The sequence below is a fragment of the Anser anser genome, assembly GCF_964211835.1.
Source record: "Anser anser genome assembly, chromosome: 3".
Taxonomy (NCBI): Eukaryota; Metazoa; Chordata; class Aves; order Anseriformes; family Anatidae; genus Anser; species Anser anser.
Window position 1 is genome coordinate 91,288,339 of NC_139722.1, and position 144,179 is coordinate 91,432,517.

General features: G+C 39.5%; 4 long non-coding RNA genes across 9 annotated transcripts in view; 3 read left to right on the forward strand and 1 right to left on the reverse strand.

The window, feature by feature from the left end:
• Positions 1-2,866: 2,866 nt before the first annotated feature.
• On the forward strand, positions 2,867-120,735 carry LOC310897745. 4 transcript variants are annotated; one of them, XR_014582525.1, is made up of 3 exons: positions 2,867-3,731; positions 118,033-118,101; positions 118,746-120,735. It is a non-coding gene; the product is annotated as an uncharacterized lncRNA (long non-coding RNA). The 4 variants fall into 4 exon arrangements; XR_014582526.1 differs by lacking the exon at positions 2,867-3,731 and adding an exon at positions 109,953-110,786; XR_014582527.1 differs by lacking the exon at positions 2,867-3,731 and adding an exon at positions 109,953-110,255.
• Positions 29,973-50,345, forward strand: LOC310897744. The gene is made up of 4 exons (XR_014582524.1): positions 29,973-31,533; positions 39,343-39,604; positions 44,938-45,077; positions 48,496-50,345. It is a non-coding gene; the product is annotated as an uncharacterized lncRNA (long non-coding RNA).
• Positions 62,992-87,619, forward strand: LOC310897747. Its single transcript, XR_014582530.1, has 4 exons — positions 62,992-63,733; positions 86,765-86,891; positions 86,984-87,050; positions 87,192-87,619. It is a non-coding gene; the product is annotated as an uncharacterized lncRNA (long non-coding RNA).
• Positions 120,736-138,716: 17,981 nt separating the features above from the next.
• The window catches only part of LOC310897175, a 5,477-nt gene continuing 14 nt past the window's right edge, over positions 138,717-144,179 (reverse strand). The window contains exons 1-4 of one of the 3 annotated variants that reach the window (XR_014582115.1): positions 143,837-144,179; positions 142,779-142,929; positions 142,208-142,300; positions 138,717-139,563 (exon numbers count right to left, since the gene is read on the reverse strand). The exon at positions 143,837-144,179 is cut by the window's right edge and continues 14 nt beyond it. This is a non-coding gene — a long non-coding RNA (uncharacterized lncRNA). The other 2 variants (XR_014582116.1, XR_014582117.1) reach the window with 2 other exon arrangements.

Here is a 144,179-nt window from a genome sequence, read left to right on the forward strand (position 1 = left end):
ATTTCTTCTTGAGTTTGAACAACCTAAAAAGCTCTGCATCATGCAGAACTTAGAAATAAAAGAGGAGTAGTTCACCTGTGTATAGCTTACAGCCAGTAGTTTTACTGACTATATATACTAATTTTATAATGCTCACCACAGCAGTAGACATTCCTATAATAGTATTTTTTTTAAACTGTCCACAACTGGCAGAGTATTAAAAAAAAAAACAACTTCCTCATATTAGAAGAAGAAAGAGGTTTGGGGAAGTTATGTTCCTAACTGAACCAAGTACTAAAATCTAACCATTTCTGGCAGTTACTTGTGACCTAGCCTTGAAATCTCCAGATGTCTACATTTCTGTTATTTTCATTGTGCATACTTGTATACTTATGGTTATGATTTCAATAAGTGCTTAGGTATCCATTTGCCTGTCTTAGCTTCTGGGACTGACCTTGTGTATGTGATTTGAGCATGCTGAAGGAACAATCAACAGGAAAAAAAGCCTTCCTGCCTCTTACAGCTTGTGGGTAAATGGGATAAATATATTATGGGTAAATGGGATAAATATATTATGGGTAAATATACCTCTTCAGCCTATTTCACAACAGACATGTTAATTCAGGACCCTCCAGAGGGGTCCAGAGCCTGTTGTATAGGATACTCTGAGCCTTGGTGCTCCTAATCTCTCTTCCTTGCAGTTCCTCTTCTTCCTGCAAAGCAGAGTTTGATTTGGGGAATTTTGCCTGAGAGAAGACTCCAGAAGTCATTAAAATCCCAAATGTTCCCTGCTAGTGACACTAGCTCAGGGTTCCTGCCCAGTAGATTGAATGGATGAGGCTGTAGGATTTTTTTTTTTCCTGTAGAGATGACCTACATCAGTTCTGAAGTTAGGAAATACTTGGAAGTTAGCTGTTCTCCCTAACAGTAGCTCAATAACCTTCTGTAATCAGCAAGGAGAATGGGAGAGGATGGAGACACTGCTTCTTTGCAGGAGCCTAGAGACAGAACAAACCAAAGAAGTCATGCTTATAACAAAATTTGCTCACACTGGATTTTAGGAGGGTATTTAATATGTAGATAATCCCTAGTCTGTATTTGAAAAGTTATGTGCTGCTGTTTGTTTAATAACTTTTGCCTATGGCTTTAGAGTCTTTAGGTAAAAAATAGCTTTGTTTTTCAAAGATTTTGAAAGATAGTGGCAGGCTGCCTCAGGTGAGAATTAACCCACACAATACTCGCTTACCAAGGGTACTGCAAAATCAAAGGAACATGAGATACAGACTCTTTCACTTCATTTATAGAGTACCATCATAGGATCATCTGTAGTGAGAAGAAATATAACGGTTCTCTGGGGGCAATAAAAAGCTTCAGGGTGAAACCTTTATAGAGACCTTGCAGGATACACTTTTTTCTATATATTTATACAGTATACTATACCAAACAACCATGTTCCTGTTTTGAAATCTCTCCTTCTTTGCTCTCTGTCTTATCCCCTGTTTCTGCCCAGACCAGTAGCTACAGCAAAGGGCAGGGAATGAGAACTTGTTGCTATTCCTTGTAAGAAGCTAATAAAAACATCACCAAAACCTTGATGCTCTGCAGTTTTGTGGCATGGAATATACAGTTCTCTGTTGATTCCATAGAAATGCAGGACTGATTTTAATTTCTACAAAACTTTGTTAGCTTCATCCTCGGTCGATCTTGGAGAGTTTTTCAATACTAAGAACAATGTTATGATAAGCTTATAAAACAATTGCATCAGAAGGGGCAAATTCAGCCAGCTTTAGATTTTGCTCTCAGCTGTTGTCTTGGTGGAGAACTAAAAAGGAGACATTCTGGGTTTTTACCAGGGCTGAAATATAGCATTACAGACTGAGGAACAGAAAATTATATCATCTTTCAGAGAAGATGCATTAGCATTAATTCCTTACCACTATGGATGTAAATATCCCAAATTTGTCACAGCATACACATTATACCAACATATTTTTTTTCCCAGCAGTTTCATTTATGAAGTTCTTTTTCATATTTACCCGAGATGGACATGTAGTATTGCTTTGCATCATCCCAGAGCTGACTGCATTTTTGTGGTGAAATCCACGGTGTTTCACACACAGCTGGATTCTCCCTTAGGTACCTCGGATGCAGTAGGAGAAGTATGAAAGCACCAGACAGAAACTGGCATCTTTCTGCTAATGAAAATCAGAAGTGCTGCTAGGCTTTCCTTTTATAACACTTGATGGCTTTCAGGGCTTGGTGTAAGGTGTGCGTCTGTGATAGAAGGCAGGGGACCCCTGTGAGCAAAATAAACTGCCTCATCCACTGCCTCATCCTTCTTCTCTAGTGTAGCAGTTATGTGGGTGAGGAAAGTCAAGTGTTTGGGATTCTGCTCTTTCTCAAAACAGAAAGCACCTCCTGACTTTTCCACTTTGTACCTGGAACCGAGTCCTTCCCTGCTAGGTCAGAATCCAGTCCCTACTTGGTAAATCTGTTTGAGCATGCAAAAATCTGTAAAGCTAGCAAACAAACAAACAAATAAAAAACAACTCCAAGCTAAAAATAAAATAAATAATAGCAATAATAAAAAAGAAACAGCTGATATTTGTACATCTTATTTACTACTATTTAGTAGTAAGGGGAAAAAGCATGAGCCACACAGCTCTGCTTTTCTGCTTGTTAATTTTTCCACTGCCACTTTGTGTCAAGGATCTCAAAGGGCTGAACCTTTCAGCAGAGAGCTTTGGTTTGCGTTCCCCACTGACTGCTGATCTAATTGCCTCCCAGCCCTGGCCACAGGAGAAGCAGTTTAGCATGAGGACCCAAGGGCTTAAAAAGCCACAGATAATGATGACAGTCACATCGGTGCTGAAAACAGGAACTCCCATATGTCGTTAAGAGCACTGGAGTTCAGTTCTACTCTGCTTCCCAGATACAGCCTGCCTCAGAGACGATGCAGTTGTCTTTATCTGGACAAAGAATCTTTTCCTCTTATGACAAAAGTGACATCCACATCGACATATCTTATTAAGGACACGGCTTCCAGTCTAAGAAGACATGCCTTTGTGAAGAGAGGTTGTCATGGTGCTGTATGCACTGCCTGGAAATCAGGTTTGCTGAGGATTTATTGTAGCTGAAACAGACAAGAACTCACATGGTCCCTCATTACTTCTTGTCAGCAAGTCAGCCTGGGGTTGCAGATTGAAGGAGGAGAAGCTTCAGACTTAGAAACCTAGAGCTGCTAATGATAAATTGCAATCTGCCATGTGCTTCTTGTACAAGACAAACACTTGTGGCATCAAAAAGCAGAGAAAAGCTAGAAAAACTGCAGCAGATGTTTGTGCTTTGCGCTGGTGTGGACATGGAAAGAGCCATGACAACACTCTGCTGGTACCGAGGCACATCACAACAGTGTCTTCTACAGCACTGGGATTTGTTGAGGCAGGTACCAGCACTGGCAGCAAGAAGAGCTGTCAGCATTTCTTCTCTCTTTCTCTCCAGCTGGCTGGAGCTAGTGGCTGTGAAAAGTATCAGCCTCCCTTAGGGGAGGCACACACTTGCAGATGTTCAGCTGGGCTCCAGGATTATCTGCTGCCGTGGGATCTCTGTGTGCTCTACCAAATGATAAAGCAAAGGTGCCACATGAGAGCCTGCTCTAGTGCTGCTACCAGAAGCAGCCAGGGCATGCAGCAGGATCCCTCTAACCTGAAACAGAAGCAGGAGTGACAAAATATCTCCAGAGGATGCAAAATGTAGGTCTTGCTCCAAATTTTTTTTAAAACTGGGCATCAGAACTTGTGGGATCAGTCTCAAAACGACAATATTTTATTATAATAGAGCAATTTGGTTACTTCTACTCATCATCTATATTCTTAATCTTGCAGTTTGTGTTTTCAGGATTGGGGGTGGGGGCAGTGTTTGTCAGCGGTGAGGGCTAAATGTCGTATTTTCCACACTCTTAAATGCCCTGGAAAATTTCGGATGCTGGTCCATGAGGCTTTAATCAAAGTACTATTTTTTATTGTTTTAACAAAAGTGATGATTTTCACAAAAAATATAGTGACTTTTAGATCTGAAAAAACCTTACTGTGGAAGAAGACAAAGGTATTGGGTGGGTATTGAATATATGTGTGAGATCTGAAGAACATGAAGTTGGTCTGTGAACAGCTGAAAAAAACACAGTGTCAGAAAACAGAGATGTAGTCCTACAGATGTCAGAGCTTCAGGAAGAAATGCTTAGGCCGAAGAGGAACTCTCCAGAAAAGGAGAAAAATTACTTTAACAGAAACAGGAAGATAGGGAAGAATTGCCATCTTGGTAAAAATCAAGTTTTCAAGTAGTCTGTGATGGTCATTTTACGGTAAAGATAAAAGCAGCTGAACATGGGGCATTGGGAATCTTCCCAATTTGCTGGCACAAATCTTGTATGAGAATTCTTCAAAATGCAGTTCAAAATTTCTTGTGAGAACTTCACTTTTGTCACAATACTTTTCTTTCTTAGTAAGGTAAGCAAGGAGACAGCTCCCTGCCTGCTTGCCTGCAACATGTGAAGTTTCTTGGCCCACATTTTTTTTGGACCCCAGGTGGATCCATCTCCCTTTCCTACAAGTGGGTGATGAGGGGTGTACAGAGACTGGCAAAGAATCAGACAGTGGAGGAAATGGAAAATTTAGGCACTGGAATGGAAGCCTGAGAAGTTCCTTCTACATTGTTCAGAAAAAAAAAAAGAAAGAAAATCAATTTCTTCTGTCTTATTTTGTGAAATCCCAGCCTGTGAAAACTGTGTACTTGTTTGCTTTCCGTTTTAATTCATGTGGCTTCCCACCCTCCCAAAGGCATTCTCTGAATCTATTCAGCTTTAATTATAGATTGCCTTGGTCAAGTGATTGATAATGACAGGATGTGAGAAGTGGATGCTGTTGCTTTGGCTGCCTTTCATTTAAGAAGTCTAATGCCATTAAGTGTCTAAATAAGTACAAGCAGTCTTCAAAACTTTCTTTAGGTGCTCTTTTTGTATCCGTTTCGTATCAGACTGGAATCTGACAAAGCAGGAATAAGAACAGGAGAAATCATAATTGATAGGGCAGCCTAAATAAAAGTTTTTTAATTTGTTTCTATCGTGGAAATTTTAAAACCTGAGTAAAATGTAGACCCATTTTCCACTCCATTAACCAGAAGAGAGATAAATGTGAGAGCTGAAGCTGGGAGCTCTAAGAAAATGTGCAAAACTTGAATTCTTGCTCCTTAAATATCACATAGCTGTAACTGCTTTAAGTCTTGTGGATGTGTTATTTATCTCAGTCATCCTTAGGATTCATTCAGCTGGTAGTTTGCAGTATGCCAGCATTCTATAGGCTAAGCTGATTAGAAAATGTGATTGTATTTTCCCTTCTTGTCAAATTTACTGAGGATAAATAGTTCTCCTCTTTAAGGAGAGAACCAAAATTTGTGATGATCCACTGGGAAAAGACTTCAAAATGCTGTGATCCTCTAAGGGCTAGATAGCTTTTGTTGTTATAATAATAACTGTGACTCCTCTGTCTAACAGTTCTCAAACCCGGATATGGGCAAACCATCAAGGTCAGAGTCTTGGCTGTACATTCAGTTTAAGATTGATAATAATTTAATACTTATAATAATTTCTAATGCCTTCTCAATGGTGACTTTTCTCTACAGGGAAAATTCTTTAAAAAATATTGTATTGGCTTTATGTAAAGTAATTAATAAATACTGATGATATGGGTGTGAAATACTTGGCCAGGATAAGAGGAGAATAGCTGTGAAGTTACAAAGGTAAGAGGGACATCTTAGTCCAGACTTGATGCTGTGGGTCTCTGTGATCGTTCCAATGCACATTCAAAATTTGCACTGGTGGTGGACTCTGAATATTAAAAAAAAAAAAAAGAGAGAAACGAGAGAAGAAGAAATTAAAATTAAAAGAATAACCTGTGATTATATCAGAGGATTGATATTCAGGAGATCTGTCTTCTCTTTCTGGGTTGGCCATGAATGTGCAATTTAAATATAAGCAAATAATTTCCCCCAGTACTAATATCAAGAACAACATTTTAGACAGTTGTTATGAGTCTTAAGAAATTGCTTTTTATAAAGAATATCAGTGCCATGAATGGGCATCTCTCTTTATATCACAAAGATACAATAACTGGTATTAAAGTAGAGAACTAGAACCGTAATTTTTGTTCACTGATAATCAGATATGTTGTACAGATAGAACCAATATTAAGCATTAAGGAAAAGAAGTGCTGAGCATTAGTCACAGCACATTTTTCTGAATTTTCCCCAGATTCTAGCATTGAAAGTAACAATGAAGAAAATGGCAAAAGAAAACAGCCAGCTAAACTTCACCCTTAGATATGGGGAGCAGATTTCAGGCTGCTCAGGGAACAAGTTAGTAAGGTACCCTGCGAATCTGCTTTTGAAGGCATTGAGGTCCATCAGTGTTGATCACTTTTTAAGAACCATCTCTTAAGAGCACAGGAGCAGGTGATTCCAAAGTGTTGGAAGTCAAGCAGGTGGGGCAGAAGGCTGGCTTGGCTGAGCAGGGATCTTCTCAGGGTTTGGAACGGGTTGCCTTCTTCACCTCTGTATTCAACACTAATGATGTTGGAGGATTGTGACTGTGGGAACTATAAACTCCCAGCTGCTTCTGAACTTGTGCAGGATTTGCTTCTCCAGGTGGATGCATATAAGTCTATGGGGCCTGATGGGATTCATTCCAGGGTACTGAAAAACCTGGCTGATGTTATCGTGAGAACTCTCAGTCATTTTCCAACAGTCTTGGGAATCTGGAGAGGTCCCAGTTGACTGTAAGCTGGCAAATGTTGTTCACAATGGTTACAACACCAAGCCTGATGGAGTTTAAGAAGCATTTGGACTCAGACATAGGGTTTGATTTTGGGGTGGTCCTGTGTCATGCCAGGAGTTGGATTCAGTGATCCTTGTCGGTCCCTTCCAACTCAGGATATTCTGTGATTCTAGAATTGTTGAGAAGGAATTTAATGCCTTAGTATATAATTATTTATTAGTTTATTGGCAACAGACCAACTTATCCAAGGTTCTTGTGCTTTTTATACCTACCCCTAAGGGCCTTAGGGATCCTGCCAACACAAGAGATCTAAATTCCCCTCAGTGCAGTGAAATCAGCAATGAAGCAATGTGAGAGTTAGCATTGCCTCTGTTCCTAATGCAGAAGACAACCAGTCATGTACATTTCTTCCCAGATAGATTATCCATCCTAATTAAACATTTCCTCTCCTGGGCCCTTGATCTTTCTAGTAGCTGCGAAGGGTAATTAATCTTGTAGGTACTATTGTTGAAACCCAAGACAAGTTTATTATGTCCCCTGAATTTCAAACTTATCATGCAACTAGGATTTGTCTATCTAAAATCCCAAATGTCTTTGAAGCTTAAACAGTCAACACATTTTTCTGAGTGCTGTTCTGCTTTTGTGCCTTACCAAGGACTGGCAATCGTGAGTTAAAACGATGTCTTTTATTCTGCGTGTTCTATCTTTTGAATTTAGGCTTGTGATTTTATTTAGGCTTCTGGAGGTGTCTTAAGCAAGTTTTATAACACCTCTTTGCTTTAATTTGTTGTCTGAGAGTGAGGCTGATCAAATGTTTTCTTGTGTGGTTGTTTTTTTACTTTTTCCTTAGAGGAAAAAGACAATAAGCGTGGGAGGAAGAAAAGTTACATTAAATATGTTTCTGTAGAAAGTCTTGACCCTTTGGTATATAATCAGAAATACATATTTCAGGAAATGCCCAAAAGAATTTCCCCCAAAATCTGCAATTTTAACCCATAAACTGAGGTTAAAATTGACAGATTGTTTATATCCTTAATATTTATCAAGAGTTGTAGATTTTAAATTATTTTTTGGAAGTAATCCACTGTCTGAACTGCATATTGTGTCACAATCTTGTTTCTTAATAAGATAGGTATCTTTGGATGTAGAATTCCTTAAACATGTTGTAGGGGTGGGGAGTCTGACTCATAAAAGAGTATTGAACCCCAAAAAAAAAAAAAAAAAAAGTCTTGTTTCCATTTTCAGCTCTAATTTTCCTGACTTTTGAGTGCTTTGGGATTTTGGAGTTTAAATAAATAAATAAATAAATGTTGCTTTCATCATCTCTTACCCGGAACTGAATGAAGACATTTTCTGTCTTACACCTGTTGTATGGCTTATCTATTCAGATTGCAGAGTGTACCAAGCTCTTGATCTCTACCTTCTGTCTCTGGCTGCCAGGTAAAGAAGAACTACAAGCACACAATAACTGATTTCTAGAAAGGGACATCAATAATGATGTATTTCACTGGGAAGCCCAGACAACAGTGGAGAATAGGTGCTTTGACTTCGTGCAATTGGTTTGTGTTGTGGTTCATCCTAAGGTCATGCTCTCCCAGCCATCTGTATTTCATTCATGTTAATTTGTGCCTGGGAAATCAATCTGAGCCTGAGATGAGGGACAGATGTTTACCCTGGTATTTTCCATTTCTGCCGACTGTCTCTATTGGGAGGCTAGCTGGAGCATGATAAAGTTCTTTTTCGGTCTAAACATCTGCGTTTTTATTAGGGCAGATTTGTACCCTGGTCTTGTTCTGACCTGAAGGTAGGACACAGTCAAAACAGGTACACAGCAATGTTACCTGATTATGCTTTTACAACATATATGTGATATAATTCATTATTCTTCTTTAGTCTCAGACCTATAGAGAGATTACATAAACTGTCCTTAATTAAAACAGAAATGAATTCTCCTCATCAGGCGTAATGGTTTCTTGGGAAGACAAACACCATTACTCCAGATGTCTCCCTCTTATACTTCTTTCCCCCAGGTTTTATCGCTGAGCACAACTCCATGTGGTGTGGGACATCCCTTTGGTCGGTCAGGGCCAGCTGTCCTGGCTGTGTCCCCCCCAGCTCTGGGCGCACCCCAAGCCTGCCGACTGGCAGGGCAGCACAAGAAGCAGAGACATCCTTGTCTCTGTGCAGGTACTGCTCTGCAACAGCTAAAACATCGGTGTGGTGTCACAACTGTTCTCATCAAAAATCCAAAACACAGTATCACATGAGCCTCTGTGAAGAAGCTTAACTCCATCCCAGCCAAAACCATGACAATCTATCAGATTTCTTTGCCATTCATTTAAGACAGGAGATTAGAACTGTAAATCTTCACAAATTGGCTTTACACCTTATCTATTTTAAGTGGTTAAAAGTGTTAATTTCTTCCTGTATACCAATGCAGTGGAGAGGGATATATTTTTCTGTATACATGTGCATGTGTACTTAAAATAACCAGAAATTGAAAGGCAAAATATATTGTTCAATGAATATTACACAGCATGCTTTCTATTCCTAAGCCAGCTGTGATCTTGCTGCTTCTCCTTGTACTCTTCCAGTTTCTTTCTCTGAATGCATGGCATGACCATGCTAAGTAAACTCTTTTTTAATTCCAAACCTTCTCACAGGGGAGGCTGTAGACCCAGGGGACTCACTCCTGTGCTTGTTATTTATCTATCTTCATGTTAATAACATGTGTTTACAACACACTATAAAGGGAGTGAATGTGTATTGCATCTCTCAGTGTCCTACTCAGTATGTTATGTCTGTTTTTTTTTTTTTTTTTAACCTCTTTCCTAAAATCATTTCTGTGTAAAGGAAATCTAACTTTATACTGAAATTCATTCTTATTCTGTTTGTCCTCAGAAAACAGCCATTTTAACAACCTCTAGTGGGACTGAAGATTTTGAAACTCTAAAAAATATGCTTCTGATAAATTTTGACATTTTGTCACAAGCTGGAGTCATTCAGAGTATCTAAGGATGGTAAACTAATTATCTCTTGCCCTTCTCTTGCTAACATAAAAAGATTAAATTAATCACATTCTGTTATAGCTGGCTTTAAGCGTACAAACATGTACCCTTTTAAGGAGAGAGACAGAAATCGGTTGCTTTTATTAAATGTTTTTCTCTGTGTGTCAAAATTTTCTTTAGAAAACTGGAAGTGATAAAATAGCAATTTTGCCTATCTTCTATTCATTTTATTATTTCTGTATTCTTTGTCTCAAGATTTTCTTATCTTACAGCCTATTTTTTATAAACCACTCTTACATGAGTTTTATTTGTTTTGTTTTGTTTTGTTTTATTTATTTATTTTATTTTATTTTATTTTATTTTATTTTATTTTATTTTATTATTTTATTTTTACATTTTTGTCTTTGTTCTGTGCAATGAAAGGACTTCTAGATGGCAGCAGACCTATCTGGAAAAGTAAAAACAAATCAAAGATATCTATGATAGTGCAAGGGGCTGCAATCACAATGCAATCTCTCTGGAGACCTTCGAGCTAGCTAACCCTAACTCAGAGGAAGTTGTGCCAGACCATTACATGGTCACAAATGTGAGACCTAAGACTCAGAAGAAACTGGGAAAAATTTCTCCCAGAAAACAAACCAGATTCCTGGAACTGTTGGAGGAGTTTTTGTTTGTTTGTTTGTTTGTTTGTTTGCACTGACTTTAGACAGAATTATAGTATGTGGTCCCATGGATGCCAATGAATGTACATCACTTTGTCCATAGAATTTGTTTCTTAAGACCTGATCTGCACTCATAAACTTATTTGTGTTTACTTCTGTTGAGAAGCTTTGTTGTCTAGAAAACTCTTCCATATACTGAATTTTGATAGGGGTTAGAAAACATCATCTCTACTTGTTTGGGGTATGTGTAGTCTACTTTCACTAAACATCTGGGGCTGAACAGGGTTTACCAAGAAAAAATTACATAGGACCGATCAAGAAACACCAGCTCTTCCATCTGGATCCATATGTTGCAATGTCCAACAACACACTCAGATAAAGACCTTGACCTTCAACTTCTGATAAAAATCAAGCCAGGATCCTTTTTAGAGACCAGCTATGGCTGAATTTCTGTAGCAGCATTTAATTATAAGTCTCGTACAAGCATGTCACACAAACTGCTCTTTGTTATTCTGCAGTTTTAGTTTAGTACCAGATCCCATGGAAGATTGCCACTCACCAATTCAAATCACTCCTCCCCACTTCTTACAGCACCTTTTCTTCTTTCAGAGGTCTTGCAAACCTCCAAAATGAGATCTGAAGAGACCACAGCTGGGAGTCAGGCTCCAGTGTGATGGTGAATAAAACTATCTTGCACCTCATACTGAATGCAAATCGTCAAGTTCTCGATATCCGTCCAGGAAACCTTTCCCACAGTATTTATATCTGGGAAGCTTTTAGACATTTGCTGCCATTGACATGCTGTGTGTACACTGCAACAAATTACATTTGACTTAGAAACAGCTTGAGTGGGAGGCCAGGAGATACATTCAGGGACAAGGGAACGCTTTTGTGTAATGGAGCCAGTGTGGGATGGCAGCAGAGAAGAGCTACCTACATTCCAGAGCCCCCGGTGCCCCCTGACAGCGTGAGTGATGCTGCCATCCTTTGCATCCATCTCCAGCCATCCTTTCTGACTCAAAAACAGAAAAGCTGGCTGAGGTATAGCTAAGCCATCCATCACAGTTCCAGAAGCATTGCCTTGGTTTCAAAGTGAAAGATATGCTTTGATACAGAGTTCGCAACCACTGATAAACTAATGCTACATTGGAGACTGCTGATTGTAGCTCTGTAATGGAGTCATTTGTGATATAAATGCTTATTAGCTATTTAACACTACAGTGTTCCAATTCCTGACATTTTATGATGGTTCTTTTGATATTAAAGTCCACCTTAAAGCTAAAAACGTATATGATTGGAGGAAAATTTCAGTGAAAATGGAAGTTGAGGGGCTGGGAGAAGTCCCAGTTGTCATGGAAATTGAAAATATCCCAAGATTGTCAGGAGGGTTTAGAATTTCGAAGCAAACAAACTGTTGTTTGTAAGCCATTCTCACAACTGATTTTTCTATGAGGATTGGTAAATGTTAAATAGATTGTCTTTGGTTGAGTGCTCAGTGCTATGGAAAACAGAGAAAGTAGGAGAGTCCAGCTCCAAAGGTTTTGCAGTCTGAAGGCTGAGCTCAGAAAGTCTTAACTAAAATAGAAAGATAGGAATTAAATTCCTTCTGATTGTCTCTGTGGCAAGGCATGTTCTTGTTCTGATTAACCTTTATTCTGTGAGAAGGAAAAAAAATGCTTAAGGGTTTTTTGAGTGACAGTGTGAGTTATAGTGACTATCTTTGGAAGATTGTCTCAGTTGACACACAAAATGGCAACTCCCGTCCAATTAAGAGGTAGATTTTGCTCCCTGTTTAAAGACACTGCAAAGATAATAGAAAAACAGTTTCAATTCCACAGCTATATCTTGGAAAAGACCAAGGATATGATGTGATAAGCAAAGAAAGTTCAGAATTCTCTTTAATTCCTTTGATGTGGATATTCAACTGCAGGTATCTCCTGAGATATCTTCTTCTTCCAACTGTTGGCGCAGCTGGAAATGCTCTAAGACCAGTTTTCTTTGTAGCAGTTTTACAGCTAGAGCCACAGAATTTAGAAACAAAAAGAAAATTAAAGGAAAAGGCTTCAGGAACACAATCAAAGGTTCACTCCACAAACTTTGACAGGTACTTACTTTGTTGGCACTGTCTCATGTATTTGCACACTCTCTTTTTAATCCTACCAGTAATAACCCTGAATTTATTCTTGCCAACTTCAAACATATTCTTAATGTATGCAGTACTATATCAGCACCTTCCAGTAATGCAGTAGTTGGGTTGGCACTATGTAATTATTGTTTTTGTCCCCCTATCTGCCCCCCCAAAAGGAAACTGACCAAAATATTGAATTCTTCATTCCAAAGTTCTAAGGACCAGAACACTTTCTCCTACTATACAATGTGAAATGTCCAAACTTTTTTGGAAATGCCTCTTGATGTTCCCATGCAGAATCATGACTACATATAAAACATGCTGAAAACAATTTCAGGTAATACTTCACAGGCTTTTTAGCTTAAGACGGATAGTCTGAGTTTCTGGGTTAGGGGACAGGACAGGTAACATTATTAAAAAGGATGGATGCTTTTGCCAAGCAAAGGAGAATGAACTACAATGGTCTTCCAGGACAGGGAGGCAGCTGAAACGTACAGCACTGATTACAGCAGCAATGCATACTTCGGTTCATATTACATCTATATGAATAAAATTGAGGAATCAAATTAGTGATTATTTCTAAACATTTTGGCCAAGTTATAAGTTAATTTCACCATGAAAAAGCGGATTAAAAATACTCTGTCAGGGTAGTCATCCAACAAATTTTACACCTGATCTTGCCTGTAGAATGAACAATATGCTGGACTGATATTGGAGTAATGCCTTACTGGGAAGTTTATTTATTTATTTATTTATTTATTTTTCTTTCCATTTAGTATGAACTATGAAAGAGATTACGTTCAGTTTTGTTTATGGTAGATTTTCCTTCCTGATAAATTCTCTAAATGTAATAATGTTATTTTCTATGGAAGAAAAATATTACTCTTTAAAAAGTAAATGGCTCCTCCAGAAATTTTGCAACACATTTCATCATAGCATTTCCACTGATGTTAGATATTGCAATAGCTCTTTCAGCTTTTAGAAACTTGGCATCATTGCATTAAAGTAACTTGATTTTATTGCCAAATCAGAAAGGGAGCACAGGATTATACATTCATGAATTTGTGATGCCTATATCTGTGAAACTGTAAAGGCTGTTTTTTTTTTTCTCTTTCTTTTTTCTCATCCTGTCCTTTTGTGTTATGGAGCCTCTTAGGAAGTTCTTCCTTGTTTTTTCTTACTGTAGCTGTTTTTGTGTGTGTGTGTTTTCCTTTTTAACTGATTACCTAGACTAAAAGTCCCTTCAAATTTTTTGTAATCTATATCTGTACTCTTACCTATAGTTATATACCTACATCAGGTAAATTTATTTAAATTACTTCATAAGTTTGGCAATATCATTGAAAAACTTTGAGTTGTGAAAGCTGTGAATGATTAACTTTTTTTGTTGTTGTTGTTTTCTTTTTATGGAGATGAATGCATTACAAATGAATAGTACATAATAGTTCAGAATGAGGACATAAACAGCTGCATTGTTCTATGGTCCACTTGTCCCTTGGCTCTGGCAGACTTTTGGGAACCAGCTGTGATCTCTTTCCTTTCTATGGTTTTCTGAGATAGTTTCTGATGAAGATTCTCAGGTAATTTCTGCATCAGCAAGAGCCATCTAATGTCGCAGACCTTATGACCTTGTGTCATATTACTTTCCAGCCATGTGGCATAGATCGTCTTTTCCTCTACTATGCTTTTACTGGGAGAATTATCAGACAGGATTTCTGATTACAAAGACATAAGGTCAACAAGTCAACTCGTGTTATTTCATATGTATGCTCTCCATACTCCAGTTTGCCACTGGGGAACATGAGATTTATTGGAATAGCAGTGAAGTTTTGTTAAGTTAAGCTGCTTTTTGATGTTGGTGAAAGAAATAAGACTTTTTAGCAAGGTAAAATGCTATTCTGAAAACTATTTTCATACACTCAAATAATTCTGTTCTCTGTCGTTGACCCATTTGTTGCCAGAGAGAAGCTCAAAAGGCTTAGCTCCAAAGACCCCTGCAGAAATCCCATACAGTTAAAATTCTTTTAGTTTTCAATAGTTTTCTGACAATAGTTTTCTGAGATGAAATATAATCATGCCAAGGGACTAGAATTTGCCCAGCAAAAAAGATGCAAAACATTTTGATTTTCAAAATAGTGTTTAACTACATTTTTAGTAAAGTTAATGATACCTTTTTCAATCTGATGCACAAAATTCTCATGTCTTTTTCATCAGAATGGGATTTTCCTGGACTTAAGATCTTATACTGGTCTTTCCTACAAAGAAAAATACTGTAAGTGATACTTTCTATAGTAGAGAACTAGTTACTCTGTTAGTATAGTCTACAAATACATACATTTCCTTCTGATTTTTATAGCACAGGAGGATATAACATCATTGCTAACATGGGCAACCAAGAAATCAAGTACTGGAAAGGAGAGGAGATTTCTGGAGACAGGAAAAGCTCTGATCGTGCAGCTACAAGAATGATAGATTAGCCATGACTTCCATTGAAAGTCAGCAAGCACAACTAAAACAAAGAATTGATCAAAGAGCACTACTCTTCAACAATTAAAACAATTAGGAGACATTTCTTCTCAGAAAGAGTGGTCAGGCATTGGAACCGGTTGCCCAGGGAAGCAGTCAAGTCACCATCCCTGGAGGTGTTCAAGGAAATCATAGAATCATAGAATATCCCGAGTTGGAAGGGACCCATAAGGATCATCGAGTCCAACTCCTGGCACCACACAGGTCTACCCCAAAATTCAGACCATATGATTAAGCGGACAGTCCAAACGCTTCTTGAATTCTGACAGTCTTGGTGCCGTGACTACGTCCCTGGGGGGGCCTGTTCTGGTGCGCGGCGGCCCTCTCCATGAGGAACCTCTTCCTGGTGTCTGGCCTAAACCTCCCCTGTCGTGGCTTGACACCATTACCTCAGGTCCTATCGCCGGTCACTGAAGAGAATAGGTCGGCACCTGCCCCTCCACTTCCCCTTGTAAGGAAGCTGTAGACCGCCATGAGGTCTCCCCTCAGCCTCCTCTTTTCCAGGCTGAACAGGCCAAGTGACCTCAGCCACTCCTCATAAGCCTTCCCCTCTAGGTCCTTCACCAGCTTAGTAGCCAAGGAAAGGTTGGACCTGGTGCACAGGGATGTGGTTTAGTGGGTGACATTGGTAGTAGGGTGATGGTTGGACCAGATGATCTTGAAGGTCTTTTCCAACCTTAATGTTTCTATGATTCTGTGATTCTATATACCAAAGTGCTGCGGTGATGATCAGGACTTTTCGCTTGCTGTGACTGATTGTGCTTCAGTCACAGAACCTTAGTGCTTGACCACTCCATAACTTAGTAATCATGTATTCACATTCCTCAAATATATTTAAGGTGCTTTAGCAGATATCACATTTGCTGTAACAAGCAACCAAACACATTAATATATCCTTAAGAAGCAATAGCCTTTTGATATTTTATCCCCTTCTCCTTCACTACCTGGGGAAAATGGAAGAAACAATGGATGAAATAAAGAATATTAGGAAGGAAGAATGATGCGGAATCTCAACTTGACTCCATCTTCTCTATTGGGCAATGTTAACAAGTGTTAAAGATGTTGCAGGTGCATTTCCACCTACCATTTATATTCGATTGTATGAGTTTGTAGGTGGATGAGATGTGCTATTGCCCATTCAATCCATTAATTATTTAAATAAATCTTTTGAAATGACAATTTCTATTTCTATTGCTAGTTTGAGAAATCCTGACATGCTGGTATTCACACCCTGTTTCTGCAAGTGATAAGAGGAGGTCAGGTAGGGATGATGAGTGGTTTGAAAACTTGCAGAAAGACATGATGTCTTGCTGTGTTTGGAAAGTATTGATTGAAATAAATCTGAATATAGAAGGGAAGATTTATTTTGTTTGTTTATTTATTTATTTATTTATTCTGCAGTTGGTGTGCAGATTTCCAATGCTTGCAAATGTAAGAAACAGTGCTCTTCCTTTTGACTCAGCTGTGAGGATAGACTCCAGAGAGATAGAAGTGGACAGACACTAAAACTTGAAGGATTATTTTTTTACATATATACATGACTTAGTATAAAATCCAGCTTATATCTAGTAATTAAAATGTCTTTGAGATTTTCTTTCATGACCTTTAGTTGTAGTCATCTTCTGAATACACTCAACATATTCTGTAACTATATTCCCTATTCTACATTTGTCCATATAAATTAGAAAGAATTCAACACCACTGCATTGTCTCTTCAATTTTCCCCTGAATTTTCAATTTGTCAAATTATATTTGGATTCCTGATCTACTTTATTTTAAACAATTGTTCTGTTATTATTCATGCCAAAAATATTGTTTTCAGCAACATGGATTATGATTCCTGCTAGTGGGATCCTTTGTGATCCTTTGGAGATGCTTTGGAATTGTAATAAGAAAAAAAAAGTTATGTGAATGTAAATTCTAAGTTACTTTCTCAAGAATTCATGTAATTTGTGTTGTTCGTGTTCATGTAATCTTTTAGATTGTCTACCAGTAATGTAGTATTATATCACTTCTGGGTGTCGGGTGGCTAGGGTTTGGAGGATCACCAGCAATCATGGGAAAACAGCTCTGTATCACATAGAATGTGTCTAACACATTGAAATGCATTGGATTCACTGCACAATTCATTAATCTGTCAGTATTCAGTGAAGCCAATTCATTCTGGAAGCACTAATTCACTATAGATCTACAGCTAAACTGAGGGAATACAGGCTGTGAGGTGCCTTTGGTCACCCTCTTTTGATTTTTCCCAGCGCTGACAGAGTTGTAGAAACCTTGCTCAGAGGAATAAATGTCTGCAGAGCCCACTGAAGTTCCTCACAGGTTGGTGTGTAGTAGCAATTAGATTACTAAATTTAGTCACTTGTATATGTAGCTATCACACTTTCTAAGGTGTGGAGCTGGATAGCAGGGTATGCTCACAGGAAACAAGAGTAAAGGTTCAGGGTTCAGCATTTTCAAAAATCACACTACTCCAATATTTCAACAATATTTCAATATTCAATCAGAGGATTAAAGCTTGAGTGTGACACTTATAAATCACCTCTGTTTATAGGAGATATATTGTGAGGCTGCTGAGGATGAGGTGGGATCTCATGTTGAAGCACTGCTTAGTTAGGGCCAACTGGGTATTAGGTGAGGATGCACAGCATGCACAGGATGACTTTTGTTCATAAAAAAACAGATCCAATACAGAGTTTAGTCACAGATGACTGTAAAAAAAGCTGTTGGGTATCATCTCTGCAGGCAGTGAATGGAGTGAAATTGCCAGGCTCCAGGGCACTGCCTGCCTGGGCCCAGGAGCCATCAGCCTCCGTCTAGTGAGGCCACAACAGGGCCTGGCTCCAGCTCCCCACAGCCCTGCCCAGCCATGGGCCCTGCCAAGCTGGGCCCAAGCTGGACCCATGTCCCAGCCTGGCCTTGGCCTGCCCCCAGTCCCATGGAGGTGCCTGGAGCTGGAGCTGGGGCTGTCTTGGTGCCCCCCACCTTCCTGGGCACCCCCAGGCCTTGGGAGCTGCCGGTCTGCACAGCACGATGACAAACCTAAAGCAAACATACTGATCAGGATTACAAGGGGTTCAGGGGTTGCAGAAAATAAAGAGTGGTGAAGGGTAAGAAAACCCCATAGAAATGCACTGCTCTATAAACAGAGTGTTTGAAAAACAAAATGGTTTTTAAAATGCTTTTTATGTCTGACTCTCTAAGGAAATTCACCTTGGGCTTGCTGTCATTTTGAAATCTGCTGTAGTCTGTCTATAACATTGTCTTGCTTTCAAAATGTCCAACCATTTAACAAGTACTACTAACTCTTAACGCTGAATTAGTATAGAAACTCATTCACAGACAATTAATTGGGTTACCAACTAGATATTTGCTTACAAAGACACAAGGGAATAGTCTGCAAAGCTCTGTTTGTAATGTAGAAATATCAGAGGACAATGAATTTTGTTCTTTGTGAAGGCACAGTAATCATGCTGAGAAAAGGTGATTTTAAAAAAAATTCATTTTTTGGCCAATAGTTTTTGGGGAAAACAAAACAAAACAAAAAGTATCATTGTAGTTGTAGATTAGAAAAGCTTCAAAAAGTGATCAGAAAGGTAGATCTGGGATATAGTCACAAAATCTGTTTTCAGCCTATCTTCAAAAAGTGATCAGAAAGGTAGATCTGGGATATAGTCACAAAATCTGTTTTCAGCCTATCTTACAGTGTCTGGTTTTGCATGTTGGCTAGGTGCTTCTTCTGTCCAGGTGGCAGATAATGCCCAAGAGCAATCCCAGGTCTGCAGTAAGCAGCTGTCTGGACAGGAAATACATGCCTGATATGTACTCCGACTGCAGTCTCCTACATCTCCATGGCACACAATGCTGCTTGGGCTGTCCAGCCAGGGAGAAGAAAGAACATGCTTCTTGGTCAGCTGCAAACCCTATCAGCTAATATCAGACAAACCACTGAATGTTTTCAGTGGATGAAATTCCTTCTTCTGTAATGAGTCAATGTGAAGTCTGTATGGCAGTTGAGATCCGCCTACATAAAATTATTTATATAAATACTGGCTAGCACAAAGATAGGGCCCAGATGACACGATAGTAAAGTTCAATACATATATAATCCCCTAAAACTGTAATAAACATGTCTATAAAATTGTTTGTCCACTGGCTTCAGGCTGCTAAATCAATAAGACAGCAGGAAAAAGGGTTCAATTAATCAATCTGATAAATAGCTTGGAAAGCTCTATTTCTAATGACCACTCCTGATTTAATACATTGTAATCACAGAAAGACAGTGTGATAAGATAAGCATGAAAGACAAACATTGTATATCCACTTATCTGGCAATTTTAACCAACGTGAAAACCTGCCAGTAAGGCAAACTACAGTGTTTCAGTCTGAATGTCAGGGATTATTATTCTAAAGCATAAGTATAGGCACTGTTACTGACACTTAGGAGGAGAAACAAAGATATCTGAAAGCTTCCTAGTCTGAAGTGTTTGTGTGTTATATATGGCACACCTATAGGATTAGACAGCTTCACCTTGCCTGTCTCTATAAAGTAAAGCTGTGTATCCGTAATCAATTAATGTACAGTTTTGAATACTTCCCTAAGAAAAATGTGTTTGGAGATTTTTCTTGATATGACATGGGCAATATGAACAATCTTCTATTCAAATTACAAGAGTAGATTTGAAGATTCTCACAGATTAATTAAAAGTTGTATCCTTTCTGTGTGACATGTTTAATGTAAGGGACACAGGAATGCTTTCTTGCTCAAATGTCAAAGTATTGGTCCTAGCAGCACCTCGCTCCATACCAAGTTGATCCCTGGGTCTCATCAGCTGTTCCTGTGTGCTGTTTTCCACATCACATAAAGGAAATTAATGAGAAGTGTTTCTGGAGTTGCATTGGGCTCAACTAGATCACTGTTGTGCCGGCGTCCTGATACAGTACACACCAGCAGATGAATTTAAAAGTAACCACAGGTAACCTCAGAGATCTTCCTTTCCAATGAATCTGTCTAGTCTAGACCCAAACTCCATCACTCTGAGCATGAAGTACGACCAAAGTGACAGCCCTAGAAAAGTTCCATTTTTTTGTGTCTTCTTCAGTAGAAACACTTTACGGTGAAGAACTGCTATATCAGTGCCAGAATAAGACATCTGGAAACTAGCTGGTGCTGTAAACAAGTGGTGAAAGTACATGCTGTCACTGAATCAAAATTGATAATAATCTCGTGTCAGGTAATAAGGAAGGAGAGTTCTTGAGGGCGTGAATGGGTCATGCTAAAGCTGAGGAACAAAGTCAAAAAGTACAACTGGACATAAAACTTCAGGAGTAGCAACTGTCAGTCGCTCTAAGAGAGTTTGTCCAAACAGTTCAGCAAAGATTTTCCTTTAAAACTGACTTAATTAATGTACAAAGATTTTGGAAAGAATTTCCCTTTTGAAAAAGCCTTTTGTCCTCTCTATATGACTGAAAAGGCTTGTGAATAGCACTGAGGCTGTGAAATCTCTGGTGCAAATGAAATGGCACACTGTTAAACATGGCTATTAAGCTATTTTCTTGGGAGTTGTTTTTGATTCATGTGGAATAGATTAAAAGTCTGTTTCAAATCCTCCAAGATTTCCCATGGAGTATAATTATACATGAAATAGAATAAGAAATGCAGTCCAACAATTACTTTAATTAGATGGTGGTTACTGAAGCTGTCAGTGTGCCTAGTCCCACAAAGAACTAAGAGGGAAGAGTTAGGTAAAGAACTAAGAGGGAAGAGTTAGGTAATAGAATTGTTGATAAATGTTTGTACTTCAGAGGAATTAATTATCTGTGTAAATAAATAATGGGCTAGAAACTCTGCAGTCAGCTGATGGGGTCTTGCCCTTCATCATCACTGATGATATAATACCTATCTTAAAGACCAATTTGCTTCATTAATAAAGCAGACCTCAAGGGTCAGCCTTGCTCCCTTTGAGCAATACAACCTTCTACAGTTTTCTGGGGTCTGAAATTTGAAGTAATAAAGCTGAGCTCTAGTAGCAATAGAAGATTAACATCAGTAGCACCTGAGATCTCCTTTTCTTCTGCTTTCATTTTGTCAATGAAATTAATGTGAATACTTCTCAATGCAATAGAAGGTGTAAAGATATTAATTTTCCTTGACCGGTCAATGTTAGTTATTCTATAAATGCACTGTGGAGCCTTTGTCTTTACTCTGAAGCATCTGGCACTATCCTCTGCCAGGTGAAGAGGTCACATTGGAGGGTCCAGCATTTGGTTCTGGACTGGTCATTTTTATGTTGCTATATACATGACTACCCCTGTGTTGTTGGAGCGGTACACAGAGAAGTTGGTAAAATATGAGACCTGAGTTTTGTAGCTGTAGGCTTTTACAAACACTGTAGCTCTTTAGAACTGAGTATCTTGAGTGGTTCTTGCCTCCAGATTCTGTTTCAAACCCATTCTAAGTCAAAATGTGTGGAAATTCTTACAGCTGATGATGCAGTTGACCCTGTCCTGGGCATGCGTTCCGTTAGTGCCTTTGCACCACTTTAATGGACAGTCCTGGCTCAGAGGAATGGCCAAAACTTTGCTGAACCATTACATTCTTCCTCATTATTTCTCTTTTCCTCTATATATTGTCCTTCCATCAGCAGGAATTAAGTCCACTGGAGGCAGAGGATGGGAGTAATACTGCTGTATCTGCACCTGTAGATTTGCATAACAATTGCATTGTGGATTCCTTTCTTCCTTGTGGGAGATAAGACATAGCAAGGGGAGGAATGTAAAGTAACTATACTTTTGAAGGTGAGAAGCTATTGATTTTCATCTCTAGGAAAGGTGGATGCAGCTAGCTATATGAATGTGCTCACTTTCTAAGCTGTAAGGTGATATCAGCTTGCCACAATCATAAAAATACCCCAGTGCAACAAAAAGCTTCAGTCTTTCCTGCTGATGATCCATTCTGTTTACGCTACTCTGTTCAGTCAAAGAAGAATAAATAGTGTACAGTAATCTTCAGGAGGGAACTGGGGACACTACTTGTGCTTGATTACACTTCAGTGAGCTTTTAGCAGCAAAATCCAAGCTACTAGTTTTGAGTTTGTACAGAAACGGAGAAAGGAATAGTACAATAAGAGAAAGTTTTGCTTGTAGAATAAATCTGATTCTCAGTTGTAAGCCATTTAGAGAGTTATGTAGTTTGGTGTGTGTTCTTGACACTGACAATAAAGAGGTTCCTACTTCTGTGGACAAATACCCAAGAAAGGGATTCAATTCCATAGATTGCAGAATCTTTCAGTTTGCCTCTCAACTTAACTGATTTAATTCTAGTTCACAGTTTCAGTGAAAGTAAAGAGGATCACTGGAACAAAGTAAAAAAGACTCACCTCTTGCTTAATAGCATATTAAATCTTCATAGACAAGAAAATTTGAACCTCTTTAGGGAAGCTTTAAGACTTGTAAAAGTCTATGGTTAAAAAGAAAGAAATGTGCTGGCCCCTTCAGCAAATGAAGAACAAATGCATATCACTCACAATTTTCTTTTCCACCTATCTTTTCATTCCTCCCATCACATCTTGAGCAGGGACTTGATTTAAGCAATAAACCAATAAACACATGCATATATATATTTTTTTTTTCCAAAGACTTTCAGCTTGCAGCATTAACGGTGTTCTCTTCCTTGGTAACATAATGAGAATTTCAGTAATGGGATTTTAATGGTATTTAGACCCCTGTTTAAGGTTACAGATTTTTAAGGATACTCTGATGCCTAAGTAAAATCAGATGTGATATTAAATCTTTACTGATAGTCCTTCACATCTGGTGGGCACTGAGGATGTATTCTTACAGTCTATTCTCTTGGAAGGCACATGACTGCAAGAAGTCTTGCAGATTTGCGGGGTTGATCTAAAGTCCTGCTCTGAGTTCTGCCAGAATGTTGTCACCTAATGTCTGTTCTTGCTCTTAAACCCCACGTCCACTTCTACATGGCCATTTCTACCTCCCAACTCTCCAGGAGAGTGTCTTTCTCTAAATCTTTCTCCAAATGTCTTCTGCAAAAGACTTGCCAGATTAATATATGAGGTGATTGTCCTCATATTCCAATGTGTTGTCATAGCTGGTCAGTTGAAATCAAGGCATGAAATATAACATCCCATCCCCTACAGCAGCCATTTGAACATTTCTCGCTTCACTGTAATGTCACCAGGTATTCAGCCACCCAAGAAAATATGACTGCAGAATTTGCTGTGAAGCCTTGTATATACCGATTCCCAACACATATACATGGAAGTCAGAATGAGGAAAGAGAAGAGAAAAGAGAAGAGAAGAGAAGAGAAGAGAAGAGAAGAGAAGAGAAGAGAAGAGAAGAGAAGAGAAGAGAAGAGAAGAGAAGAGAAGAGAAGAGAAGAGAAGAGAAGAGAAGAGAAGAGAAGAGAGAAGAGAAGAGAAGAGAAGAGAAGAGAAGAGAAGAGAAGAGAAGAGAAGAGAAGAGAAGAGAAGAGAAGAGAAGAGAAGAGAAGAGAAGAGAAGAGAAGAGAAGAGAAGAGAAGAAAGAGAAGAGAAGAAGGAAGGGTTCAAAAGAACAATGTTCTGTTGGTGACAGTGATGCCAGCATCTCCCATGATGGAGAGATGGGGACAGCAATTTTTTGACCTGGTCACCAAACTTTTACATCTCATGCATCCCATAATAGCGTGGCCAGTACTTTCATATCAAGAAGGAATTTCTGATACCTTGGCATTTTGACAGACAGGCTTTGTAGAAGTAACTGCTGCACTTTCTCAAAGTCTGGATGTACTGGTGTCCTGCTGTGCCACGGGCATGGCTTATGGAAACCGGGATACAATCGGTGTTCAGTCAGTGGAAAGTATGTCCTTCCTAAATATTAGACTAAGCATAGAAGGAAATCTAAAGATCTTGTTTAGTGCAAAGATCTTTTATCATGTATTGTTGAAGTGTTAGAAGACAATCTTGAAAGCGTGTAGTGAGACGGGAGGAATTGATGAATGAATAGGATCAATTGCCCAAATCAGCGATGAATAGACTAGAACAGGCTTCAGTTCCCGTCTGAGTCTTAGTGTCCCAGCAAGTCCTTTACTGACTGTTCACTCCATTTCTCGGTACCAACCCAGGGCTTTATAACGCCATTCCCCTGCTGGAGATTTCCTGCTGTGGGAAGTGAGTCTTGGTGAATGGCAATGAGCCCAGATAATTAAGACATTCCTTCTCTGCAATAAAGGTGGGATTTTTCTTACCATAGGATGGGGTTTGAACAAAGGCAGAGGTCATTCCAATTACTTGGAAGCCATGTGTTTCTTGCAGATATTTTATTTCTTCTGAAGGTCTTTACAGTCTTTACATTTTTAATATATTTTTCCCCACTTGTGTTCCACTGGGCAATATCCAAATAAGCCTTGGTGATTAGCAGAGATGTTCAATCAGACCCAGAACTGGCTTTCATAAATTATTCAACAGATAAGTTCAGCAAGAGTTCTGAATCCTGCCTTTTTCATTTGTAGGTACTGCCTTCGAAAGGTGGGAAGGTGAGGAATGATTCCTTTGTATTATTCAGCCTTTTAAGACACTATTTTCTTCATTATGCAACCTCTTCTTTTTATTTCCACACCTTATATGCCATTTCACAGCCATTAATAGGTGCAATATGCCTTACCTGGCTTCTACAATACAGTCAGCTTCCGTGGCAAGACAATTGGTTGAAGAAAAGAGCAAAAGCATAATACCTGGCGTAGGCAACCAAGGGAAAAGCTGTTTTGCTTGGCACAGTCAGGAAGATCAGAAGGCAAGATGAAGTCTCACCATGAATGAGTTGTGAAATGTGCATGACAGAATCAGAAAGGTCCTCAGCCCACCAGTGCTGAAAGCTGGGTAGGGAGATGAGAGGAAGAGTGAAATTTGGAGGACTGGAAGACTTGGTGTCAAAGGAGTAAGGGGCATAAGCATTGCAAATTTCATGCCTTTGAGAGCTTTATCAGCTGTTGAAGACCTAGAGCAGGGTGTTCCATCTTTGGGGAATTTCATGTCATAAAAGCTGTGTAAGTCATGTGTTCAGAGAGAAGCAGAATAGAACGTGTAATGGATCCCTCTCTGTTTCAATGGTGGAAGGAAACTGCATTGCCGTTTTCTTCTCATCTGAATGGAATACCTAGAGTTATGACCACTTACCAGTGCAATAACCAGAATGATATTCTGGTTTTGAGCATATGAAAGAGATTTTGAAGAGGGCTGTGTGCATTGCTCGGCTACATTGGAAACCATTTCTCAGTGTGTGTGTTTGGGGAGGGGTGGTAAATGTGAATAGTAGTTCTGTTAAGAAACAGCATGTCCAAGAGAGCACTTGAATTATTAGCTTCTATGAGGTCATCTCCATCTTTAGTAAAATGAAGGGGTTTTTTTAGCTTAACAGGTATGCAGCATTATGAGCAACCTTGAAAGCCTCTAATCAGTAGGTTCTCAGGCTGCAGAAATCCTTTAACAGTTCTTTCTACAGTAAAGTGGCCCTTTTATCTCCTTCCTTACAGGCTCTTCACAAAAAGACTTAATAGCAGCATGTATAAACCAAAGTTTTTCAGAGGTGCCTTAATTTAGGCTAAAGTTGTTCCCTCAATAGGACTTCTCAGGATGTAGCATTTTTTGAAAACCAATTTTATATGCTATAGTGAAGGTTTCCATGCCAACATCCTAAATGAGGTGTGCCTATCAATTTCTTCCCAAGAATGGCCAAATAGAAGTGAGGACAAGTGCTGCGCCTGCTGTGCAGCAGCCTCTGATGATGGGCAAAGAGGGGAGATGTTCTACCTTGCTGGGTACATTTGGAAAGTGAGACCTGATATAATATGTAGCTCCTTACCAAAGAGCTGTGGATTCATATGATCCTAAAAATACCTTGATATAAGATTTTAAGCTTTCCTATTCCCTTTATTAGTAATCAGTCAATTCCCATTTGAATTTCACATAATTTCTGATTTGTGAAAATAAGAAAGAAAAGGACCTTACAAAGTCAGTTAATCCTTCCTCTGAGCCCAGAGCTGGCCCAGCTTTGCAGCTGGAGCCCCTCTACCTGCCTGGGCAACGTGGGTCAGTTACATGGCTAACTAGGGCTTCAGAGAGCATCTGGGGAAAGACATTACGTCACCTCCCCATCTGGATGTCCTTAGATGTGTGTTAGCCCTCCTTTTTCTCACTTAGTTGGAAACCAACACCTAGGAGTTAATAGGGTAGTTGTGAAAGCAGAGATGGAGAAGTATAGAAAAAAAAATACATATTGGGATGTGACATTTGTTTCTGTTTTCCTGAAGACTTGGCTGCTAGTGTGAGGGAATAAAGCTGATACGAATGAAATGACCTATTTTTTCTGATTTTTTTTTCCTTTTCACCTCTCCTGACTTGCCTGCAAAGCTCTGCCCATTCTGCAGAGCCCAGTCTGCACGTGTTTCTGAGCAGAAATAAAAGTGAATGAAAGGAAGGCATGACATTATGCACTTACATCATTGTTAAATGCCAGGCAGGCACACAGCAGATCAAGTGCCTTGTAGGCATATGCATTCCCTTAAACTCCATCTTCCTGTCACCACCACTATCAGACCTTTGTGATATGGAAATGTCAGAAAAATAGCGAAAAAAGGATCTGTAAGGGCGCAGTGGCGTGATTTAGATGTTGATGGAGATAGAACTGTTTTTGTGTTTATATGAGGTTCCCAGAGTAAACAGAGATGTGACTCAATTCTACCATCTTCCTCACATGAATAGCATTTGTCTCTTTGTTAATAAGCCTGACATTAAATCATATGTGCTCTCTCTTTCTCTCTTTTGCTTTCTCTCTCTTCCTTGGAATTAATAATACAGCTCTTGGAAGTTCATTAATGCTGGCATGTCTCTTTGCTTCACTTTTGTAATGCATGAGAACACAGGCCTTAAATAAAATCTTTGTGAAGCACTTGCACTTGTCTGAAGATAAAAAACATGTTCCTACATTTGCATTACAAAGAAACCCGTATCAGCATCTTCTTTCTTTGGCACCCTCCTTCCTCTGGGCTTGTATCTGATGGAAAAGGCAATTTCCAGCTAATCATTCTAAAAGCCTGTCATTTGTGTCTGTAATGAGAGGAAAGAGTTTTTGCTGTTGATTTTCAGTGGGCATTAGGCAGTGGGACTTGTGGCAGTCCTATGAGAAAATGCAATACACGGAAGCGCTGCTGGGATCTCTAAATTCTCTCTGCTCTTTGTAAGGATTTATTCTCCACTGGGTGACACTGAACAGCCTGGGATTCCTAGGAGGGGAAAAAATGTTGCAGAATGGGGAGGATTTTACATAACCTCTTCCTAGAGCCAAAACCTGTTTCTGGTCATGTTAGTGTAAATCTGGCATCCTCCTGCTGACAGAACCTGGGATTGCTCAGGGGTAACAGAGAGCAGAACATGCCTGCAACATGCAGGACTTGTGCTGAATGCCCTACCAATGACAGATGTCATTGATCGATGTGGGACTACAGGGCGTTGGTCACCAAAATTTTTTTGAGATCCAAGGTAGACAGATTGACATGCAAAGGGGCAGAAGCCATGTAACCAAACTGTGTACAAATATCTGTATGTGCAGAAATATCCTGTGTAGAAATACTTGAAGGGAGGGTGCAGAGGACGGAGCCAGGCTCTTTTTGGTGGTGTGCAGTGACAAGACAAGAGGCAATGGACACAAACTGAAGCACAGGAGGCTTCACCTGAGTGTCAGAAAATACTTTTTTCACTGTGAGGGTGACCAAGCACTGGCACAGGTGCCCAGAGAGGCTTTGGAAACTCCCTCCTTGGAGATATTAAGACACCTGGACATGGTCCAGGGCAACTTCGTCTTGGTGGCCCTGCTGGAGGATTGGACCAGGGGACCTCCAGAGGTCCTTGCCATCCTCAGCCATTCTGTGGAACCTGTCAGTGTTCTCTGGAGCAATTCAAGTGCCCCCCACCCTCCCTCACCCCTGCAAAGTTAATACTGGGTTATTTTGGCACCAAACCTCTGAGAACAGCCTCTCTAATGGGACAGGGTTCAAGGCAGACAAAGTAGCTTCACTCCTTCAGAAAAGAACTGTTATGGTGAAGAGGGTGGCAGCCTTCACAAAGGGATTGATGAGAAAGACTGTGTGTGTTTGGGTGGGAGAAGTGAGAAGAGCACGCTGCAGCTGACACTGTTGCTTTTCTCTCTAGTACAGCATAACATACATCTGGCATGTCCTAAGTCTGATGTACCCCTCACAACTCTGAAGCTGCACTCAGGTGCATACACCTTTAAAGAGCCTGCTAAAAGGAACAACTGTACTTGGAGATATGTGATCTTCAGGGTTAGGAGAGATTGTGGTCTCCAAAGAGCAAGGAACAGAGTTTAGCTGGGAGTAGGGCTGTCAAGGTCATAGCATTTTCCAGAATGGCAGCACAACCTGTCTGTGTTTGTTTTAGATCATTCAATATACCAAAACAGCAGTCCATTATTTTAGCCCTCCTGGCTGCAAAATCCCTGCAGTGCCCAGAGGCTGCAGCCAGCAGTAATAAAACTCCCTGACTGCACCTTTCAAGGTGTGCTTGACACAAGAGCAGCTAGTCCTCGCAAGGTGCCCATGCACAGAGATTCATGGCATTGTTCACGCTCTTCATATTTAATCATTTCATTACTAATTAATATGGTCATTACCACAGTGCGAATGGAAAAGATGATTATTAAAGGTTAAAGTCATTGCTGCTCGTACCATGCCTTGAATTGTTACATTTTTTTCCTAGGTATTTAATTAAACCGATAAGTAACAATGCAATTACATTTAATAATGTATGTGCAATCATATTTATTTGTCCCTCTGTGAGGCCAGTGACTGCCTACAACAATGAGAGAGAAATAAAGTCCATAGTGTTTTGTTTTCATTTTGCATGTCTATCTGCTTTCTGCTTCTCTCGTGCTGAGTCCGGCTAGAGGTGAAGCTCCAAAGAGCTCCACCTGATGAAAAGCCTGTGTTATATTTATGGGTCAAAAATATTGCTTATGTGTAGTGGCAGCCTACCTTAGGGACTGGGAATGTTCTTTTCATAGTTTTTCCTCCCAACTGTATCAACTATCAACTGAATTTCAGCTAAGATTTCAAAACTCTTTGAACTTATGAAAACTTACTGAATCAATGGCAAACGAAGGGGCTGCTGTATGTATCCTGCTTTGACAAGATTAACCATTGCAGAACTGACACCAAGTGACAATATGACAAATAAATTCACTCTTTTTCTCTCTGGTTGCAGACAGCGCTCCAGGCCTGGTAATGCCTGCACCAAAGCTTGCCTTAGACCAAACCCAGTGGATTGGCTGCTAGCCCACTTCTAGCCATAGCTGAGGTCTAGATGGGCGACTCTATTTGTGCTACTCATTAGCCCAGATTCAAGTGCTTCTACTAGTAATGCAGCTAGGGTGCAGATGGGTAAACATGAAAAGCTAGCATTCATCACCATCTCACTCCCAAGGCTTTAAAGAAATGTCATGTGATAGCTGCTGGAAGCACAAACTAGTCCCCGTCTCCTTTCTAGAAGGGAGAGATACTGTGTATAACTCCTATACCTGAGCTGGAGATGTTTTGAGAACTCTGCAGACAAACAATAATGAAAGAAAAATGTCACAGAAGAACAAAGTGCACACACAGAGAACAAGTCTTGAGCCTATCCTAGAGCCACTATTCCACATAGAGACACAGGTCTCCTCTCTACAGTGCAAACACATTAAAAGCACAGTAAAGACGGAGCTAGGCAAAATAAAAAGGCCATGCTGATATGCGGGTGCATATTCAGTATGTACATTTTTGAGTATGGAATCAGAACTACATGGGGATGTGTCATAGATCTTGTACTGCTACCCCTAACAACGGTGCTTGGAGTTAAATGACTGGAAATAATCTTTTTTTTTTGTACACATAATGGCAAACATCACATCAGAGTTGGCCACAGAACAGTTAACAAGATTTTGATTGAATATTTATGCTACTAATTTGTACCTAGAGGAAATGTATTTGTAATTCATCTGAGTTAACACCGCAGTAGAGATCACAGATTGCAAATTTCTTTGCTTTTGTGCATTGAAGTGTTGAGATTCACAGCTATAATTACTATCATTTTCAAATTCTCTACAGTGTATGATGTAAGGAATTAAGGTATATAGGAGACCTGATCAGAATTCATAGGAGCTGATGGAAAGACTGTAACAATTTCCCCAGAGGCGTGGATCAAACACATCTTCTATTGCATGAGGACATTCTCCATGTAGAAAGCTCCATTTCTCCAGACACTTCGGTACTGGAAGAAACTTTGGAGGGCAAGGGCTGTGTCACTACAGCACTCTCTAAGCAAACACTTTTGAATTTTTTTGGAGTGACTTGAGTTCCAGAAGATTGGAAATGGGCAAAGATAAACCCTACTTTATAAAGGTAAAACTAGTGAGATGCAAATTTTAACGCCCAGAGAAATGTTGGCACATCAATCTGTTGGCAAATATTTAAGGGATGACAAATAATCAGCAAGTCTTGATCATGAACAAGTGATATTAAACTACATCCTGTGACAGATAACAAGCATTTTAGATAGAAAAGAAGTAGATTCTGTATATCTTCACATCATGTTCGTTGCCTTCAACAACACGCACATAAACAGAAACATCATCCTTTGATGGCTGTTATCACTGGATTATGATGTGCTTCCTGCTAACTACAACAGGGGTCTGAGAACAGAAATCATGTTTTGCTCCCTGAGACCCTAAGCAATTGTAACTTTTGACTATGTTATGCCTCAGTTCCTCCTCACCCCTATATTAAAATGAATTAAAGGGGATCCAGAGGCAGAAAACAACTAAAGTAAAAAGCCTGACTGCTTTGTCCTACATCAAAAAAAAAAACAAAACAAAACAAAAAAAAACACCTGTTTCTCATCTCCCCTTGCAAAGCCTGCTGCAGGCAATGCAGCACAGGTTGGTTTTAATTGTTCTTGCTGTCTGCCCTAAGACACGTGATGCCATTTTTCCAGCTGGAAGCAGAAGAATGATTGATAAAGAGATAAGCCAGGTTAATTGGTTTTATTTCAACAAACATCAATTAATTAAATTAAACACCAGAGGGAGGGCATCTGCTCACTGTAGTTCAGTCTGGAGTTCCTATTTTCTTCTCTCTGCTGATCATGAAAAGCCACAGGGCTCCTTGGAATATCTCCAGGAGTGGCAACCTAATAACAAAATTAGTCCCCATTTTGGAGTTGTCACATGGCCTGCATTATTAACCTTTTTGCAACTCAGCCAGCTAAAAGAGGCATTCAACATGGTTAGTCCTTCATGATTCTTCAGCTTGCTCAGCAGGAATCTAAAAATTAAAATCTCCTGGCAAGGAAACTGTGAGTAATCTTTCTCCTGCAGTTTGGCTTGCAGGGTTTTCGTTAATCTTCTTTTTAATTATGGACTACAGTCACAGAAGACATTTATTGTTAGCTTTGTTCCTTCCTCTACCTGCCAATACAAAACAAAGTTTGTAATTTTCTATGAAACATTATTTGTCATCACAACATGCCAGTTTGTCAAAACTGAAACTTACTTATATATTTTTTTTACATAAGCTTACTGATGGAACGCTTTCTCAAAGCAGAAAGGAAGTGATATCTTTCCTTCCTTCTCATATTACTCTGCTTTTTCTAAAGGTCTGGGTTTTGCCCTGATACAGTCAAGATAGGTAAGTGAAAGACAAAAATGAATAGCGCTGTCATAGCTGATTTTTTGTAACAGTATGGAGACTCATCCTGTTCACAAAAGACTCAGATATGTATGACAGGATTTATCTAACTCTGTAAATACAATATACCATACGATCTATCATAAATTTAAAATCATAGAAAATGCAGAAGATGCTCAAGAAATCATGTACTTGAAACAAATCCTCAAATTATCAAAGTACAAGCACCATCCCAGACAGACACTGACCTACTGTCTTCCTAATCCAGTTCTTACAGCCTTTTCTCCAAGATCGTGACTCTCAGATCACTCTTACTGCTTTCTAGTTTTCCTCTAGTCAGTACACAGCTCTCCTAAAGCGTTACGCCAACAGCGTTAAAAGCCAACACACTGTGGTCCAGCCTAGAACTGTGCACACTGGGAGGATTACTTTGAACCTTTTGTGACATTCATGATTATGTATCTCTGTATTGAATTTGCTGTTTTCACCTCATTGAGTTGTGCTAGATTACTTTCAGGTTGCCATTCCCTTTACACCAGCCAAGTACCAGTTATTCACCAGTTCATTTTTGAGTCACTAGCAGTTCTTACTGAAGCACATTAATTCATTCTCATCCTTATTAGGTTGTAAATTTATTTCAGCTATTTAATCTGATTTTTTTTTTTTAATCTTAAACCTGTCTTTCACTGTACTTCCACTATGTCTCTTCTCTAGACTGGAATTAAATATATGTGAAGTGGTGGGATTGTATTTCACATTGTTCAGTTCATTCGTGCTAGATAATCCAGACATAAGAAAACCAAAGTGGGTCCCACCTGATGTATCTTTTCCATTTTCTTGTGACCCACCGGTTATTACTCCCACCTGTTCAACAAATTTGCAGTTATTTTCTGTAGCCATGATTCTGTGTCTTTGGTTATATGACTTGTTTATGACTGCAGAATAAATACTGGGATGACCACCAACTTCTGCTAAAAGCATTTCCATCTGTTCACAACCCATCACCAAACCATTCCGTTCATGTGGTGAATGGTGCAGAGGTGTCTAAGCCTCTCCAGAATGTTCTTTTCAGCAGAACTTGAGGTTCTTTGCAACAGGAAATGGGTGATGCTTATTTATTTATTTTTACTTACAGATAATCCAACCCTCTCATTTTAGTTCATTAGGATAGTTCTGGATTAGTCACACATTTTGCATGATACTGTTTTTGAGTTCTGACTGGACAGTTTAAACTTTTTGAGAAAGAGAATGCTAAACAAACAAGAAAAAATAAAGTGAGCAAATAACTTCTGTCTGCTACTGCAATTTTAGATGATTTAAGATTGCTTTTCATCACATCACCAGCATTCAGCGTATTCATTCTTATGCTAATTTTCATATGAAATGATGAAACAGAAGCTGGTTGGTTTTTTTGTGTGTGATTTTTTTAAAAAAGAATTTACCATTACTAGGGATGTGTTTAGGAGTAGCCAACAACGTCTACTATTTCCATAAAACACTCATTGTATATAGATTAAAAACATAAATCAATTACTACTTTTTGCAAGAATTCACTGCTAGTATACAAAATACATCAGTGAAATTAAAGCTGATCTTCTAGGTTTCCCGTGAAAAATTGTTGAGGGCTTTAAAATATTGCTATGATTTTCTGCAATTTCTCATATTATGGAAGCTTTGTGTTGAAATGGCTATTTTGAAAGTTTTTTAATTATTATTATTTTTTGTTAAAAGAAGAATTTATAAGGCCAAAAATTATATACCTGAATAGCACAAGTTCTGTGGAGGAGTAATATTCTGTTACTTAGAGTGCAAATTAAATATACTGACCTCTTCCCAAAGGGCTAATTTCACTTTATATTTCCTGCTTCCTTTGGGAGGAACTGCAAATGAAAAATCAAGAGCAAATTCCATTGGAGAAACGTGTCATGCGCATCTTTTTACTTTTTTATTTTCTGCTATCTGAGCAAAACCCAGGAAGGTGTGCGAGTTTTATCAGCATCTTCTGCAGACCTTGAGACAGAGTATTGGTAGATAACGACTGAACTCGGTTGCTGTAGGAAACTCCCATTCAGTTCTCAGGGAGATGTAAGAGAACCTGTTAGGAAAAAAACTGTTGATCTGAGACTGCTATTCCATGTGCAGAGCTGTTGAGACTCAGCCCACGAATGCAGGACAAAGGAAGGTATCTCTGCATCGTGGCCTCCACTCATAAACCCCAGGCTGTGGAGCCAAACTCCATGTAGGAGGGTGTCGCTTGTTGTCAGCGGACCATAAGTGTTCACCTGGGCTCTTGTGGTAGGCTTTTCCACAGCTGCCAGGGCAATATTTGGCCATTACTGTTTTGTGATTTTGTTCCCACGTGGTTTTCCTCTTGGTCTTGCACCCTAAAGCCCAGATACTGATCTTTTGGTGGATTCTCATGGGGTGCAATTACCACCAGCACAGGGAATCACCACTCCTACCCTGATCCTACACACCTTGTCCTATGGCTTTTAGTCTGTGTTAGGGAAACCCAAAACTTAGCAGATAGTGGTCACCTAGATACTCGGTCAGGATTACCCAATGAAATACATGCACAAAGGTTAATCAGTGTGCTGTTATGCTCCAGTCAGCATGAAGAAAATCAGTAATCAAAATAGCCCAGTAGGGTAGGAGCAAGCCATGATGGAAAGCACAAAGTGCTATGGGACAGGGATGGCGATAGATTGTCGCTTACCCTGCTTGTACTGGATGCTGGAAAGACTGCCTACAGGGAGACTGTCACCTGGGGCTCCAACAACTGGTTTTCTCAGCAGTCGGAAGGAAAATTCCAGTTTCAGTTGGAAGAAAAGAATGAGGAAAGGTGGCTTGTCGGTCTTCATTTTTTTTCCCCTGTTCCTCTCCCTCTTTCCCTCACTATCAGCTGCTAAAAACAAAGCTTTGTACATTTAAGCATGTCTCTACCCTCATTAACAAAAGCTGTTAAGAGGATATGGTCCAGTATCAGGAATGTTTAAGGACAAAAAACTGATTTTTGTCTTCTCTGTCAAGGAAGAACCAGTAGAAATAAACCATTCACAAATGGTGGTCACTGGTATGTCATGCTAGTTAGTTTGTACTGTGTGAAAGGGATGACAGGCTCAGAATTGCCTTCCTGGTGGGTGATTTAAATAAATGCACTTTCCACTGGGAGGAAACAGTCAGGACTGGTAAAGCTTAAAGGTAGGTTGCTACAGACAAATCAAAATAAGAGCTCAGCTCAGAAGTCACTCACTGTATACTCACTCAATCGCAACCACTATGTAAGCATAATGCACGAGGGTTTTTAATCAGCTGAGATCCTGAAATAGAAAAGATAAAAGTGGCTGTTTTTGTTTTACTGATAATTTATTCTCATCATGCTGTAGTCTAAATGGCAATGACAAATTTAAACATGATGTTAAATAATGATTAATATTGGTGGTATTGGTAATGGGCCCATCAGTGGGACAAGCTGCTGGATGAATACTTTAGCTCAAATTGTTGAGATTATTTATTCATGCCCTTCTAATAAGACTTGCTGAGAGTGAGAAACATTGTATTTCCCTTGGTTGTTAAGGCATAGCTGTGTTTCAGCCTACGAGTGTTATCATGGCTTTCATAAAATACACAGAAGCTATTTCAACTATATCACTACAAGTTCCTGTGAGAATGTGATGATATGTTTATACTCAGAAAGATAAAAATCAAACGAACGTGTACAGTCATCCAGTAAAAGGAACATTGCGTGACTGCACCTTGTTTTTTCAAACACTTCATACAGGGAAAGAAAATAATACAGAGCCACGAATCTACCCTGAAGAGATTTGAAATATATACTGCATAAAAAGTGATTTCACAGATTTCAGAAATTGCAGCAAGAGATTAACAGTGCATGGTACAATGAAATGATTATATACCTCATGAAAGAGGGAAGTGAGCACAGTTGATAGACAGAATTGCAAAATGCAGGTACTGAAGTATCAAATAGATTATCTATCCCATCCTCCATCCTGACATGACTGTAAGATTATCCTCTGTGTGGAGGTGTTTTATCTAAACCCCACTTGGTGATGATGGGGTTTCAACATCAACCATTAGTAAATCACTGTATTTTTCCACTGGAAAAACATGGAGATACCCCTCTCATTTCTTTCAATATCACCTTCAGAAATTATTTCTTTTTTCCTATTGGTGGTTATTATCTCTCCCTCTCTTGCACTTTCTCATGCACGCCCTGTTCTCCTTTCTTTAAATCAAGTACTACTTGTTAAAAAGGCTGCTTTGGCAACTTGCTTTTGAATATTGACTTGATGATAGTGGTCCCATTGAAGTCAATGTTAAAGTTCCTGCTGACTTTTAAAGTGGAACTGAACTATATAAACGAGGAATAATCAGATTGATTTATAGGCCAATTTTCAGAAGAGTCCAGGGCCCCTAGCTGAACCATATTTTCATGAAAAGCACAGTGCTGTACTTTTCTGAGTTCTTGGTATAAGTGTTGTATTACTAATGACTGGATCTGGCACATTTTGTAAGATATAGCCATACCTGAAGCACATGAATGGGAGCTGATTTATTCTAAAAGAATGTCTGCAAGTGTTTTATAGGAAAGCCTGGCTGCTGAGCATATAGATATGTAAATTGTGCTGAGACTTGGCCTTGTGTTCTTGGTGAATTGAAAATGTGGCTGAGAAAATTTTTCAGGAAATGTAGCCATTAAAATGTCAACATGTCAGCATGGGGATATTGTCAGAGTGTAAAAAGGCACATGTTTACAGCACTGACAATATATAATATATGATATGGAAAATTACCATACCTTTATACTGATAGCTCAGTTAAGAACTAGGCTGCTTCCTTATTTCTGAATATCTTCCTAACTTGGATTTTCTTGCTTTGTCATGTCTCCATGTTTTCAAGTACAAAGTAAATCAAAATAAAGTGGCCTTCAAAGAACTACCTGTCTTTACGTTCATCATGTCTCTTTAGTTATCATTAAAATAACAGCTCTAATCAAATGAGCAGCTTTTACATTCCTTAATGATCTTGAAGGATCAAGTTTCTGCTAGACACTAGACTATTTCTCACAGAGGTCTCTACAGAAGCAGGTACCTGTCAGGATACCTGTGGATATTCATTCTAAAAGTATCAGATTTGGTACTGACGCAATCAGAGTGCAACAGGACAATGAACGTGCATCAAGAAAGGAAAGAGACTGTCACTGCTCTTGCCTGCACATCATCCTCTCAAACAGAGTTGCTCATGCTGTCTTACTGAACAATTTAGATTTCCATTCCACGTGTGAATAACCTTGGGTGTTATTCTCTGAAGATAAGCCTGTGCAGGCTACTAGCAGAAAGTCTTTAAAATTACAGGCATTCCTGGATCACCGAATCTGGCCTCGAGTTATCACTGATAATTTCATTACCCACCTTATCCATAACACAATTGAGCTCCTTCTTAAAATTATTTCTTACCTTATTATTCCTGTGGAAAAGGTGTTTCAGAACCTCATTGGAAATGTTCTAATTTTGGCATCAGTTTACATCCATTTTTTCCCTTTAATTTAAAATGTTATCTTCTTGTTTTAACAGAAATTGTTTATCTCCTTCCTGAGTATTTACTTCATGCATTTAGATCTTTTCTCACACTGTTGCAGAAAAGAAACCAAGGCTAGAAGAGGCTATGGCAGAGTGTTCAGTTCACCCTCCTGTTTAGTGAGGCTAAATGAGCTAATCTCATCTTATCTTCCATAGTAGCTCTTTTCAGACCTGTCTTTGATTTCAGCTTCCATGAATGTATTTCAAAGACTGCCTCCCATGTCTATACAATGTAACGGTGTCTTGCAGTCCTAAAATGACTAAGTCATCCACTTCTTGGTCTTTCTCTTTTTTTTCCCACCCCCCCCCACACCAGCGTCTTGTTTACAGCAGAAACTCTGTTACTCTGAGGGTGTGGTGTACTGTGTGTGCTTTTTCATCTTCTACCTGAAACACCAGTTAATCACACCTCCTCTGTGATGACAATGCCTTCCAAATATAATGCAGTAAGACTGGATAGACTTAGTGGCTAGTGACAAAGCCTTCCAAGATCTTTGCTTAGATTTACTATTACCTCATTGGATATCTTGAGGCAAACAGGATGTGGCCTATTGTAAATCTCATTAATTTGCAGTTCTTTGTCAAGTGTTTTCAGACAATCTGGCGTGAATCTTGTAAACGTAAAGTGTTATTGAAAGGATATCAGCCAAGATCAGAGAGATTTTAATTTCCTCCTTCTTGAAGGATGAGATTCAAGAAGGTATAACAATAACTGAAACTACAACAATAGTTTTGTCACAGGAGGATGTAGAAGCAGATAGTATCAATGTGTTTGTCCTGGTTTCAGTTAGGATAGAGTTAATTTTCCTCCTAGTAGCTGGTAGGGTGCTATGTTTTGGATTAGGATGAGAAGAGCGCTGATAACATGCTGATGTTTTAATTGTTGCAGAGCAGTGTTTACACCAGGCCAAGGACTTTTCAGCTTCTCACTCTGTCCTGCCAGCGAGCAGGCTGGGGGTGCAGCAGGAGCTGGGAGGGGACAGACCCAGGACAGCTGACCCAAACTTGCCAAAGGGGTATTCCATACCATCTGACGTCATGCTAAACAATACATAGGGGTGGCTAGCTGGGGTGGGGGGCCGGCTGCTCGGGGATAGGCTGGGCATCGGTCAGCGGGTGGTGAGCAATTGCATTGTGCATCACTTGTTTCTTACACATTATTATTAGTAATATTATTATTATTAATAATAATAATTATTATTATTGTTATTATTTTCCTGTCTTAATAAACTGTCTTTATCTCAACTCACAGGCTTCAGTTTCCCATTTCTCTCCCCCATCCCAGAGAGGGAGGGGGGAGGGTGAGTGAACGGCTGTGTGGTGTTTAGCTTCTGATCGGGTTAAACCACAACAGTCCTTAATAAGATTAGACAAATTCATGGACCCCAGATCCATAAACACAAGCTAGAAATATAAATAGAATGGATTGTAGGAATAGCCCAAACTGTTTGCTCTCTCGAAATTTTGAGCAGTATATCTATCATTGTCTCTATATCAGGGTGTGCGTTTGGCTAAATGGACCAGTGGTCTGATTCAGTAGAGCTAGTCTTATGTTCTCAGATTGACTTGCAAAGCTACATGCTGTCAGTTATTCTTAAATTATTGTTAAAACTTGTCTCAGGCATGCCCATTTTTCAGTAAAGAACCGAGACTACAGATATTTTCTGTATTAAAAGGACCTAAAAAAACACACAAAAAATCCCCAGATAATGTGAGATATTGTCTGTGGAATGGTATATGTATAGTTAACATATGGAAAACTATATGTGGAAAGAGAGGTATCCTCCTAGTCACGGTAAGTTGAGCACATTGCTCTGCCTTGCATGATTTTATTTTTTTTCTGATGGTTGATTGGTTGATTACTTGTTCTCCTACAGATTTTTAGCGTGGCGATTTGTCACCATCTCTGCGACCAAGACACAGACTTTTCTGTCTTGAACTGCTGTTTTATCTACAGATTGGAAATCATTTTTTAGGAGCTGCCAAAAACTTGTTGTTTCTGAAGACAGTGAAAAAGTCAGTCATCCTCCTTGGAGGCAATATGTTTATGCAAAACTCTATCAGTGTTTTATTATCCATAAAATTGCCTGGTCCTGCATAATTCAGCAATACTTGACCAAATGACTTCCAGCAGCCAAGGTAGGTCTGATGCACCTGTTCTAACAGTGCTCCATAATATGAATCAAAAGATGCTCTGATCTCATTCACATATTCCTGTTCTATTATTTAATACCAGCTTTCCTTTAGCACCATGAAGTAATTAACCTTTCATCTCCAAAATTTAAGGAGAAGGCTGCTGCTCCCAGCAAAGTGCACAAGCCCACTACGCCCATACATTTTTTAAATCTCATATAGGTATATAAAAATATACTGTGAGTGAAGTCAGGAAAAAATAAGAATTTCACTGAATATGGGAAATGAGATGCTATGACTCAATTAGATCATAGTGGGCATCTGCAGACATTTAGTAATATCAGAAACATCAATTCTAGTACCAAGTGTAAAAGTCATGGGTAATGGGTTTAAGTAAAGGGCTTACAAAGAAACAGTTTAAAATAAGGCAAAACAATTGTGAGTAAATTAAACACTGATCATGAAAAGACACTAATTAAGATGTACTAATGATATAAAACTTAATTGTTGCGCAATTTATGCACAATTACTCCTCAACAAATATTTAATTACATTCCCTTTAATACCTTAAAACAGCCTTTCTTCTCTCTCACACCCTGTGTCTCTTTATTTCTTGTCATTAGGTAGGAATATGTGAGCTGTTAATTGGCATAGAGTAAGAATGACAGGTATTAAGGGAATTCAATGCACTTATATTTTTAGGTTTTGGAAGTTAGAAAGGAAATGCTTTCCACTTGGATGACTTGAGGAGTGTGTAGTGTTTTCATAGACTAATTGTTTTAATTAATTGAGTTAATTAGTAGATATTTTCAAAGAGCTTTGAAGACACAAATTGTAGTGTAAGCACTGTGCTGGTGCTCTTATTTTTAGTGGGTGCTGCAGAAGCTAGGCTGACAAAACCTTCAGCAGAAGGTGTAATGGTTGAAGTGACCTGGACAGAAAATGAATTTTTTTACTTCAAGTCCTGTTAACTAAAATGAATGAAAATTGTTAGGTCTGTGTGTGAAATCCAGGAGCCTTCCAGAGGCAAGGCTGCTGCAGCTCTGTACCCCCCCAGCCAGGAAGGATTGAGGCTGAGCGTGGCTTCCCAGTAGGCACACACACAAACACATGTACACAACACGTATACAGCCAGCTGGACGCGCTTGTCAGCACAGATGGACACAGTGAGCACTTGAAAACATAAACAGCCCCATGGGCTTCATCCTGTTCCCCTCTCTGGCTGGTCAGGAGGAAGGTCCATGTGTGTAAAATATACATCTGTACATTTGTGACCATATGTACAACGTGAATCCCTCCAGCAGCTGGGCTTAGACAGTAGCTGGTCCCTCGATCCCAGTCACCGAAGCTTCTGGCATCTGGACGTAGGAGCTCCTGAGGTCCACAGCCCCACTCCAGCTGTAAAGACCTATTACTCACTGAAAAGCACGTCCCAGACCATGTGCAGCCCAGCTTGAAATTTGCTAGTGCTCACGTGCACACCTGCATTTTCTCCAGTTAACCACAGATGCAAGAGTCTCTGACCCTTGATCCCTTAGAACCACATACACACGTGCATGCAGGACAGGAAAACGGGGAATTTAAGATAGGACAGTCTGCACTAATCAGGTGCGGTGCATAGCCAGAAAAGCATGCTGGCCAGCAACCCATATACAGGCAACCAGCCCTTTTTATTCTTTTTTTCCCTGTTTTCCCATGCTTGATCCCAAATCACCTGGATTCTCCGTTTCCCCCACTTTGGTTCTTCCCCTAAGCATCCTCTACTAAATCTTGTGCCATCCTGAAATGATACTTCCCTAACATCCTCTGTGTCTCGTAACCCTGAGCAGTGACTTCCCCTCTGTCTGAAAGGCTCTGCAGAGAGATGGGAGGGCACCCTTGACTCTTCTTGATGGGTGTCACCCCTAGACCACAAAGTTGAGTTTCTCCTGGGGCAGCCCTGGGAGGGGTCTTCCCCTCCCAGAGAGAGGGGAAGACCCTTCCTCTGAGAGAGTCATTTGGGTTGTCCAACCAAACCCACACAGCACCAAAATTCCTGCAGTATATAAAAAGCAATTTTTATGGAGAATATTGGAGAGAGTCCTAGACCAAGAGGTTCATGAAGTTTTCAGATGAGTCTGAGAACTCTTTGCTGGAAGGAACTTTCTGAAGGGCATCCAAATTATTAACCCATATGCAACGTGTCTGAACTCAGCTGAGCATTTCTCATGCTGCATCCAAGTGATTTTTCTTTCATGTTTTTTTATGCATCATTATTAACGCATAAAGAAGCTAAATGATGCCCTTGGACTAGAAAAGTTTTTCACTTTTAAGGACAGCAGATTGTTCAGGTTGGTCAGAAATATCTACTGCATCTACCACTTACACAGCTCAGCGGTTGAAGTCTGAGATCACTCCTTGCCAAAATCTGCTCTCCTCTGAAAGATTTGTAACCTGCAAGAAATAATATGGAGAATCAGAGGCCAGTTTGTACTTTGGAGTTTGCACTTATTGGTCTCTTAGTTGTCATGCACATTGAAGAATTCAGAGCTAAATTACAGAAACGACCTTCAGGAGAAGACTAAAAAATTAGGCATCATGGTAGAGATACTCACTTTGACCTTTAGGAATGAAAGTATGTATGCACAGCAGGTATTGGGTCCTACTGTACAAAAGTGAATTGCAGTCTTGAAGAACAACAATATTTATATGCTATTTTAATACAGAGAGAATAACAATTTAATATTTTTATTTTAACACAAAAAAAGTTTTTCTTTAGTACTACTGTTAAAAAAGCTTCCCAGATATGCTAAACAATATTTGCTTGCATATATTTTATATATATACATCTATCCATATATAAGTATATATCGATAAAACAGAGAGAGAGTGTATTCTTATTTTTTCCAAGAGCAAGAGAATAAGCTTTTATCTATAACTGCTACTTTAAAATCAAGTAAGAAAGATGAAAAGAAGGAAAAATCTCCTCCTCATGTGGGAGAAAGCATAGTTTACACATAGCAAAGAAAATCAGAAAAGGCAGAAGAAGCAGCAGACTTTGGGAATCTGCTCTTCCAGCAGGGGAATTCAAACAGGTGGTGTATGATCTTGAAAATTAAGATTTTTTTTTTCCCTGCAAGGCAGAGTTTTGCATTGTTAATACATCTATTCCTATGTAGACCCAAGCTTTGCCTATTTACCCCTGGAGCAATAATTACAGAGTATGGTCCTATAATTTTAACATTCCAACTGTCCTGAAGGAGCTTAGTGGAGGCCTTGGAGGGGACTTAATATTATTCAAAAGAATTAATCCAGCAGTGCAGCAAATGCCCTACAGAATGAATTTTTAATGGAATTTTCAAAGGTCTAAGTGTCCTGTAGATAGCTTTGAAAATCTCTATCCTAAGGTCTGTGGTGCTGGGCAGAAAATAGTCCTTGTAATACACGCTTTCCTGGGAGAGCAGGTGGCTTGTACCAGGTGAGAATTAAATTGTGTAATTTTGATATTGCATTAGCTATTTTGCAAAGCAGTTCCATTTGAGAAAGTAAAATATCACACCAAATCACAGTGAAATATTTCATCCATATTTTTGCATCTTAGCTCCTGAATATGATGCATACCAAGAGTGGAAATTGGTAGCTGGTTTATTGTAACTCCAGCTCAGAAGCGTGTTAAGTGGGCAAACCTCTCAGTCATTTTGTACATTAGCAGCCTGTCAGGAGGCTGCGGGGTCTTTTTCTCTGTGAGAAGGTTGCTCATGAAAATGTATCACTGACCTCTGTTCCAGGAGATGCCCAGGCCCTACAGAATATAATGGTTATATATATTTGCACAAGGTATGAGAGTACAGGGCAGATAGCTGGAGAAGACAGCCTCTGTCAATAGCTAGGGGAACTGAAATGGGGTTGGAAATGAAGAAGAACAAGAACAGAATCAAAGGAGGATTTTTAAGTCAGACCCTGGGGATAGGATTACTCTGGACAAATGTAAACGTTAGCAATGTAGACTTCTATAGCTGGACTTCTCATTGTAGTTAATCTCCACTGTCACTTGTGCCCAATGGCTGTCAGGGGAGCAGAGGGTGACCATTTTCAGTGCAGCTGTCTGTCGTGCAGATGTTGAGCATTAAATGAGTTGAATGCTGCTCTACGTGCCTAATTTGAGTCTCTGTAAAACTCAGATGGCTGGTTTTGGGGGAGAGATATGACATGCAGAATTTCAAAATAGCAAAGCACATAAAATAAAGCACACAGGAGGAAGTACAGAACATCTAGAGATGTTCATCATGCCCATCTCTCAGGGCATGAGAGGACCATGGACTGAGACTGATTAAAGATATGCTTTTTCATGAACAGTAAGGCCACTTTTGTTCCACATTTAGCTTCAAGTCTTTGCTGAGGTGCATTCACTTTTGCTTCTCCAGTCTCCCTATATTCAGAGCTTTATTAAACTTCTTTGCAGTGGCAGCCAGGAAACAAACTGACTAAATAGACCCCAGAAGTAATTTCTGTCTAGACTCAGCTAGTTTTGGAAAAAACATGCATCTAGCTCTGCTCACAGTAATGTTTCTCTTCATCTTGAAGGTGACAAAGAGCCAGAAGAAAAAATTATAGGTTTTCTATCAGCTGTTCTAAAAACATTCAATATTGTCAGCAAACTGTGACTTTCCATGTTTTGTTTTGTGTTTATTTTGGAAACAGGAGAAGAGGATGAGGTGGTGGGGCTAGAAAGGCTTGTCTATAAGACAATTTCAGCTGCTGGTTTCGATGGTGCATTTTGAGAAAAGAACATGTTGCAAAGCAAACTTCATCATTTTGTGAAAGAAAATGTTTCTAAGAATGGTGGTTAGGAACAATTATTTTGTTTTTTCCCTATCTTTAAAGTTCACAGAAAGTTGTTCTCTCTCCACACATGGCTCTTTAAAAGCTTTACCTTGTGTGCTTCGAAGCGTACTCTAAATATTTAACCACTAGATTTTGGAAGGAAATGTTTTCTTGGTAGCGAGACATCTGCTTTTCTTCATATTGTAAGTAGATGATGATGAAACATGAGGGGAAGCTTGGTTTTAAAATACACAGAATTGCTGCAGAAGGGCTTACTTGTTCTTGTGAAAATACACCCTTTTTTAAAATTCACTGGCCATTTAGGTTACGTTGTTTTGTGTAGTTATATTAACCTGAAATTGCTTCAGGTTCAGTTCAGTGCTATAAGATTCTGTGTGTAAACTGTAAAACATAAGACTGAAAATTTATTGTTACGCGTAAAGGTAAAACAAGTTACAAAAATGAAAAAGAGAATTCGAAAGGATGCTTATCAGAAGCCAAAGAAAATCACTGAATATTCCCAACATTCTTCACAGACTTCTCCCCATCAGTGCTACAAATCCCAATTATAACTTCCTTCCCGAGCAAGAGCCTGTAACTATGCTGTGTTATACCTTCTACAAGCAAAAAGGAGCTTTAGACAGCATGGAAACCAGTACAGTGTTGGCATATTCAGGTACGTAGTATATCTGAAGCTTAAGTCGTCTGACTATAAGGATTGATGGAATCAGCAAAGTCCTGGATACAAATAAAATAAATTGAAATGAAGAAATTCTTCAGGGGTAGGGATAGGGATGAAATAGAGCCATGAATAAATTTAACTGTAGCAGGGTAAGTCTGATCAGCTATTGAGCCACAAGATACCATTGATATAAGAAATGCATATGGATAGTTAATGTTATATTTATACGAGTTCCTAACTTTCACAGTGAAAGTGCTTTGGAGGAAATTTGCATTAAATAGCATTAAAATGAAGCCAGCTCTGTGTGGAACCCTGCATCGGTGCAGTACAAGTGGTGAGAGGCAATGGCTCAGTGCTGAAGCTGAAGGAATAAGCAGAAAATCACACCGGTTGCTTTTAAAACCTTGACAATAATATTTTTAAAGGTAACATTAACTATTATAGCTCCTTTACAGGAAAAAAAAAAAAAAAAAACTTTATAAGAAGGAGAATTAAACATCAACCTGCTAAAACCCTTTCCTGATTAAGCTCAAAATCAAAGAAGGAAGCCCCTGAATAATAAAGTTGTTAATAATATCCCATACTCTTTAGAATGCAGTATACTCACTGGCATCAGTAAGTTATGCAGGAGGAACTTGGCTCTTCATTGATAATATCCATACAGCCAAGGCAATTGTAGTTAATAATGAGAAATTGCTGGCCCTTTTCCAGTAAAACCCTTAGGGGAGGTGGAGTTCATCTTCTTTATGCATGCAAGAAATGACCTTTCAAATGGAAACTCGTGTGGCGTTTGTTAATTGCTTTTGCACTTGCTCCTAAAAGGAGAGACTAAATAGTTTGCTCATTGCACATTCTGCATATACGATGTCCATCTGCATCTGGTCGTTCGCAGGAGTGATTTCTGGCTGGATTTAAAACCAGAGTGACATTCTTCTTATGGGGGAGACTGATTGCCAAGCCATGGAAAGTTCCTACCTGAATCTGAAAGGGAGGGACGCCATGGCAGATGAAAAGGGTAAAGGTAGAAAGTCAGGCTTCTCTGCTTAAGTCTTCTATTATCCATGGTAAATCAGCATAAGCAACTTAATTGTGAAGTTTTCATTTCTGAAAACAGGATAATAGTACTCTCACATAGAGAAGGTACACTGTGAGGCTCCATCAGTTGTTTATTAAGGGCTTAGTTAGCACTATTTAGAAGGCAGGCTTGAATTCCCGATGGCTGCTAAGTAGTCACATTTTCATTAGACCCCTTGTGGTCTGTTCATGGTAGTCACTTGTTCTCTAACAGTATTTATATGGTGCAGAGGTATAACCCTTCCTTGACTTGTTTTATTCATCTTGTCTCATTTTGGGTGGATTTCTTTTCTATTCACAATTTTTCTTAGCATATCCATGCACTTAATAATTCAGCTTAATAATTTAGCAGAAATATGTCATCATCTCTTACAAATCTTTGGAAAGAAGATGTTACCTTAGTTGGGATTTCATACAATTTTAATTTCAGTCAGTTTTTGGAAGTATTCTGTTGTGCAGAATCCTCCTTTGCACAAGATCAAGCGATAACTGCAATAATGAGGGTAAATACAACAGCATCACCAGTGCTCATTCATATTGACTACTGTTTCTTGTTTGCCATCAGTGCAAATTTTTGCACAGCTAGACACAGTAAAGCTTTAACTGAAACAAGTTCAGCCTGGGGAGCGTCTTAGTGGGCCCCAGTGCATGGCCCTTGGGGGCTCCCTGAGCAGCCTCCTGTGGGTCAGGCAGCTGAGCAGGCAGCTCTGAGCTCTGGATTTCAGGAACTGCAGAGGGAATGACACAGTGTGTGCACAGACACTGGGTAGACCTGCTGATACTCTTCAGTGGGACCAGTGTGGTAGACTGCTTGTTTTTTTTAAATATAGACAAAGTGGGCAATGTGGCAATGGATTATGGGTGTGAAGATTGCCTGGGTTTACAGGATCCCATTGTCCATGCAAGGATGCAGCAGCTACGAAAGGAAAAACACAATCTGGATAATATCAAAGCAGCAACAGTAGCTGCATCAGTCATGTTACCAGCAAAGTATGGGGATAATTGTTCTGATGCATAATTCCTTGGTGGATGGAGATGATCAGGGAAGCTGTCAGAAAACATTTTCTGAAAAAAACAGTGGCTGATTTCCTGGTGGATAAGCAATTGGTTTCAACACAGCTGCAGTGGTCTTATTTTATATCACTCTATCCACTTCATTTGGATCCAGAGGGAAAAGGACTGAGACTGTTGTGTTCAGAAGTAATCACTGCTTTGGAAGGTCAAGCTCACAAACAGCATTTTCAAAAAGAAACTACAAAAGTCCAGGGATGCTCTGTACAATTCCTTGATTTTTTTTTTTTTTAATTCTTAGATAAAAATATTTAGGTAGGATAAACTGAAAACAAATTAGGACGGTGCTAGAAGCATGCCTTACAGCCTAAGTTGCATAAAAGATTTCTGGTATACCAGAGTTGGGCTTAGTTACAAGCAAGAATGGGGTTATCATCTGCAGCAGGGTGCTGAACCTCTTTGGCACAGAGAAGGTGTCAGACTTGTTCTGGAAATTGCCACACGGCTGTGAACTGTCCTCTCCTCCGTGATAAATGCTCTAGCCCTTCTTCCCTTGCAAAATGAGATGTGCATCACTGCTGAGATAATTTATGTCACACACACTTGACGATGGTTTGATCTGGGCCATCTGCCATGTCTCTGTTTCATAGTTGTTATAGTCACTGGTAATGGACTCTTGTCTCCAGATAAGGGTTTTGGAGTTGGAGACACAGTGAGGTCTGATTGTCACCACTGTCAGGCCATATGGTCTGAGCCGATGCCTGAAAGAACTTATGCTTTATAGAAGCTGATGCTCCTGAAGGTGCCATGGCAGTGACAGAGGAGAACAAAATGAGGTGTTCTAAAGCGCCTTCTTTGCTGTGACTACAGTTTTTCTTATATGGTTTCATCCTCCTCTTTATTTGATGATCAGAAATTAATTTCACACTTTAATGCTCACTTAGTTCTGTGCTTAGCATCTCTCTGTATAAGGAAAAAAATAATCAAATAAGAAAAAGGCACTTTTTAACTCCCCCTGAGATGGGCCTACTTGTCACCTCCTCCTACTATGATCTTCAGAGGCAATAAAAATTAACACCAGAGATCAACAGCATGATATGAATGGAAGGCACTGCATATGCACAATGCCTACAAAATAGGACTTTAATTTCAAAATAGGTGTTATCTAAACAATAAGGGAGAATTCACTTAATTTTGGTCTTGTACTGCCCACCATGCCTCTTCCACACTTTTCAGCACAAATTATGGCTTTTCCTTTGCTCTTCAGTGGGCTGGCTAGGGATACTGAAGATTACAGGACCACGTTTGTTTGTTTCTTTTTCTGTAGGACATGGATTCTTTTCAGTGATTTGCATTTGAAATGCCAACGGCCAAAAGATTTCTTATCCTAATCCAATGGAGGAAAAACAACAGAACACAACTGGCAAGTGCTGGGCTTTGGAACAAATGATGAATAATTCCTTTTACTCTTAGGGCTACAAGACCTTAACGCAGCCCAAGATATGGCATCAAACAACACTTAAATTCAGTCCCAAGGATGAATGCAGCAGCTGTCTAACAGCAGAAAGGGAGAACTGAAATATTACATCTGACATTTTCAAAGTTGGTGGAGACAAGGATGTTTAGTACATCCTAGTTTAGGAAATACAACTGTTTTGGGTTAGACCTTTTTATCTTTTGTACATCAGTCATATCTCCAGCAGCTGATGCATGTGAGAAGGGTGTCAGTATGGCTTACCTCTTCCTGGAATAACACCTTCCCAAGTGCCAATAAACTTTAACTTAAGGACTTGCTAAATTAAAGATGGTGTCTAGACCATGATGGTTAATAGTTCCCAAGTGACCTGGTTTGATAAATTTGTCCATTGCTTTTTGAACATTTCTTTATCCTCTATGACATCTTGCAGCAGTATATTCTGCAAGTTTGTTTAGTTTATTTTGAGGTACGTGAAAAGGTCCTTCTTTTGTTTGTATTAATTCTGCTGGTCTGGTATTTTATTGGGTGGACCCTATTTCTTTTGCTACATAAGTTACTGAATAATTATCCTTAATTCATCACTGTCATTATTGTTGCAGACTTACTAGTGAAGACATTTGAAAGATATGTCCATTTGTAGGTCTGAAAGATGACAAAACCAAATTCTGCTCTAAGTGGGTACTGAGCACCTCACTGGGCAGCAGTGGATGTGTGAATTACACAAACACATGGAGACTGGACTCAGGCTTGGAAGCACCTCATGTCAGGCATTTAGAGAATATTATCATGATGACTCATTTCCTCAGGAACAAGCATCATAGCTTTGCTTTTCAATACCGACTCTTTCTGTGTCCCCAAATGTTGCACTGATTTTTGTGGCTTTGCTGAGGCAGTTATTGAAAAACTCTTATAAAAGTGTTGAAAATCTGGTGATACCCAATCATCTCAAGGATAGAATTAGAACTTGGACACAGATGCTGACTAACAATGGAAATCACACAAACAATGGTTTTAAACTTATAAGCTACAGGCAGGTACCTCATTTATTTTCCTTTCACCTTACCATTACAGCCTCAGAGCAGATTTGCTGCCATTTGCCTTGATGCCTGTTTTGAAATCAAAATATGCTCCTCAAGAAAAAATAAAAAATAAAAAAAAAAATCAAAACCTGGAAAGTTACAGGCTCAAAAAGGAAACTGAGTTCTCCATTTTGTGGATACAGATTCCAAACACAGTCAAGATGTTATAGGCCTGGTTTTCTGGCTGACTGCAAACAGGGTGCCAGGTCCCTGTCCTTGCACACTTTCAACTATAGTGTCTTGATTCAGCTTGTTTCTGCTCAATAAGTATTAATAGAAAAAAAAATATGTTACTGCCATACATCCAAAGGAAAAATCACTCATTTCATAGAATCATCTAGGTTGGAAAATACCTTCAAAGTCCAACCATCAACCCAACCTACCTAGTCCCATCACTAAACCATGTCCCTTAGTGCAACATGCACACATCTGTTAAGTACCTTCAGGGATGGGGACTTCACCACTTTCCTAGGCAGCCCATTCCAATGCTTGACTACCCTCTCCATGAAGAAATTCATTCTAATGTCCAATATAAATTTCCCCTGGAGCAACCTGGGACCATTTCCTTGCATTCCGTCACCTGAGAAAAAGAGATCAACACCCACCATGCTGCTACATCCTTTCAGATGGTTGTAGAGAGCAATGAAGTCTCCCCTCAGCCACTTTGATCCAAGTAAAGAGTCAGTGACTCGGAGGAAATTGTAAAAAAAAATGAATATTATTTACTCCCCCTCCTCTGCAGAAAAGATGACCCCAATGAGCCCTGTAGGGCAAATTTTCCAGTAAGTATTCTCTGTGTGTCTTGCCAGTGCCCGCCCTTCTCAATATTGTCTCTGTTACCTGCTAGGCAATAGTTCTTATGGAAGACAAACCCCTTATCCTGCTGACTTCTAAATTCCTCCTTCTACCCATGTGCAAGAACTGGGCTCAAGGCCTCTCTTCTTGCTGACAGCCCGTTCTGTGCCTGGAGGACATAATATCCACTCTGCAGACTGTGTGGAGATACGAAGCTGTAAGGAAGAGTAAGAATAGGCAGGATAAACTCTGCATAGCTTTGCATGCTTAGAGCGAACACCATTGTATGAACAATCATTTCTGCAGCAACAGCAGCACATTTCCTAGGGGAAACCTGCAAGGTTTGAAAGGCTTCCCTCTCATCCTGGTATCGATGCCCTTTTATTGATTCCTTCATCTTTGCCACTGCTCTGAGCTACTTCACATGCAGCACAAAGCCAAATCATTCTCTTCAGCTATATTTCTTGGACAAAGGACCCTGTTTCAGATTGGCTGATTTAGATACTAATGCAAGCTGAAAGAAAGTGGGAAGAAGTTCTGCTTTTTAAAATTTCATTTATTTATTTTAATTTCCATAAGGTAAAACTATCATCCAGAGACTCCCTATACTTAGGGAGATTCCTTATACCTGGTTTAATAATGGCATTATTATGGGCTCACAGCACCCCAGAAATAGAGTAGACCTCTTCCACAAAAGGGATGTGATTGAAAATATCTCTTCAGAAACCATAATGGATAGTAAAGTTTGTAAACATTAGCCTGTAAACGGTGAAAGCAGCTCTTCCCTCTGACTCAGAGAAAGCAAACCAGACATTATCTTGGTCTTTTAAATTACAGTCAATTTTGTGAGCTTATATAATAGCATGAATGAAGGGGACAGAACTGTTTCCCTATATATGAGTTACAGAGGATTTATTCTCCATTAATTTGGCTAACAGTAAACACATACACTGACTTCTGGCAGTTCAAAAACATTAAACTGTTCCTTTTTCAGGCCCCATTGTATTAAAATGGGAAAACCCAGAAAGTGAGCTTGGGTTAGTTTTCAGTAGATCACATGCTGCTTCCTAGCACTGTTTGTTAGCCATACCTAACTGTCCATTTCTGGGTACATTACTTGTCTTCCTGCTTGTGGAGTTTCAAACCCCATTCTCAGTTCATGTACCCTCTGTGTGTCCCTTTGGCTTAGACCTGGCAATTAAGCAGAGCACTGCTTAGGCTGCAGAAACCTGCTAATGTGATCTTCAGCCTTCAGCAGTAATTCCTGGGCCGGGTGAAAGGAGGGCCAGGCAAGCCTCCCATTTGTTGTAATAAACTGTGTGTGAAAGTCCTCCAGAGGAACCAGCGCTGCAAGTGATTCATGGAGCAGCACTAATTGTACTGGCTACTCGCTGATAAGTTGCACTCTTGCTGAGAGATTAGGCCATAAATCACTGTGGGAAGGTCTTTTGTTTGATGTAATCAGGCCTGTCTGTTTTGGCAACATCCCACTACCTTTTATTTTATTCCTTTTTTAATGAATCTCACCAAAGGGAAGAACCACAGTTGCATGTCTTCTCTCATTCCCCCCTCCAACCTATGCTTTGTCTTTAGTCCAGCTCCCAGTTTTTTTCCCTTTCAAGTCCTCTCAAGTGCTAGCTTCCAGTAAGTGGACAGCTGTGCCCTTCAATGACATATATCACCCACGGTCTTCAAAGCCTTTTACAAACATCCAAGAATTAATGTTTTAAACACTTCTGCTTGCCTTATTTTGTGGGTGGAGAAACTAGAATACACATGGCTCAGCAGGCAATACCCACACTCAGGACCCTGCAGCATCTTACACCCCTGTCTGTGATGTGCTGGTAGATTATGCAGATTGGGCTACTGTACAGCTGCCTTGGATGCTGACTATCACAGGGCTATGGCAGAATTAGCCTTGCAGTTATTTACAATTCACCCTGTACTACTTCGTCCACGCATTGCATTTGTTTATGTAGTGCCCAGAGGCTGAAGAGGCAAAGCTGTCTCATAGGTGAGTGCTATGGCTTAAGCTGAGCACCACACAGCTGTTTGCTCACTCCCCCAAGTTTTGTTTTTTTTTTTTGGGGGGGGGTGAGGGGGAATGAGGGATCAGAAAAAGGTAAAACTTGTGGGTTGGGATAAAGACTGTTTAAAAGAACAGAAAAGAAATGGAATAATTATAATAATAATATACAAAACAAGTGATGCGCAATGCAATAACTCACCACCAGCTGACTGATGCCCAGCCAGTCTCCAAGCATCAGCAGCAATCCCCCCACCCAGTTTCATTGCTGAGCATGATGTCACCTGGTATGGGACATCCCTTTGGCCAGTTTGGGTTAGCTGTCCTGGTTCTGTCCCCTCCCAACTCCTTGTGCACCCCCAGCCTCCTCGCAAAGGAGCAGGAGGAGCTGAAAAGTCCTTGACTTGGTGTAAGCACTGCTCAACCACAACTAAATCATTGGTGTGTTATCAACATTATTCTCATCCTAAATCCAAAACACAGCACCATACCAGCTACTAGGAAGAAAATTAACTCTATCCCAGCTGAAGCCAGGGCATTGACGTTTCACAGCAGTACACAAGGGGAAACAAAATGCACCTGATGTAGTCATAGAGCCTCCCCTGAGCAAAACCAGGATGGCACTTTGCCTGGGCTGTTTTAAGAGGCTGGGAGCAGACATGGGATGTACAAACAAGCACTGCAATCTCTTCTCTTACTTTCTGAGTGTCCTGGTTACCTGTGCTTGAGGTCACCATCACCAGCCCTTGCATTGTTCTTCTCCTTTTGGCACTGTGGGATTATGTCCTGGCTAGTGAGGGCACTGCTTTGCTGGCTTTGCTGTTGTCTTCACTGAGCAGCCTGGTCTTGCTGTTTTCTGGCAGATCCTGTTATGAGTCAGTTCCTACTGGTCACTGAATGGATGAAATGGGAGCATCCTCCCTTTGACCACTGAGTACAGAGAAAAAGCAATAGAGTAGAGAATTTCTCTAAAAGGAAAAGCCTGTTGGAGTGGAGACAAGTCATAGATTATGTGGCTTCAGATAAACTATTTTCAGATTGTTTTGTATCTTTCTAGTTGGCAGCTGCATACTTCAAAGAACATCACATAAGCCTTGCAAGACCTCGCCAGACAGCAAGCAAAGGCTCAGGATTCAGTCACAAATCGCTATCACAAGAGCTCACCAGAGATCTGAGGGAGCTGGGGGCCCTAGAGTAGTGGCTGCAGGAATTCATTGAGCCCCTGATAAATGATTTCTCTTGTGTAAAAGCAAGACTGCCCACCTGAAGAGTCCTGTTTTTCTGTACTTTGTGTGGAACTCTTCCAATTGTGCTGTATAACCATGGTGACCTTATTCAAAACTGACAAAACTTGAATAATCATACAGATGCATCTTATATTTACTTTTTCATGACTCTGTTTCAGCTTGAGAAATGAAGAAAACCAGAGAGTCTGATGTGTATAGTTTGCATTATAAGAGGCAAGGGAATATTTTTGTTTTGTTTTGTCAGTTGTTTTTAAATGAGAGCTTTAATTCTGTGAATAATATAGCCCCACCCAAAGTCAACTGCAGTGATATAGCACTAACTTTCTACTAAACCAGCTCCGTGTTTGTCAAGCAGCTCACCTTTACCAAGGAAAATATATAAGCATTACCTTCCAACAGAAATTACATGCATGAGATTTTTGCATATAAAAATTTTGTCTGTGCAGAAAGGGTACTTATAGATGTTGTAATACTTTTGCATATAAAAATGTATTTAGCTAAATGTACACAAAGGCTTTATTTAATTGCCTATTTAGTACTATACCAGTAGTTTCTTACATAGACCCTTTATATTATTTTAGGTATTACGCATGAGGACACCATACGTATCAGTTTGTCTGTTTCTACACAAATCTGTACCTATATACTAATAAATTATGAAAAGAATTTCAATTCTGTTAAAAATATACCAAAGAAATTAAGGCTATTAATTCCATTAATTAAAGCTAATAATTTGTTCATTAGACAGCATGGCAGAGCCAGAGTATGACTTAGTATGAGATAACAACTCACAGAACTTATTACAAATAAGAGATGTTTACTTCTAAAGGAACCATTAACACTTAATAACACAATAAACAGCAAGAGACCAAAGTGAAGGTCTAAATATAGACTGAAGATGGCTAGAAGGCACATGAAGAGAAAACACTTGGAATGTCATCAGATTTGTATCCTCATTCCTGAAGCCCTCTCATTCCACCTTCCCTGCAGTGCTATGGGGTTGAAGTGAGCTGAGGTTAGAAACAGCTACAATGAGAATGAGCTTTGTTCTGTTGCCTGGCTGCTGTCAATGGGTTTCTGCACATCCTTGTGGTGGTTTTACTCGGGTGGGCGGCTGAGTTCCAGCACAACCGCTCTCTCACTCCCCCTCCTCAAAGAGGAATGGGGAGAAAATAGGATGAAAAGGGCTCAAGGGTTGAGATAAGGACGAGGAGATTGCACAGTAATTATCATGACGGGCAAAACAGACTCAGTGTAGGGAGATAGTAAGATTTATTATCTATTACTAACAAGCTAGAGAAGTGAGAAACAAAGGAAAGAAACCAAAAGCACCTTCCCCGCCATCCACCCTCTTCCACCTCCTCCCCCCGAGCAGCACAGGGGAACGGGGGAATGGGGTTTATGGTCAGTCTATAGCACTTCTCGGTCACTCTCGTCCCCTGTGCTGTGGGGTCCCTCCCACAGGATGCAGTCCTTGCTGAACTGATCCGGCATGGGCTGCCCACAGGCAGCGGCTCTTTGAGAACTGCTCCAGGTATGGGTCCGTACCCTGGGGTCCATCCCTCAAGAGAGAACTGCTCCAACCTGGATCCCCCATGGGTAGCAGCTCCTGCCAGGTCACCTGCTCCTGCGTGGTCTCCTCTCCACGGGCTACAGGTCCGGCCCGGAATCTGCTCTGGCAAGGGTCTTCCACAGGCCGCAGCCTCCGTCGGTGCAGGTCCACCTGCTCCACCGTGGTCTCCTCCACAGGCTGCAGGGTGGAACCCTGCTCCACCATGGTACTCCATGGGCTGCAGGGGGACAACCTGTTTCACCATGGTCCTCACCACAGGCCACAGGGAACTTCTCCTCCAGCTCCTGGAGCACCTCTCCCCCTCCTTCTTCACTGACCTTGGCGCCTGCAAGGCTGTTCCTCACTCCTCTCACTCTCCCAGCTGCTATGTGGTGCAGCATTTTTTTTTTGTTGTTTTTTTGTTTGTTTGTTTGTTTGTTTTTTTCCCTGGCTTAAATATGCTCTCACAGAGGCGCAAAACAACATCACTTATTGGCTCAGCTCTGGTCAGCAGTGGGGCCTTTACCAAACATGGGGCAGCTTCTAGATCCTTCTCACAGAAGCCACCCCTATGGCCCCCTGCTACCAAAACCTTGCCACGTAAACCCACTACAATCATCAATGAAACATTATAAAAGGGAAGATAAGGGAAGAGTCCAACTTCTGAATAGCCTTAATGTAAGGACTTAGTGAAAAGACACTGTAAAATCAGTTTGTCTTGATCACATCAAATCCCACTCCAGATAAATATTGGCTGTATTGTGGGTTAGAGCCTAAATGCCAGGACAGCGTTCCTTTTCCTTAGACTTTTGCCCACCAATTTTGACTGGGGAATCTTGAAACTTCCCCAAGTTGTGGATGTAGTCCTGAAGTTCTCTTGAGCAATGTTTTTTTGAAACTTATTACTCCACTACACTGGCAAAGGGTACTAGTAGGCCTCAATGTGCTGAAAACTTTGGGACCACATCATTAACTTCATTTCTAGAAGAACTTTTAGCTTTGATTTGAAATGATCTATTGCTTCCAATATATCACAGTAATTAAAAGCTACTTCAGCTGAGAGTGTAACGGGTACCGAGAGCAAGCTGCAGAGATTTTTTATTTTTTAAACCACGAATCCTGATGATAAAAGCTCCAGAGAAGACAGGGAATATCACATTGACTGTCTGCTAGTTTGTATGAATGGAGTTCATGGTCTTGGATGTGTGATCTTCTCCTTTCGATAAGAAAATCTGGGAAAGTCATCTAGAGCAGATGGAAAGTAATTCTCAGATCCAGGAACAACCAAATTGAATCCATGGAACTTCCTTTAGGAAACTGTTATGAAAGCTTACATCCCACTGGATGTTTCTAAGATACTATCAGGAGAATTTGACCATAAAATTTCCTTTCCAAAAATCAAGGAAGTCAATGAGAGTTGTACCATACAAATATAGTTCATCTTGTAACATGTTCTTGTAATATATATCCTCTTTTGCAAAAGCATATTGGTTTAGCAAATATGACTATAAATAGAATATCCTGTTCATGATAGCTTTTTGACTTGTAGAAATGCAAGACATCATTCTCTTCCCATACATGCACTAGAAATTCTGGTCACCATTGACACGCCTTTAATAGTTTGCAATGATCAAAACTACCTTGTAAATTGCCTTCCAATCTTATTGAAATAGCCTGATACAAACTGCACCCTAATTGCTAAATTAGGACCGTGTTCTTTGCTGAGCTAATTTCCTTGCTAAATGGGCACGCTGTGTGGCAGTTAAGGACTTTTTATCACGTTATTACAATGAGGGATTATATGGTTTCATTGTAATTGAATTTTAATGAGGACTATTCTTAAGCAAATACACCTCCATAAATGATGCAGCAGTGAGAAGCAGAGGATGACAATTTGGTGGAGCCAGCTGGACCTAGGGGAGTCTTTAAGGCTTTAATTAAAAACAGTGAGGAGTCTTTTTCTTAGCCCTGTCTCCATTCCCAGCCCAGCCATGAAGTCCAAGGGACCTGAAGATTCCTGTTTTCATCTCCAGTTATCTCAGAATCACTGAATGGGATTCTCTGTTCTGAAAGAGCAGCTTGGTTGTCATTCATTCTTAGATGCACTTAGTAATAAATATAAGAATAAAAGCAATTTGCACCCAATAGACATAATGGCCTATAGCTGATAAAGGAAAACATGGAGTATGTTGCTTGAGTTCTTGCCCATGTGTAATGGGAGTTAGATTTCCCCCAGATAGCGCAAGCTGAGTTCTAGTGGTGGATTTCAGGTGTTAAAACTTTTCTGGAGGAGCAGTAAGTGCTATTTTTGTGCATGGTAGTACAAGAGCTCTGACATCCCCCAGAGACACCATTTCTCATTGAAGACTGATGCGGTGGAAATTACTACATCCATAAGGCTATGGAATATACAAAATCTGCTTCAAAGGATGTTCTGATTAAGAGTTAAATAGACCTCTCTCAGCTGTGCTGATTACTGAGGGGGAGGAAAACACATGTGGTGTTACACAACATCTGTGATGAGGTGTCAAAAAAGCAAGCAAATCCCAGGTGCATACCCCTCACTCCCAGCAAATACCAAATAAATACCAAAAGGCTGGATTTACAGGTGCATTACTTAGCCCCTCTTTGCTTGTACAGGAGAGGACTGTTATGGGGCAAATAAGTGGCAGATGCTTATTTCCCCAAGAAGAAATATGTCTGAAATATTATGAAACATAATTTCATAGTGCAAATGAAAAGTTTGGGAAGCTTTAAAAAAATAATATTAATAACCCAAGGTACAAAGTAACTACTGCATTAGGTTAGGTGTCAATGTTTGTCAACAGGGATTGCGGCTATTTCTGCTCATGAATATGGAAATGAACCAAGCAATTCTCTGAAAAGGAAATGCCTTGATAAGCTCTACAGCTATTGTGTTTTAATTGCTGGTAAATGCCACCTCTGATAATGGCATCTGCTGTGTACCTGTACAATCACAGTGCACTGGAATGAGCTAACCACTGCAGAGCAGAAGGCTGGCCTGAAGCCACTGCAGGTGTACACCTTAATGAGGGTCTCGTGAGGGGAGAGGTGCACTGAGCAAAAGACTTCTGAGGCTACTGAAGCTGTTGGAGCAGAGAGGGGATCGGTGTGGGTCCTTCCAACCCAAAGGAAGATACATGCACATTAAGGATGTTTGGTTGGCAACTGCCCGACTCACGTGCACACAAGCATAATACTGGCTGTAATGCCATTCTATGCTCAGATGCAGAAATATGTCTGATAACAGTTACCATAATGAGCATATTAGACACTGCTCATTGCATCTCTAAAAAGTGACCCAGGCCCAGATCTCAGTGAACCACTGTGAATTTATCATCAGAGTGCTGATATGGAAGAAAATGTGCTGATGGCAGCTGCTTTTATCTTGTAATGGAAACTACACAGTTTCCTTTACAAGACTAAATTACTAGATTTATTTCCATTTCTGGATAAAATTCCTTTACTAGAACAAAGGATTACCCCTGCCTTACCCCATTCATAGTGACATGGCTTTGGGGGCTCCTGAAATGATAGCGGTGGAGCACCACAATAAGAGAACTCATGGGCAGGAAATAAGAATATGCTCGGATTTTTTCCAGTGATCTGACTATTTAGACTTCAAACACTAAGACAGATATAAACATTTTAAATACGTGATCACTAAATTAAAATATCCCGAACCAGATTGCAGCACCACTTAGTGTTGAAGACACCAGGAACCTTGGATACTTGCTGTGCTACTGAGAGGTCGTGCACCATAGGGGAAGTCTGTTCACTTCTCAGTCCCTTTTTTCTTCTTACCCTTCTGTTCAGGCACATGTTGAGGTTCAGACTGTCTGCCTGTGCAACCAAGTTGCAAGTGTTCAGGTCTTCCTCAGGTTGAAAGGAATGAGGGTCTTCTGTTCACTTAGCATGCTATTTCATGTGCCACTTGCAATAAAGGAAAAGTATTTCTAGATCTACCTAGAGAACCTGTCATTTCATATTCAGGCAGTAAATCCTTCCTGGGTTCTTAGGAGCTTTCTTAGGTAGCATCTTCACATCTCCTTTTGCTTTTTAGGGCCCTTTTTGGTCTACCACCTTCCTTGGCATGGTGCTTTCATACCAATAGCCAACTAAACTCCACTACACCACTCTCACTCCCCCTCTTCAAAAGAAAAGGGGTGGGATAAAATGAGTTGAGATAAGGATAATTCAATTAAAAAAAAAAAAAAAAAAAAAAAAAGGCCATGTGGAAGCACCAAACATTTTGTTATAGAGTGTTAGGTTTAGTGATGCAGTGGCTGGAGGAGGACACGACAGTGCCTTTTAATCAGATTATCCACCAAGAATTTCATCAGAGAAACCAAAAAATACACATGGAGAGTGAAATAAACTCTTAACCCTCAAAGTGCTCTTTCCAAGAGAAGGAATTAGACATGTAGGTTCAAGGCTCTATGAGAAAAGTTTATACTTCACTTTGTTGGTATATCAAACCAACACTCTACAAATAGAGATGTAATAGTTAATAATAACACTGGAATGTCCTGCAGAGCTATTAAGCCTACAAACTCATTCCCCAGAGCATACATACCTCTCACCTTCTCTCCTGTTCTGTGCAAGTACCGTTGCTTCAAACATGTTGTCTGTATTATGAAGCTGTGGCAATATACTGCCTTCTGTTTTGACAATTTGATTACACACACATTTACTCTTATTTCAGCTTGGTTGCTCTGTTAAACTGTCATGCTGCTGAGAGGGAGTGAGGGGAGAAGCTGAACCCTATAGCTCTGTGCAGTCTTGCTCTTCCCAGGGAATTGAATCTGTGGGGCCCTACTCCATGCTTGTCAGTTGCAAGGAATGGTTATCAATAGCAGCATCTTTGCGGGATGGAAGACCACATATTGCACTTTGACCTTTCCTTGTCAATCTAAATAAGACTAGACATATAGCTAAGAATTTATTTAGTGCCAGTTTTAAACCGCTGTGTCCAGGGACAGATACTTATAAAGTATCTGGAAAAGGATTAAAGGAATAAAGAAGGCAAGAATCTTCATTCACTACTTCAGTCTCCTGTTATGTCTAACCCTACAGTTATTTGACACTTACAGCCTTGCAGCTGACCTAGTTTAGGGTCAATACTATCCATCATTATTTCCTGTCTCTGTGGGCAAGATTCAGTTGAGGGTGTTTTTTTGTTCGTTTGTTTTTGTTTGGTTGGTTGATTTTTGTGTGTATGAGTTTGGTTTTTTTTGTTTGTTTGTTTGTTTTTTCTTGTGCTTATACCTATTAGAAGGTGAACCTAAACATTCAGTGCTGTTTTGCTCTTTTCTTCACTTCAGATTTTCTTTGCCAGATGGCTTGTGAGGTACCTTGTTTTCTGGAAATTCAGGGCCCAGTGTTTGTATGAAAGGCACTTTCAGTCTTTATCCCAACACGATTTCCTTTGAAAACAAGCAGTACTGAAGCAAATGTCACTTTGCTACTTTGGCTTTTTTCTGTTTCCCTTTTAGTATACAAAAGCCCTGGCATGGTTTCAAACTGACTGACAGAAACACTTGTTTCTTCTCGGGAACCCTTTCCCAGTGCTAGACATGTAGAGCTGTGCAGGACCCATGGGCCAGGACTAAGATGAACTTTCTAAGTTTGTTTCATGTTCAGAGTAGTCAAACTTGAGGAAAACAACCACATTGCTGGGGAATGCAATGTACAATACCAGTTATCAGGGTAACTTTTGCAGGCTTGTATGCCCATGGAGAGAGACTTGTGCCTTTGGCTAAAAGGCTGGACTTAGACATGAGTGAACATCAGCAAACACAAAACAGAGCTGTTCACTCTCATGCTGGGAAGCATCACAGATGCAGATCACAAGTTCAGTCTCTTTTATGCACTCAAAATTCATATAGCTCATATCAAGCTTCTTCATCAAACATACTAGTTTATTTGTGGAATGTCATAAAACCAATAAGGAAGTCTGAGTACCTGCTCCTTCTATCCCAGTCCGTAACCCAAGGACTTGAAATGTGAAAAATTGCCTGGAGGAGAAGAAATATTCTTTGATGAAGTTAGAAATGCATGGCATTAATTTCTTCAGGGTATTACTGAAACAAACAAACAAACAAACAAACATATATTTTTAAAAGACACAGGTGAGATTGCAAGTGATGTATGATTTTGCTGTTCATTCCAGGAAATATGAAACTTATTATCATAAGTGAAGCTTGAATTGCAAGTTATCGGTCCCTGGGGTTCATTGTGTAAACAGGTCACTTGCTGTTGAATGAGACACTACGAAATAATTAATTCCTTCTCCAGAGTTGTCTTAATGAGGAAAGCACACACTACAAGATCTTTAAAGTACCCTTTGCACAAGGTTACAGTACTGCTTGTATGAGAAGCACCAATTGCATGTGAAAGACTCTGATTTCAGATTAATTGAAAGAAAAGGAACATAAAAGCCTGAAGCTTGGAACGGAAGGACGTTTGTTTCAAAATTTGCTAAAAGGCTTGGCTTCAGGGAGCTATGAAGGTTCAGCTTAAGGTCAGATCTGAAACTCTTAGGTCAGTTCCAAAAATTTTCTTTATATAACTTCAAACGGGCTCTAGTATGCTTAACACAAATCTGTCTGCATTTTAGCTAGATAGTGAAGTAGTGCTGAAACAAGTGCTGCAGCTGTCTGGGTGTATGGGTATTGGGAGTGTTATCTATGAAGATCAACAGAGAGTGTCTATTTAACTTAAATACTTAAACTTTGGCACACTGATAGCCCATACCTTGCTGAAGTGGGACACTCTTCTAGATGGATGGGTACTCAGGTACCTGGAACGTAGACTGAAATTAGGTTCCTCAGCAAGGTGGCTGGATATGCTTCAAAAGTATTGAAAATTTGACAAACAGTAATAAAGATACTTCAGACAGCCTTTTCAGCTTTCAATAGAGTGCTGGGTGCTGTGTTTTTAAAGACATCTCTTTCCTGGTCAGGCTACAGATCCTACTTTATATCTGTAATATTCATCCGGGAAGATGAAGCACATATGGTTACTGCAGTCAGTGGAGATGAAGTTTCCCTGTTCTTTGCAGTCATTGGAAAGATGGGTGTTGTCATAAGGCAGTTAGACTTACAATGGGGGGATTTTCTCTTGGAGATGGCTCTTTCTGTCCATCAAGAAAGAGGCTTCAAACTATGAGTGTGCTTTTTTTAGTTATGTGAAGTTGGATAGGTGAATACCAGTTTCTGGTATTGAATCATTTGAAGAATTGGTGCTGTATAAATGGCTAAGCCAGGTTCTCAAACCATCAGCCTTAATAATTTGACAGGACAAAGCACAGACCATGCCTTTCTTGAGAGTGTTGCCCATGTAAAAGGCAAAATATGTTAATTTGGGCCAGTCTTAGTTATTCTAAAATGTTAGAAAAGGCTTGTGTACTATTGATGATAGGTAGGAATAATTGTTATTTCAAACAAGATGTAAAAGACCCCTTTAAAAAAAAAATGAAAAAATCGTCCTCTTTCTCTACTCACTGTTTTGACATTTTTCACCTGAATCTTCCAAGTGTGCTTTAACAAGATGGAAAAAGATCTTCCTGAAAAGAGGAAGAAACAGCCTTATGTAGCCCCTGCAGCATGGTGTCTTTCCGATATTTGGTTCAAGCAACATTAGTCACAAGCCATTACAATAGCTGGCTGCAAGTGGTCTGTGGCTGCAGCTAAGCAGGAGCTGGGCACTCAAGGCAGAACCACGCAGTACAAAGCACAGCATTTCTGACAAAAGAAAAATAAATCCCCAAGTCGCCGAGTAAATATTGTTTGCATGTATAGTTCACCATGGCTGGCTACCAGGAGAAATAAAACATGTGGAAGACAGTGCTTTTAGCTAAGGGTACACAGCTTGACTTAGATAATAAAGGGTGATGGTACAGGATCTGGAGCAATAAACACCATATTTTAATGAATAATTTTTTGAAATAACAGAACACAGAGTTATTATAAGGGTTATCTATTTCCATCATCAATCTGTTGTGTTTTTGACAGTAACCTCTGCCTGGATTTGTTTGTATTATCATTATCCTAGGAGCTTTTAGAGAGGTTGCTAATGGCTTGTGATTCAAATGCACCTGGAAAGTGCATGTTTGTTAGCACCTTTGCATCTGAAAGGTGAATAAGGAGTAATCATGAAGTCAGTATATAGGAGGGGAGAGTTAGCTCCCTACTTCCTTTTATCCCTCTGGGAGGGGATAATTAAGAAAAGTGTTAGTTTAGATAAAGATCAAGAATAGGTGGTTTTTTCAGGAACTCTGTTTTCTGCTACTTTATCCCTAGCCTGCAGTTCTCACCTAACTGAGAAAATCAAAAAATGCTCCATAGGAGCTTCTTAGCGTAACACAGTGAGTAGTTCTTGCTTTTTCTAGGGGCCTGTTACACTTTTATTCAATGTTATCTTAGTGGGATTTGTTTGGAGGTTTATGTTTGTTTCTAAAAGGTTTATTGTTCTGTCAAGCTAACATAGTAAGCCTGGTCCCCTTCTTCAGGGGATGTCCCAGTTCTTTGCAGCTAGTTAACTCCCCAGTGTTGCAAAATGGGTCTGTGCTGTCTTTTCTCATCTTATGCCAGAAACTTTTGTTGTTGGGTTAAGAATTAGAAAGCTTAAAATGTAGGAAACCTTCACTGTTATTGATAGCTTCTCTCTCCTTAGTATACAGGTCTGCTTTTCCTTATAAAATCACCAGTTTGGGGAGGGGAAGAAAAGAGGTATTGGTTATAATCTGTGTCTAGACTCAGAATGGACCCTGATATCCTTTCAAGAAGAGTGGCTGATGCCTTTATTAAATAAGGGAGTTGCTTTCCCTGCTCATCAGGTTGAGCTGTTATGTATGGTGTGGAAAGAGAGCAAAGGTGTTTTTTGTCCTAAATCCCTAGTTTGAGGCAAGTAGTTAGAGATAGCATATGAGCTAACCTCTCCTGCACATGCATCCTTGAGTTGAAACAAAATGAGTGTGTGTGATGTAGAAATAGCAGAACACTGAAGAAATAGTATTTTGTTCAGCCCAGCTTGACCAGTGGGCAAAATCCAAAGCTATGAGTACTTGCTGAATGGGAGCTTTGTTATCTTATGCTCTTCTTCTCAATGTTTGTACAAAATGAAAATCCCTGTGAGTGAGCATTGGAGGAAAAAGAAAAGCTTTTCCCCTCTGTACCTTGATACCTGGGAAGAAGGTGTTGTCTCTCCTCTTTTAGGTGAGGAGGAAGAGGACAAGGGAGGGGTGGAATTGTTTTGTTATTGGAGAGAAGTCTATTCTTTTCCTTCTTCCAACCCTGCTAGTTCTTAATCCATCCTGAGCCCGTAGATAATATAAAAACCTTTCACATGCAAATATGTCAATTTATTTCTACAATAGCAAACCAGTGAGGGCTGAAAGGGAAGCCACTGTAATGCTGACAGTTGTATTGTTCTGAAACCATTCTGCTTCTCAAATTCAGGAGCAGTCTAATCAATGGCCATTCAAGGCTTCATCATCCTGATGCTTCTCATCTTTCTCAAATCTTTCTTTGTAGCAAAATTGCTGACATGCTCACCTACTCAGCTCCACCTGACCATATTACATCAATCTGGATGTCAGAGTCGAGGAAGTTTCTCTTCTCCTACGGCATGAGAAATGCCTTTACTTCTCCTCCCCCAATGTCTAGAGCAGCATTGTCTCAGGAGAAAAGAAGAGGAGGGCAGGGCATGCATTTTTCTGCATGGCTTTTTTTCTCTCCCGCCACAGGGAGATGCTGTTTGAGAAGGCAGCCAAGCTTTGTATCACAGGCTTGCCAGAACGGATTGTTCCACATTTATTTTGCAAAGAATGCATCTCAGTTCAACGCTTTTTTCCTACTCATATGTAAATAGAAATGGATGAATGTACTCGAGTGTTCTGCATGGATAAACTATAATAAAATGTTCAGATCCTTTCCTGAAAATAGTGCCTGTGTAGAGGGCTTGCATATGTAAGTTAGGAAACTAAAGGACCTGCTTTATACCACTCAGTTTTGCACCCTCAGCCAAGTTGAGATGATATGATATTTTTTTTGTGCCACCAAGAAAACCCTGCAAGCATCAAGTCTTGCTCCAGTCTGCAAGCAGACTGGTGGCATGTATGGGGCACTGAAGCTAGGTACTCCTGACTGCCAGCGTAGCAGTGTTTCTAGGTCTGAGATGGCTTGAGTCAAGTCCTTGAGGAAGAGTCTGTGCGCAACACTTCTATGTTAGGGGTTTGCAGGGCTGGACCAGGACTCTGTCCCTTCTGCCCTCTCAGGATGGGCTGCTTAGGAAGGGCGATGAATGGGGGAAACAAAGGAGGTTTGGGGGATTGTCTGTTCAGTGCTGCAATACCAGCCCCAAAGCTGCCAGTACTTAATGTTCTCAGAGGGACTTCTATTTGTGTTTCAAGAAGCTTTGCATATATGGGGAAACCTCTTACCGATTGGAAAAATGAGAATTAAGGGAGATGCAAGGAAGGATGCTCTTTTTGTTGCGACTCTGAAGTCAGATAGATGTGTTTAAATCAACTTGGGTGATAATAAGCAGAACATAATGACAACCCTAGTTTCCCAAAATGTAGGTATACTGCTCTGCTGAAGGATTTTACAGCAATATCTGTGAATATTTGTTCTGCCTCTGTCTTGAACGTATCTTTGTGGATGTACCTTGAAGCTGAAGTCAGCAGCTTTCCTCTGGGAGGCTTGGTTAATTACACAACAATTACACAAGAGGACCCATGTGGATTTTAGCTGCGGCCTTTTCTTAATGCATTTTAAAAGCAAATACAAAGCTTACAAAGCCTTGAGTTAAGCCCTCTGAGGCTTTTCTCAACAGCTGCAACAAGTGAGTGTGCAAACCTCTGTCAAAGCGGAGGATCCCTTTGGGTGTGTGCACTGGAGAATTGCAGAAAGGAGGAAAAGCAGCTTTAAGCTACCTTCTCCCTCCTCCCAGGCATTCTTTCCAGAGTTCAAGTAGTTATAGAAACTAGGAAGCCATCTGGTTATGTCAGATCTTGGCAAGCAGGAGCATGACTCATGATTTATAAAGAGGCAGCTGGTAAACAAGGATGAATTCTAACAGTGGGCAAAATATCACTTTTATTGATATAACACTATTCTTATTGTTACTGTGTGTCCTATTTCCTCCTACCTGTAGAGGTTTATGTGAGAAAACTATTGAAAAATAAAGTGGCTTAGAAGGTAGCAATTTCCTAGTGGCCAGTCCTAATAGTTTCCAACCATCCATCCGTGAGATTGTGTTAGCATTCCCTGCAAACATTTATGGGCAAGTTTCTTTATAGAAAAAATTTCTGACTTGAACTTTTTTTTATCCAGCACAGTATGTGTTGTACCAGATATTTCCTATATCTGGATAATAAATCATTTGTAACTGCTGCTTATCAAAGTAATTCCTATTTCTGAACAACCTAAATCACAAGTTCCTTCAAATCTGAACTCTGACCATTTCCCACCTCTTGGCCTGGAATCTGCAAAATATCTGTAGTCCCTTTTTAATCTGTAAAGGAAGCAGCAGTTGTCTGCTTATATTACATTCAGACTTACTTGAGACTTTGACAACATCCTGCACTTCTGGAAGACTACTTCTGTTGTAGTTGATGTGGATCGTGGAATTTCTATGAACACCTTTTTTAATTAAAAAATTGGGTTGTTTAAAAAGAAATTGATTCAGTGCCAGTTAATTACTAGAAAATGGAGAAGCATGTGCTTCCTGCCACAATTAATTAGTCCACTGGATGTTTCCTAGCTCACGTATGCCTGTATTCTAATTATGTGGAGACAGTTTCTGCCATGAAGCATTAGCATCCAACCACCAAGGAATATGTACACTTCCACAAGTCTCATCTGCTGGGTCAGCTCTCAGAAAAAAGATGGTGAAGACTTGTTAAATCACGTTGTCCAACCCTCTTAGCTGGCATCATTTTTCTAGCCTTTGAGTTCTTTGTTCTCTACCTAACTGATCAAGGAAGGGAATTTCTCTGAGGGGAGAAATGCATCTGAATTTGTGGGCCATGACCTTGCAGATATGCAATTAAGCCATGCTGAAAACATTGTAATAACCCTAGACCAAAGAAAAAATATCCAGTACAGAGCTTGGGAGTGGCAAAACTTTCCAAGTACATAAGGTAAAATGTGGCAGTAGGTATTTCATTCAGACATTTTGCTGTCGTAGTTGATATGTTTTTATTCTTTTTGAACTAAATACAAGAGACTAGGGGGAGGGAAGGGGAAGGGAGGAGAATGTTTTGGTTTGTACCTGAGAAGGTTGACAAATGCAGCTATGGGGAATATTCAAGAGACTCTGCTAATGACTTTGTTTTTGTTTGGCTTCCTACCATGCAAAGAGATTGGGAGTTGAGGCAGATAAGCTCCCAGACCTTGGTTGGTCAGGTTGGTCAGGTTATGTGTTGCACTGCAAGGATGAATGGCAGCTACAGATTCTTTCAGGTGGGCAGAGCTGTGTGGCTGGAAGACTTGTACTGAGCAGTGCATGAAAAGCCAGGCTGATCGATAGGGGCCCAACTAGTGACTGGAACCAAGCATCTGTCAGACGTGCCCAGAGAGACTGCTGGACAGAGGAGTCTCCTGGAGCTGCATTTGGAGACATAAGGCTCACAGCTTTCAGCCTCACCTCAAAGTAATGTGCATTTCACAGTCCATTTCTCTATTTAACTTCCTTCTTGATCTACGATCAGTTCATACTGATTAACTCTGCAGGTCAATATTTAAAGTACTCAACATCTAGGTAGCCAAGCGCACTCCATTTGTCTATTAAACTTATATACCTCAAAGATCTTAGTTACATGTATTGATGTTTTTTTTTGAGATACAAAATTTGTACCAATGCCTCACTCTATATGGAAAACAGACCCTTCAAGAACTAAACCTGTTTCCTCAAGGAGACTGGAGGCTGCAGAAAGCAGGTCCTAACCCTCTGGGGGAGTGGATACTAGAGATGAGCAAGCAAGTGGTCTGGTGGGACAGGCAGGGAGAATCAGTGATGGCAGCAAGGGTTTGAAACCCAGGAGGTATATGAAGAACTTTGTAATTCTGCTTTTGTGCTGTAGCTTCACCTGGATATTTAGTCTCAGAGGAAGAAGAATGCACAGGTAGGTTTAAACAGGGTATCATTTTGTATTCACTGATTACGTTTCATTCTGCCTCTCTGGCGCAGTGGTAGTAGGTTGCTGTGGAAGATGGCTGTGGGCAAATGTGCTGTGTGACCAGACATGACAGAAGGCTGCAAATAACACATGGTGCTGGTTAACTTCTTGAGGAATCCAGGTCCTGACATCTTGATTCGCAAGGTTCACAAGCAAAGACAGGTGCTTTTCCTGTAAGAGGCAGAGGGGAAACATCAAGGGCTACAGCCCATGGCAGTACTTTTTACTTCCAGAATATTTTAAGCAATGGGTCTGCTGAGCCACAAAAAAATCTTTTAGCTTCTGTTAAAATTATAGCTGTGTAATATACCTGAGACCATAACGAGAAACTTAAGTGTTGATATTCAACATATAACTTCTGTTTGGAAGTAATTAGCAGGCGTAATCTGTGTTTGCTGAAACAGGATACAAAATATGCTGAGACTGTTAATTCTTCCCCATGGAAGTGGCCTGCTCCTGAGAGCAGTCTGTAACTCCAGGTGCCATGTCCTCCCTTGGCATACATCTTGCCAGGACTGTAATTTTAATTCTCTAAGTAGATGTTTTACCAGATCAGTGAACATCTTTGCTCTTGTCAGGGAATCTCAACGTTTGACATGAGATTTTCATTATGTCCAATATCATTCCTAGGAAGGTGCCTAACTGGGAGGTGAAGACTTCTGCCAGAAATGCAGGAAACCAAACTTCTCAAAAGACACATTTTTTCAGTGGTATATCATTTATGGCACTGGTCAGCAAAGCATTTAATCATGTACAGAAATCTCATCCAGTTCAGCAAAGCAATTTTCTGTATGTGGGAGCTCCCCAGCTGTACAATTAGGATAGGAGAACTTTTCTCTCTGCTCTATGAACTTATAGGGTTTATAGATGAACTTATGAGTATATGTCACCAAGATAGGAAGAGTGGTAGTTATTATTCATTAAGCTGCAAAATGGAGGCTGGGGGAAACAGTAAAGGTTGGGCACCGGATGAATACCATGTCCATCACTTTTTATATTATTTCTTATATTTCTTAAAGATCTGACAGCTGGAGGCATGTGATTAAATGTTATTTCCTACATTTCAAAACCAAGTAAATGAAATGCAGTTGCTGTCCTTGGCTATAGGAGAGGAAAATGTGAAGACAGGGCTGGCATGTTGGCTCAAAGAGGAGAAAGCAGAAGCTGAAAGCAAATACATTTTGATTTCTTCTTAAGATCTTGCAGTCTTTAAGTCAGTGTCATGATTTCAAAGGTGGTAAAGGGATGTCCAGAATCTTAAGGAGGTCTGGGGGACGGATAATTAAACAAGATCAAGTGTTAAACACAAAAAGTTAAAGCAAATGGTTTACAAATAGTTTTGCTTCTTGATAGATTGCATTATGCTAGTTTTCAACCCCTCTGGTTTTACCTGATCAATTAATTCTTACTGCTTGGTCGTGAGTGCAGTACTTGGTAACCATCCTCTAAGCTGATATGATTGTGTTAACCAGCTAAACAAGCAATGCAGTGTTTTGGGAGGAAGAGAGGAATTATCCGTGTAACTCTAAGACCCAATGGCTAACCTATTTCTGCCAAAACAAACACATTCTGTCCCACTTGGCAAACTAGAGGGGAGGAAAAAAAAAAGAACGAAAGTGTAGCAAGTTGACTCTTATAGCAGCTGCTCTCTTTGGATCTTCTTTGAATTTGGGCAAAAACCTCTGGGAAGGGCTCTACTGGAGAATGCATGCAGTGCATCACGGCTAAGAAAGCCTGCAGGCAGCTAACCAGCAGAGTCTGTGCTTGATTTGCTTCAAATGTCACCACTCCATAGAGCTACTGGCTGTAAAGTCAGACTGTTCAGTCTATACTTCTGACAGCTGGTAGAGCATTTCAGAAAATGAGGTGGAATAAGGTTAAAGTGTCTTTCATTCTCCTTCATCTAGAATGAATGCTTGTATGTAAGACTACTTTAAAATGGATGTTTGGGAAGATTTCTTGTTGTAGTATTTCTAGTTTTTTTTTACCAGTTCAGAGGGGCCAATGCTGTGGTTTAATGTGTGCCAAGTACTCTTTCTTACTCTGGGCATGGTGATTCCAAAGACAAGTAGAAGTTGGTGCAATAAACAAAAGCATCCCATATTGATCCTCTTAGCCCTTTGCCTGTCACATTTTTTTTCTTTGCCACGTTCACTCTCACTGATATTGTATGTAATCTCTTGAATGTCTGCAGTGAGGACCTACGAGGTGTTTACCTTAAAGTAACCTGCTGCTGTCTTTGTTCCATCTCTTAAGTATCTTTAAGAGATACCTGGACTCGTCTCTACCTTTCTTCATTTCTGGCTATTTCTTTCTGTCCTATCTTCTGAGGCTATGAGTTTTCTTTCATTTACTATACATATTTTTAAGGTATTAAACTCTGATTTTATGCTCTCTTTAACTGTCACCTGCTCCTTCTGTAGTTTGTTGACAACTTAATTTGTCCTTATATCACTTTATGGTTGTCTTTTATGTCTTTCCTGTCCTTGCCTTTTTCTGAAATTTAAAGAGAATATAGAGATCCTCAGTTCTGAAGGCTCTGTGCATTGTGGCTGTGTAGACTGGCATCTTCACCTCCCTGCTTTTCTGGGTGTTCTTCTGTTTTGTGCATCTGAGAATAACCTAGGAGTATACAGCCGTTAGCCCAAATCTACTGTCAGTTGTGTCAGGAAAATGAAGATGAGGAGTGAATGAAAATAAAACTGCTTGAAGCTTCTGGGGCTGCCTTTACTTTTATTCTGAAGATTGTTAAAAGAGAAGAAATAAAGCAGAGAGATCAAGGGTAGATCAGAAAAGCAGTTTTAAATTGGAGAAAATACAGACTCAGAGTGATGTGTTCTGTTCAAGGTCCCAGCACTGGCTGCTGGTTTTCTTGGATAGAGTTGGTTGGATGATGATAGTCAGATTTGACTAAGGTGCTGATAGATTGATCTGTTTTGTTTGTAATATTTCTGAAGTGCTTAAGGGAGTTATATCTTTAGGCCTTCAATGATAATTCAAGTAGAAGCAGAAGCCCTGAAATCAGACAAATCTACTTAATACCACTGAGCTAAAAATCTACTGAACATTTGCCTAGTGGTAGTGTAATACTGCTTGTTTAAACAATGTGACTATTGTTTAAGTTCTGACAGTGGACCTGGGTCAAGTGGGTAGTCAAATGTCTGCATACTAAGGAGGTTGAAATCACAGGTCTCTGACTTCATAGGTCAGTGTGAGTGAGTGAATTTCTGCTCCTAAAGTGTTACACCCATCAGAAGTGACAGAAAAGGTAGCTTGCATAGATCTAGTTAGACAAGAGGAGCAAGGCCAGAACTCATGACTTTGGCGATCACACCAATGGAAAGGAAATGAAGAGGTGCTTTGACATCAGAACAAATCTGGATCATAACATTATTTGGATGTCATAGCAAAACAGCTGGTATACAAGTATGCTGTGGGATCCTAAGCAGAGTACTGGGGCAGGGATGATAGTGGTTTTTGGCATGAGTTGGTCTTCTGGCATTGGAAGAGCAGAGTTCTAAGGTACACTCAACTTCAGTATGCTCACCAATCTAACTTTAAGCAGGCATGTAATCTTGGCAGATCTAACAATTCAAGAGACCATTCTGTCCCAAATCCCCTAGGTTTTCTGTTACTGCTCCCTTAGTTCAGCTAATGGAAGCTCTCCTCAACTTTTCCTGTGCAAGGTCAGCCAGGTTAAGTTACTGATCAGTTGCATCTGGAGCAAACCCATGTGCATTCGGTAGAACTGTCTAGCTGTCTGCACAGTAATAAATTCAGAGTGCCTGGGAATGTTTACAGACAGAAAGTTCAGTGGCAAGGAATGACTTTCACACATGCTGATATGTGTTTTTAAAACCCCATCACAAGGGGGCGCTGTGCAGAGCCTGTGTGTTAGGAGTGATTCCTCAGGTGCTGTACAGGCAGAGCAAAACTTGAATCCCATATGTGAAAGGACTAATTTGCCTGGGCCAGCAACATGTCAGACTGTTTCCTCAAATTACTAATGAATGATAAGAGTGTATTGTCTGGGAAGGTCAGCTGGTTTGTAGATGCACCTGTGCATTATAAACAAAGACATCATTCAGGGAATTATTTCTTCTTAGTATACAATTAAATGACCTCCAGAAATCCCTTCCGATGTCAGGCATTCTGTGATGATTCTGCAACTTAGTACGGATTCACTCTATAAAATATACGCATCACAACAGAAATAATTGGAGCAGGACCTCTTGGCATGGTTGTTTTTCAAGCTCCTAGTCATTTGGAACCATCTTCAAAACTCCTTATTTGTCCCTAATATTTCCTCTTTTCTCACCCCTCCTTTCACATCTTCTAGTTTTCTTTTCGTTTTGTTCAGTGCTTTAGCTTTAGAATAAGCTGCCATAACTAATTAGAAGCACATCAGCAAGTAATTTCTGTGCCATCCGGAGCTCTTTCATGCCCATTTGGAAGAGGCTTACTGGCCAGGAATAGCTAGCTGTTGCTACTGCAAACATGAATCAGATGTTGCTCCATGAAAGGGAAAGCAGTTACGGCTGTAAATAAAACAGCATGAAAGATCAGAAAACTGACCTAACAACTTTAATAATCGGGCAGTTTTTGCACTTTGTTTTGCTGAACTCCTCTTTTTGTAGATTTTTAGAAACAAATTATTTAAGTCACCCAGGCTATCCCTAGGGCCAAATTAAGATGTTCTTCCCTTGTAATATATTTAAATCTTGTCCAGTCTTGTTTGGAGACATTCAAACTCCTGAAGAGAGATGAAGCACAATCATATTTCTCAATAATTAAAGAGTTGCTGTGCATGAAGTTTCATTCACATGTTTATCTCTTCAGATTGTTACTCCCTTTAGATGGGGAAAGTGTTATGACTAAAAATAAAATAAAAATAAAAGCTGCCCTGTTTGTGATACAACTAATCAAGAACAAGATTAGGATCTGCAGCTTCCCTTCTGACAGAGGGAATGCATGAGTCAGCTGATGACCAAATCAGCAGTTTTCTACAGAAAGGTTTGCTGCTGGAAGCTGTCACAATGGTAGTGGGTTCATTTCAGTGAAGCTTCCTGAACAAATGAATGTTTTACTGGAACTGTCACTAAGGAGACATGAAAGATGAAAAATCAAAGAGTAGTAGAGATGGGAGAGCAGGAGAAAAGAAGCAAAACAGCTGAGTGAAAAGCTTGTTTCAAATTCTGAACTTTCTCAAAGATTAAACCTATTTGTGCCTGTAGTATTGATTCTGCCCCCATATTTAAAATTAATTTTGATGCTGTTCTTCAAAGAAATCTGAAGGTCCTAGTCACTAGGAATGACCCCAAAATATTTATACTATGCTTTCAATTATCGCTCCTGTAGTTTTGTGTCCCAGGTATTTTTAGACACAACTGAACACTTGTACATTAGTGACTGGACCAAGGATTTAGACTTCAGCACTTGAGCTATTCAGGGGAAGGTAACTTTCCAAATGCCAGTAGTGGCTTGAATTGTCAGTTTCTTTTCCAACTGATCAATAAAAGCTGCTTTGTAAATACCGTTAATCTCTCATTTATGTGCATTCAAGCTTAGACTGAGGACCAGAGCATGTACTGTTAGGCTGATCAGATAAAATGATTTCCTTAGGATGAAAGATGAAATTAGCTGTATAGCATGCAGTCCTTCAGCGAAAGAATAGCCTGCTGCTTCAAGGCTTCAGCATGGTGTGGTAGAGCTTATGTTTATGTAGCTCTTTTCCTGCTGCATTTTGTATCCCTTAAGTCAGGTACAACTAGAAGCACAACTGTGGCACTTGTTGGTGTCACCACTTTAGCTCTGTAAGGAGAACATCCACTCCACTGCTACTATATGTATAGATATGGTATATAGATGCATGCAACAGGACTAAAATGCAGCTCATGCCATTTGAATTCAACATACTGATATTATTGTTTTTAGTACTGTGCAACTTGTCTTACTATTCAGATTCAGTCTTGATAGCTTAATGATATACCAGCATAGCAGGTTTATGTGCAAGGTCTTGGCAGTGGGGGGCTGCAGGGGTGACTTCTGAGAAGAGTCCAGCAGCTGCCCCATGTTAGATAAAGGCCAGTTTCAGCTGGCTCCAAAAGGACCTGCTGCTGGCCAGAGCCGAGCCAATAAGCGATGTTTGCACCTCTGTGAGAGCATATTTAAGAAAGGGGAAAAAAGACTGTTGCACAACAGCAGCTGGGAGAGCGAGGAGTGAGAACCAGCCCTGCAGACCCCCCAAGGTCAGTGCAGCAGGAGGGCAGGAGGTGCTTTGAGGCACCAGAGCAGCAGTTCCCCCGCGGCCTGTGGAGAGGCCCCTGGTGGAGCAGGCTGTCCCCCTGCAGCCCATGGGTCCCACACGGAGCAGATCTCCACGCTGCAGCCCGTGGAGGAGCCCCCGGTGGAGCAGGTGGATGTGGCCTGGAGGAGGCTGTGGCCCATGGAGAGCCCCCGCAGGAGCAGGCCCCGGGCCGGAGCTGCAGCCCGTGGAGAGGAGGCCACACAGGAGCAGGGGGTCTGGGGAGAACTGCCGCCCGTGGGGGACCCGTGCTGGAGCAGTCTGCTTCTGGGGGATGGACCCTGTAGTATGGAGCTGTGTGGGAGCAATTCTTGAAGGGCTGCTGCCAGTGGGAAGCCTATGCAGGATCAATTTGGGAAGGATGGCATCCTGTGGGAGGGACCCTACTTGGAGCAGGGGCAGAGAGTGACCGTAAAGGGCCAGTGGAGGCAAAGTGTCAGGGACTGACCACAGCCCCCATTCCCCTGTTCCCTGCACCGCTCAGGGGGAGGAGGTGGAACAGGATGGATGGGGGGTAGGTGTTTTTTAGTTTTCCTTTGTTTTTCACTGCTCTAGTTTTTTAGTAAGAAGTAATAAATTACATAAATCTCCCTATGCTGACTCTGTTTTAACTGTGATGGTAATAGCTGAGCAATCTCCCTGTCTTTACCTCAACCCTTGAGCCCTTTTCATCATTTTTTTCCTGTTCCCTCTGAGGATGGGGGAGTGACAGTGGTTATAGTAGAGCTCAGCTGCCCAGCTGGATAAAACCAGCACAGCAAATATGTGGGGGGGGAGGGAACAAGCCCTTGGATGTGTGCTTTCTCTCTGCAAGTGTTGTGATCATTAGTTTTTTTCTCCCTTAAAGAACTGCTATTACTTATATTTAAAAAGAAAAACAAAAGACAACCAACTCCTGTTGCAGTAGTTGTCTCAGGAGGGTGGTAATACTGCATGGTGGTTTATTGCACAGGGTCAACAGTTCAAGTCCACCGCAGCTCATTGTCTCAAGACATTAAAGAAAACGGAGTGCATCCTCTCTGCCAGCTAACTCATAACATATGCATCCAGTTCACCATTGCTGCTAATTGTCTCCCTTAGTTGTCAAGTTCAGTAGAGAGGCCAAAAGGTGAGGGAGACTATGAAAAATGAATTACTCTCTCTTCCTAATAACAATCCCATTAAAGGATGTTAGCAAGGAAGTAGGTGTATGTAGGAAAGTGATAGCACGCATCATCATTGCTTTTACATCAACACCCAATATTGTTTTCCGGAGTTGTCAGGCTAGTTCTCTCCTAGGAGCACTACGTAAAATATTTATTTCTTTTTCTGTTGAAGAGAACTAGTTAATGAGAAGGCCAAAGAGTATGCTGTGAATGGCACAAGTTCTTTTAGTTTATTATTAACTTAAAAAGGGGGAGGAAAAAAGCAGGCATTGGTGCATTTTTCTTGGTGTGTGTATAGTTATATGTATATATACATACCTGTAGTCATACTCTATTTGGCTTGCACATAGGTCTGGATTATCATGTAACTGAAACAACTGTCTGCTTTTTATCTTTTTATATTAGCTTTTTGCATTGGATTTTTTTTTCCATTGGATGAGTTTGCTTTGGGTGGAGGGATGGGGGGGAAAGCCAAGCTGATCAACTTTGCATTGCTGTTTCAGTGAGATGCTAGGAAGCAAACCCATTCAGAGTAGGCAGAGGTGACAACCTGCAATCCTAAGCATAAAAGGATGTTTTCAAGATGTAGTCATGTCTGGTTACAGGGAACTACTGCTGTTTCTATTTTGGGCCTGCTGAGATATGCAGGAGAGAGAGTGATGCTAGTTTCTAGAAGCTAGTTGTATGCACGCAAATGCAAAACGAACCAATTTAAGATCAGAAACGAGCTTTCAAATATGTTTCTTGTAATTGAATTGTTCCAGAGGCCCTTGTGTCATCCTGCATGGCTAATGCCATTTGTATACTTGTTCCTTGGCTGTAGTACTAGGAAGGAAACATAACCAGGTAGTTGTGTTTTCCTAGAGGAGCTTGTCCCAGAAGAGTAATTTTATGATTCAGTCTCATTAAGTGTTCCTGAGATACGAAATGTCTCCAAACATATCCATGAATGTTCTTCAGGTTATATAATTTCTTGCGGAGCTAGAGAAGACTGCAAAACCTGCACAAGAGATCCCCTTTAATGAAAATTCTGGATGTCATCTCCAAGCAATTGAAAGAGAAGAATGTTATGAGGAGTAGTCAGCATGGATTTACCAAGGGGAGGTCGTGCTCGACCAACCTCATTGCCTTCTATGATGACATCACCAGCTAGGTAGATGGGGGCAGATCAGTGGATGTCATCTACCTTGACTTTAGCAAGGCTTTCGATACTGTCTCCCATGACATCCTGATAGCAAAGCTGAGAAAGTGTGGGATAGAGGAGTGGACAGTTAGGTGTGTTGAGAACTGGCTGACTGGCCAAGCTCAGAGGGTGGTGATTGGTGGCGCAGAGTCCGGCTGGAGACCTGTGACTAGCGGCGTTCCCCAGGGGTCGGTGTTGGGGCCGGTCTTGTTCAACATCTTCATCAATGACCTTGATGAGGGAATAGTGTCTGCCCTCAGCAAGTATGCCGATGACACGAAGCTGGGAGGAGTGGCTGATGCGTCAGAAGGTTGTGCCGCCACTCAGCGAGACCTGGACCGGCTGGAGAGATGGACAGGAATAAACCAAATGAGGTTTAATAAGAGCAAGTGTAGAGTCCTGCACCTGGGAAGGAACAACCAGATGTATCAGCACAGGCTGGGGGACAACCTGCTGGAGAGGAGCTCTGAGGAGAAGGACCTGGGGGTCCTGGTGGATGACAGGTTGACCATGAGCCAGCAGTGTGCCCTCGTGGCCAAGAGGTGCAATGGGATCCTGGCGTGCATTAAAAGGAGCATGGCCAGCAGTTCAAGGGAGGTGATCCTCCCCCACTACTCCGCCCTGGTCAGGCCTCACCTGGAGTACTGTGTCCAGTTCTGGGCTCCCCAGTACAAAAAAGACAGGGAACTCCTGGAAAGAGTCCAGTGGAGGGCCACAAAGATGATACGGGGCCTGGCATCTTCCCTATGAGGAAAGGCTGCGAGACCTGGGTCTGTTCAGCCTGGAGAAGAGAAGACTGAGAGGGGATCTTATCAATGTGTATGAATACCTGAGGTGTGGGAGACAGAGGGATTTGGCCAACCTCTTCTCAGTGGTTTGTGGGGATAGGACAAGGGGCAATGGCCACAAGATAGAGCACAGGAAGTTCCGCACCAGCATGCGAAAGAACTTCTTCACGGTGAGGGTGACAGAGCACTGGAACAGGCTGCCTAGGGAGGTTGTGGAGTCTCCCTCTCTGGAGATATTCAAGGCATGTCTGGATGCCTACCTGGGCAGCCTGCTCTAAGGAGCCTGCTTTGGCAGGGGAGGTTGGACCCGATGATCTTTCGAAGTCCCTTCCAACCCCTTCGATTCTGTGATTCTGTGAAAATTGAATGGTGATGTATCATGATCAAACATAGATGGTGCACTTCTGTCCATGTGACTGGGAAGTGGAGCAGATCCTGAAGTCTTATGCCCAGTGTGAGTGATGAGGAGACAGCAGAGACAAATATTCAGGTTGACTGCAAGGTTTTGTCATTTCTGGTCTGCAACTCTTGAAAACAATGCTCTCCTAATCACAGTGATTTCAGACCAGGCCAACAGGATTCATGCTCTTACAGCAAAATTAACTATTTGTGAAGAGTTTGTAGCAAACCTAGACAGGCAAAACAGAATGGTTATATTTGTAAACCAAAGGTTCACCTACTCCAGTGCTCTGCTTTTTTTGTTGTTGTAACTAAGCAGCTGTAGCTGTTTTTAGCTGTAGAAGATGGTTGGAAATGAGCAAGAACAGGATGAACATATTTACCATTTGTTATCCTTGTTATTTTCAAAACCTCTGATTAGTTTTAAACCAGAATCCCTGAGCTAGAGGATTTTTCTGTTTCCTAAACTCTACTGATTTATTTTCTGAATGGATTCAGTCCTCTGCTTGACCAATAAGAGTATAGCATCCTTTTTATCTTCCTTCTTCAAGGAATTCCACAGCTCTGCCACAGCAATGTGAAGACCTGCCTCTTTGTTCTTACTTTGAACCTAGCTCCTTCCTTGCTTGTCTGTTAATTCTTGTGGTGGAATAGTCAGGCCTTAACCTACATTCCTCGCCTTACTTCTGACTATATTATATCCCTTCCAGGCTATTTTTTTAGAGGAGTAGTGATGTGGTTTTGAGCAGACCTCTGATGTCTGTCTTCTCTCTTGTGCACTCTTTGCTGCATCTGTGCTCATCAGCCTCTTTGCAACTGCATCCTGTAAGAACAGGTGAGAAAGTTTGAAGCATGTGCATCAGATATACAACCTTGACTTTTGCACCATCATTGAGGGATAAAGCTGTTGAGCAGTCTTTCACTAAATACATTCCTCCCAGGGTAGACGAGTTATCCCATTAATATGCCAGACAGGGTGGGATTTCTTCCTAATAGGACCTCTGCATGCATTTCCATAATCACACAGATACAGGCACTGGTTTGGAAGGCAGCACCTTCAGATCCTGATGTGGCTGCTAAGCAAAGCTGAAGTGAGCTGACAATGACATTCCTGAGCTTTCAGCCACAAGCAGGCTTGTGCAGCTTGGCACTGGAGCACGCAGTGAGAAGAATGTAAAAGGTTTGGAGACAGCCAAGGCCCCTGCATTGTTCAGTATGAAATTGCCCAGGTGCAGTCATCTGTTTGGCAGGTGCTTTGCTGACGGGAACAGCTTTTCTTTTGAGTGATGAAGAAATGCAGGGGGACAAGAGTTAGTGTTACTAGTTTCATCTGTAATTTTTGCTATTGCTTTAAGTAATTTGTTACAGACAGGACAAAAAGTGATTTTTGCCTTACTTTCTATGTTTTGTTGATGCATATTTATAAGCATTCTACAGAGCTAGTGATGGGCAAGCAGAAAATTGGAGATGCCAGACTGTTAAGCAAACTAAGAAAATTGATTTGGTAGGTGTAGAAAACCTATACATGCTGTATCCTATCCTTGATATTTTGTGGCTGTTACATAAACATTCTTTGCCTTAAATTCAAAAAAAAAAAAAAGTCAGAGACCAGTAAAACTCCTTGCTGTGGCAGGGAAGCATAAGCTGGTGGTTATTCCCTCTTCAGACATCAGGACTTCGGAGTCTAGGGGATGCACCAGATGCAGAGGTACAAGGAAGGTTCAACTCAGCAGAGTGTGTGTCTTTTGACAGTTTGTGTTGCAGGCAGGATTTTACATTTCTTTCATCAAACAACATCATTTATCTGAAACCCATGTCCTTAATAAAGGCTTCAACTATGGCTAATCCATAGAAGATGAGCAGCAGCATCCACCATGTTATAAAAGACAAAACGAGTCATTTTCTGTAGGTGTAATTTAGGTGCTTAAACCCAGAAAATGTTTTTTGGTAATAGATTGCAGAATCATGTGGGTATGTAACTGGGAGGTAGATGCTGAAATGGGGAAGAAAGGTATGGGTTTTATGCAGTCTGCACCCACAACTTCTGCACACCAAATCTGCAGAACCTCCCATTCCCTGGTGTCTATGCATGGTCTAAACTAAGTTTTTGATTTTTCAGGACAATGGCCTATATTACTTTAAATGATTTAAGAAACAAATACGTTTCAATTGTTTGAGAATGCAAAAATCTCTCCTGCTCCAAGCTCATACATGACCCAGTGATTTTCTCCTTTAAAAAAAAAAATGGAGAAGAAAACAGGGAGCTGAGGCCCATCAGAACTATGTTTATCAAAGCAAGAAATGAGTTGCAGTAATCAAGGTCTCCTTATAGAAAAAGCCTGTAATGGTGAAATGGTATTTTGAAGGGTGACTTACTGGATAAAGCTTAAAATGATGTTTTGTGAGACTAGGGATTTGAAAAGTCATCAGGATGGAGGCCAAGCAAGGGACTTTCCCACAGACTGCAGAGAGGTGTTGGGCTTTACAAACAAAGAGCACAGAACCTGGAGTGCAGGCATCAGTGTGTCCCACTCCTGTCCTTCCTCAGTGAAGGAAAGGGGCCTTAATAGATCTATATCCCAGCAGCCTAAAAACATCCTGCCCAGAAACACAGAAATATCTTAGTAGGGGTGTTGTTGGAGTGGTTGTGGGGTGTTGTTGATGTGTGCTTAAAACAAAAAAAAGCCACAAAACCCAAATAATGATTTTAATTCTCTGTAGTTGATCCCAGGGGAAAACTCAGGAGCCACGTATCTTTCTATATTTAAGAGTTGAAGCGAAATAGCCTTTTAATTTAACTATGAAATAGAAAATCTGTGCTTCCTGGAGGGAGAAAGAAGCTCTGGCACTACTGTTTGAATTCATAATTCCTCACCTTATGTTATTTGGTTCTCAGCCATTCATCAGGACCTTCTATTCTACAGTCTGGTGCTGTTCTAGACAGAAAAAGGTGTTTTCCTCCACATACCCTTAAATGTGAATTAAAGAGGAGAACTTAAAAACACTTTGAAAAGCATTAGACTTGGAGAGGCATCTCTGATTCTTGCCAGGCATCATCAGCGAAGTGGGTGGAAATATCTCTTTATGACTTTCGACTCGTGTGGAGGGAAAAAGATGCCTCCCCCTTCCCAAAAAGGTTACTGCTCAAAAGTGAGCAGCACAGCTAGTGAAACTTAATGAGACGGCTGCACTTTCTGCCAGCTGGCAGCAGACCTGGGAGCAGACTTATGCAATTAGTGAAGTTTCTTCTGACTCCTCTCTTCTGCTCTCCCGTACCCAGAACCTGGTGTCTCTGACTCTGTATGTTACTACAGCCACAAAGTCAGCCTGGGATCATCTGCTGGACCAGACAAGCCACAAAGGAGCCCTGGCTTGTTTGCTCCCAGATAAGTGATTTTATCTCATACAAAAGTCAGGGAAAACTTTAACTTTTCCTTCTTTATTGGAAGAAGCAGTGCTTCTTCTGTGTAGTCAAAGGACTGGGCTGGTGTTGAGTCCATTGCTATGACCTCCAACAGAACAGAAGCAAAATCTTTATCTTGTGGCAAGATAAAGTCCAAGTCCTTGTCATGAAAGGCATGGAGCTGTCAGGGAGCTTTAACTGTTATGTGCCTATCTCTAGGTCCACTGTTAAACCTGTTCCACGGTGACATTACTATTTATCACCCTAGGACTGCAGTGTTCTGAGACTGCAATGATACGAAAACACCTAGCCTGCATAATTTGCAGTACTGAATGAATCCCCAGTGTGTTGTCAAGGATTTAGGCCACTTCAGGAAGTAGGTCCTACTTACTGGTGTTACTTCAGGTTATGCCCATTGGGAACTTTTCTGGAGGTTTGGAGGCAAAGTTTGAAGCGAGTAAGATTTGGGTATACTTACTATCTCTACCTTTGCATCTTTGATCGTGTGGGCAGGTGGGCTACCTTGTGCATCTGAAAACTTGTCAACTACATGCTCTGTTTCAGTAACTGAGCTTGTAAATTCTGGGACTCTTCAAACTCTAGAAATTCATTTAGTAGAGAAACTCTATCCCACAGGAATCCGTGCATGGGGTGATAAGCCCGCCTTATTTCCAGGCATGATAACTATGAACTTCAATAGATTAGAAAGTAAAATACCCTGGTGATATTGGTGTGAGTTAGGAAATATGCCTAGAAATTTAGTTTATCCATTTTTTTCTTCATTAGAGCTGAGTTGTTATGCCTTTTTTGATCCCACAGCAGTCATTAGAAGTTTCCTTTACTTGGATTACTAGACTAAATACCTATGTCCTTAGGCAACACTTGTACAAATGACACTAAGTTACCTTGGCTGGAAGGAATTTCTAAGATAGGAAGTAGGGAGAAGACGGTGTAAAAAAGCTTTGAATAATAGCTGAAAGAGGCAGAGATAGTAAAATGAAAGGGCCCTCACGCTTTAATTAAATTTTTGTGGATAAAGGACAGGTTGCCATTTCACAGACAAAAACAAACAAAAAAAAAAAGGAAGGAGCCAGAAAACATTGTCCAAGTGCAGTCCAACAGGGACCTGTTTACTAATTGGAATTATTTGCAGGGAGTTGCTAAATGCTTTGCTGACTCAAAATGGAATAACTGTATTTTAAATTGCCAGGACTTATGAACCTCCCTTGAAAAACTGAATGAGCCATTAAGATGCCTTGCTAAGAAGAGCCTTCCTTGCCCTGAGTCTTTAAATTCACTTTCTGTCCATGTCCAACCCTTTGGCATTATAAGACAAAATAAAACAATGTGGCTGAGAACTATTGTGTTCAAGGCTTCAGATTTTCAAGAGATGCATGATTGTGTATGAGGTATCATCTATGAAGTCCTTGATTCCTTAAAAAGGGGATGATCTGCCCGTGGGCCATATCTTGAATTCAGCTGGCATCCAGACACTTTGGGGTATAAGAGGAACCAGAACTTCCTCAGCCGTAGTTTTATGCAACCATATGTAAAAGCATTTTGTGAACAGATTGTAGCAGGAGGTGGCTGCAGACAAATCAACTGTACTGACTTCTGAAATTTTCTTGTTAAGATTGATCTTGATTTATCCAGAACCAGTTTGGCCACTGGTGGTTTGGGATTTCCTTTGCTTTTGTTTGCTTTTCATTTCCTCTGGGTGTCTTGTGGAATATGGAAAGATTTAGTCTTTTCATATACATTTCAGCTCACTGTAGAGCTGTGTACAGTTATATCTGCATAAAATTTGTCATCATTGTATTAAAATATTGTTCTCTACCAACTACATATGCAGTTCAAGTCCCTCTTTCATAACTTCATAACTTGCACTTTAAGTAACTTCTAGACTGAGCAATGCCTATTAGCTATTGCTACCAAACTGGAAGGAATATATTTGGCTTTGCCTCTCATCTCTTATCAAAGCAGTAGGAATTTAAAGGCCATCCTATTACTGTTTTCAAGGTCCAGTAGACATGTAGCAAGAATAAAGATCATTTTTTTAAAAACAATCTAATTCTCCACCCGATTGCTCTTCGTGCTTGATTTGTGCACACAGCATAATAATGTTATTAAGGGTAATCAGTACTGCCATCGTTACTCAGGCAAAGAGAAGCTACCACAATATTAAACAGCTTTTCACATTTGAGTCATGAAATAATGTAGCTCATAGAGCACCCCTGTGGTGTTAAATACACTGGAGAAAAGCCCAGGCCAAAACTGTCTTAGGGTCTGAAAACACAAACTTTTTAATTATAAAGGATGGTAGGTAGAACACAGACATGAGCAGCAACACCTTCCTGAGAAACCAATGCGTTGTGCTTGGATCTAATTTTCAGATAACTGTTACTGTATGTGCTAGACATATACCCATACAAGTATTGATTGAATATGTAAAAATGATATGAGATAGCAAAGTAAGTCTCTTGGGAACAAAGGACCATATGGGAAATCCAGATGTAATGTCATTCACTTCTCATATGGTACTTCCTATCTGCATTGAGAACAGTAGAATACACCATGGAGACAGTGTAGAAACATAATACATACAGAACAGGTTAAAACTGTCCATTTTTTTCATTTGAAATTTTTAAAACTTTATTTTTGCAAATTACCTTTCCAAAAAAGTATTCTTATTTTTCATTTCAGAAACAAACCAAAAAAATTTCTTCCTCTATAAATTGAGGGACTGAAAATAATAAACTAGATGGAATCAGATTTGCCCCAATAGAGGCTGTTCTGTGTTGTTTAGCTGTATGATACAAGCTGTGGCAGTCCAGTAGGCCGTATGTCTTAGATAATGATGCCCAGCCTTTTTTATTTGCTGTATTATCAAAGCAATAGAGGCTAATGGTGGTGTTCAGGCCTTTTTACTACCAGTGTATGATAATAGAAAAGACATTGGAATTGTTGAATTTTCTTCTAAAATTTAAAGAAAAAAATCACAAAGCTTTGAGGAGTTTCGAATGTATGCAAAATGCAAGAAATTACATATATTGTCAGAGCAGGCTTACTGACTAAGGTAATATAGTCCTCCATTTACTTTAAAGTGTGTTAGGCAGGTAGCCAACAGTCTACTTTCCCCATCATAAGCATCTGCTTTAAGCAAACTTTTGTGATCTTGAGTCTTGCAGTCTTCTCTGACTGTACGGGCTGCCACAGCCAAACTCAGTGATGTGATTTTCCCTTCTTGATGAGATTTTCCATGGCTCTTTGCTTAAGGTACTTCCATTGAAAGTGCTGTTAATAAATGTGGAGATTTCTCCTGTAACCATCTTTTTCATTTGATTTGGTGCTCAGGTTCTTAATAGGATTCATGCTATGCCATACGGTAACAGGGAATCACTACTCTGTATGTCTAATCCCTGGAGTTCACCGAACTCAGCGGGGATATTTCTATTGCCTTCAGTGTGCTTAGGATGAGCACTAGTGACGGCAGAGTTTCTTGAATACATTGTAATGAATCTGAATTCTTGGCGGCCCTGAGAGATAGATATCACTGCCCCAGTTGTGCTGATAAGGAAATAGAAGTCTGGAAAGTTTATGCTTTCCAGAATTGTCTATGATCATAAAACAGCCCTGCAGATATGCTGAGAAGCAAACACTTGTCTCCAGTCCCGCCTTACCTAGAAGGCTACTCTGCCCCTTTGGCACCACACTGGCTACTATCAACTTGCTTTCCAGATCTTCACAGAATGAAATAACAGCCCTGACAGCTGCTCCCTATGTACTCAGCTTTGCAATGATCTTGCCTTGCTCATAGTGTGTGTCCAGCAGATACTAAAGGTCTACCTGAAGCAGCAGCTGTACTGCTGAGTGCCTGGGGATCTTTCATCCCTCCCTGATCTGGCTGTGGTGGGATAGAGGCAGGGCAAGGAGGGTGGCTCACTGAAATGCTGGGTCCAGATGCAGGTCTTTAATCTTCTCCAGCGGTTAACCCTGCTGTAGTTTCTCTGTAGTGTTAGCTCTGCACAGCAGAGGGCATGTGCATTGTTAGTACTATAGAGTTTGTCTGTGGTAACTGAGGTACAAATACAAACCTTAGGACAGCAAATTCATCAACAATGTGGTATTTGGTTAATTGCTCATACATACAGTAATATCTTTTTATTGTAAATTGCATGATCAGGCAAAGCATCCCTCAGGTAGGGGCAGGCAAGCAACTTGGTCTGTGTGAAAGGGTGTTTGATATTAAGATGTATCAGGCTGAAGTAATGTTTATTTACTGCAGATAAACATGGTCAAAATATGCATCTGCTTCCAGAATAATCTAGAAACTCTCTGAAGTGGCAGGACACACCTAACAGGTCACTATGTGGTCAGTGTGTTTTCTGCATGCCAGAAATCCTGCCTGATAAGTTTGGACCATTTTATATGGGCTTTTCATGTAAGCATTCAAGTCAAGCAAAAATCAGTTAATGCACTGGTCCCAGCACCCACAGTGGTAGGATGGATTTAAAAAAAAAAAAATAGGCATGAAGATTAAATGATTTAAAAAGAGTACTCTTCCACTAGAATATTCCTAACAAGATGTGCAGTGTCCTTGCATGAAACAAAAATCAATATGCACATCAGATATGCAAGCTTTATAGTACTGTTAAAAGGGAGAGGGGGGAAAGGTGGAATCCTGAATTTCCTATATTTTGCAATTATTCAATAAGACGCTTCATCAGGGAAGCCATTCTGCATAGTGTCATTTTACAGTCTGTTCCATGCTTGCTGCTCAGCTGTCTGATAACTCAAGGTGCTGAAGTTGAAAAATCTCTGGATCCTGGTTCAGCCACTGTGCCCACTTCTGTTCCACCTCCAAACTCAGGTGGAGCAACTGCCTTTAGGGGTCCAGCCTGAAGGCTTCTGCTGGGCTGCGTCTTTTGGGGTTAGGGGTTGGAGTGTTATAAGCTTGCTGCTCTGAAGGGCTTAATATTTCCTCCTCTTAGGGGAAGAGCTGAAATTTGGCTTCCTTTCCTTTTGGGCTGTTCAGATCAGACATTTCTCTGTAAATTGGATACCTCAGCTGAGAAGGAGATCATCCAGGTGAAGCTCAGATTTCTGGCAAGTCTGCAGGTTTGACTCCCTGTTAAGTGATGCAAGGGGTTTGATTGTTCTGACCTTGTTGTCAGGAAGGATGCGCATTGATTTTTTTTTTTTTGCACAAGCTCTCAGGGGAAACAATTGTGTTTAATGCCTGCCTGCCATCTGGCTCTCCTCTACCTGGGGAACGAGGTGAGTGTACATGTGTACATTTCTAGAAATGGGATTACACTAGCACAGAGTACTAACCAAAACAAGATCTCTGCAGTACTGCATATGCATACTGCATAAAGATAAGAAACACCTGAACATGTTAGAATTAATGTATTTCAGGTAGAAGAGACCTACAAAGATCATCAAGTTCAACTGCCTGACCGCTCCAGGACTAACCAAAAGTTAGACCTTGTTTTTGAGGGCATTGTGCAGATGCTTCTTGAGCACTGACAGGCATGGGGCATCAACCACCTCACTACCAAACCTGTTCTTGTGTTTGACCACCCTCACAGTAAAGAAATGTTTCCTCATATCCTGGCACAGCTTCTTGCTGTTCCTGCATGTCCTACCATTGGTGTGGCCAGGGGGAAGAGACTGGCACCTCCCTGTGTGCTTCCCCTGCTCAGAAGTTGCAGAGAGCAGTGGGATTCTGAGCCTCCTCTTCTCCAGAGTGGACAACCCAACTGCCCTCAGCCTCTCCTCACAGGACATGCCTTCCAGCCCTTCTGCCAGCTTTGTTAGCCCTCCTCTGGATGCTTTCAAGGGTATTAACATCCTTATTTTTTTTTTTTTTTTTTTACATTGTGAAGCCCAGAACTGCACACAATACCTCAAGGTGAGGCCACACCAATGCTAAATATAGGAGGAGAATCACCTCTTTTAACCAGCTGTCTGTGCTGTGTTTGCTGCACCCCAAAATGCAGTTTGCCTTGGCTGCTAAGGCATACTGCTGGTTGATGTTGAGCCTGTTGTCTGACCAGCACCCCAGGCCCCTTTCTGCAGAGAATGATAGGGAAGAGGAGGAACAGACACCAAAAATGAGTGTATTTTGCACAGAAGGTCTGTGGCTGCAAACACTTTCAAAGTCAGAGCCCAGTGGGTTAATTTCAAGAGTATAATTGCTCTCACTGTATGTGTTTGTGTATCCCTCTGAAGTGAGCCAGTGCTCCCTATGGTGTTGGAAGGAAAAAAGTTTCTCCAGAACAGCCTGAACTTAAATCCTGTCTGTGTTTGTGCTGTTGTTTGGGCCCAAGCTTGTCTTTCCTTTTTTTTTTTTCTTCCCTCTCATCAAGCATAATATCATCATCTCTATCTTTTTGTCCCCTTCCTTCCTAAAAACTATAATTAACATCTTAGTCTAACAAAGTGGTAATGCCCAAGGAATTGCTCCTAAGCCATCAGAAGTGGCTTTGGAGCTCTCTGCACCATATTTCTTAGCTTGCTAGAGTTTAGCAACCGGTTGAGTATTTGTGGCTAAAGTAAAGTGGCTGAGGAAGGGTGAAGGTAGGTGGTTGCACTGAAACTCTAAAAGAAAATGCTGAAATAAAGGAAAACGTATTTTTAAAGGAAGTGACAAGATACTTTGCTAGAAGACTGTAAAGTGATGTGCCCAGTGAGAACAATTTGAACTTATTTGTTCAAGTTCAAACCATTCTGTTTGGACATCAGCTGCCTCCTACAGCAACCACGCTGACTGATTATCTGGTGTAAATCTGCATAATTTGTCATACATAATGTAGTTAATTTACTTCAGGCTAAAACTTTCTATCTATTCACATTAACACATTTTACAAAGAACAGGAGAAGGACACTCAAATGACACACGCATCCTTTCCACGGCTCTGGGTTCCTATGCTCCTGGGTAGTTTGGAGCTGAAAGATTATCCTGGGGACATTTAGAAATGTTTAATGTACACAAAAAAGCATCTTCCATCACTTTACGGTTCCTAGGTATAACTGTGCTACAGCATACAATCTTTTAAATTCTGGGCTGTGTGTGAGTGCAGATAGGGATTTACCAAGAAAACTAAGAGGTCTAGGGTACCGCTATAGGGAGGCACACATCTACACACTTTCTAAATACCTCCAGGGATGGCAACTCAACTACTTCCCTGGACAAACTGTTCCAATGCCTCACAGCCCTTTCAGTGAAGAAGTTTTTCCTAATGTCCAACCTAAAAGTCTCCTGGCACAACTTGAGGCCATTCCCTCCTGTCCTAACACCTGTTGCTTGGGAGAGGAGACTAACCCCCACCCCACTACAAACTCCCTTGATGTAGTTGTGGAGTGGTTAAAGGTCTCCCTTGAGCATCCTCTTCTCCAGATTAAACACTACCAGCTCCCTCAGCTGTTCCCCATAGGGCTTGTGTCCCAGGCCCTTCACCAGCTTTGTAGCCCTTCTCTGGACACGTTCCAGGGCCTCGATGTCCTCCTTGTACTGAGGGCCCCAAAATTGAACACAGCACTCGGGGTGCAGCCTCGCCAGAGCTGAATATGGGGGACAATCACTTCATGAGTTATTTTTTGAGTTCAATACTGTACCTGTTGAGGTATATGTATATTTACTTTTTTTTCCTCAAACTTGTACATTTTGAGTAATTACTTCTGAGGAGGGGAAAAAAGTTTCTGGAAAATGTTCAAACCTACTAGAATTTCTCCATTTTTTTCAACTCTTTCAACCAATATGTGGTTGATATTCTACAATATAAACCAATGGGGATTATATTTGAAATATTTCAGATGCATTTTTTTCTGATCCCCTGTGTTTTTGATTGATGACATTAAAACTCAGTACACTTGTAAATTCTGATACAGCTATGGTGCTGCCAATACATAGGGTTTAAGTACAGTAAGGTCTAGTAATACTTTCTTATTAATTAGAATATTTTTATTAATTAGGTATCCATTTAGAGAAAGGATAAACTAATCAAATTATCTGGAGCACTATTTTAAATCCGTCACTGGAGTACTGGGATTAGGACCTGTAATCCACAAATCCATGTTTAATCCACATGACCATATAGGACAGAAGGTTTCAGTGTGAAGGGGATCTGATTAATTATGGTGAAGATATTGACAGCCATAATGAGAGAAGTGAGAAAATGCAACCTAATTTTTCAGGTTCATAAAAATTAATTGTGAAACCAAATTAAACTTGTTTTAGTAACTGGGTAAAGTAGAAAACTGTAGCAAGAAGGAAAGGCTTGAAATGCAGTCTAAAGCATCAAGACCGTTGATTTAACATACCAGACTGGAAATGGGTAAACTGTGCCATCACATACCATTTCAGTCCTATACATACCCCCCACTTGTCTTTTTCATTGCTTTGTGTAGATTTTTGCTCCATCGAGGATGTTTTTTTTTAGGGGTCAGGTTCAAGAGATACTGGTTGCATTCCTGGATTTCTCTGTGTTTTCAGCGTGACCTTTTAGCATGTGATTTAGTGTCTGCTGTTCCTGAATAAAATCAAAATAAAATTTCCCATCAGGATGTTATAAGGATAAAATACATCTGGTAGCTCTGAGATGCTCAAATATTTGCGTGATGTCACACGAGTGGCTATCTGAGAGAAGCAGGCAAATCTCAGCTACCTCTGTTCACCCTTTGTGGAATTCAGTTCAACTGTCAATTCAGCTGCCTGAATCTTGGAGTTTCATTACATAACGATGTAATAAAATAAAAGTGGATCATGTACCCTTTTTTCTTCATGGCTGTCATCTGCCTGATAAATTCACTGCCATTCACAACTGTCTTATCAATCAGTTTCAATAACTGCTACAATAGCCACCTTGTTTAAATCCATGCAAAATTAAACAGACCTCCCCACCCTTTTTACTGTATCTTCTTTGAAGAAGAAGGGAAAATTTGCATTTTAATATCCTTTTCTTTCAACTCTTTGATTTGAGATCAAGATCATTCATTAGATATAACCTGGCTTGTATTGTCAAATATCTCTGGTCTAGGATTCAATCCAACCTTAGTCACATAATAAAGGAGAGAGAGAAAGAAAAAAACTAAATAATTTAAACTCATTATTCTACTAATCCTTCCATTCTCCCAGGCTCCCTGGAGGTGTATTAGGAGGTAATTGAAAACACTTTAATACACTGAAAAGACATTTGAGACTAATGTAGTCAGCTATTGGTAACTCTCTGTACTTCTTTGGCTGTTTAATAATAAGGAAGAAGAGCTCGCTTAAAAAAAAAAAAAGACATTAAAACAAAACCACCTAGAGATAATAATGTGCATTTACTGTAAATAAGTACTAAAAAGATTTCATTGCATTCCTTCTTTTTGTTATAATGAGAATTTACCAAGCATTCAAAAGAGCATATGTAGGGTGGGAGAGGAGGATGTCTGATGCTCGATCCAGGGCACTGGAGGCCCCAGGGATCCAGTCTCCAGCTCTGTTGCCTGCCTTGTGTGGTACCTCAGGGAACCTATGCTGTGGGAATTTACCTCATCTGAAAAATGCTATTGCTGCCTCTCTACCTCACAGACCTTAAATTAATTATTGCTTTTAAAACACTCTGAAGTCCTTGGCTGAAGTTGCTGCAGAAGTTTAAAATATTATTGCTCCAAAATCGTGCAGCAGGAAAAGCATTCAAATGTAATTGTCATTTTTGATAGGTTGTGCTTTTGTACAGGATTGAGCTACTCCCTTAAAACACTTGCTTTTATTAAGGATAGTACAAAGCTTCACTTCCCTAAGGAGAATTTAGGGAGGGATTATTATAGCTTTTGCTTCGACCGAATAACATATTTGACACTTGGCAGGATCTGTTTGGGGAGGGGGATCTTTACAGCATGGTTGGACACTGTAGTGTGTGAGAACTGTTATCTTTATGGTTGCAGTCAATTTATGATGCAGAGACAGCTTCATCCTACCTATAAATTTATTCCCATGGTTGTGCTGCCTCTGCCAGTTCAGAAACAAAGGCTGATCCAAGGCATTTGAGATTTTTCTTGTTTTGAAAACAATACTTTGAGGCAATTAAGATTTCCTGGTTTTGGTGGGAAAATTCTGAGCCCGGGCACTGTCCAGAACAAAGAGTCAGTGGTGGACTTGGGAGACTTTTGCTTCTAGATCGTATGACTTAAACCATACTTTGGCATGTAGCAAAAATTGTTGCTCTGGAAAGTTTGGCCAGTGACTTACACAAAAAGGAGTGTTGGCTTTGCTTCTGTCCTGGGATATCACCACACCTGGGATCTGTGGGCTGTCTCCAGAAACCTACAAGCACTAAAAGATTTTCAGGTACCAATCACCCTTCTCCTCCCAAAGTGGCCAGGCTGGTCCAGCAGAATAACCAGAATAACTACTGCTGCTGCATTCAGACACTTCCTAATTAAAAAGGAAATTACAGTTTCATTAACTTTTAGATGAACATTAAGCAAATGTGGGATGCATGAATGATTTCCCAGCCTTTACAGCCCAGAAGCCTGTCCGTCTGCCTGTTAATACACAGAAGCCTCACTCCAGAACCAACTGCTGCTTATTTCAGTAAATAGCCTCTTTTACACATGCAAGTCCAGCAGGCCAGCAAAGAAAAGGGAGTAATTTATCTCCTTGCACATCTCTTTGTCATCATCACTAACTAACTATGATGGCTTTAAAACTCTGCCACTTAGTGTTGCCTAAGGTAAATCAGCTGAGTTATATACAGTGGCATGCCCCTCTATTTATTTATGCCAGCTCCTTCTTGTGTCTGTGGCTATTTAGAGACATTAATATATTAAAATTTTATTACATCTTAAAGCAGGCTTATTGGAAGCATTCAGAATGGCTGGGCATCTCCCTGAAATTAGATGGACCTCCCAGAGTATGAACTATATTTTGAGGAAAGGCTGGGTTCCTCAGGGTGCAGATATGCAGGGGGAAGAGAAGTGAAGTTCCCTTGTTCAAATACTTGTGGAGATTGCAGTGGCTCCCAATTCCAGTGGGGGCTACCCTAATTCACTGTCCTGTTATCTGCTGCAGATTCTTAGAAATACAAAGCAGACAATGCTCCTTGGCCATCACTGCTTTCCTACTTCCATCTGGCTCCATGTCCACCAATTCCTACTTGGTTCACTACTTCTTTACCAAATTATGCCTTATAGCAAGAGAAGGAAAGGTAAAATGCAAGCCTGGCAGACCTTATTCTGCCCTGCCCTTTGTGCTTCTCACTGCAAGGAGAGTCCTGCTAACCACCTGTGTCAACCAGAGGGGCACAGATGTCTGCAGGAGTCAAATAACCAATGTCTAGAGAGCAAGAGGAGAAGAGCTCTCCAAAGCATTGCACTTGCATGCTGCCACTGCCACCTGCTCTCAAAGAATGATCTGTAGAATCATCCCAAAAGTTAGCTTGTGTTTATAAAATACACCCATCTACACATCACTACTGTAATCCTTGATTGTTTAAATAGTAACAAATGTGCTAGGTATTTTTTATACAAGTAAACAACAATATAAAGAGTGCTATACAGGAAGACTGACTTAAGGAAAGCTAAAACAAGTAAGAAACCATATCCCACATTCAGTATAGTAAAATAAATTTAGAGCATTTGAGCTGATTTCAGTGGAGCTTAGCTACAAATTAGGGATTGTGTGAAAGCTCCGTTAGTAGCATGGCTTTGGGGATACTAGACAGAATGTGTTATTGTCCCACGTATTAACTAAGGGAAACTTTTTATTTATTTATTTATTTAATCTCCTGAAAGATATGAACTTAAAGATGACTCAGTAGGAATCAGCTGAATTTTCTTTTTCTAAATCACTTGGCTGGCCACAAGAAGAAATATGTTGGAAGTTGTAGGTGACAATAAAATCAAGGTCTCCACTTTATTTTAAATATTTTTTTAATGATATTTTTTACAATCAAATCTTACTACATTTACACCACTGTGTCTGACCAGAACCAGCAAACATCAGCATTCATATGAGAACCCTATTCTTTGGTAGCTTCCAGCTTCATACTTCTGAAAATGAGGTTAAAAATCCAGTGAAATAGTGTTCAGTCAACTGCACATGTTCTGTGAACATGTGCTGCCAATATTGTCCAAACCAGGAATTAAGGAAATGTTTTATGACAGCACTAGGGCTTGAAGTCTGTACCTAGGTAGTCAATGACTGGAAAAGGCCCAACAGCTGATTTTCATTCACTTTTCTTAATGAAGAATTTCCTTGTATAGTCACAGTCATTAGACTGCTTACCCAAAACTCTTTGGTGCATTTGGAACTTCATTCCTTATACATCAATACTGTATTCATTTTGTCTTATTTTAGAGACTGAAGCCAATGAAGTGGATAGAAACTCAAGGAGCTATTCAGGCTTAGTTTGGATTTATGAATGAAATTAACAGTGTTGAGTTCTCTGGACCTTGTCTTGGTCTTTCCATGTCCCTAAATAGGCTTTGGTCTTAGCTTAGAGATTGCTGACTTTGTGATAGGAAGGTTACTTTATCTGAGCAATGTGGGACAGAAATTTCATGTCAGTGAATGGCCAAGGGGAGGAATAGTCAAACTCCAGACTTAGTAGCCACATGTGAAAATGGCCCTGTAACAGAATAGACAACCTAATACCTTCTATCTAATTACAAGGAGGAGTAGAAACGACTTATTGGAAAACACCTTTAGGAGAAGAAAAGACAAATCATAACTGAATAAAAACAAGGAGGGAAAGGCTTAATGGAAAGGTCCCATTCTTATTGGGAGCTAGGATAGTTGGCAATGGTGTCTCACAGACACTCTTGTCATGTTTGGTATTAGTCCACTGTGAGGGGGAGGATATAGCACGGCAAAGGCCTCCAGCATGTCACAGCTGCAGCCAGGTCTTTGTAGCAGCTCTAAGGAAATCACAGCAACTTATTTGACTGAAAAGTATTTAAATACTATGTATTTTAAAATGTAATTTAGTAGCTGTAGATAGAAAAGATTTTAGCCTTTGCAATTCATTTGCTCTCTGTAAGCTCCCCATCTCCTAATAAAATTACCCACAATAACAATTAAGAAACTATCATTTTGTAAGTGCAGACTCTCACATAATATGATACTTTCATTCCTATTTTGATTTTAATGGCATTAACAAGTTTTATGCCACATGAGGACCTTCCCTCCGCATTGTAATGGTGATGAAGGATGATTGTATTTCTCTACAGCAATTTCAACAACTGTAAAAAATAAGATAATAATAATAATATTGACTTAGGTACCTTAGAGGGATTTTGAGGGGATCAGTAGTGTTTGTAATGTACTCTGAAATTGATGCTGTAAGGGCTATTAGGAAGCTGCCTTCCTGACAGCTTGACATATTTTCAGACAGTAGCAATGCAGCTGTGTTAAACCATTGAGCAGCAACCCCATATAAAACATCTAAATAATAGAACTCACCAAAAATAGCTTCAGAAGTCACTCTCCTTTTTGTGATGCAATGAAAAGTGAAGAACCATTTTCTGTGTCTAAATACATCATTCGTCAGTCTCGACTTCCAGCTGGAATGTAGTGCTGGAGGGCTGAGAGGCATCAGCCCTACGTCTGTCTGTCACAATGCTGAGTACTGTTATGCATGGTTCCAGTAGTGCTGAGACCCTGGCAGGTATTTCTCTTTAGAAAATGATGGGCCTAATTTTTTTTTTCTTACACCTGTGCAAATCCATAGCAGCATTATGAGAGTGAAGCAAGGTAGTCTGTTTTGCATCCTTTTAACTGAGATATGACCTAGATTCTTAAATATACTGTGCAGAGATTAGATAATAATCGAAGTGGCCAGGTTCTGTCTGGTCACACATGGCTAGAGAGGAGCTGCCTTGTCACAACAGGGAGAATGGCAGGGAGGTGAAATTCTTCATTTCCTATGCCAGGTGACGGTGTTTGCATCTACTGGGAAAACACTTCTGTATGCCATCATCCAATGGCACCTAAATTCCCCTGTCTCTGTAGTCACAAATCTTAATCATTTCAAAATTTGTATGCAGTTCTCATCCAATAAAAAAAAATATTAAAAAAAAATAAAAGCTGCTTACATTCTACTTAGTTACTTTAAGTTTTGATGACAGCTTGAAGAGTACACACAGTTCTTTGGGACTGAATTAAAAAAAAGTCACTTCACTTTCACTGCTTTTAAATTGTTCATAATTTTAAAATATTCAAAAAATTGACATGTAATATTATTCTGAATTAAAAGTGCAGTAGAAAACGAAAATTTATAAAGAGATGAAAAAATTCAAAATGTTTACAATTTTTATTCCAGCTACTCTGTGTTGAAACAATGTAGGTAAAATGGTCCAGATCTATGAAACGATTAATTTTCAAAATATAGACTGTCTAGGAAACCTCTCTCCACCAAAAAATTTGGCTGAAAATAATTTAGTTCAGATCTCCTTAAGGGATTTTGTAACCTCAACTGCTCTAATTTCTCCTTTGGCTACGCAGGCTAGGAACAGAGAGCTCAAATCAGCTGATGCCAGTTCCGCAGTGTCTCTTCCCTTCCTCACACTAAGCTGCCATCTGATGCTGGTGGAAGAAAAAGCCTATGTATATACATATATGTCTTAAACATTTTGCTATGGGTATATGTGATTTTTTTTTTTTAACTTCTTCATTGATTTCATTTGATATACTTCAGAGATGACTGTCAAACTCTTAAAGTGATACATTTATACTGAGGAGAACATTTCTACTCCTAACATTTCTTTCACAGAAAGAAGCTGGCTAGAAGCCACTGTTTCACAGGCCTTGTGCCTGTGATCTGGGCTGTTCAGTAGGGGATATGGCACAGTGTAGGTGTTCTTGGATAATGGACGTTTTGGCAAGCTGTGTGACATTCTTTATTTATTCAGTTAGGGATTCTTGATTTAATAATATACTCTTCTTTTATGACACTCATACTTTGGCATGTTCACAAAGCTACCATGCAAAAATACTAGTTACTGCAGGGAATAGCTGTAACCTTCTGCGCAGTTTCACGTCCCATGGGGAACATATTAAAAGTCAAGTTCATACACTGCATTACCTCCCAGCCAGTTTCAGAATGTGCTTCTGGGACCTGACTGGTATCTGTGAGAAGCAGAAACCCATCTGCCTTGGAAATTATTATCATTTTTATTCCCAACTCCATCAGTATAGTTGTGCAGGATGTTCTGTTTGGTTTGTTCAAGAGATTGAAGTACCTGGAACAACTGTATTTTTCTGGCAATACCCCATGTTACTTTGGGTTTCTGCTTGAGGATAACCTTGCCTCTTGTCTCCAGGACTGGTCTCTCAGAGATGGTGGTGTTTGGCTTCCCAGGAGTATTACAAAGCTCGGCAAGGACTTATATAAGATTAATGATAAGATCAGAAAATGGTACTTTTTATCTTTTGAAAACTTTTGTGTACTGTTTCTCTTTCTGGTTCTCTTTTGAAGTAGAGTATAGATATAAAATGCAAGTTCTAGTTGTCAGGAAGAGCGCGTCAAAGTATATGACCAATTTGGGAACTGCAGATATAACCAGGTAAAAGGTATGTAAGAAGAAGTTTATTAGTGAAATTTAACTTTGTTTCTTGAACTTTGAAGAAGCCCAGTAATGTTCTTTTTTTTTTTTTTCCCCAGTAACTTCTCTTTTAATTATATGAATTTAACATGATAGAGACAGTCATTAAACAGTCATTAAAATATATGATGAAAACATCTATCTGTGGGGTTAAAAGGACATTTTAGCTGTGACTATTGGCTTAGTAAAAACAAATTTTCTGAAGATCATTTTCTCAGCCCATAATATAAAAAGATGTTTTTAATTGCTGTTTGGTTGTCAAATACAATTAGAACTGTCTTTGTTTTAGGCTTTTCAAAATCTAGTGTAGACATAGTTATATTTCATCTTTTCCTTTCAATAGAGAGATTGTACGTGCTACTCAAAATTTCTTTGTGGCATTTGAAAATGGAAAAAAAAGTTTATGAGACGTTATAGTAGTGTTATTGTGCAGATTTCAAGTTTAAAGATAAGAAAGGCACAAACCAGTATTGTCATTGTATTGGAATGATGAGAATCAGATCATAATATTTCTTATCCTAAAGGAGGAATATTAAGAGTAATTAAGAGCATAAATAATTAAAAGTCAAAATTAGATTACAAACATTTTGTTTGTTTTTCTTAAAGCCTGAACAAAGCACTTTTTTTATTTTTTAATTTTTTAATTTTTATTTTTTTATTTTTTTATTTTTTTTTAATAGAAGTATTATGGGGATAAAATCCCATCCTATTGAAATAGAATGTGGTTAGGTACTTCAGGAAACAATTGTACGTTGGAAAGAGGAATGGACCAAATGAGCTTTATTAATAGCTTTTGAAGACTAATGATTTTAATACAGATCATTCCAGTTAATCACTCCCATATGGAGGCACAAATCCAGAAAAAGAATCCCCTTGCCCACCACTGAAGTTGTCTGTTCTGATTCTGATTGTTGCCTTCTGTTGTCAGATTCAGTGTTCTTCTGATTCTGACTTCATAACTAGTAAATGATAAGCTTTGATGTAAAGCACTAGTTAACATGGTAGATAGTATATGTTTTCATTTAATATATAGAAAATTTGTAAGTACAATGTCTCACAGCTGGGGCTGGCTTCAAACTGAGAACAAATTTCTGCCTTCATGTGTCCATTCCACTTTGATTTCAGGTACAGCTATGCAGATAAGTCTGAGGCAGTGTTTACTTCAAGAATATCTGCCTTTCTTGGGATGAGATGTCAGATGATATGGGTAATAGGAGTGAAATGTTGACCTGTTAAATTCCCTGGAATTACCTTTGGCTTCACTATCATTAATCAGAAACAACATTCATTAATTTGGTAGGAATCAATGGATCGTGTTTCCATTTTCTTTGTTGATATTGTGGGATAAAAGCCTGGTCATTAGAATTGTTAGTACTTGCAAGTGTATACAGAGATTTTAGACATTATGGAAGAGGCTGATGATAGAATACACCCAAGCTCAGAGCTGTAAACCAATAAGATTATATTATAATAGTAATATCACTCATATCCCTTAACTTGTATTACATATTGGTTTTAGCTTTTCATTGCAAAGGAGAAAGCATATGGGGGTCTTGTTTAGGGTATTGTTTATACATTTGTGTTCAAAGTGCCATGCACAGATAGATGAGAATGAACACAACTTTCTTGGTTTTGATAACATCCCCTCCTTGCATTTAATTTTTTCTAAAATCCCAGTGGCTAATTGCCAATCATAACTGTCTACCTTGATGAAAAACTTGGCGCAATAGGACTGGTTCAGTGGATTGAAAGAAATGTTGCTGAAGACCTTGCATTTTCATAATGTCAAGTTTAAGGGTTTCTGGTTAGACAGAATTTAGCTTGTTACCCTGGACCAAGCATCCTCACTGTGTGAAGGTCTTGGAGCTGTTTGGATCTGTTGTCTGTGTCCCTATCAGATTTGTACCATATCTGGAAAAGGCTCTGCAAATGCAGTCTGTGCATAGTGAATAGGTATGCTAAGAGTCACCAAAATGCCCTGAACCCTTATGCTAAGTAATGTAAATACAGCCCATGATTGCTATGCTTGCTTACATGGAGTCTAAAATGACAGTAGGAAATGCTAACTGCACACTGGTTTGAGCCTTTTAATTAATTTTCTGTAGATGCTAAAGATCCAGAGGGATACTTGTGATAATACCTGTTGGTAACAGCTAAGGTGGTTCAGATATCTACTGATAATACAGAGGAAATAGCTGTATTAGTTTTTACTAGTTCAGTGAGCCATTCATCCCTCTGTTCAGCTGCATTCCCAACAAAATAATAATTAAAAAAAAGAAGTAAGTTGTTACTACAGGTTTAATTAAAGTTCTGAGCTAATTCACAGTGCAGCTTTGTGTCCTGATAAGAACAGATCTAGAGCCCAATTACTGTCATACCAGGTGGCCTGTGTTACCTGTAATTGCATCCCTTGAGTCTGACAAGAGGCTGATTTGGAAAGTCTGCTCTGTTTTCAGTAGAACATAATTTTATTATAGATAAGGAAAAAAGGACAAAAATAAAGAACCCTTTACTGCAGGTTGATGCTTACCCATCTTTTGTGCCTCATTCATGCTCTGAAGCTCCTAACTGAAATTTTGAATGAAGATGTTAAATATATGGCTTCCTATATTGGTATCTCTCAAATCCATCCATCCCCAACATGTGCACAAGGTTTATGGGAAGTGGACCTGAGTAGATAGTTCAAGAAGTAGTAGTAATGATGAGCGTTTTAGGAAATAAAACTGTAGGAAGAAGGAGGATAGATGCCATTAATTCTCATGCTGGTTCAAAAATACCTGCTCATATTTGCTAACCACAGCAGAACTCAAATATCCCTAACCAAAAGCATAAGACAAAGGCTTTCAGAACTGGACAAATTAGGTTCAGCATCTTGTATACCATTTTATCCTGGTGAATAAACAGTGTGGAATTATCTTCTGCTTGACTGTAAGGAAAGCTTTATCAGTATGCACTTCTCGCTGGGGATGCTGAGTTACTCTTTAAAAAGGTCTGGATCTGTAATAAAGAGTTTTAAAGCAACAGAGAAAGCTTTAACACTTTACTTGAGCGAGTACCTGGAAGCACAGGGATTTCTTAGTGTTGAAGGTAACCACTTCTCCATCACCTGGGATGCTGGCCTTGTATAAAGAATATTTATTTAGCCATTGAAATTAAGAGTGTCAGGAACTCTGCATAGTACGGCTGAATGCAGAACACAACTATTGCAACAGAATTTCCATTGTTTTGAGGGACTTTTGACCAAGCGCATGCTGACTGCATCACTGGACTCCCACCACAAACTTTTGCAATAGTTGATTAATTACTCGACTGCAAAAAAAATTATAGGAATATTGTGTAAAAAAAAAAATCCCTCTACTTCAATGACAAATGTTAACAATTTTGCTGCAGGAAAGTTAGACAATAACCTTTTTTCTCTCCTTTTTAATAGTGTTATTAGCTGAATTTGATCTTCATACAGTACTCAATATTTTCCTCAAGGCAAATACAATTGTGTAAAACTTTCGGTTTGGAATACAATGGATTTAGGCAGCAAGTGCAATATTCTCTTTCAACGAATTTGTACTAGTATAAGTATTTTGAAAGAGAGGCTGAAAAAAGGTTGAAGAAGAAGTCAAATGTAATCGTACGGCTGTCACCAAAATGTGAATATTCATTCTGTTTTTATGTTGTGGCCAACTAGTAAACATTTATTCCTTGAGATATTAAGTCAGAGGGCAGATCTTGTTTGTTTATACCCCCTGAAAATCAATGGCAGTACACTGAGCCTCTGTTAGGCTACCTGAACACAAATGTCTTTGGAATAAGCTTCTTTCTCTGCTTTAGGAAATGGCAAATTTAGAAAATGCACATTGGCTTTTATGCCGTCATGGTGAGCCTCTGACTTTTAGGTCAGGTTGTGTGCTAAAATAATGTATCTTCAGCAATGAGGTCAGCTGCAGTGAGAAAAGATCCTTTTGGCACTGGAGGTGAAGCCACCTCTAGCTGTGGGCCTCTTGTCTTGCAGTTAGAGTTTTGGAAACAGTCTTTGTAGTGCTGAAAAGGAAAAACTATAGATAGCTGAATTAGCCTCACCACAGATGGGCCTCCTGAGTATGCTTGTCACTGATGTCAGGGGCTGAATGTGCGGGGCTGGCTGTTCAGGCAGGGAGTGTGGCACAGGGTACTGGGAAGAGCACCAGAAATCTCCACCATCTTGTTGGAGCTCTGCCTGGGTTTTCTGGGAGCTGCTGGGTACATCACTTTGCCTTCTTCTCACTCGTTTTTCCTGTTGCTAGTTAGTATTGGCTGATTGAACAGTTAATGCTTATGCTGTTGGTTGAAAAAGTAATGCATTACTTTATTGTCATTGACTATTGTTATAGACAATTCACTGGATCCTTTTTATAATAGCTTTTCCTTTGCTGATCCATCATAGAGTTTCATTTCTTTAGCTGATTAAAAAGAAATTAAATAAACAGATACCTTTTGCTTGTATCCTTGCAATAACCCTGAATTCACAGCTATTATTGAATCAGTAATGGTCTTCTTTAGCAATACAGTAGTTGACTAGGCTGAAATACTGAAAGAAATCACAATGAAAACAAATCCAGGTTAATATGCTCATTAGATGGCAATGATTAGAAACACTACTTGCCTGCAATACAAGCCGCTGCCTAGGAAGGCAGACAGGTAGTTCCTTTCATATGGGAAATTTCAGCTTAGCACTGGTGTAATGTTGTGGTTTAACCCGGCTGGCAGCTAAACACCACACAGCCGTTCACTCACCCTCCCCCCTCCCTCTCTGGGATGGGGGAGAGAAATGGGAAAGTGAATCCTGTGAGTTGAGATAAAGACAGTTTATTAAGACAGGAAAATAATAATAACAATAATAATAATAATGATAATAGTATTACTAATAATAATGTGTACGAAACAAGTGATGCACAATGCAATTGCTCACCACCTGCTGACCAATGTCCAGCCTATCCCCGAGCAGCCAGCCCTCCACCCCAGCTAGCCACCCCTATGTATTGTTTAGCACAACATCAGATGGTATGGAATACCCCTTTGGCCAGTTTGGGTCAGCTGTCCTGGGTCTGTCCCCTCCCAGCTCCTGCTGCACCCCCAGCCTGCTCGCTGGCAGGACAGAGCGAGAAGCTGGAAAGTCCTTGGCTTGGTGTAAGCACTGCTCGGCAACAATTAAAACATCAGCAGGTTATCAGCGCTCTTCTCATCCTAATCCAAAACAGAGCACCCCACCAGCTACTAGGAGGAAAATTAACTCTATCCTAACTGAAACCAGGACATGTAAAAAAACAGCTAAAACCATTCTTGGCTAATACAAAAATCAAGAATTAAAACTTTGCATTGATTTACTTGTATGTGATTTTTCTCCCATTTTTCAAATGCAGTTAGTAGAGCATCAAGGGCAACCAGATAAATTATAAGGGGAGCCTATACCAGGTTGAATTATCTACACAGATGGTTCAATGCTTTCAGTTAGAAAAAATGGATTGGAGACAGTCAGCCCTTCTACATCAAGAACCATATTCTGATGAGGGCTGAATACAAAAGAAGAAGAATTAAGATTAGAAGTAATCCCTTGTGGAACACAATAAAATTAACCAAAATGCCCCCTGAAGGGGCAATAATGTTCTTTCCTTGGAACAACTCCTTGAAGACAGCTGGTGCACGCAAACACTAACTTGTGGGCAGTATTTCCAGGCTATCTTATTGTAAAGGGTCTTCTAAGATTTCCAAACTGTCAGCAAACAAAAAATATTTCTCTTAACCCCCAGTAAGTTCATTTTAACAGAAAATATGGCATTGTTTTATGGTCAGACCTGCCCTGTTTTATTATATTTCCAGATAAGCTACAAAGCTTGAATATGATGCTACTGGAATGATACAAATTGGCTGAGAACCCAAAACTACAAGATACATTCCTTAGTGTACCAGTGGTATTTGAGGAATTTAAGTCTCATACAGAAACAACTAGTTTTATCCTTTTTCATCCAGGCCTATAATTCACCAAGACTGAAATTTCTTACCTCTTACAAAGCTATAATAAAATGAAAATTGTGCTTATGTTTTTCTTCTCTGAAGTTTATTCCAAGAGTTTTACTCTAAATTCATTGGCATTGTTGGCATTTAGGTCATTTTTCATTCTGACTTTTCTGCTGAGTGTGCCTTGCAAGAACATTCCACATTCTACATTTTTTTCATATATTCCTTGTAGGTCATACTCATCATTGTCATCAACAGTGCTGCCTTTCTCTGGAACAGTGCTAGAAAAGTTTATGGTGAGAGGACAGCAGAGTCAGTGTCACAAACTTATATGCATATGCAAACACCTTTGAGATATGGAAAACTGCTTATGTCTTTAGATATAAATGCTACCTTCAAAACAAGGACAGTTTTCTTAAGTTAACTTAAATCTATGGTGAACCAAATGGTTACATGATTTTACGGTAGGCATTTATACAGACATTGTGCCTGATGCAGGGTGTGGTATGATATAAAAATGTTCTTACCGGGAAAAAAAAAAACACACACACACACACACACAAAAAAAAAAAAAAACTGAACAGTGCAAACTTTTGCAGAAAGTCTAATTTTGTTAATGAAGCATCAATCTGTGTGCACTGCAGATAGTATTTCTATAACTGGGAGGTTTTGCAGGTATGCATGAAAATAACTTATTGAAATCAATAGAGCTATTCTGATTTATATTAGGCTGGGGCAATACATTTTTTCTGATTTCTGCAGGCAAGTTTCAGAGATTGCTTATTTCAACAGATATATTTTAAATGGTGTGGAGATCTTAGGGAATACAGTTGAGTATAGCTTGCTTTTGAACCTATGAGCAAATAAATGAACATGTCATATAAGGAGACAGTTTACTATTTTTAAAGAAATGTGGATATGAAGTTTAATAGGACAAGGCTGTCACCACAGTACAGGTACTTCCCTGATTCTGGTCAGGTCAGAAATAACCCTTTTTTTAAAGTTTCTTCAACTGATGCCTACAGAAGCTGCAGTGGAACTGGAAATGAATGATGGCAAGAATGCTAATGACACTTTCAGTGATGAAACTGATTGAACTGAATGATACAAACCCCAAATCTCTCAGTTCACAGGAAGCTTTTCTGGAATACTGTCACTCAGGGCAGCTTTGCAATGCAACAGATTGGCTATCACTGCTGGATGCCATAAATTTACCATCATAAACAATTTTTGTGCTAAGATACTGTCTGACCAGATTACATGCAAGTGGCTGATGAACATCTGAGAGTGCCTGCTGGGTTAATAAATACAGCATGCTGTATAATTGCAATAGCTATGAATTGTCTTAATCAAGGGAGAAAAAAAAAAAAAACACATAATGTTGCTCCTATCTCCCCATTACCAATTATAACTGGTGTATTTAAGTAACTCTGGCATTTTTTACATTAATCAGAAAGCACGGGAGATGTAGTTATTCTCACATTTTCCCCATGGGTGTATGCTTTTTTCACAAGTTGAGCAAAACGGGCAAAGTGTGCTAACTACAGAAGTCTTGCCTTCTGAACAGCAAGATCTACTGGTGGTTAGAGGAAAGGTAGCCGAAACATGGAGCTCTGGCTCTTAACTCTGCAACTGATATTTGATCATTATTGATCTTGTAGAATTCATTTTGCTTCTCTTAATGTTTTGTCATAGAACTCTGGCATGTCCAAGAAAATGAGCTAGAATTTTTATACAGCCCTATATTTCATACTATTTGCCTCTATTTCCCATCAGTGAGATGGAGATAACTTTTCAAGCATTAAAGCAAAAACAGATAAGGCATAGTTCAAAGGTTTTTTTAAATGACAAAATCAACAGCTAGCTGTGGTGTTATATGAGTTTTCATAATATGCCTCAAATTTACTTTCAGATAAAAAGATGCAATTGCCACTGTAACTTAATTAGAGCAGCATGTGGTCTATCAGTAGCGTAAATTGCCAAGAAAAATAAATTTACAATAGCAAAAACTGGGCAGGAGTTGTGCTTTATTTTAGGGTCCTGCTTTTCCTCTGTCTGCACTTTATGCTGTGCATAGTTTTGTTTACACATTTCATTGTCCTTCTGAATCCTCTGGGAACACTGGCAGGAATCCATGTCTCAATCAATACTGAAAATAAACTGATGGTTATTGCCATCTCTCATTAAAGCTGCAGACTTACCACCATCAAACCTGTATGGGAAACATTTTTTATTCACTAAATATCTAGGTTTTTAAAGTGCTGGTCAGCCCTTAAATGAATTACCAATCATTGAAGATGTTAGACTTGATTCATGCCTCCATATAAATTCTTTTTCACCATCCTGGTTGATGCAGAGAAAGCTAAAAATAAGCACAATTTGCAGTTATGCCTTTTAAGGTCCCTTTATGTGTTCAGAACAGAATAATGAGCATAAATGAGAAACAGCTTTTCTGCCTTTACCTGTGTGAGGGCCTGAACTGCTGTCTGTGGAATCAGTGGAAATAGTCTCATCATCTTCAGTAATAGCTGTATCATCACCTACATGTCCACTGAAACAGTAGACGAGGAAACAAATATGCACTTTTAGTTTTTAAAAACACAAGTTTTTTGATGTTTTGAACTATTGGGTAAAGCCTGTCTTCCTTTGGAATAAAGGTTGGGTTTCTAATAGTAATGTACTTTTGTGATTTTAAAAATGTTAACCATTCCTCCTGTCAAGAGTGTTTCTTAACTTTGGTCTTAGCTTCCCATTTCTGGCACCCAGAACCAATTCTATTGATTCACCCAGAACCTACTATGCAAGCTGGTACTAGGGGACAGTAGCGTGACTGGCAAATTATTCTTACAAGAGGTTACAAAACTCCTTTGCCACTAAAATAAGAGGCAGAAAAGCTAATGTGTTTTATAGCTGCTGGAGTCCAAATCTGCTTTAGCTTTATTCCAGATCAATCAGGTACACTCTTTTTCTCTCCTGTAAGTGGAAGTAGTAATAATGATGGCTCTAACATGTCCTGGAATACACAGACAAGAATGAATCTGAGCAGACATAAAACTCACCAGGTGATCTTTAATGTTTGCAGAAGGTATGAAGGGTAATTTTTAACTGAGATGAAAGTAAGCATCTAGAAAAATGTTTCTAGCATAACGGCACTTCTGTCTGCCATGCCTGAGAGCTGCTTCCACACAGGGGGGAGAGAAGAATGTCACCTATGATATAATTAGCAAAATGTTATGAAACAGAAAGATGAGGATGATGCTATTATTCCTCTGAAGATCTACCATCTCCTGTACTAAATGACTTGTAGAAAGTAAATTCCAGTGGGACACAATAGGTCCAATTACTGCAAAATCTAATTTGTACCTTTTCCTAGATTTGGAACATCATTTTTGATGTAGTGTAGGTGATAACTGCAGGTCTAGCTGGATGGGGAAAGACTGTGAAAGCATAAACAACTGTCCCCGTGGACTTTTAAAGACTTTGGACTCCTTAATCTACGGTTTGCCAATCTGGCTCTTTGATAGTAGGCTGGCTTTGAATTCCTGCATCCATTATGTCACTGGTTAACAGGGAGAAGAGACTCATTCCTTCCTCTTCACTTCCCCTCCTCCTGAAGTTTAAAGAGCCATGAGGTCACCTTTCAGCCTTTTTTTTCCAGACTAGATAAACTAAGTGTCCTCAGCATCTCCTCACAGGACACTCCTTCCAGCCCTTCTGCCAGCTTTGTTGCCTTCCTCTGAACACATTCAAGTACCTTAACATCTTTTTTGTATTGCAGAGCCCAGAACTGCACACAGTATTCAAGGTGAGGTCACACCAATGCTAAATATAGTGGGAGAATCACCTCTTTTAACTGGCTGTGCTGTGGTTGATGCATCCCAAAATGCAGTTTGCCCTCTCAGCTGCCAAGGCACACTGCAACTCATGCTGAGCCTGCCTTTGACCAGGACCCCCAGGTCCTTTCTCCACTGAGCTGCTCTCCAGCCACTTGGCTCCCAGTCTGTACCTATGTCTGGCATTCCTCCATCCCAGATGCAGCACCTGGCATTTACCTTACGTGTCAGTCATTAAAAGAAGTGACAAAAACTAGGAGTTTTACATGCCACTCCAAGGGTATCCTGGAAACATGTACAGGGCATTTGAAGATGCAGCCTGAGGCAATGGGGAGAGAGACTAGAGATTTTCTGCTGGGAACACAACCTGAAGTTGCACTGTTTCTGGTTGTTGCCTATTTGGCCTGAATGTGCCCCCCCCCCCCCGCCCCCCCCCCGCCCTCGCCTCTCCTCCCCTCCTCTTTTTCCAGAGTGGAGCGTATAAACTGTCCTAAGCAACTCAAGAAACTCTTATATCACTACAAATATACCTGTACCATGGGGGATCTGTGGTTACAGAAAGCCTGAGTGCTGATTAATTAAAGGTTTGCCAGATCCATCATTTTTGCATCAGTAGATTTGTTTTTGCAGCACTGTCTGGTATTCGTCTTTCTTTCCTTCCCACTCACATTCTCTCCTAATGGAAATAAAAGCATTATGAACATCTCTTAATGCATCTGAAAATGGGTGAAGGCAGGACTAATTTTTTATTATTGTTATTATTATTATTAATTTTTTTTTTTTAGAATTTCTCCAATATATTTAATTCTGGAAGAAGATGCCTGTGCAACACCCAAGTGAAAAAACATCCTTCATCAATGTAAGATTGAATGGACATGAACTCTTACTTTCTAAGATGCCCCACTTTAGACTTTCAGGAGTAGCTGCCAAGGTGCTATTCAGTCTCTCTGATATATTGGTACCTTAGCCTATCTGGTTATGCTTCATATTGGGCAACTAGAGAACAAAATTTATATGACATGGACAACTTCCATTTCAGACACATTATGTCTTTTTCACATAGGATACATCTTAGATAGCACTAGATTTAGTTCTAATAAGTTATCAGGAAGATCTGTGTTTACAATTGAATTTAATGAATATAAAGGACATGTTAATTTTCATGTGTGAAATACAGTACATGATGAATTTTGAGAGCAGTGTATGGTGATTTTTGAGAGCATTTGAAATGGAGTCCTCTGCTGGGATGTCTCTATAACGTACACTGCAGGCAATGTTTTATAAAAATATTAATGATGGAAAGCAATGTTAAGATACAAAAGACTCAGAGCTCATATCTGAGATATCCCTTGCAGTGATTTTGATTGTGATTCTTCTGGTGATCTCAGTTTTACTGAGAAAGTCAATGAAGTTATTGAGTTATATTGGCATTATATCTTTGGAGCTTTATACTCTAGAGTTCTGTATTTATGCATTTATGACTGTAGGCATAGAAGATAACACAGAAGATTCAGGTTCCATTCAGTTCCCTGCCTTTTGTTCATTTTTTCCTCTTTTTTCTAGTATGCTTTTGCAGGCAACTGGCAATATTGCCAAGGCAACACAAACTTACAAAATCAATAACTTCTTTCTTTCAAAATTTCAAGGTATAAGCCAAACTGTATGTACAAAACACTAAAGATAGCATTCAAGTCTATAAGGATCTGCTTTTGCCATCAGGTTTTCCTTTCTCTGATGGACTGCTTAGAAATGTTATCTTTTTCTTGGATCTCTGCCAACTTGATGGTAACTTTCAGCAGGTTCTAGGTGGCAGAGAGCATCTTGATTGGCACACAAAGTTGTTAGTGTATAATGCTAAGCACCTGATGACAAGGAAGGACTAACTCATGGGAAACGCTTATCTCCTTATTATGCTAGTTTAGAACCTCAAGTGATAATGAAGAACAAGGCATGAACATGGAGGAATAAAAAGGATAAGATTACAAGTTTGCAAAGGGCAGAAAAAAAAAAAAAACACCTTTAAATGTATTTTATTCACCTAATAGTGATCTCTCTCCTATATCCACAAATGGAAGATTATACTTTATCTTTTCACTTACAGTTCTATGGTGTTTCTGTTTGTTCAGTGTGGACCTGATACTAAGACGGCCCAGTGAGAGACAATGACAAATTTAGAGATGATAAGGAAGGGGATCTGTGCATGTTTTGAGCCTGATCCCTAGCACACTCAAGCTCGAGTGAATTCTTGGTAAAGTCTGGGGATACAGCACCTCACACCAAGATCACAGGAGTTATTTACAAGACAAGAGTAAGTTAATGAATAAGGCAAGGTAAAACATTAAACAGCAGAAATGCTTTAGCAGATTGTGGGTAATAGTCAGTGAGGTACTGATTGAAGATGTCAGCAATACTCTTTCTAATGTGCTTTAATGACTCCAATTGCAAAAGAAATTCCCTCAGATCTCATCAGGAAGTTGACAGCTCTTTGTCTTCTTTGGAAGTTTCCTATCCAGAGACCAACTTCAGTTCTATTTTACAGTAAGAAGGGTGTGGTTATTGTGTAAAGTGATAGCACTCCAGTCTGGAGCACAGCTCTCCTCTCTTTTCGACACATGCTTTAAACTCCTTTTAAGGGAATTGTCATTCCTGTTCACTGGATTTTTTCATCAGTCTTTAACAAGACAAGTATGTACTTGTAGCTTCTAACAGGTCCCAGATGAAGCTGTAAAGGAGGAACTTAGATCTAGAAGAAAAAAAAAAAAAAAGAAGAAGAAAAATCTGGGGCAATGTTCCAGTCACTGTAAGCACTCAGGCTCTTTAACTGTCCTGCCTAGTCCAGAGGACATACATGGGAGCCTTCTTTAATGTCTCTGTGTATTACATCTCAGTAGATGAGAGCTTTATTGTTAAGCAGACAATATGAATTCTCATTCTTTCTGTCTCTGCAAAACCACTGTGTCCTGTGAAGGGTACTAGTAAATCAGATGATTACTATGTGGAAAGGAAAACATAAAAGGAAGAAGAAGGAGGGAAAGAAATCTACTTACTACGCTCTCAATGTTTTTCATTGGTAAGGTATTTAGGATGTGCATGTGAGTTAGTGAGCTGCATACCTGAGACAGGTGTCCAGGGTTCCAGACAGTGTCTCTTTAAGCTTAGGAAAAGCTGATGGACAGATGACCTTTCTCAGATGGATATCCATGCAGGGAGCAGCAGCCTCAGAACTGTGCTGGATCGCAGCGCTAGGTCTTGTTGCTGGACATCACAGCACCCTAAGCCACCAGCAACCTGAAAGCAGACACTTTGCTGCCTTAAGAAAAAAGTCCCCCATCTCCTTCCTTCTTTCATTTTTTCTTTTTCCTTTTTCTTTCCTTCCTTTCTTCTTTCTTTCCTTCCTTACTGATCTGCTTCTCACCTTGGACTGTATTTGGCTTTGATCACCATGTCTCTCTTTTCTGTTTTTCACATTATGACTGCCACCCTCCTGCTCTCTCTGTCTCCTTCCTTCCTCCTTTCTTGGCATAGACTTCTGCCGGAGAGGTCAGGTTGCATGTGGGTCTGGAAAAGGTTCTTCAGCTGAGCACAAGCTATTGGATATATGGTAATATCTGTGGTATACCAGAACCTTGGATAACTTGGATCATCTCCTTAGTAATCCTTAAAAAGAATAACAATGAATGTATATGCAAATATTTTATTACATTCTGTAATAAGTTTTAGCAGGAGATGGAAATTTTTGTGCTTAATGTCTGCATGAATGTCACTCTTCCAATACCAGTAGAGGCTGAGGTAGAGAAAGATGAATATTTAAGATGAGAAAAATATCTCTCTTTCTCACTTTATAGAGCAAGCACCTTAAAAAAAAATAATTAAAAAAAATATTAAAGGTTTATCTTTTCTTTAGCGTAACAAACTTCCATTTGGGGTTTAATTGGATCTGTTCTAGGATGCAACAAAAAGTTAGTGGAAGATAAAAGGGGCATAGCAAGAAAAAATTATTCAAAGTGAGTAATTTAAGATCACATCCATAATTAATGGCATTTGGAAAGCTTCCTCTAGTGCTCTAATCATATCTCAAAATGTGCTAATTGGAGCAGCTTGGTACAAAACAGAGTATGCAGGTGTTGAACAGCTTCTGTTCTTTTTTTTAAGAAATGTCGCTCTAACTGGTTCTCCTGGCATTAATGTTCACATTCAATAAATGTTTCTCCATTTAACATATATTTGACAGCTGAAGAGCTTGCATATAATTATTACCTTGTTAAAATAGGTTTGATCATGAATGCAGAACAAAATCAGCTATTTTTGAATAGTAAAATTTAAGCTTGTAGTAAACAGTGGGATATCCTATAATGGCCACTGGGGATACAACTAGTAAAGAGCTGAAAAAGAAAAAGATTCATTCTTCCTGGTCACAAAACAGTAAAGTATCTAAACTCACCTACCTGAAATTAATGTTATCTAAAAGCAGTTCTGATACTTCAGCAAAGCTAATCGTTTGCCTAGTGCTTGGACTGTATTTAAGTGGTGTTATTTTGGCTGGGCAGGATTTTGCTGGTCAATTCCTCATTTGTCTTGGAAGTCAATGAGAATCGACACCACAATTCCCTCTCTCTAAGTTCCTCTCTCCAAAACTAATCAATCTGATCCAGAAAAAAATGAGCTGTGCATTTGGGTCTTTGTGTGTATGCATTTGTGTGTGTGTTCTGCTCTGCCACAATGAAATAGCAAACACTGAGAAGATGCTTAATTCGTAAATGAGTCAAAACTCTCCTGACAGCTCTGCATTACTGAAAAAAATGCAGGTTGTTTGGGGCCACAGTGTCTGGAAAGCAGACAAGCGTATAGTCATATAGACAAATAAATAAAATTGAAGATTGCAGATTGTATTTAAACTGAATGTATAGTAATCTGTGGGATTTGCTTTGTGTGGTTATTCTAATAAGTGTTTTACTTTATGGGGGTTATACAAAATTTATCAGAATGAAACAAATAGTTCTATAACCACGTATTATTAACAGCTGCTCTCATTTCTGTTAAGGTTAGTTAACCTGTCTGAGAGCAGAGCAGAGCTTCTTTCTGTTGCATGCTGCATGTCGATTTTAAGATACTTTTTCAGAGACCCTACAGTCTGAAATATTAATCTTACAAAATCTAATGCATGGGCTTAAACCTAAGTTATGTCTCGCTTTTCAACAAGATACCCAGCAGTACATTTTATTTATTTATTTATTTATTTATTTATTTTTCCAGGGAGGCAGTAGAGTTACTGACATCTACAAATTAGCTCTTTTTCTGTACTTGTGTTCTCCTCATTCCTACACATTAGCATTCAACTCTTTTCTCTCTCTTCTGCAGCTATGAATTCCCTGAGAACAATTCATTTGACAATGAAAGTTGCTCTTTTTGAATTTATTTCTCCATGAACACATCATAATTTGCATTAATTAGTTTATTATTTGAAATTATTTGATGAATAGTTTGTTCCAACCCATTTCACTCATGTAGCTAATATTGATTTGAGTGTTTCATCCCAGTGATTTGCCATTCAAACTATGTCCTTTTGTGTCACATGGTGATTGTTTCTGCTCCTGCTCTGGATGACACAACTAGAGTCAATCAAAAAGAGAGAAATATGGTTCATGGAAAGTTTTCAAAGAAAGGTTTAATTCTATTCTCTTATTATTTTCCACATTTTTTTCCCTGAGAAAACACCCTACTTTTTCATTTTTATATTCTGCCCTTCCTTTTTCTCAGTTTATCAACACTGCAAAAGCACAGGAAAAAAGGGATTTTAAAAAATAAAATAATTTAAAAAAATACACCTCTACCCTTCCATACTCTGTGTTAAAGAATATGGACTAGAATAAATTGGGATTTTATTTTAGGTGGTAGTCAAACTTTTTTATTTGGGACAATTTTTCCTCCAAACATACTCTTGGCAATAAAAATATTTTTGGCTTGTCCAAGTTACAGGTTCTATAAACAGCTTCTGCTTTCTCATGAATTATGATTCACCAATAAAAACAATATTTCTAGTATTAGCTAAATTTTGATAGAATCCAAATGTTATTCTGCTATCTCCCTCATCTGTAGGAAGAAAATGACACCATCAGGAAAATGGAAATACATGAACAAGAAAAAGTAAAATAAGACTTCAGAATTCACAAGCACGCTCATGAACCCTTTCTTTCTGATCTGTGTGTAGTTCTGATCTCTTGTTATAAACTTCCAGAAATCTTTGAAGTATAATTACCTTATTTATTTCTGCTAAAATAGATATTCTATTTCTGTACAGATCCAGTCTGAAAAACATCCAATTAGGATGCACAAAAAGATATAGAATTAAATATATTCTTATAAATACATACTACCCCAAAAGAAACAGAATTATATAGTTGTATATTAGAGATTAAAGTAACAATGAAATTCTTCCTATTATAATGTTAACCATAAGAGGTGTTGAAGAGCAGCAGCTGAGTACTTTTTTTTTAAAAAAAAAAGTAAAAGAATGGTAAAGAACTCAGACATAGATTTGATTTATTTACTTTTTTTAATCTTGGAAAAATAAGAACATGTCAGCATATAAACATATGCATTATAATTTTAATAATTAAAAGGTTCAACAAATATGGCTAGGAAACCATAAAGCAACCACTCATGGCAAAATCATGGACAAGTACTGACGGGAAACAAATGGGAAAACAGAAAGGAGTGGCAGTATAATTAATGCCATCAGCATGCTTTCATACAAGATAGACCCTGTCAAGCAGTGTCATTTCTGAGATCTCAGATGCATTCCTTGAAGGCGTCTCTATAATATAAGGTATCCTGAGGCAGTTGCTGTACTGGCACTGTGTTCTGAAGAGAAGATTGCTTCTATAGAAAACCAACAGAGCCTGAAGAAGCAGGGTAGTGACCGAGTGAGAGTAACTGTAAAAGGTCAAGTTGTCAGTCTCCTGGATCAGTTTCTGGGCAGCTGCTGCTGCTGTTATCACTTACTGAAGCAAATAAGCATGTACTTCCGCACAAATATATATCTGTGGTCACCTTCCAAAGTTGTACTTGCAGGCACACAGAAAGTGGGTCAACCTTACAAAATTGTTTTCCTCCATGAAATCAGTAACAGAAGAGCACCAGAGCAGTGAAACAACTGAACACGAGTACACAGTCTGATGTAGCTTAGGCTCAATACAACTTCTGAAGAATTAGTGGGGAAAATCATATATGAATAAGGGAGTTACTACTTTTGCTATTTTCATGGTGTGAAGGTGGACTCGCATGATTCCTTTTAGTTATTTCATTTGTTGGCAGCTATAACTCTTGTTCTGAGTCATGAACCTCTGGCACTAGTGATACGCTTTTGTTTTGAGTTCTAGTAGTTATTCTTTAAAAAAAAAAAAAAGTATTTGTAAGGATTCTGAAAATTATAATGGGAAAATATTATTTTCTAGGGAAAAAAGGTAAGAAAATATAATGTTTAGTGGATCAAAGAGAAAATGAAGAGGTAAGAGTGGTTGAGGAATCATCTCAGATTTGACCATTAATCTGTGGCATTGGGTTAGCTTTTGGTCATGTAGAAATGGGCTAAAAATAAGTCGAATGAGGTGAATAAGTGAGGTAAAATGATATAGTGCAACTGCTTCCCATGGTAAATAATGAGTTTAAAAAAAAATTCTGCTTTTACCATGTTTCTGCCCTGGCTGTGGTGTCTACTGCTGTGTTACTCTTTTCTATACATTGCTCCATTAACAAAAAGAAACCTCCCTGCCTCTCTGGGGCACATCCCTGAGGAGAGATTGGTTTAGGCTGAGAAGCACATTCTGCTCTTTCATCCTCCTCAAAATTCAGCATTTGTTTTCCCTCTGTTTGTCAATCAGCATGAAAAAGTTTCTTTTGCTGTTAGTGCACCAGAAACAAATATGAAGAGAAGATAGAAAGCTCCAGGCAGTTTTACTGTGGGAATGCAGTACTGATGTAAAGCTGTAGCAGATGTACGCCTTAATTAGATGTTAATGAACAGACAGGCACACGTAAGTGAGGAGCTCTGAGGGCGTGGAAGGAAGCAGAAAGATGGGACAGCACAGAGACTTTGATGTTGTCAGAATAAAGGTACGTTGAAACATTTCTCTGGCTGCTGCTGTTTCTTGTATCCAGCTTGGGTTTTCCCATCACTGTGTGGCAGCAAATCATTTTGTTTCTTGCAGAGGCAGTGAGGGGAACTGAACTGCGTGCTCTCCTTCCCCCAGCCATGCTTTGAATTGCTTCAGTTCTCCAACTCCAGGGGAAAGATTGTAAACCTGAATTGGCAGAGATTCATATGGCAAAATATTTAGCAAATCTTAGGTCTGAGAATTATGAAAAAAGTTAAGGGGGCAGCTGGAGAAAAGGGAAGGTGCTCTGGACTTGGAAGGGAAAGAATGGATAAACAGCACACCGAGATGACAGGGGCACAAAACAAGATGCAGAGGCAGGAACAACAAGAAATTATTTCAGGCATTGATATCACAAATTACCCTTGGTACACAGGGAAATTAATGTGCAGAATGTCTAATCAAAGATTAGCCTGCCATCCAAGATTAGAAATACCTGTGAAGTAGGGTTAGAGAGGCACTAATAAAAGAAAATCCTTTACTATCAGATAAAAACACCAGAGAGACAAATAAGATGGTGATAAGAGTGATGATATGTTTAAACACTTCCTATACTTGTTGGTCAGAATACATCTGTTATTCAGTGCATATCTCCTTAGATGTATTTTTTGGGGGTAGTGTAATATTTAAGCTCAGGTTGTTTTCACTGTCTATCCTCAGTGCAGCATTAAAAATTTTATTCATGGTTTAAAAGGGGCTCTAAGCTCTGCAGTGTCCCCTGTCCCCATCCCCCCTCCCCCCCCAAACCAACCAACCAAGCAAAAAAAACAAAACAAACAAACAAACAAACAACAACCCTTTTTCCCTCCTGGACTTCACGCAGTTCAAGATCGCTGGTCTGGTGCTTGGTATTCTCCTAATCCCTTTAGAAAACATATCACTTCCCAAGGGCATGGCAGTGAGAGCAGCCTGGGAACAAAGGTTCAGTGGAGGAAAGGAGACACAGTGAGGAGACAGTTTTTCTTCACAGGGAACTGAGGTTCAGAGGGCTCTGTTTTGGGAGGTTTTGTTTTCATTTTCCTCAGATGTGCAACGGGAAGCATTGTGTGCATCCTTCACAGTCTGCAGCAATGGACCCTACTAGTGAACTAAGGGATCAAGAGACTGAGATCCAGCCTCAGATGGAGACTGCAGGCAGAGGTGGCTGCTGGGCTGGTATTTCTAGGGACACATGCTGACAAAGTCAGAGCATTCTTTGTTTATTAACGTAAGAAATATATTTGGATTAATATCTGTGGAATTATGTTCTAATGTGGGTTCTAAGTGCTCAGGCTGATAGAGGGGCAGGCCAGTCTGTCTTTCAATTTGTATGTCTGCCTGCCTGCTTATCTGTATATCTACCCTTTTTATCTGTCTATCTACCTACATTTTTTAGACTCCCAGTGATACAGACAAGCTGTCTCTTCTGTGAAACAGGGACTCCTCTTCCTAATAGCCTGTCTGTTTGAAGCCAGTATAACTTCAGTATGAGAAAGAAGTTACATATCTGATAGTAAGATAGCATTTTTATACTTTGCAATGCATGAAGGTCTCGATGCTCTTGGTACCCATTGTCTCTAATATACCTTCCCATGTCCCTCCTACCGAATTGACACCTATCTGTGGCATTAGTACCACCTTTGGGGCAAGGAGGACCACTGCATATTCTGAGGCCAACTTGTACTGTTTCAAGGGGCAGAGAGAGCCACCAGAACTTGTGCCTGGAAAGGATAGGATGGGCAAATACAGTGCAGGATGCTTATACCTGGAACTGGGCTCAGAGAAGCCAGGAAGGCTAGGGAGAATCAAGAACTGGCTGGTGAACCAAGGCTGCACTATCAGCTGCCTGACAATGTGGCATTGGCACACACCTGGCTTTCTCACCCCTGCCTGGCTCATGGTGCAGAGGCACCTGAGCCTCACAAGTACTGGCTTGTTGCAAGATTTTGGCACAGAGCTGCTGCTGAAGGGCAGTGTCAGGTGGTGGGAGGGCTAAGGCCACGTGGATGATAATGGCTCACAGGCATAAGCTGGAACTCTAGAGGTTTTCAAAGCACAATGGTTTTTAACTGAAGTAAAAAATATTTAGCAAGATATACAATCTTGAGCGTGATAAATGTGCCGTAGTAAATGTATTGCATGCAAAAAGACATACAGAGAATACAATTAAGCTAAAATAATTGCATAGCATTCGTGTGTTGCATTTGCTATAAAGCCTAGCCTTGTTCATATGGAATGTCCTAAAAACTGTTTATGAGTAACAAAAAGTCTAGTATAGTCTATACTGCAGCATTACTATCTTCTTCTTTGTAAACACTTACTACTGCTTTTTTGGATGTGTGTGTGTATTTGCTACCTAGTATATTTGCTACTAGTTTGTTATTTAGATAGTATCAGACTCTGGTAGTTTACAGGAGTGATCTAACAAAATGGCAGGAATACCACTGTACCAGCTACTGCCAAGCAAGTTGAGTCATTGACATTTATTAATCCTGTAGATTCTGCAAGGATCATTCATTTTTCAGCAGAGGGAAAAAAAATCTAATCTGTGAAGATGCAAAGTAGGTAACGTGCAACAGAGGCTACTATTTAAAATAAGATTTTCCCATCTTTTCTCATCCCTAGGTCCTTTATCAAATGTGTAGGCAAGAAACCAAGAGATAAGTATCAAAGTAATTTATTACCATATCATTTTTTTTCCTCTCTTTTCTCCAGAATCTGCATAGCTGATCCATGCCTCATGCTAAGGAGGTACCTATATTATTGTCTTGTGGGGGAAGCAGAGTGAGTATTGTACAGCTAATGCAGTTTGTCTGTAGGGGAAATAAAATCTATAACGATTAAAAGAATCTGCCAGAGAAAAAGAATGACCTGGGATCCTTCTAGGAACCTTGTCTTGGGCCACAAGCATTTCTGTTCTATTTAAAAATGCAAAAGGAACATTTACATCTAGTATTTGTTCCAGCATTTTACTAAAAAGATTTAATGGTTCACAGTTCAATTTGAAGTGAATGTATCCCCCAAATGACTCCTTATAAAGTCTTTTGGAGACCAAAGTCAATATCTATGGGCCTTTGGAGATGCAGTAATTGATTACCTGTCCAAGTCAATGAGTACTAAAATCCAAAGAGATTCAGAAGTGCATTTCACTGTTACAAAACCTCACCCCTGATACCACTGATACACAATGACTTGTCCATGGTGAAGTTCAGTACATAAATAAAACATCTTGTTCTGAGACCTAATGGAAGTTTTGTAGCATCTAGAAAATGATAAGCTAACACCTTTTGCTGTAGTTCTTGCATGCCTGGTTTTGTACCTTTAGTGCATGTTTCAGTGCATGATGGGCATAAAGTATATCAGATTTTGGAAGACACTTAATTTCTTTGTCTGTTAACATTGTGGTCCTTTGTCTCCTTGGCTTCTAGAATAATGTTATCTTGTCTTCTCAAAGCTCCTTTCATCCTGAAGAGCTCTACCAGCAGTATACAAGAATCACTTCATCCCCTCTGAAATGAAGTCAATTGAGCAATTAATTACTTTGTGGCTTTCTGAAAGGCAGGAGCTGTTTGAGAGAGCCAACAGTTTAGGGCTGAAAAGGAGGAAGAACAGAGTATCCAACTGTAGCTGCATTTGACAAATAAACTGCAAGTGACAGAAACTGGGACTCAGTCGGGGAAGGAGTTGATTCAGTCTTCTGAAAAATAACAATACTTCTCTGAGGAAATTGCTAACTTTATGAATTTAAGATCTAGGTTTTACATTTTACCTGAAACACATCATTTATCAATGCTAAGTTAGAGCATTGTTTTACTAACTGAAATGAAAGTGGGCCATTTCTTGGAAATCGGATGTCATGTCTTTCATTTCATCCAATTCTGAACATTAATTCAAGGTCAACTTGAATGTACCCGCCGATCCCAAGCAGGTTTGACTATTGTCTGTTAAAATCCATCAAGGGGTGGAGATTCCACAGTCCTGCATGTTAATACTTAAAAAGAACCACTGATGTCTAAACTACATTCCCTTATCATATTCCTTATGGCATTTTCTATATGCAATGTATATGAAACCTGTGGCGCATATCAATGAAAGTCATGCCTACAGAGCATCCCAGGCATAAAGCATGTGAGCTGCACTATAGCTCAAAGAACACTTTAAAAACCCATGTTCTGGAGCAGTATCAGTCTTTCTACATGGTACTGACCCATATTGAACTAATTCTTTTCCTACTTAGCTCCTAGCAATTGTAAGCTTACAAGAAATCATTCTTAATTGGTTTGTTTTTTTTTTGTTTGTTTTTGTTTGTTTGTTTTCAGAAAGAGATCTAGCTAAAACTTCTGCTTGTCTCTATAAAAAGAGTAATGATAATAGGAAAGAAGTATTATAACGGCTAACTTCAACATAACATAAGAACATCAAATCTTATGTGCTAGTGAACAACAACAACAAAAAAGAGGTAGTTTTGAAGTGCACTGTTAAGTGAATTTGAAAATCTTATAAAGAGTGTAGCTGAGAACCTTTTTTTTTTTTTTTTTTAATGTTAATTAGAGCAATCTGGGTTATGGGCTTCAGCCTCAAAAAAAAAAAAAAAAAGAGAGAGAGGGAGTATGTCCTGATGGAAGCTGTTTCTGGGCACAGGAAGTACAAGAAGATAATGTAGAAGACGTCAGCATGGATTTATAAGGGTCAAATTGTGTCTGACCAACCTGATTGCCTTCTCTGCTGAAATGACTGATGTGGATGAACGGAGAGAAGTTCATGCTGTTTGCAAGTGCATGTCATTTACTCTGGCTTTCTACACAGAAAAGTGCTATTTCCACAGCATCTTGCTATCTAAATTGAAGAGATATTGGGCATGGGGTCGGTTATAGGGTGTATAATGGCACATGGAAATGCGGGTTAAAGTGTCAAATAAATACAACATACTCTCTTTTAAAGAAATGATTACTAATACCTGTCCTTTACTTTCTGTCTGTCTGCCATGGCAAAGAGATTTTATGAATATAAAGGCAGCTGAGAACTTTATTACAAGTCACTTGATTATTAGTATGACAGTTATACCAAAAAAAAATCTTTTTTTTTCCTTCAAATAAATATACACTAATCATATATACATATTTATATTTTGTTTTATCCACGGTGTTCACAGAGAATGATTTATTACTTTTCTCTTTAAAATTATCTTTTGATGAGGCGGTTGACAAACATAAGAGGACTTCTACTATGTCTTAAACAGCAACAGCAATCCAGCTTCAGAAACGCACCGTCTACAAGGATAAAAACAAATAAGTTTTTTTTTCTTTTGTTAATTAATTACATACATAAATTTTAAAAACACTGAATACATTTATTTAATTAATATATATATATATTTATCTAATTCACTCTGGGGAATGAAATAAAAATGCATTGTTTCAGAAATGTGTTTGGAGTATTTTTCTCCTAGGATTATTATTCCTTATCTTTCCAGGAAGGTTAGTGCACCAGTTCTGTTGTTACAGAGTTCTACCTGGAGGCTGCAGAAGCTGAACTAGCTTTTCCCTGCTGATCCTGATCCATTTTCACATAGGTCCAGATTCAGTGAGTAGTTTAATACACATTGAACTTTAAAAATAAACATAATCTCACTTATTCATCTGGATTACTTATACTCCTAAAAGAGATATAAATAGGATTAGTGGTATATACATTGCTAAATCATTTTTATTCTATACTTTAAGTTTTAAGCTGGCGTTTCAGTTATGAAGACTTTGGGAATTCCAGTGTCCAACAAACACTTAAAATGCCTGCAAACACATACAGCTGTGTTGACCTGCTGGAATTTTAACAGTTTGACAAAATTAGCACACTTTTACTAGTGAAAGGAAGGAGGCCAGCCCTCTCCAAACTCTTTGGTTTTATTTATAACTTCTGCTGACAGCCTACAAAAGCATATTTTTTCCTTTAGTTTTGAAAGTTAATCCAGTGCAGAGAATTTTTTTAATAGATTAGAAATAACTGCAAAAAATATATTTACTTATTTAGTATATTGATGTGGAACAGGGAAAGCTCATTATAGCATCAGGCCCTCAGCCTTATAATCTGATGACATTTTATCTTCTCAAGACAGAGTTAGAATTTTTAATGCTTAACCGTTTGTGAACCATGGGGTAAGAGCAAGCAACAGTGGAAATGAAACAAGGCTTACTTTAGGAACGTTTTCAAGCCCAGATTCTCTTATCTGAACTGAAATCTCAAATTGGTTGATAAAGAAAGACTTAAACTCATTATCTGATCAGCAAAGAAAAGGGTTTTTTGTTAGGTTTCCTTTTGTTTGTAGAGAAAAAGGAATGTATACTGCATATCATTGCATTTATGGCTTATCAGAAATTTTTTTGTCTGTGGGAGACAGCAAGATTAACTGATTTTGAGGGGCAAAAGTATAGATATAAGGTATGATGTGTCATTAAATCTTCCTGGTGATGAGGGCAGCTGATCAGAGAATTTCATACAATACTGTCTATCTTGAAATTATATCAAGAAAGTCAGTGAAGCTAAATTTACTAGTTGTTTTTTTTTTGTTTGTTTGTTTGTTTTTTTGACCTCTGAAGATGAAAGCGACTCGAAATAGTTTTCTTTTCAAGACAGACATTATTGGTCCTCACCCCAGGAAAAATAAGGATTAACTAAATAAGAGGAATGATAGAGCCAAATGTGCCTGCAAGGGAACAACTAAGAAACTGGATGCTCCCAGGCAAATCCTCTTTCTTTGTTTTTCTGCTTTGGACAAAATATGAGGATTTTCACTATTTTTCTGGGATTTCTGGAAGCCTGATACTTAAAAGGCATAACAGTTCTGACAGAGAGGTGGATTTTGGCAATGACCTGGTGAACAGCTGAACAGGCAGCCCTTAAATATCCTGTAATTCTGGGGTCTTGCAGACATTATTGCTCTTACAGAGAAAGACCGCGTGGATACAGTAGACTCGTGAGAGGCTGGGCAGACAGCTCAATTTATATTCTTTCCACAAGTTTTTTGGTCTGGGAAACCCCAGCCTAAAATATGATGCGCCAAGCTGAGAAATACACAAAACTCAGTACCTAGAAGGAAAGTCTGAGAAGAGATGAAATAAAGGAGGGAACACTGAGGACTGACAGCCCTGGAGTCCAATATTCTCTCTTAGCCCACTGCACAAGCATAGAAGTGACTCTTCCTCATGCCATAGTTTTAAAAGCTCTGAATCTTCATACACACTTTGGTTATGAACTGAAGGGAATGCCCCAAAGAATGAAGAGAGATGTTAGTAGTGTATTTAGTCACTTTCAACTTTGCTGCTGCTACAAGCAGAAGAGGAAGAACTAGAACTGTTCATAATTTTTTTTTTTAATTTTTTTATTCTTTTTAGTTTATTTGAAATAAATACATCCTAGCTATTCCTGTGTACCTCATGGTACTTCAGATTTTTGTCCCCACCGACATTCCAAGACATATAGAACTTTTATTGGACTTTGTTCTACTGTTCTGAGACACAGAGAAACTGAGTAATTTGACCATTGATGAACAAGGAAATTTGTGACAAAGTGAACTGTTAAATCCAACATCCATATGCCAGACTATAAACAGCTCTTTCTTAGTGAATGGATTAAGAGCCAGAGTCCTGTTTCATACATGATCCTCTAAAATAGCAACCATAAGGCTGCATAAAACAGCATTCATTGCCAATTTTAACTAGTGAATTGCGGGGGCAGATCTCCACCTGCTTTTTTAATCCCAGTCATCCCAAACTCTAGGAAATAAAATGAAAATGTATCTTCACAATTGCATCCACTGATAGTGAGGGATTTTTCCAAAAAGACATCCAGTTCACTCTCAGTCTTGGGTAGATAATTTTTCTGCTTGGCAGAGGACTTGCCTTTCATAACAAATCTTGTTTGCTACTGTCATAAAGGTGTGACATAAAAGATCTGGGTGAGAATGAACTGAATTTTCTCTCCCTGATCTCCTAACATAGTCATTATGATGAGGGTTAATTAAAACCTCTGTCACCTGACTCAGGTCAGTCAACCATATTTGCTAAGGGTACACTTTATTTCTGGGAGAAGAAAGAAAAAAAAAACCAAAGAAAAAAAACAACGAGCAATACAAGAGAGCATCTCTGAAGTGCAAGTCTGTGCCACTGATTGGAAAAGCTCTGTGTATCTCCCAGCTGAACTGCTGGGTGACTAGTGGTGGGAAGCTGAGATAAGGGCTGCTTGTGCAGTAACCCACTTCTCTGAGCATCAAGATCTTGCTCAAAGAACACAAACATCCTGTGCCTAATTAAAAACAAGTGCCCAGGAAGGGAAGGTGACACTTTGTAGCAAAATGCAAATGCTAGAAAAAGATGGGAAGCTTCATCTAATGCAAACCAAATCCAAATTCTGAAGGTAGTTTTCCACAGGGAGGGAGCTTCAGCTTCAAATTTCTACACATCATTTTACCTCAACATTGACCTGTTTATGTTTAAGTAGAACAAACTGCCTTAAGTGGAAGACGAAATATCAGATTACATCTTGACATCAAGATTATTTCTGTATTATCAAGATCAGTTTCTACATTAATGCACATGAATGCTTGCCAGCATTTGCACAATAGTCAACGATTTCTCCTTCACCAGCTTGACAGCTTTAAATCTCTCATTCTTAGGCCTCTTCACAATTCCTACTTCAATATATAATGTGTAATTCCAGGAAGTGTTTTGAGCAAAAATTTTATCAAATTAAAGCTAAATTCTGCAAATTGATGAGAATTAAATCATTGCTGAAGAGCTAGCTGTTAAGACAGTTAATTTAGTTTTTATTATTTTCCCCCAGTTTTTGAAAATCCATGCAAATTTTGGTTTTCTATTAGTTTCAGACATCAGAAATTCTTACAAAGGAGCACTTTTCCACTTCTCAGTATCTGCAAAGAAACAAGCAGGGGTGCCTAATGGCTCTGTGTCTGCTGCTCTAGAGCCATAAGAGGAATGATCCTACCTTCTCTCTGCAGGATGTGACTAGCTTTCATTGACTTGAGTGAGAGAACAAGACCCTCTGAGTTTAATGAAAGCAAAAAGTATTTTTGCTATGATGACAACTTCCAAAAGAAAGAAGTTGTTAAGTGTCCTCACAAATATATCAGAAATGTCAGTAGGACAGTTTGCATGTCTCCAAGCAGTGTTGATTTTGTATTGAATTTTCTCTTTTCTATGTGCTCTTGTTCTCTTGTGCTCTTTCCCTCTCTGGGGGATCAATGCAGACTTTTAACAAGGTGAACTTTGAAATAGAAATCACAAAATGATTTTCTACAGTGCTTCAAAAAAGAAAAAAACAAAAAGTCTAACATGTACAGAGAAATGACAAGTCACAGTTGTAGAAAGCCTTAGGGGGCTGATGGTTCAGTCTAGTTTGCATACAAAAAAAATTCACATTCATAGAGTTAGAAAACCACTTATTATTTAAGACAGCAAGAATGTCAGCATACAGTTGTCCACATTGCAAGTAAATAGTTGGTTGCTTATCCAGTCTGAGAGAAATGTAAGGCCCTAAATCTTTCTTAACAAAGTTACTAATTCAGAAAGGGACTTGACTTACAGCTCTGGTAGTTTTATTCTACCTCTGTTCCTTCACTTTCTTGCTTACTTGCAAATCTGTCTATAAAATCACTGGTCTGTTTATATGATACCCTTTTCACTGTGAAGTATGAGTGTTCTGTAGTAGTGCATCAGGCTATGTCAGTCTCAGTTAATTCAACCTTCTTAATCTCCCCTCACATCTGCTGACTTCTTCCTCTGTAACCTTCTTTCTTCTCTTCTTTCAGTGTCTAGCTTAATAATTTTTTCTCCCTCTGCAAGTCAGCCCCTCTCTTTGGGATCATCCTCATCTGATTTTACCTCAGTCTCTGATCCTTTAAAGCTATGCATTGAGGTTTTCTTTCAAAAAACATGTTATTAGTCTTTCTGGCCCCTCCTTCTTGTTAAGACCATGTTAGGTATTGACTTATTTACTGTAAATCAAATGTAGTAAAACTGGACATTGGTGCTCTGTCAGATCAGCCAGAAGGGAACTTCTCCTGTGCAGCTGGTTTTGAAGATTTTGGGAGGCCCATGGCTTACTAAAATAAATTATATTCTAATGTGTCTGTTTTTTTTTTTTTTTGAGTTCTTTTTTGTCTGCCTCTAGTCACTAGGTATTTATTTAAACAGAAATGAAATAGTAATCTGGCTCCTCTCTGCCTTCTGCATCACAAAAATATCTCTGTCAAATTCATTTGGCAACCTAATCTGTCCCACTATGTGATTGTCATCAGAAGTACTCAAACTTGCTTTTAAGCCTGAAAAATAAAAATGTTGAATATATTACTTTTTTCTTTTAAAGTCACTGTCTTCAAGCTGCTTGCTAGTTTTAAATTTCACCTAATTTATACACACAGAAAACTTGTTTTTCTGCTGAAAAGTCATGTGCTTAGTACACTGTGGAATTCCAGTTATATAGGTATACCAAATTTAACTGGAAAACATCAATTCCTTGATCAGTCTGCAAAGTACCGTAATAATATCCAGGTGAACTGGAATCATATTTTGGCTTGGCAGACAATTTCTTCTGTGACCTTGGGTGATTCCCTTACTTCACTCTGCCCATTTCCGCCCTTCTGCAATAGGAAGTCATATTGCCCACAGTTCACTTACCTTTGCAAGACATTGTAAATATAAAACACCACCAAAAGGTATTCTTTTAGATATTTGTGTGAGGAGGGACTATTTAATTAGGAAAATAGTTGGAGATTATAATAATTTGCAGACACAAGCAATGGTATACTGAGGCTTCTGGGAGTCTCATTGCCTGTAACCCACTGTAGCTCATAAAAAAAGATTAAAGTCCCACAGCAAGCCATAGACAGTCTATGCTTCTTTATCCTGTTCATTTCTGAGAGTCTTCTTCCTCATCACTGCTTGATTTAGAGGAAAAACTGACACATGTGATGGCTGCTTTGGATAAAGGTATGTTAATCACTGTCTGTTTTCAGTTTACAAAGTCTGCTGCATTGTTAGAAATTTCATCACTAGTATGTGGATTTAGAAGCCAAGGTGATTTAATTGCAGGTGGGACACAGAAACACTAATGAAAGAAAACCACACCTTAGGGAGCAAGGAATGAATTGCAGAGCATTTTTTATTTTTTCCAGCTGAAGAGGAGGTCATCGTTAACAGCAAGATGGCTCGAAGAGATAGCTGCCTGCAGGAATAGATCAGAGGTTTATCAGGCTGGCAAGCTGCAGCACTGGGGATTTTTGAAGTGAAAAGAATGTGTGAGATGCTTGTCCAGATGCCGAGTGGGAAAGCAAGCACTTGATGAGCAAAGCCAGTGCAATTCTTAGTGAAATATATCTAGCTCTGTTTAGATTCAGGAGCTTCAGATTTTGCCTATGAAAACTGTACATCAGTCCTGTTCTTTTGATAAGGCCTAAGGCAAGTGCATCTAAAAACAGTGGAGTAAAATTGAGTGGAGAAAGAGGAAAAATAAACCCTTACAGTATGGATCATCTAATATGTCTTGTTTTTTGGTGTTCTTTAAGGCAGGGATGTTTTCTTACACAGTATTAAGGACATTGTCAGTAGAAATCAAGTGCTACTATTTTTTTTTAATTATTATTATTAACGTTATAAAGATCAACAAAAAAGGTTAGAATTGCAAATCTTTCTTAGTCTCACATATAAAAATCATTGTGTGCATATGCACATATGAATATTCTTATCTTTCTTGAGCTTATTTGCAGTCTATTGCATGCAAAAGCTAACACACTCACATGCAATAAGCTCTCTGCATGGTGATGAGAAAGTTATTCTGTTCTCGATCTTGATTGACAGAAATTCTTTATTTTATTAACATTACTTTTTTATGCTGAAATTCCACAGCCCAATTGGATTCTCAGTAGAGAGCTGCCTGACATGTTCTACCATGTCCCAAAAATGCTGTCAGACTGATGGCTGATACTGAGTTTCTTAAAAATACAAAAAGGTCCTCCTGGAGATTATTGTGAGCTGTGTGGGCTGCACTTTCGAATCCTTGTCTAATCCCAAATGAGAGGATACTCTTTCTAAGACAAGTCCCTTACTTAACACCATGTCTTGGAGGTGTTCTGCTTTTGATGGCAGGATGCTCAGTTAACTCCTCTAAATCTCCACTTCAGAAAGGCAACATTACCACCCTGGCTTCTCTTCCCAGTTTCTCATGCCTTCTGTGGCATTCTCCATTTCACCTCCATATGCACTTCTGTTTTGATGTCTTTTAAATGGGGATAAAGATGCTTGCTGTCTTTGTAAAACATACTGAATGCTACAGAGGAAAAATATCATGATCTAAATAGTTATTTTGCAACTGTCTGCTTTTTGCTTCATATCTGTGTATCTAGTAGATGAATATGACTGGTTTTATCTTTATATCTTCTTCCTTATTGCTGAAGAGTTGTCTCACTCTAATAAGCCATGTCCTGCTCTTTAAGAAATTGGGATAAATGAGGGTGTTACTGCACCCAAAGACTGTGAGTATACATTTGCATATAGAAAGCTGTGAATAAATACTGCACCAGCAGACCTGAAGCAGCAAGGTTTAAACCTGCTCCATGAACTAAACTAACTTGCAGGGGGGCTTAGGGTAGAGAGAAAGAGAGAATGAGAAATGTCTTATTTTAGCATGACAAAGCTTAACATTCTACTTGTGTACACCTGTAAAAGCATCTGCACAGGGAGCAGCTCAGAAGCCAACTTTCAAACTGTACAAGCTGTGTTTACATTGCACTCAGGAAGAGAGGAAATCCTTATTACTCTTTCAACACTCAAACCTTAATTTTTGCTTTGATTATCCATTTGAATTAGTATCAGTATTGAGATCTTAAATTTTATGTAATTTAGTATTATTATTATTTTTTTTTAAATGACATGGCTCTGGTTCCATTTGCACAGTGTTCAAAAAATCTACATTGCAGGAGAAAAGACAAAAATTTTCCAAAGAGACAGGCTGCTAAATCAGACACTACAACAGCTAGGAAATGTAAAAAATTATATCTCCTCCATGACATTAGTAGCTTTGCCTAGAACTATGTCTGTCTGATGGACTTTAGTCTGTCGCATGTCTGATGCTACACATCTTCTACCTCAAGCTTCCAGGTTGATTTCTGTCTTTTTCCTCACATGAATGTGATCCACAGTCCTCTGCTGAACTCTCCATTTCCAGCACCATCCTGCCCCTTTCTCAGTGTTTTCTGCCAGTGGTTACCTCTAACTATAACCAGGTATTTTTTTTTATTTATTTTTTTTTTTCCAAGACATTTCTGCAGTCTGCAACATGGCAATACTTACAGGTGTCCCTGAGTGCACAGAATTGCCCATGCAGAAAGTCTGGCCCACTGTCACTTTATTAATTCTTGTTGCCAAGTTCTAGCTGATTTCCAGTGACCAGGCTCACACTAGGATTCCCAAAGGCGTATAATTTATCTAATGGCAGATGGGTTTTCTTGAGGGAAACAGAAAGAACATTCTGCTTTACTTCAGGTCTGTAAATTTGAAGTATTGTTCCAAAGCAAGGTGGAGAGAACTCATTGAAAGCTCATGAGAAATCGGCAACATATTTGAACTTGGGTTTTGGGCTCATTCAGCCTGTACTATGTGCTGAACACAGAAAAGTTCAGACCAAAGCCAAAGCAGTAATATAGTGGCTGAGACCTGGAAATTTTTTGCTTGGAGAATTATTGAATTTTGAAATTCTGACCTACCTCCAGCTGCAAGTAATTGCTTCCATATTAAAATTCAGATGAAAAGCAAATTCTAAAAAGACTTTGTTTCAGAAACCTCCAAATGACCTTTTGAAGACTTCATTTTGATAACATTAAAGTGATTCATTTCCACTTTATCATTTAGACTTTTATATATTTCTGTCTCTTGATGCCAGTCCACCTCCCCAAGATATGTTAGCATTCCTATGCCCATAACAGTAGCTAATACTTGCTATAAAAACTCCTCTCCTATTTCTTGTTTGTTTGTTTAATTGTTTGTTTTTACAGTAGGAAATATGTCTTTATTATAGCAAGCTTCAGTGACAATGGTGACCTATGTACTCCTCCTCAATGATTTATGAAATTCTAGAGGCTATGTTTGACTAAGGAGACATTTCAGTAACACTTTCATTCTATGGCTCATAATTTTGGCACAAATCCAGTGAAAAGCTTTTCATGTTGATGAAAACTCTTTCTTTTGTCTTCAGAGACAAGGTATTTTGTTATTGATAAGGAACTATGTTTCCAGTGCTCAGGGGAGCCCTCTGAGCAATGTTTAGTATAAGTGAGAGGTTACTCTTACGTGGTTAGGGGAATCATTCTGGACTAATATGCTGAGGTTGTCATTGGAAATGTGGATGAAACTGTCACAGTCTGTCTTCCTTAAGAACTATCTTGTATATACAAATTTAATTTGCAGAAAAATTGTCACAAGAACTAAAATCTACATGAAAAAAATGATTCTCTCTCTCTCTCTTTTTTTTTTTTAAACTTAGATCACACTGTGTTAGATATTCAGTATTCAAGAAGAGAAAAAAAAAAAAAAAGAATTCTATTGCTCAGGAGTAGAATACTGCAGAGACACAGAATAGCTGAAGTAGGAAGGAGCCTCTGGAGACCATCTAGTCTGACTCCGTGCTCAAAGCATGATTAACTAAGGCACATTTCCCAGAACTGTGTGTAGATTGATTTTGAGTATCTCCAAAGATGGAGACTCCAGAAACTTTACAGGGAACCTATTACAATGCTTGATCATCTTCTGTTGTAGTAACAGTCCAGTAAGCTGCTAAACACTACACAGGCGTTCATTCACTGAGGGCAGTGGGATGAGGAAGAAAATTGAAAAGTGCAAGAAAGTTGAGATAAGGACAAACTTATCTAAACCAAAAAAAAAAAAAAAAAAAGGAAAGAAAGGGGGAAAAAAAGGATAAACAACAAAAAGAATAAACAAAAAGAATAAACAAGCGATGCAGAATACAATTGCTCATCACCAGCTAACTGATTTCCAGCCAGCCCTTGAGCAACAGCAGCCACCCCCAGCCAACTCCCCCCCAGTTTCATTGCTGAGCACGAAGTCACCGGGTATGGGATAGCCCTTTGGTCGGTTGGGATCAGTTGTCCTGGTTCTGTCCCCTGCCAGCTTCTGGTGCACCCCCAGCTTCCTCACTGGCAGGGCAATACATGAAGCCAAAAAGTCCTTTGCTCTGTGCAAGCACTGCTCAGCCACAACTGTAGCATTGCCATGTTATCAGCATTATTCTCTTCCTGAATCCAAAACACAGCACCATACCAGCTAAGAAATTTTCTTCCATACGAGGAAGAAAATTAACTCTATTCTAGCCCAAACCAGGACACCCTTATGGTAAACAAAACAAACAAACAAACAAAAAACATATGTATATATATATATATACATTTAAATGGAATTTCTTGTATTACAGTTTGTGTCCATTTTCTCTGGTCCTGTCACTGTTTTCTCTCTCTGTCTGCTTCAGACTGTCCAGAATGATTTGTCTCTAAGTTAAGCTTGAAAAGCCTGGGCATTTGTCTGTTTTGTCTGAGCATACAATGTATTCAGATGCATGGTATCCATCTGCAGATCATGGAAATCTTCCTGGTGCCTAAATTTCCCCCTTTAGGCCTTATAACAATCAAAGAATAATGTGCCTGCTTTATGTGAGACCTTATCATCACTCAGCTGGGTCTGTGGTTGTAGATCTGAAATTGATATCCAAACCAGACAAATCTTTTGCCACCACCTATTCCCTGATAATCTCTGGATGATAATGCAATTATTTCTTTTCTTTGTAAGAGCTGTGCTATTTTATTTACTCCTTTCGTTTTGTGATGTATACTTGGCCAAAGTCAATATCTCTAATTGGGAACTGACTGGTTATTTGCCATTTGTTTGTCTGCAGAATTGTCTCTCCCCTGCTTAATATATTCAGTGGCACATTTCTCATATGGCATTATTTCCCCCACGGATACAGTGTTTTATGCATGTGTCTGGGAATCGTGTTTCCCTTTGATTTATTAACTAAGCTCAAAGGTTTTGTCCTGTTATTGCTATCTTTACTCAGACAAGTCTTGGCACATTTCAGCAATTCCAGCTCTGCATGTTCTATTATAGCTACAGCTCATTTTGGTCCATTTTCTTTTGAGCCTTGTTTATTTCATCTAATTACTTTTGCAACAACTATTTTTAGTTTTTCAATATTCATTTTTTACCAAGCTAGTTTATGTGTTTTTATAACCTAGTGGGTCTCCCAAGTGTAGTTTCTCAGCTGCGTGCATTAGTTTGTTCTTCCGTAATTACAGGAGACCTTCATGAAAGGAATGACAAATAAACACATGGACGTGCAAGTGGCATCTGAATGTTGTGAGGTGAGTGAGTGGAATATACCTGTGGGAGTGATGAGAAACCCAGAAGTGGATAACTAGTTTTAGATCTAAGTTTGTAGAGAGAACTCTTGGTGCTGCATCATAACAAGAGATTGGACTAGAGGATTCCTTGATACTCACTGTAAGCCTACTTTTTCTTATTGTTAATGATCTGACAAAATTTAAGAGAAACATATTCTTCTATTCTTGTCCCAACAAGATGATTTCACAGCTTGCTTTCCTAATAGGTATATAAAATGAATTCTTGTATTGACTCTTAGATGCATCACTGTTACTTTTCAGTTCCCAGAACTTCCTACTTTTGTCCCTTGAAAAAAGAATAAACCAACTACAGAATCAATTAATGATATTCACAGCCAGCCAAAGCCCAGAACTGTTTTCCAACAGCTCCCTTGAAATGCCAGTAATGACACGACACTTAGAAACTGAGTAGGTTTTGTTTGTTAATGTCAATAATGCACTTCAAGAATCCTGCACAATGAATGACAGATATGATATCTGTGGGCAGATATAAAGCATTTTGTGTCTTTGTAACATAATTTGGATCTGGATTCTGAGACTGTTAAAATTCAGGGTGTTCATGGCCAGGCCTGAATCCTGTTCATGGATTCAGTCTTGTCTCTTTCACCAAGAGACTACCAAGGAAATATTATTTACTATGTGGGAACCTTGCTTCTCCTGGGAACCCACAGCCACTCTGAACCTCAGTGGCTGAGGAAAGTTAGTGAAACAAAACAGCGATGAACCCTTAGACCCTGGTTTTGTACATACTCATGGTAGACAGCAGCAATGTACTGGCTTGGGGACATGTAATTCCAGCCAAGCACACAACCCATAGGTTGGTTTGAGCCTGTATCCCACTAATCACTGTCAATATACTAATATTACTTTTTCAGTGGATTATTCCTTATTTATCTAACTGTAGCTTCCACTCAGTGTTAAAATTTTTTCAACTATGAAGCCTGTTCCCCCAAAGAACATCCAGTATAAGGAATCTAAAGGAAAAGAAATACTAAATTTCTTTCTTTCTTTCTTTCTTTCTTTCTTTCTTTCTTTCTTTCTTTCTTTCTTTCTTTCTTTCTTTCTTTCTTTCTTTCTTTCTTTCTTTCTTTCTTTCTTTCTTTCTTTCTTTCTTTCTTTCTTTCTTTTCCAGAGGAAAGACAATGCTAAATGTATATGTTCAGAGAAAAAGACCTCAACTGGTGAGTTCAGAAAAGACTTTCTCTTCGCTAAAATTAGCTCTATGAAGAGCTTGGTGGCTGCCAATAGTCCTTAAGTCTTTGTGAGGCAGAATTATTCAGCTGATGCATTAGGGCAATGCAGAGAGCACTAGACTTTCTGTAAATACCACTGCTTTAATGCCTTCTTACCAGCTTTCTGGTAAAGAGAAATAAAGTATATTGTTTTATCACCTGAATGTGAGTATGAAGGTGGTAATATTTGAAATTAATAAGAAAATTATTCTCCACATTTTTGTAGTGATAGGCCAAACTGCTAATTGTGCCTAGAGGCCTCTTACGCAGTGTACCAGCTGAAGGAACACTGGAACGATCAGATAAAGAAGCTGCTAGAAAATTATTTTTAGAGGTGATTAACCTAATGAGCACCAAGACTTCATACAGACTGTCAGCTTCTTCTGGTGTTAATACCTGGAGCTCATGAGTCTGATTCTTTCAGTCCTACTCTTGGCTTTCACACATGTTTTTTTAATAATTAATAAGAATAAGAATAGCAATAACAACAACAAACATAATAATATTAGGCAGCTCTCTTACATTTTTTTTTTTTTTTTTGCTTGGCTTGGCTCACTTCATTTCAATATGACAGTAGTATTTACAGAGTTACTGCATGCATTGATTGAACATCCCCAGAGCAGCTTGGAGAGAGATGAACAAAAGCCGATGCTGAGGTAAGAGAAATTTTCTAGGACAGAACATTGTCAAGCAGTGTGGGGCATGTTGTATGCCACCTCTTGCCTGTGTCTGTGTCAGACAAAGGAAAGACATATAAAGCTAATAGCTGAAAAAGAAGCTACTAAAACTGGACACTTTTTCAGACTATTTTTTTTTTCATAAATAGTAACTTGGAAAAGTTCATTTGGAGAGGTTAAAAACATACATGTATTTGGTTCTGACTGGCAGGATCCAAGCATTGATAAAAAAATATTAAGGAAAGAGTGCATTAAAAAATACAAGAGCATTTCCCTTCGTCCTTTTCACAACTGAATTATTTTCACTTATGAATGCCAACCTGGTTTGTTTCAGCATTTTAAAAAGAATGTTTTGGCTTTTCAGTTTGAAACAACATTTTTCATTTTAACATTAATATTGTCTACCATGAACATGGGTTGAAACTATTACTTTTGAGTTTGTATGGACTGTAGATGAATGCTATTCCTTTGTGAATTCAGAGCATGACAGAGACTTCAACCTCAGATTTATGCACCCTCTCCAGGGGTGGAAATAATAACAACCTCACAAGAGGCTACTGGTTTGTTAGTGCCCTAGAGGTTCCCAAGTAGTTGGAAGGAAGATAAAGCACTAGTTGCATGATGATGTTAATCTAGCCCGACTACAAAAGTCTCAGTCCTCAGTCTCCATCCCCAGTGCTGGATGCCATTGTCACCTTTTCTCTTGTGCCTTAGTCCACATTGTGCAGCCCCATGGTGATCAGAGTGGGAACCAGCTCCTGTTGGAAAGTGACTTCTGCTTTTTATTTACAGGTCTGTTTTTTTTTGCTTGAATCCATTACTCGGTGTGGTTTTCCATATGGCTGGATGAAGGGAGGCGGTTGGATCAGGTGGACAGCAGCTACATCTTCCTTTTCAGCAGGAGTCTGGACCAGTGGTAACTTAAAGGGTGTGTATAACCATAATATAAAATGCTTCCTTATTAAGTTTCATATCAAGGACATTCAGGGACAAAGGAGATAGTTCAATCTGAGTCAAAGCCAATTTGAGGTATAAAACAAAGTAAGTCTGTAAACTTTATTTTATATTTATAGAATCATAGAATCATAGAATATCCTGAGTTGGAAGGGACCCTTAAGGATCATCAAGTCCAACTCTTGACACCGCACAGGTCTACCCAAAAGTTCAGACCATGTGACTAAGTGCACAGTCCAATCTCTTCTTAAATTCAGACAGGCTCGTTGCAGTGACCACTTCCCTGGGGAGCCTGTTCCAGTGTGCAACCACCCTCTCTGTGAAGAACCCCCTCCTGATGTCAAGCCTAAATTTCCCCTGCCTCAGCTTAACCCCGTTCCCGTGGGTCCTGTCACTGGTGTTAATGGAGAAAAGGTCTCCTGCCTCTCGACACCCCCTTACGAGGAAGTTGTAGACTGTGATGAGGTCTCCCCTCAGCCTCCTATTCTCCAGGCTGAACAGGCCCAGTGACCTCAGCCGTTCCTCGTACGTCTTCCCCTCCAGGCCTTTCACCATCTTCGTAGCCCTCCTCTGTACACTCTCCAACAGTTTCATGTCCTTTTTATACTGTGGTGCCCAGAACTGCACACAGTACTCGAGGTGAGGCCGCACCAGCGCAGAGTAGAGCGGGACAATCACCTCCCTTGACCTACTAGCGATGCCATGCTTGATGCACCCCAGGACACGGTTGGCCCTCCTGGCCGCCAGGGCACACTGCTGGCTCATATTCAACTTGCTGTCTACCACGACCCCCAGATCCCTCTCTTCTAGGCTGCTCTCCAGCGTCTCATCGCCCAGTCTGTACGTGCAGCCAGGGTTTCCCCGTCCCAGGTGCAGGACCCGGCACTTGCTCTTATTGAACTTCATGTGGTTGGTGATCGCCCAGCTCTCCAACCTATCCAGATCCCTCTGCAAGGCCTTTCCACCCTCATTCGAGTCCACAACTCCTCCAAGTTTGGTGTCATCAGCAAACTTGCTCAAAATACCTTCTATTCCTACATCCAGATCGTTTATAAAAATATTGAAAAGTACCGGCCCTAAAATGGAGCCTTGAGGGACCCCACTGGTGACCGCCCGCCAGCCTGACGCAGCCCCATTTACCATAACCCTTTGGGCCCTGCCCGTTAGCCAATTGCTCACCCATCGTATGATGTTTTTATTTAGCTGTATGGTGGACATTTTGTCCAGTAGGATCCTATGGGAAACCGTGTCAAAAGCCTTGCTGAAGTCCAAAAAAATCACATCAGCTGGTTTCCCTTGGTCCATCATACGGGTGATCTTATCATAAAAGGAAATCAGGTTAGTTAGGCAGGACCTACCCTTCACAAACCCATGCTGGCTGGGACCAATGACTGCTTTTTCCCCCAGGTGCGCCTCAATAAGTTCAAGAACCATCTTCTCCATGATTTTACCAGGCATTGACGTGACATACCAGGCATTGACATGAGAATTTGCCTAAATCTGACCTGTTTCAAGGGTATATTCAATGTGACTTGTGATAAGTAAGGCATCCTTCATTGGGTGTGGTAACTCATTAATAGCATGCTATCCTACAACCTGTGCAAGACAACCAAGGACTTGATAACACAGGATTTCTACATAGAGGAGTTTCTTCCCTAATGCTTAGCATTGACCACAGGTCCTGGTGGCATGTAACACAACAGTGGAAACAGTACGTGAATGCTAAGGATCTCCAACAAAGGTCTAACATCTATATGCAAAATAGGATCATTAATATCTTTTTGATTAATGCATATTTGTAATTATATACCTGTATATGACAGCTTTATATCATTATATATTTCAACAGCTAATTATATTTTTAAAACAAATAAATAAATGGATTATAAAGTAGGTTAGAACATACAAAGATGACATGTTTTAGCTGAGGGTAGTCTTTCAGGTTTAAACCCAAATGAAGCATTTCAGAAATAAGCAGTGCCATGTCAGTCCTTATAGCTCAGTTGCCAAAATATATGATCATAAGGAAAACAACCAAAATGATGAGGATCCTGAGTAATCATCTGACTTATTTTTGCCTATGTAATGCTCTGCTCAAGGCAGATCACAGTCTTTTCACAGTCTTGCAAAGGTGCATTTGTACTGGAGAAAATAATAGAAAACCACACTTTGTTTCTTGAAAAATTGGAGGATTTAGAGTTATTTTGGATCAGTAGCAAAACAAGGGAACAAAGTGATTGAGCGCTTTGCTTGAAAACAGATTTAAATTCATACACCCTTTTTCTTGAACCCTGCAAACTTTATTGTGTCACTGAAATTCAAACTTTTTTTTTGTTTGTTTGTTTTTGTTAGCTGCAGGTCTTTTGATCCTTCTGTGACAGAAAACTTAGTCCTAGAGTTAGAGACAGACATAGAAAGAGGAAAGACAGAATGGAAGCAATATCATTATGTGAATGGTGCTGTGAAGTTTAATGGAGATGTCAGGATTAATCAAAAGAAGACAGAAAATATGGAGAAAATTAGAGTCACTGTCCAATAGTTAGATGATGAAAAATTACAAAACATCTCCTACTGAAGTCAACCACCTTCACTTTTCTGAAAAAGAGAAATTGGGTTCCAAATGCTGAGGGAGCCGAACATTCACCTAACTAATTTAGAAGCCAACAAGTAAGAAGAATAACTGTATTATGAGAAATCAGTTGGAGCTGTGCAAACTGAATGATTTGAAATGTTTGTGGGTAGATTTTCAAAGGAGCTCAAGCTTAACAAAGCCTTCAGCTCACTCTGCTTTTGATAGGAAAATGGCATTTTGAAGGTGGCACATTTCAGGTTGCCTTAGTAGCTATGGGCTATGAGGTGCTGTTTGCATCCTCCATGGTGAGGGGTTGTACACAGCAGTGCTTCCCATAAGGATACTGGGAGGCTTAGAGATGTGATTATGTCCTGTACAGCAAATTGTTCTTATTGAAATACTTGGTGAAATAAGAAATGTTTAGCATCATTTGGAGGATGCAGAGTATTTTCTTCCCTCCATCCCTACAGGCAGGTGTACAATGGGTGGAGTAAATAAGCTCTCCTTTTATTTGCTTATTTCCCCATCAATGTAGCTGCCAAACTAGTGTGTTTTCCACACCATCCCACAATTTTCCCAAATATCAGGCAGCAATTCAGATCACCTTTTTGCGGCCACAGAGTGCCAAAACCAAGTTAAGTGGGGCACAGTAGAATACAGCATCTTTGTGCCTTCCTCATCCCTTCTCACCACCTGAACAGTACTGTTAGAGTAAAGCACACTGTAGCAGGAGTAACTCAGGTAATTCTTTTTATAGGACTTGAGCACATGAATAAAATTATACTCCTCATATGATAATACTGAAGTCAGTGAGACTATCACAGGAACCAAGTTTATTGACTTGGAACGGTTTTGCAAGTCTAGCTCCAGAAAGCAAAAATATTGGTATACATGGATATTCTCAACTGGAAGGGACCAGAAACTCTGAAGCAATATGAATCAAGATCATTTCTGCCCTGGCAATCAGCTATCCTGGTGGTACCTCTAACATAGAATGGAGAACTTGCAAAAAGAAAAAAAAAAAGTCTGAGAGAAAGAAACTCTTAAACAAAGCTGCTGTATGGGCTTTGCAAAGAAAGAGTTTTCTGACAGCTGCACTCTCTGACTTCATTAGGGAATGTGTAATTGACATAATAAGAATAATCTATTTGTTTTCATCTTAGAGAGGTTTAATGAATGACATTATGTTAATAAAGATGAGAAAAGCAAGCCACTAAACCCTGAGCTGCTGCAGGGGCTGTCTCCTGCACATCTCCTGGCACTGCTGCAGTCTTGCTTCCTGCTCCCTGGGAAGGAGACTGTATTAGCAAGCATGACTGGAGCAGGGCTTGAGAAGTCAACCTTCACATGACAATATAGCTCTTCTCATCCAATTATAGCGAATAAAATCATTGAGGCTGTGGATGTTTGAAGACTGAGCTGGTGTTTTGACTTGTTCAGGGAGAAATTATTCTCAACTTCTACTTCCCATTCCTGTCAGGTCGTCCAAGTTATTCTGTACCAGCAGTGATGTAAATGATAGGAGAACGGGACTCGGAGTCTATAAGTGATGTTTTTGGGATATTCATCCTGTATGAACTTCTCAACAGCCTCATGCAGCCTTAGTCAGAATTGCAGAAGTACAGGAAACAAGCATAAACAAGCTTAAAAAGTTGCACAGCAGTAAGTATTATCCTCTTTGACAACTGGGAAAACTGGGAGAAAGAATATATAACCCAACATACTCAGATGTATCCACTATTTTTGATTACAGTATTTTTTTCTGTATACCTAGTAAACAGCTGAGGTCTGGTTACTCTTCGCTGTTGCAGGATCACCTGGAAACCTCATGCCTGATTTTGCATGACACAGTCCTTGTGTGTCCAGCTTGTGATCCATGTGAGCTGCTTGTTCTGAGGTGCTGGGTCCTTAATTATCTCGATGTGTTTCAAGAGTGCTCAGACTTCTGCACAAACAAAGGAATGAGTTGTTGGTAACCACTTCAGGGTGATACCCCAGAGTACTCTGCTGTTTCTTATGAGTTTAAGATTTCTTGAAGGGAAAAGTTGAGAGCTTATTAAGTCAACAGAAAAAGCTGGAAACATATAGGTTTAACCTGAGTACTGGTAATACAGATCCCTGACAGTTTTGTTCTAATCAAACTATGGGAAAATCAATAATGAGACAGCAGCTGATCTCAAGTCAAGGCACTGGGCTTGTTGGGGGTGGTGCACTAGAACATGCTGTTAAGTGAAGAATGTTTCCAGTGCTGCTGCAACATATGTGTTTGGTTCAGCAGAGCTATTCATTCCTCCAGTCTGCTTGGACTCTGCTCTGGCTCCCCATTCCTTGCCCTGTCTGAAAAAGAACTGTTATTGACCAGCTACACTCACGAACAGCAATTTATTTCATTGATGTTATTTCATTTTCGTACCCTCATAACTGATTTTTGAATCTGTTTTATGGATAATTATTATGATCCTCTATTCTCTACATACAGAAATAGCCAAATATTATGGTAGATTTTGATGCACTGCTTTTGTGCACTGTAATCATCATTTTACAGTCCTTGTCACTATTCCCGTTTAAAAAAAAAAATAAAAATTGTTCTTGGTCTGTTTTTTCAAGGATGTGTTCTCATGGCGGGACTAACTTGAACAGACTAGGAAGTGCAATTTATGTAACGATTCAAGGATAAGTTACCATCCACAACACATGTTTTTCTGATATTCAGATCTCATTGTGCCTGGACTCTGATACCCACAGATCCTGCTAAGCTGTGTTGTGAAGGAGAGTCTGAGCAGGTGTGATGGAGACAATGTATAGGTAGGTAAGAGTTCATGTCAGTCTGGACTTAGATCATCTGGGTTTTGGTTGGTTGGTTGATTTTCTTGATGGGAGAAATACAATTGCTATATGTGATTTTACTTACACTAAATGGTGCCAAACCACTCATATTAGGAATAGGTTAAGTGGCAGTCAGACTAACTGCTGCAAGACATTACTTTAGGGCAATATTGTTATAGGTGGAATAAATTGTCATCTTCATACAGTCACGGTTCCCACTGAGACCATCTGCAAGGAGCTGACTGAAAATCTCTTGTTCTCCTTTCATACTGCGCTGGCATTGACAGAAATGTTTGCGTTTGCCTGCTATCTATCCAAATTTATCAACCTCAGGTAAGAAGTCATGCAGTCCTTTTTGCTGTTTTATGGCCACACAACATTTGAATTGTCTAAGACTTTGCCGTCCAAGGCACAGCAGTGAAAGAGAATCAACTGGGTATTTTGTAGATATGGAGGATCCACATGATTTGATGATTGGATGCTGCATACGTTCTCTCTCTTTCTTTCCCTGTTTGTTACATACTGGGTTACTTGCTGTTGTATGTCTTTTCTCAGGTGGTAGCTACTAGCAATTAGCCTTCCCCTGGCTGAGAGCACTGACCTTAGAAATAGAGCAGTGCAATTCACTGAGCAAGGGAGAAATGAGTTTGCTGACAGCCATTTTGATTAGTGAGGTTGTCATAACCACCTACCAGAAGGGGATACCCCAGTTCAATTGCAAAGTAATTTGCTTCAGGCCTTATAGCTTGCTGAGTTCTTCAAATGTCAAAGAGAAATTAAGAATAAAGCTGCATTAGTCTGCAAAAGTATGAAGTTATTGGTACTATTAGCATTGCTATTGCTGGGTACTCTTTGTGAAGCCGGTACAGGTACACATTTGTTACTTATGACATGTACTTTTATCACAATAGATCTGCATCTTTACAGATAAAGCTGAAAGCTAGAAGTGAATAATCTAGACAGATTTTGTACAAAGATAGAGAATGGTGGTTTCACATATAAAATTAATATATGCCAGCGAATTACAATGAGCTTAAGTTTGCTGTAATCAAGAACCTTAAGTATGAGGCTCCAGGTCAACTTAAAGCAGTGACTGGGCTGGCTAAGATGTTATAGGGATATAGATGCTGACAGTTTTATTTATCAGGATAAGCATGTTTACTGAACCTGAGTTTTATATATTAAAGCAAGAATAAGAGTGCAGAATGACGTCTGTCCTGGTCTGGAATATGCAGCCATAACATTGGTGAATATTTGGACTGCACAAGTAATCACACGTCAGTAGCTGTAAGAGTTGTACAGATCAGTTCTTAGGTTCATAACAGCATCCCAGTGAGCAACTCATATCCTTTGTACTTAAAACATCACCTTTACATGTGGCCTGCTACGTCCATCAAAGTAGTGAGTTAAAGCAAATATAACTGAAGCCAAGGTGTTAGAAGGGAGAAGACTGAGAAGAAAAGCACTTGAAGATATTGGAAGAGGTTAGCTCTACCTCCTGAAGAGTTCATGCTAACTTTATGCATCACATTTCTTTCAGAGGGTTCAAGGTCTAAAGTCCCCTTTGTAGCATACTAACTAGCATGTTGAGCATGTTCTGTGAAAACAGTCTATGGCTGTACACTGTCTCTACTTTCATCTCCAGACTGCACACTCATCCTATATGTATATTCACCTTCTTTGATTTTTACCTGTGCACACCAGTTCTGCTGCCTCCACATCCCTTTATTTATGAAAGCTTGCTGCTGAGCCATGTGTTTTGGTGCTCATTAAAAAATATCCTGGGTGAAGTGCATGTTCCAGCACTGACAGAAAGTATAAGGTAAAGGGAGAAGTGCAATTGGGATGTTGGGGAAAGATTTGTTGGGGAAGAAAGCATGAGTTGTTAACTATAAATTTGCATACACCATTTTTCTTTCTTATCTATAAAATTCATACATAAAGTAATGCATTCAGTTTTACACTTACACTGAAAAAGATGAGGGAAGGAAAACTATATATGAGATGGGGCAAGAAAGAGGGGAAGAGAAAATTAAAATAATAAATTACAGGCGTGATGGGGCTTTATAAAACACTTTGTAGTTAGCTTGCTGTCAGAAAGCAGAAATCATTGGCCAGAACCAACAGCAGGTAGCAAGGATCATATCTGCCTTACCTTCTAATTAAAATTTCAAGCAAGCAGCTGAAATGCATGTTCTCTGTAAGCAACTGGCAATGGTGTTTCAAGGGCTGTCTGATGAGATGAAAGCTAAGAAAGGATCAAAGGAAGTTCATCTGAATTATAGTACCATCAGCCCATCCAATCAGTTAGTCATTAGTATTATCAAATATTTGTGTAGTGGCACCGTGCAGTGGCATCACATTAAGGCCCTGTATTTAACAGGAACTCAGTAGGTATTACCAATTGCATGAGGCAATCCTTGTCCCAGAGAGGTTACTGTTATAATGCATAGACAGAAAAAAAAAAAAAAAAAAGAGAGAGAGAGAGAGTGAAATGAGCACAAAGAGTTGAAATGAGCCGAAGCAATGGTATTTTCTATGACAGTCAGAGAGGATCAGAGGGACAGTCAGAATGGAATCCAGAATTTTAAATTTGGAATCCTGTGCCTTAGGTACAAGACAGAACAATACATGTTGGTAAACAGTGCTTGCTCATGATACTCTTATAAGTGTTTTCAGAAGCAGCAGTGACTTAAAGACAACAGAGAAAATCCCAAGAATGTTACCTGTGAGAAAGTTCAGAATTATATCCATCATGCACGTGCAGAACTATTTTTCTTAGCTCTAATTTTTGTTCTTGCATGGGAAGATCTACCTTGAAGCAGGAAGATTTATCTGGCTTCTGTAATGATGCAGATAGACAGTAAGGCTCACCCTCTACAAAAAAAGGCCAATATTCAACAGCATGTGTTAAAAGTAAACATTTTAAAATCAATGTTATGATAATTTCTGTAAGAATAGTAAATAAGCTAAGGAATTTTGTAAACAGCTTATGTTAATACATAATAATTCTTGAAAAAAAATATATTGCTAGAGGGCTGCTGTTTATATACTTTATATATGTTAAGAGACAAAAAGGAGATAAACAAAGGAACAGTAGACTAGTTAAGCTGATGTCAGTGCTGGATAAGATAATGAAACTATTAATTTGGGGCTTTGCTAATGAGGTATTAAAAGTAAAAATAAAATTAATACTAAGCAATTTAGTTACATGGAAACAAGGCCTTGTCAAACAAATTTTAATCTTTTTTGCAAGATTATAATTCAGGTTGATTAAAAACAACACTGTTGGTACAGTGGATTTGTTGAATTTCTCTAAGGCCATTAGTACCACATGACATGTTGAGGGAAAAAAGCAACGTATGTGTGTATATCTATATATATACATAATATATATATATGTGTGTATATATATATATAATAAAAAGGCATAATTTAAGTGAATTAAAACCCTTGCACTATCAGAGCTGAAAATGCAGAATTTGGTAAGGATCATCAGCAAGCAAAATCTTTACTAGTAAGATAATTTACAGGTGCAGCTCTGTTTATTTAGATTGGTTGTTTTGGCATGTCTTCCTGGTAAAATGTGCCAGTGGTAAGGAGCCTGCAGAATGCCAAAATTCTGAGAATGCCCTTACATTTAATAACTTTTTTGAAGTCCTCTGTCGTGACACAGAAGGTGAAATTCAATTTACGTAAGAAGAAAAATAAAAACCAGATACCATTTAAAATACACAAAGGTACAGGATTCAAATATGACACAGAAAGTATGAGAAACCCAGACCTTTCCAGAAGAGCAGCTGGGGGCCATGTGGGATGTCTTCTAGAAATCAGAACAGCACGGCACTCCCATGTTTAGGCAGGAAACTCCTACCAAAACTAATGTTTGTCAGCTGGGGGTTTCTCTCCCCAGGCATGTCTCCTGCTTGCAGCTTCTGATACATCACTTGCAGTTTCACAGGAGGAGGTCACAGGTACCTGGAGGTGTCTGACATTGAGTCAGGCTCTTGAAATTCTCAATGTGCCAGAAGAGACAACCCGCTCTTGGGCAATCTTTAAATTAATATAAGATGAAAATATTTATTTATTTATCAAAATGCAGAGGCTAAGGAATGAGTCGTTTTATT